Source organism: Macaca fascicularis, chromosome 4 (assembly GCF_037993035.2).
Source record: "Macaca fascicularis isolate 582-1 chromosome 4, T2T-MFA8v1.1".
Taxonomy (NCBI): domain Eukaryota; kingdom Metazoa; phylum Chordata; class Mammalia; order Primates; family Cercopithecidae; genus Macaca; species Macaca fascicularis.
In genome coordinates, this window is record NC_088378.1 from 146,644,944 (window position 1) to 146,783,616 (window position 138,673).

The 138,673-nt window shown below is 42.1% G+C and overlaps 18 protein-coding genes, 1 non-coding gene and 3 pseudogenes across 31 annotated transcripts; 10 read left to right on the forward strand and 12 right to left on the reverse strand.

The window, feature by feature from the left end:
• Positions 1-6,289: 6,289 nt before the first annotated feature.
• On the reverse strand, positions 6,290-6,361 carry TRNAM-CAU (transfer RNA methionine (anticodon CAU)). Its single transcript has one exon. It is a non-coding gene; the product is annotated as a tRNA-Met (tRNA).
• Positions 6,362-7,378: 1,017 nt separating this feature from the next.
• On the forward strand, positions 7,379-15,354 carry LOC102138137 (histone H4). 4 transcript variants are annotated; one of them, XM_074038720.1, is made up of 3 exons: positions 7,379-7,876; positions 8,071-8,318; positions 14,479-15,354. In XM_074038720.1, exon 1 carries the CDS (start codon positions 7,414-7,416, stop codon positions 7,723-7,725), a length of 312 nt encoding a protein of 103 aa, XP_073894821.1. In that variant the 5' UTR covers positions 7,379-7,413; the 3' UTR covers positions 7,726-7,876; positions 8,071-8,318; positions 14,479-15,354. The 4 variants fall into 4 exon arrangements, with proteins under 4 accessions (XP_073894821.1, XP_045245952.1, XP_045245953.1 ...); XM_045390017.3 differs by lacking the exon at positions 14,479-15,354 and adding an exon at positions 10,840-11,055; XM_045390018.3 differs by lacking the exon at positions 14,479-15,354 and adding an exon at positions 10,840-11,055 and having other exon boundaries at positions 8,071-8,219.
• Positions 15,355-19,481: 4,127 nt separating this feature from the next.
• LOC102137744 (histone H2B type 1-C/E/F/G/I) lies at positions 19,482-19,930 on the reverse strand. Its single transcript, XM_005553787.5, has one exon. The coding sequence runs from the start codon at positions 19,883-19,885 to the stop codon at positions 19,505-19,507; it is 381 nt and encodes a 126-aa protein (XP_005553844.1). The 5' UTR covers positions 19,886-19,930; the 3' UTR covers positions 19,482-19,504.
• LOC135970478 (histone H2A type 1-H-like) lies at positions 19,884-23,488 on the forward strand (annotated as a pseudogene).
• LOC135970684 (histone H3.1) lies at positions 21,432-32,064 on the forward strand. Its single transcript, XM_074038719.1, has 3 exons — positions 21,432-22,022; positions 30,063-30,302; positions 30,393-32,064. The coding sequence occupies exon 1, from the start codon at positions 21,461-21,463 to the stop codon at positions 21,869-21,871; it is 411 nt and encodes a 136-aa protein (XP_073894820.1). The 5' UTR covers positions 21,432-21,460; the 3' UTR covers positions 21,872-22,022; positions 30,063-30,302; positions 30,393-32,064.
• Positions 30,844-40,981, reverse strand: LOC102121891 (histone H2B type 1-F/J/L). Its single transcript, XM_045390016.3, has 2 exons — positions 40,448-40,981; positions 30,844-32,969 (listed from the first exon to the last, which is right to left on the reverse strand). Exon 1 carries the CDS (start codon positions 40,938-40,940, stop codon positions 40,560-40,562), a length of 381 nt encoding a protein of 126 aa, XP_045245951.1. The 5' UTR covers positions 40,941-40,981; the 3' UTR covers positions 30,844-32,969; positions 40,448-40,559.
• A 942-nt stretch (positions 40,982-41,923) lies between these two features.
• LOC141410154 (histone H3.1) lies at positions 41,924-43,168 on the forward strand. Its single transcript, XM_074038721.1, has one exon. It carries the CDS (start codon positions 41,953-41,955, stop codon positions 42,361-42,363), a length of 411 nt encoding a protein of 136 aa, XP_073894822.1. The 5' UTR covers positions 41,924-41,952; the 3' UTR covers positions 42,364-43,168.
• Positions 43,169-45,778: 2,610 nt separating this feature from the next.
• Positions 45,779-46,560, reverse strand: LOC102121500 (histone H4). Its single transcript, XM_005553817.5, has one exon. It carries the CDS (start codon positions 46,526-46,528, stop codon positions 46,217-46,219), a length of 312 nt encoding a protein of 103 aa, XP_005553874.1. The 5' UTR covers positions 46,529-46,560; the 3' UTR covers positions 45,779-46,216.
• Positions 46,561-51,943: 5,383 nt separating this feature from the next.
• Positions 51,944-54,021, forward strand: H1-3 (H1.3 linker histone, cluster member). Its single transcript, XM_005553816.5, has one exon. It carries the CDS (start codon positions 51,999-52,001, stop codon positions 52,662-52,664), a length of 666 nt encoding a protein of 221 aa, XP_005553873.3. The 5' UTR covers positions 51,944-51,998; the 3' UTR covers positions 52,665-54,021.
• A 5,663-nt stretch (positions 54,022-59,684) lies between these two features.
• LOC102120741 (histone H3.1) lies at positions 59,685-62,926 on the reverse strand. Of its 3 annotated transcripts, XR_010586500.1 has the most exons (4): positions 62,822-62,926; positions 61,662-61,971; positions 60,438-60,710; positions 59,685-59,846 (listed from the first exon to the last, which is right to left on the reverse strand). XR_010586500.1 is itself a non-coding variant. In XM_065544309.1 (3 exons), the coding sequence occupies exons 2-3, from the start codon at positions 61,962-61,964 to the stop codon at positions 60,573-60,575; spliced, it is 441 nt and encodes a 146-aa protein (XP_065400381.1). In that variant the 5' UTR covers positions 61,965-61,971; positions 62,822-62,926; the 3' UTR covers positions 59,685-60,572. The 3 variants fall into 3 exon arrangements, 2 of the variants coding, with proteins under 2 accessions (XP_065400381.1, XP_005553872.1); XM_065544309.1 differs by having other exon boundaries at positions 59,685-60,710; XM_005553815.4 differs by having other exon boundaries at positions 59,685-61,971.
• A 6,934-nt stretch (positions 62,927-69,860) lies between these two features.
• On the reverse strand, positions 69,861-70,416 carry LOC102120368 (histone H2A type 1-B). Its single transcript, XM_005553814.5, has one exon. The coding sequence runs from the start codon at positions 70,358-70,360 to the stop codon at positions 69,968-69,970; it is 393 nt and encodes a 130-aa protein (XP_005553871.1). The 5' UTR covers positions 70,361-70,416; the 3' UTR covers positions 69,861-69,967.
• Positions 70,417-70,643: 227 nt separating this feature from the next.
• Positions 70,644-73,296, forward strand: LOC102119730 (histone H2B type 1-C/E/F/G/I). 2 transcript variants are annotated; one of them, XM_074038726.1, is made up of 2 exons: positions 70,644-71,563; positions 72,985-73,296. In XM_074038726.1, exon 1 carries the CDS (start codon positions 70,692-70,694, stop codon positions 71,070-71,072), a length of 381 nt encoding a protein of 126 aa, XP_073894827.1. In that variant the 5' UTR covers positions 70,644-70,691; the 3' UTR covers positions 71,073-71,563; positions 72,985-73,296. The 2 variants fall into 2 exon arrangements, with proteins under 2 accessions (XP_073894827.1, XP_065400382.1); XM_065544310.1 differs by having other exon boundaries at positions 70,644-71,034.
• Positions 73,297-82,657: 9,361 nt separating this feature from the next.
• LOC102119092 (histone H4) lies at positions 82,658-83,070 on the reverse strand. Its single transcript, XM_045390014.3, has one exon. The coding sequence runs from the start codon at positions 83,033-83,035 to the stop codon at positions 82,724-82,726; it is 312 nt and encodes a 103-aa protein (XP_045245949.1). The 5' UTR covers positions 83,036-83,070; the 3' UTR covers positions 82,658-82,723.
• On the reverse strand, positions 82,658-87,881 carry LOC102118330 (histone H2B type 1-C/E/F/G/I). The gene has a single exon (XM_005553810.5). The coding sequence runs from the start codon at positions 87,839-87,841 to the stop codon at positions 87,461-87,463; it is 381 nt and encodes a 126-aa protein (XP_005553867.1). The 5' UTR covers positions 87,842-87,881; the 3' UTR covers positions 82,658-87,460.
• Positions 84,074-85,198, reverse strand: LOC123572770 (small ribosomal subunit protein eS10-like; annotated as a pseudogene).
• Positions 87,882-88,107: 226 nt separating the features above from the next.
• On the forward strand, positions 88,108-88,645 carry LOC102117971 (histone H2A type 1-D). The gene has a single exon (XM_005553809.5). It carries the CDS (start codon positions 88,158-88,160, stop codon positions 88,548-88,550), a length of 393 nt encoding a protein of 130 aa, XP_005553866.1. The 5' UTR covers positions 88,108-88,157; the 3' UTR covers positions 88,551-88,645.
• Positions 88,646-90,384: 1,739 nt separating this feature from the next.
• On the forward strand, positions 90,385-130,200 carry LOC107129606 (histone H3.1). The gene is made up of 6 exons (XM_065544312.2): positions 90,385-90,951; positions 99,462-99,919; positions 100,115-100,239; positions 103,665-106,774; positions 111,175-114,649; positions 127,708-130,200. Exon 1 carries the CDS (start codon positions 90,421-90,423, stop codon positions 90,829-90,831), a length of 411 nt encoding a protein of 136 aa, XP_065400384.2. The 5' UTR covers positions 90,385-90,420; the 3' UTR covers positions 90,832-90,951; positions 99,462-99,919; positions 100,115-100,239; positions 103,665-106,774; positions 111,175-114,649; positions 127,708-130,200.
• H4C4 (H4 clustered histone 4) lies at positions 98,901-115,400 on the forward strand. The gene is made up of 4 exons (XM_074038727.1): positions 98,901-99,919; positions 100,115-100,239; positions 103,665-103,818; positions 114,565-115,400. Exon 1 carries the CDS (start codon positions 98,935-98,937, stop codon positions 99,244-99,246), a length of 312 nt encoding a protein of 103 aa, XP_073894828.1. The 5' UTR covers positions 98,901-98,934; the 3' UTR covers positions 99,247-99,919; positions 100,115-100,239; positions 103,665-103,818; positions 114,565-115,400.
• On the forward strand, positions 102,137-102,443 carry LOC135970479 (protein GVQW1-like; annotated as a pseudogene).
• Positions 103,395-104,292, reverse strand: LOC102122295 (histone H2B type 1-C/E/F/G/I). The gene has a single exon (XM_005553819.4). It carries the CDS (start codon positions 104,252-104,254, stop codon positions 103,874-103,876), a length of 381 nt encoding a protein of 126 aa, XP_005553876.2. The 5' UTR covers positions 104,255-104,292; the 3' UTR covers positions 103,395-103,873.
• Positions 111,494-130,936, reverse strand: LOC102123651 (histone H2B type 1-M). 5 transcript variants are annotated; one of them, XR_010586499.2, is made up of 3 exons: positions 130,498-130,936; positions 118,833-118,980; positions 111,494-116,851 (listed from the first exon to the last, which is right to left on the reverse strand). XR_010586499.2 is itself a non-coding variant. In XM_015449793.4 (2 exons), exon 1 carries the CDS (start codon positions 130,885-130,887, stop codon positions 130,507-130,509), a length of 381 nt encoding a protein of 126 aa, XP_015305279.2. In that variant the 5' UTR covers positions 130,888-130,936; the 3' UTR covers positions 111,494-116,851; positions 130,498-130,506. The 5 variants fall into 5 exon arrangements, 3 of the variants coding, with proteins under 3 accessions (XP_015305279.2, XP_005553879.2, XP_065400380.1); XR_010586498.1 differs by lacking the exon at positions 111,494-116,851 and adding an exon at positions 117,187-117,558; XM_015449793.4 differs by lacking the exon at positions 118,833-118,980.
• On the reverse strand, positions 117,187-132,645 carry H1-4 (H1.4 linker histone, cluster member). Of its 3 annotated transcripts, XM_074038724.1 has the most exons (3): positions 130,498-132,645; positions 118,833-118,980; positions 117,187-117,558 (listed from the first exon to the last, which is right to left on the reverse strand). In XM_074038724.1, the coding sequence occupies exon 1, from the start codon at positions 132,580-132,582 to the stop codon at positions 131,923-131,925; it is 660 nt and encodes a 219-aa protein (XP_073894825.1). In that variant the 5' UTR covers positions 132,583-132,645; the 3' UTR covers positions 117,187-117,558; positions 118,833-118,980; positions 130,498-131,922. The 3 variants fall into 3 exon arrangements, with proteins under 3 accessions (XP_073894825.1, XP_073894824.1, XP_073894823.1); XM_074038723.1 differs by lacking the exon at positions 118,833-118,980; XM_074038722.1 differs by lacking the exons at positions 117,187-117,558; positions 118,833-118,980 and adding an exon at positions 128,928-130,200.
• Between the last annotated feature and the right edge of the window lie 6,028 nt (positions 132,646-138,673).

Sequence of the window (138,673 nt, forward strand, 5' to 3'; positions counted from 1 at the left end):
GATGTTGGCAAACTGACAACTGCATCTGCCACCAGAAGGAATGCTGAGGGCAATCACGTCCCGGGCACTGTGTTCCTTTAGGTAAACTATAGGAACATCTGGAGCCTGTTGAACAAAGAAAGCAATCATGTGAGCCTGTGATAAATCAAGTAGCTGACCCACAGTTACCCCTTCCTCCCTATTAACTCTACCTAATAAATACCAAGGGCTGTAGAAGCTCAGGGCCCTTGTTCTCTAGAAGCAAGGAGCCCCTGACCCCTTCTTTTAAACCAATCCTTTTGTCTTTGTCTTCATTTCTACGTTTGTCCTCCTTCGTTCAGTCCTACAGTAACAGCCACAAGTGGCGCCCAAACAGAGACTTGAACGAAGAAGGTCTGCTGGAGCAGAGAAAGTGAAACTGATTAGATGAACAAGGAACCCCAGGATTAGTTGGCCAGCGGAGGATATAAAGTCAGTGCCCTGAGGAGGTACTGGGAGCGGGAAGTTTCTGAATCAGGGTAACATGGGGCAGAATTTGTCTATGGAGGAGCAACATTATGTGCAGTTGCTTAATGCTCAGGTTAGCTCTCAAACACTAACTAAGCTTCTGCAGGAATTTATTACATATAACCCATGGTTTCCACAGACAGGTACTCTCAATGTGGAAAATTGGGACCCAGTAGGAGAAGGATTAAAACGGGCTCATCAAAAAAGTCTCAAAGTTGATCCTTCTGTTTTCTCTGTTTGGGGTTTAGTCTGTACTGTCCTTCTGCCATTGTCCCCTTCTTACTCTGCCGGACCACAGGAGCCATGTTCTGAATCTCAAAAATTGAAGGAATCTTTTGTCTCACCCACAGCACCCATTGAAAATGATAAACAGGAAAGGAAAGATGAAAATTGGCCTGTACCATCCCCCTAGTAGCAGAAACATCTGTACTGCCTCCTTCAGTAGCAGAAATAGAGACCCCAGTACAAAGAATTATTTGTGCTGCTGCCATAGCTGGAGAGCCCCTAGGACCTTGTGCTTTTCCTATTTCCTATTTCCTATTTCCTGCCCGATCCAAATAATCTACAGCAGCTTATTTGTGAACACACTTTGCTAGAGTTTAAGTTGTTGAAGGAATTAAAAGCTAGTGTAGTTAACAATGGAATACAGAGCCCATATACTTTAGGATTGCTAGAATCTGTATTCGATGCTATGTACTTTCCACCCTTTGATATAAAGCATTTGGCTCACACTTGTTTGTTTGCTAGTGCATATCTGACATGGAATTTAAACTGGCTAGAAATGTGTGCACACCAGGCTAGACAGAATCATGCTGCTGGACATCGGGACATTACAGAGGATATGCAACTGGGTAATGACCCTTATTCAGATCTGCTACAACAAGTGACACTCCCAGGCGCTGCTTACAAGCTGTGTGCCTTGCCCGCTAAACCCGCCTGGGACACCATTCCAGAGGAAGGAGTCTTGGTACAATCTTTTCTACATGTTATGGAAGGGTCGGAGGAGTCCTATGCACATTTTGTTGTACTATTACAAGAGGCAGTGCGGCATCAGATTCCTCATACTGCTGCTCATACCACTTACTTTGACTCTAGCTTTTGAAAATGCAAATGCAGATTGTAAACATGTTCTGGCACCTGTGAGATGTACAAAGATCTTAGGAAATTTTCTCAAAGCCTGTCAGGATGTGGGAACTGAACTCCATCGTTCTACAATGTTGGCTCAAGCAATGGCTAATTTAGTAGTAAACAAATCTAGAAAGGGCCAAAGGTCAAGCTCTAAAGTAGGAAAATGTTATAATTATGGAAAAATTGGACATTTCAAAAAAGAATGCTCTCAGACCTCTGGGCAGAGGGGATCTTATAATGCAGTTCCCCCCTCACAGAAAAAACGCCAGGACTTTTCCCTCATTGTAATAAAGGAAATCATTAGGTTAATCAATGCCACTCAAAATTTCATCAGAATGGCACCTCTTTGTCAGGAAACAGGAAGGGGGCCTGGATCTGGGCCCCTCAAACAATGAGGGCATTCCCCATCCAGGCCACAACCCGTTTCAGGGGTGGGTTCCCAGAAGAACATTGATTCCCTCTCCCCAGGAACACCCAGAAGCACAGGATTAGATCTCCCAGTCAGAGAACAGGTTACATTTGTTGGAGGAGACAAACCCATGAAGGTTCCCACTGGTATTTGGGGACCTTTGGCAACAGGATATATAGGATTAATTTTGGGCAAAAGCCATCTTAACAGGGCATTACTGTGATCCCCGGAGTTGTTGACTGATTATGAAGGAGAAATTCAAGTAGTAGTAATGTCACAAGATCTTTGGGTTTTTGAACTGGGAGAATATATTGCTCAACTATTGCTTATTCCCTGCAAGTTGTACCCTTCCCCACAAAAGGAAAAACGAGGGAATCAAGGATTTAAAGGACAACTAGGTGGTAAATTTATCTATCACAACCCATAGCATTGAATCAACCCACCTGTACAGTGCCAATTAAAGGAAAGAAGTTCTATGGGCTTATGGATATGGGAGCTGATGCATCAGTAATATCCAAACACTATTGGCCCACCATCTTGACCCCTGCAATTAACTTCTACATCCCTAGTGGGACTAGGAAAGCTCAAAGTGTTCAATAGAGTGCTGAGATTTTATCCTGTCTCAGAACGGATGGACAGTCATGTACTTTTCAACCTTATGTCGCAAATATAGCTGTTAATTTATGGGGCCGAGATTTACTTATAGCATGTGATATGAGACTTACAAATGAAACTATTGATAATCCAGGATTTAAAATGTTAAAGAAAATGGGATATCAGAGTGGAAAAGACTTAGGAAAGCCCCTTCAGGGAAACCCTGATCCAATATCAATAACTGGACAAAACAGATAGAAAAGGGCTAGGTCATCAGGATTTTGGGCAGGGGTCATTGATATTTCTCCTCCATCTACTGCTTTGCCGCTAGAGTGGCTGACTGACAAACTTGTGTGGGTAGATCAATGGCCCCTATTACAGGAGAAACTGATGCAACTCCATCAGCTAGTGAGAGAGCAATTGGAAGCAGAACATATAGAAGACTCAGCCCCTGGAATTCACCAGTATTTGTGATCCAAAAATGTCCGGAAAATGGCGACTGCTACATGATTTAAGAGCTATGAGTGCACAGATTAAATCAATGGGTGCATTACAGCAAGGTCTGCCATCCCTAGCAGCCATTCCAAGAGACTGGCCTCTTGTAGTAATAGGTCTTAAAGATTTTTTTTTTTTTTAACTATACCATTACACAAAAAGGATAAGCCTCAATTTGCCTTCTCTGCCTTCTATTAATCAAAGAGAGGCTGTCTCTCGCTATCAGCGGAAAGTTTTAGCCCAAGGCATGCTCAACAGTCCTATGTTATGTCAACATTTTGGAGGAAAAGCTTTAAAGGAGCCTCGCAATATATTTCCCACTGCCTACATCATTCATTGTATGGATGATATTCTTTTGGCCGCTCCTACAGATCAAATGTTACATCAGTTATTCAGAGAAATAAAACTAGCCTTGATAGCATGGAATCTCAAAATAGCTCCTGAAAAGGTGCAAACAACCTCCCCATACCAGTACTTAGGTACTATTGTTACTGGAAGACATGTTCAGCCTCAGAAAGTAACTCTCTGTAGGGACAGAGTACAAACTCTGAATGACTTCCAACAATTATTAGGGGATATTAATAGGCTGTGCCCGATGCTAGGTATTGCCCCGATGCTAGGTATTGCCATCTACCAACTCACACACCTTTATCAAACCCTCCAAGGAGATTCTTCATTACATTCTCCTCAGCAACTTACTAAGGAGGGAGAAGTTGAGTGACAACTTGTAGAACAGATCCTTCAGCAACAACATGCCTCCCGGCTATAGCCGCAAAAGCCTTTGCTTTTGTTTATTCTTCCTACTCCTCATTCTCCATCAGGATTTTTAGGCCAATTCATAGACAAATCTGTAATGACAATATAATGGCTTTTTAAAATCCAATCAGACAGTGAAATCTGTGCAAGTTTATCTTTCTTTAATTACTCAACTTATAACAATAGGTAGGCATAGATAAAAAATGCTTACAGGATGTGATCTTGATAAAATTATTGTTTCCTTGGATTCCCAACAACAGGCCGCAGTATGGGAAATGTCGACTGCACGGCAAATCGCTTTTGCAGATTTTGTGGGGATAATAGATAACCATTATCCATCAGACAAAATTTTGCAATTTTATAAAGTTCACCCTTTTATCCTCCCTGTAATTACTCATCACAAGCCCATTCCAGGTGGAAGGACTTATTTTACTGATGGCTCTTACAAAGGCCGCACGGCTATTTATGTAACTAAGCATACTCAAACAATAAAGACCTCTGGAGTTTCAGCTCAGTGTTCAGAGTTAATGGCAGTTATTCAGGTTTTAGAGCTCACAGCTTTATCTCCTATGTTGTCTGCGATTTAGCCTATGTTGAAAATGCAGGTAGTTGCATTGAGACTGTCACTATTAAGGGCACCCTAGAACCAGAGCTGCTTAATTTGTTTCTGAGACTTAACAAGCTATTTGCTCTCGTGCTGCTCCTGTTCGCTTTCACATGCAACTTCCTGGACCACTATCTCAAGGTAATGATAAAGCAGATAAATTAATTGGTTCTGTGTTTCAACAAGCCCAAGCTTCCCATACATTACTGCATCAAAACACCTCTGCCCTTACTTCTATGTTTCATCTGCTTTGCAGCCAAGCTCAAGCTATTGTGCAAGCCTGCCCCACTTGTCAGCATGTCCCTGGTGTTGCACCCATGGAAGGATGCGACCCATGAGGCTTGGCTCCAGATGAAATCTGGCAGATGGATGTTGCACGTACAGCAGCCTTTGGCAAACTTAGCTATGTTCATGTGACTATAGACACCTACTCCCATATGTTACATGCCACATATCAAACAGGGGAAACTGCTGGCCATGTCCGATGGCATTGTTTGTCATCATTTGCCCATATGGGAGTCTCTAAACAATTAAAAACTGACAATGGACTTGCTTATGTTAGTCGTGCTTTTCAAAAGTTTTTACAGTTATGGGCAATCACTCATAAAACAGGAATTTCTTACAACCCCAAGGACAAGGTATTATAGAGTGGGCACATCAAACACTATGGTGTATGTTGAGAAAAACGGGAGAATAGGAGACCAGCTACCACCTTAAATAAAATCACATTTAGCCTTGTTTACTTTAAATTTTTTGACTCCTGGTATGGATGGTAAGACTCCGGCAGAACGACACTGGCAAGTGTTAGAGGGAAAGAGGCAAGTTTATCCAAAGGTGTTATGGAAATCCCTGGAAGGACAATGGAAAGGCCCAGTGGATTTGCTGACGTGGGTATGAGGGTATGCTTGTGTTTTTACAGGAGATGGACAAACCGTGTAGGTGCCCTCCAGATGTGTGCAACCATGGAACAGGAGACTGGTGGGATCCATGGATCGCAACCACGGGCCCGGTTCCCCCAGTACAAGCCATAGGCTAGTTGAATCTGAATGCGAAAATGGAACGAGGGCTGACTGGAGTCACATTGACATCCACCCCCATAACATGGGGACAGATCAAGAAAACCACGCAGGAAGCTGAGAAAATGCTGGAGTGTCAGGGTCAGGCAAAAACTCCTGACTCGATGGTCTTGGCCATACTAGCTGCAGTCTCCTGTGCGGTGTGTTTCCCCTGTGTAGAAGCAAAAACATATTGGGCATCTTTTCCTAACCCCTGAGTAGTGTGACTTGTACTCCAGAGTAACACTCCTCCTGAGGTATATTGTGATCAGTGAGCATGGACTCCAGGACCCTTAACTCCCCCGACAGAGAACAATTAGATTCTCAGAACAATAGTATCAATTACACCGCCCCATTGGAGGGATTCCCTTTATGTATCACCAAGGATACGTCGCTCAATGGCAGTTGCCTTACAGTCCAATCCCAGGCATGGTTGAGTCACCATGGAATAATTATGTACTTCTTAAGCCTTAGCTCTATTAATATTACTGGTGGATTGACTAATCTCTCCTGGCCCCATCGCCCAAAGTGTATTGATTATTTTTTTTTTTTGAGACGGAGTCTCGCTCTGTCACCCAGGCTGGAGTGCAGTGGCCGGATCTCAGCTCACTGCAAGCTCTGCCTCCCGGGTTCACGCCATTCTCCTGCCTCAGCCTCCCGGTTCACGCCATTCTCATTTTGTTTTCTTTCATTATTGTTTAACCTAAAAAAATTGTAACTAGAAAAAAAAATTATCCGGAAGAGACAAGGGAAAAAAATGTCTAGCAGAGGATGGTTTCGATCCATCGACCTCTGGGTTATGGGCCCAGCACGCTTCCGCTGCGCCACTCTGCTCCTCCATCACCAAGCCTTCCTCACAATACTCTTAACTACTTACAGGCGATGCGCTCAGACCACTTCGTATTTTAAGAGCGAGCCTACGATAAGTTGCCTATTTCATACTTTGGCTACCACAGGTTGCCAACTCACTTTGGAAAAAGGCGTCTACCAGAATCAAACAGAAAACAAAACTAGGGATAGAAAAGTAAACATCAATACACTAGTGGGCTAGGTGCGAGAGTCACTCTGTAGTAGCTCACGCCTGCAGTCACTGCACTTCGGGAGACGAACGCAGGCAACATAGCAAGACCCTGTCTCAATACAACAAAAAAAGGGGAAAAAACCCCCCCAAAAACCCACCCCGAAACCCACACACTGGGTGCAGTTGTGAGGGGCACTTAGATATTGAAATGGCAATTACAAATTTTAATAAGTAGGGAAAGAAGAGAACAAACTGGGAATAGAATCAAGCCTCCGCGCGGAGGGGGATAATTCTACCACGAATCACTAACCTACCATGTCTTCGCCATCGGGAAGAAAACCGTTTTGGTTACGTTTCCCTTGGCTTGATGATAGAGAGGGTGAAATCTTGCAATTGTCAAACACTTCCGAAGGAGGTTTCGGTCCGCATGTGCTTTACAGTAGGCAGCAGAAATGCCAGTCACTGTGACCTTGGGGACAAAGCTGGACTCCTCAGGCTTTCGGTCCTGTGGACCGAAGCTCGTCTCCAATTGTCCTAAAGCAACTCAAGAAACAATTGATAATAATTTAAACATGTTGATTTCTTTAATCTGATTTAGCTGTTAAAACAGCCGTAAAACTCCCATTCCTATTTCCCAGCAATTGCGAGAGACGCCTCCACGGAACCCGCGCTCAGATGTCAAAGGCTGAAGTTGTTGGTGACATCATCCAGGGCGGGCTGCATAGGGTGAGACCAAGAAGCAGGACCAAAGTTCCCGTATGCGCGCTTTCAGTCTTCAATTAGGTCCGAATTCCCTGCATATAAGGGCGTCGTTGCTCTCCTCGGCTTTTAGGTTCCTGAAAGCGGCTTCGGGAGGTGGTTAGTCATGTCTGGACGTGGTAAGGGTGGGAAAGGCTTAGGTAAGGGAGGCGCTAAGCGTCACCGCAAGGTTTTGCGGGACAACATTCAGGGCATCACTAAGCCAGCCATCCGCCGCCTTGCTCGCCGCGGCGGTGTCAAGCGTATTTCTGGCCTTATCTATGAGGAGACCCGTGGTGTTCTGAAGGTGTTCCTGGAGAACGTGATTCGTGATGCAGTCACTTACACGGAGCATGCTAAACGCAAGACTGTAACAGCAATGGATGTGGTCTATGCGCTGAAGCGACAGGGACGCACTCTTTACGGCTTCGGTGGTTAAGGCTCCCGCTTACTCCACTCAGTATTTCTCTTTACAACCAAAGGCCCTTTTTAGGGCCGCCCACTTTCTTCGTAAAAGAGCGGACATCTTGTTATCCTGTTCCAGGTTTTTGCTGAAAAGGCAGTCGTTGTGCACTAGTGTGCATTTGCAGGTAACGTTTAATTTCTTGTGGTTAATCGCGCATGTTTAGGATTTGGGCACAAAAAACTTAAAAGTTACTATTTCCTATTTGGGGGTAGTTGGTATGTTTAACGTTTAGTTTTCTTGGACACCTTAGGGCGTTAGATAGCAGTGAGTAAGCTGTATTGGCACGGTTTATAATTCTCGTGGGGCTTTACTTTTCAGTTTAAGCTTGAAGTGTTCGTAAGGATCTCAAGGATTACGGAAGTTGTAGGAAACTCGGGGAAGACTCCACGTTACTGTTTTCAAAATGGCGGGGAGGGCTGAGAACAAAGAAGCCTCGCACCCAGGCGGCGGTCCTTAAAGGCGAATCCGTGAGCGCAACAGATCTCCCTGAGTAGGATCGTAAATCTAAGTACAGGCGGCGTTTACGCTGCTGCTTTTGACTTGGTGACAAAACTGGTCAGCAAAAGGTAGTGTGGGGTAACAATATAAATGTTCATTCGAGAGCTATTAAGTACTGTTTCCATTAGACCTAATAAAATGTGTTTCTGCGTATTATAAGAACATTAAAAGAGTATCGCTTAGTGAGCAATATAGAAACATCACCAAAACCTATTTTTTTTTTTCTTGAGACGGAGTGTTTCTCTTTCGTCCAGGCTAGAGTGCAGTGGCGCGATCCTCCGCCTTACGGTTTCAAGCGATTCTCTTGCCTCAGCCTCCTAAATAGGTGGGATTACAGTCGCCCACCTGATTTTTGTATTTTTAGTAGATCCGCCCGCCTCGGCCTCCCAAAGTGTTGGGATTTATAGGCGTAAGCCACCGCGCCCGGCCTGGATTGGCTTTTCTAATGGTGTCATTTTACTTGGTTTCTATACTCTGTCCTGAGCAGAAGTGACTTTTGTATACTTAGTTGAAATCAGGTTTATATTCTTGTCAGGAAGAGTTTATATGTACATACTGGTGCACCACATCAGAGACATATGTCTGGTTTATCTACGTTGAAGATAATAGGACAATTGCTGGTTTAGGATGATAGTTACATTGTAAAATCAGATTTTTCCTCTTTGTGGTCAGCAAGCAAATTGTAGGGTTCTAAGTTTGAAATTGGGAAAATCAGTGGAGTTACTTTGAGTGTCATCTTTTTCAAAGATATGGACTTGTGCATTAATATGAAAAGAACGATGTTATCGGAGCTAAAGCACTGGTTTGTATGAGGACATAAAATTAACAACAAAAATTGAGCACATAACATATGCCAGGTACCGTTAATGGCTCTGAGAATTATAGGAGTGAATGACAGTGAACAAAACAGTATTTTCTGTATGCATGGAGTCTATTGGGTGTGCGTTCACACATGAAGTAAGTAAAACTATCAGATGGTGCTAAGTGCTATCACTGAAACAGGCTAAAGAGGGAGGAGGTGATGTTTAATTATTTTTTTGAGGTAGGGTCTTGCTCTGTTGCCCAGTCTGCAGTGCAGTGGTGCGATCTCGGCACATTCCACCTACACCTCGCTTGGGTTCAAGCAATTCTAGTGTCTCAGCCTCCCGAGTAGCTGGGATTACAAGCATGCGCCACCACACCCAGCTAATTTTTGTATTTTTAGTACATGTTTGGTTAGACTCGTCCTGAACTCCTGCTTCATGTGATCCGCCTGCCTTGGCCTCCCAAAGTGCTGGGATTACAGGTGTGAGTCACCGCGCCCAGTCGAGAAGGTGGTCATTTTAAATGATAGGGTCAAGGAAAGCTTTACTGATAAAGCGATAGTGGAGAAATACAGACTAGAGAATATTCCAAATAGAAGACCAAGTAGCAAAGCCTGGAGATAGCAGAGTTATTGTGGCTGGGCAAAAGGGCAGAAGAGGTGCAGAGGAATGGAGATGAGGTCTGAAAGGCAAATGGAGGCAAGCTGTTCCTATATGGCCTTGTATGTAGGCCAGTGTAACTACTTTGGTTTTATTCCTAGTGAGGTGGGAGCCACTCAGGGTTTTGAGCAGAGGACTGAGATGATCTGATTTATATTTTAAAATGAGCTGTCTGGATGCCTAATGAAGAATAAACTGTGATGGAGCCTGGATAGGAGCAGAGATCAGTTAGTAGGGTACTAAAAAAAAGGAGTTGAGATGGCAGTGGCTTGCTCTGTGTATTAGTGGTAGAGGCTCTGAAAAGTTGTTGGATTCTTTATTTATTTTGAAAGAAGGTTGATAGTTCATTTCTGAGCCACTGAGTGTGTAGAGTATGAGAGAAAGAAAATTTATGGATGATTCCAGTTATTTCACTGACAGCAACTGAAATGGAGGTATCAGTTGCTAAAAACGGGGAAGAATACTCAAGGAACAAGTTTTGGGAAGAATTCCATATCTTAGTTTTGGACATCCAGAGAGAGTGTGAGATGCTTATTACACATATCTAAGAGGAAGATATACGAAGGTAAGCAGTTTGATACACAAATCTGGAGTTCAGAAAAGAAGTCTCGGCTGGAAACGTAATTGAGAGTTTTTACTCCTATGAGAGTAAAAAAGCCAGAAGGTGAAATGACATCTCTTAGGAAAAGAGGGTTGATAATGAAGATAAGCAGTGCAAGGACTGAGCCCTGGGTTACAGAAGTAAGGAATGTTTGCTTTGTACGTACGACATCTGGATTCCTAACTTGCAGTTTTACAAGTGCTTTCTTTAGTAATTGTCTGTTTCCGTAATATTTGGAACACACAGAAAAAGTTATCCCTATTTTACAAATGTGGAAAAATGCCCTTGGTAATAAGGGTATGCAATAATATTGCAATTTTCATTCAAATAACCTGTTAAAGTTAGAACCATGAAGGGGGGTTACTTTGGAGACCCAGTGATAGATATTCATACCTTTTTCAAAATGTGCCCACTTTCCCCATATATTTTGCTTGGAATTCCAGGAGTTCTCAGGCCTCCTGAAACGTATTTGTGGAACTCAGCTTGACAGCTCTATATTTGATGCTGCCTTTTTTCTTCCCTTAGTTCTGTGGCTCCTGATGGATCTGAGAAGATGGACGTGGAGGATGAAAATCTCTCTGATTATTTTGAACTGATGTTTGTTGCTGTGGAGATGCTGCCCATATGTTCATATTGTGGATGTTAAGTCAGTAGCCCACAGCCTTGTATTCCATATTCTAGAGACCCTGCTACTTGACATCTCAACTTGAAAGTCCAATAAATATGCACTTCAAACTTAAATAAGCTTCAATTTCTTTCATTATGTCTGCAAAACAGCTTCTCCCATCATCTTGAAATTAGTGAACAGCATTTTACTGTTTTAGCTGGAGTCATTTCTGTCGTTTCCTTTCACATCCTACATAACAATCCATCAGTAAGTTCTATGAGCTCTTTGAAAACAGAATCCAACTGTTTCTCATTCCCACTTCTGGTCAAACCACTGCCAACGCTCACCTTTATTGTTGTAGCACCCTCATTGCCTAGTTCTGTTCCACAGATTTCCAGTAAAGGGTGAGTAAAATCAGGTCACTCTTCTACTGAAAATCCTCCAATGGCTCTCATTTCACTAAAAGGAAAACCCAAAGTCCTTTCAGTACCTTGCAAGTCCCCACTCTGGCTGTTGTTATCTCTTTGGCCTCAAATCCCACTACTCCTCCTTTCCTTCCTTGCCCAGCTCCGCTAGCCTCTCGAACTTGCTGGAAGTATGTATCTCTTTCAGGGACTATATACTGACAATTCCCTTTGTGTGGGCAATTCAGCTTCTAGATTTAAGTGTTGCTGCCTCACTTCTTTCAAGTGACACCTTCTGTGTTGTGACCCCACTGGCATTACAATCCTGCTCCCTTCCCCACGGCCTTCCCACTATATTTTTCCCTGCTACTAATGATCCTGCAGTCTATTTGGAGAGTGAAAACATATGCTTATGAAAAGGAAAGCAGGAATGGAATATTATATGGAATGTCAGATGAGTGTAATTCAAGTCAGTATCAGAAGTGATAGTTCCTGGCTGTTAGGCCAATGACACAAATGTGAACTTTTTTCTGGAGAGCAGGGAACCATACAAAATCTCCCCTCCCTGCTTTGCTTCTGATTATGTCACAATTCTAACACCTTTCACAAAACTAGTTCTTACGCTGAGCATATTAGACTCAAATTATGTGTTTATCTTAACAAATAGATGAATATAAATAAAATGAATATAAATCTAAATTTACAGTTGATAAAATGAAATACCTTAGTATACATGTTAGGTTATGGCCTTCTGGCAGAGAAGGAAGGTATTTCAAGAACTGTCTTCTACACAGCAAGTCTTGTATATTAGCAGTGATTTTCGTAAAGTGCCTGGTCTTTTGAGCATCTACAGACTTTTGGAGAGATTGCCTTTTTTATAACCAAATTTCTAATACATGCAATATTTATGGAGGTTTTGTTTTTATGGAAGGCGAGATGACTTTTCCATGAATACATTTGTTCATTGTTGTTACTTTATTTGCTTCAAAATTTATAATTCTAGATACATATAAAAGAATGTAGGCCGGGTGCAGTGGCTCATGCCTGTAATCCCAGCACTTTGGGAGGCCGAGGTGGGCGGATCACGAGGTCAGGAGATGGAGATCTGGTGAAACCCCGTCTCTACAAAAAATACAAAACATTAGCTGGGTGCCATGGCAGGCGCCTGTAGTCCCAGCTACTGGGGAGGCTGAGGCAGAATGGTGTGAACCCGGGAGGCGGAGCTTGCAGTGAGCTGAGATTGCGCCACTGCACTCCAGCCTGGGTGACAGAGCGAGACTCCTGTCTCTTTTTTTTTTTTTTTTTGAGACGGAGTCTCGCTCTGTTGCCCAGGCTGGAGTGCAGTGGCCAGATCTCAGCTCACTGCAAGCTCCGCCTCCCGGGTTTACGCCATTCTCCTGCCTCAGCCTCCTGAGTAGCTGGGACTACAGGCGCCCGCCACCACACCCGGCTAATTTTTTGTATTTTTTAGTAGAGACGGGGTTTCACCATGTTAGCCAGGATGGTCTCGATCTCCTGACCTCGTGATCCGCCCGTCTCGGCCTCCCAAAGTGCAGGGATTACAGGCTTGAGCCACCGCGCCCGGCCTCCTGTCTCAAAAAAAAAAAAAAAAAAAAAAAAGTAAGGCCAGGTGCTGTAAGTGCATGCCTGTAATGCTAGAACTCTCGGAGGCTGAGGCAGGTGGATCACCTGAGGTCAGGAGACAAGACCAGCTTGGCCAACATAGTGAAACCCCATGTCTACCAAAAATACAAAATTAGCTGGGCATGGTGGTGCGTGCTTGTAGTCCCAGGTACTCTGGAGGCTGAGGTAGGAGAATTGCTTGAACCCAGGAAGAGGAGGTTGCAGTGAACCGAGATTGCGACTACACTCCAGCCTGGGTGGCAGAGCAAGTCTCCGTCTGAAAAAAAAAAAAAAAAAGTATTAAATCCATATACAAGTTATAAAGGATAATATAATGACCATGCTTGAACCCAGTTGCCAACCAGGTATAACAAATATTACAAATAACATCTCTCTCATCTCTCATCCTCCCACTACTTCCCCTGGAGGTAACCATTGCCTTGCAATGTTGCTTTCTTGGCATTAAAATTCCTTATGCTTTTCTGGTCTTTACAGTAATATTGCAAGTTTTGCTTGACTTTCCCATTTGATCCTCTTTGAGGTCACTAGTGCATTATTTTATAAACAAGAACATAGAGTAACATGGATTAAGTAGTTCACTAATCTTACTCTATCCTTTAATACTAGGATACTTTTCTCTTGCGTTGTTTTTCAATTTCCTTAGTAAGGAATTGAATCTTAAAATTATCTTATTCATATTTTATATACCAAACCTAGAATAATACTGTGTACATAGTTGGTATTCAATAATTATATGTCCAATTAATAATTTTTTTTCTGCAAATATGGAGGCAGTAGAAAAAAGAAAAAAATTACTTTTATTTTTCTTAACACAGAATGGGGAAACTTGGAAAAGGAAAGGGCTTCATGGAGAACTATTTTTTTTCTTTTTTTTTTTTTTTTGAGACGGAGTCTCGCTCTGTCGCCCAGGCTGGAGTGCAGTGGCCGGATCTCAGCTCACTGCAAGCTCCGCCTCCCGCGTTTACGCCATTCTCCTGCCTCAGCCTCCCGAGTAGCTGGGACTACAGGCGCCCGCCAGCTCGCCCGGCTAGTTTTTTGTATTTTTTAGTAGAGACGGGGTTTCACCGTGTTAGCCAGGGTGGTCTCGATCTCCTGACCTCGTGATCTGCCCGTCTCGGCCTCCCAAAGTGCTGGTGCTGGGATTACAGGTTTGAGCCACCACGCCCGGCCCAGAACTTCTTTTTTCTTAATCACACTATTGGGAGTTTTAGAGACAGCCAGATAGAGAAAGTTCTCTCCAGAGGAGCTGATCCTTTCATCCCAAAGAATGCAACAGAATTGTTAACATTTTGGCATTGAGCCTTCTAGTCAGTTTTTTATCCTGTAACTATACTACACATGTATATGATATATTAATATAAATGAGAATATATGATTTGGCACCTTTCCCAAAGTACTGTCCTTCAAGCATATTTTATGTTTATTTTTTTGACATTGGTTTTAACAGCTGCACAGTATTTCATTATGCATAAACCTTTTTTTTTTTTTTGTCTTTTTTCTTCTTTTAAGACAGTGTCTCTCTCTGTTGCTCAGGCTGGAGTGCCGTAACGGGATCATGGCTCACTGCAACCTCTGCCTCCCAGGCTACAGCGATCCTCCTACCTCAGTCTCCTGAGTAGCTGGGACTACAGATGCACACCACCACACCGGAGTAATTTTTGTATTTTCTGTAGAGATGGGGTTTAACCATATTGCCCAGGCTGTCTCAAACTCTTGGGCTCAAGTGATCTGCCTACCTCGGCCTCCCAAAGTGCTGGCGTGAGCTACTGTGCCGGGCCTGATAAAACCTATTTTTAGTGAAACTCCTACTCTTCAACATTTATATTTCCAATTTTTAGCCATGATAAACAAAAATATGATGTTAAAATAGAATCAATAGAACAGGAATTTGTATATTTTTAAATATATGATGAAAATGAATGGTGGTAATCTAGGATGAGGACCAAATTTCAAACTTGGATAAGCAGAGCTGTGAGGATAATGAGGCCAGGCTTGGTCCTGCTGGGTTTGAGCCACCTGTGGAATACTTAGTTCATATAGTATTTGGAAAACTAATTACTGTGCTTCTTGTTATGGACTGATTTACCCTCTTCCCTGCTGCATATGTTGAAGTCCTTGAAAATATGACTGCATGTAGAGTTAGGGTTGTTAAAGATACAAAATGAAGTTATTGAGGTGGGTCTGAATCCAATCTGACTGGTGTCCTTATAAGTAAAGAAGACTGGACACACACACGGAGAAAAGATAATGTGAAGACACAGGGAGAAGACAGTTATCGACATACCATGGAGAGAGACCTCAGAAGAAATCGACCCTGCTCACAGGGTTAATCTTAAGAATTGTAGCCTCCAGAATTGTGAAAAAAATAAATGTTGAAGTCACCCAGTCTGGTACTTTGTTATGGCAGCCCTAGCAAAGGAATACACATCTCAAACGGTTTCATTCTGGGATTATTTTTCTCTGTATTTTTTCAATGTTATGTCTGCTTCTCTATCCTAGAAAAACAGACATACAGAACACAGATGCCCGCCCACACCTACTGTGTGCTGTAGGGAAGAAAACAGCTTTCCCTTCTACCCATCTGAAATTCATTGGCTGGGGCCCTGTAACAAAAGACAGATTAACGAGAGAAAAGCATATACATTTGATGCGGTTTGGATCTGTGTTCCCACCCAAATCTCACGTTCAGTTGCAATCCCCAGTGTTGGAGGTGGGGTCTGGTGGGAGGTCATTGGACCACAGGGGTGGTTTCTCAAGGTTTAACACCACCCCCTTGGAGCTGTTGGGATAGCGAGTTTTGTCACCTGGTTGTTTAACAGTATGGTACCTCCACCTTCTCTCCCCCTTGCTTCTGCACCACCACGTAAGACGCCTTGTTTCCCATTTGCCTTCTGCCATGAGTAAAAGCTCCCTGAGGCCTCCCCAGAAGCAGAAGCTGCTATGCTTCCTGTACAGCCTGCGGTTTTAGGAGCCAATGAAACCTCTTCTCTTTATAATTACCCAGTCTCAGTTATTTATTTATAGCAGTGTGAGAGTGGACTAATGCAACATTTATTTAATATAAATTTCACATGACATGGGAGCCTTCATAAGGAAATGAAAACCTAGAGAAGGGGTAAACCTGAGTATTTTTACACTAGGTTTGATGAAGAGTGGAGAGTCATGCAGAAATATAATAGGACAAAAAGAAGACTGTGAGCTAAGGTTGAAACAGAAACCTAGCAAGGTCTTTTTGTTCAGATTTCTCTCAGACTCTGCAGGACTCATACGAGGGTCCTATGACCTACTTCAGGGGAGAAGAGTTGGGAAAAGTCAGAGAGACCTTACTGCCGATGATGCTTCTCAAATTCTTTCACCTTAAAATATTCAGTATGTTAAGGGGCCATATTTTGGGATAGTATGTTCTGAATGCCATCAAGATATACACTGCTGAGGGTAGTTGGGAGATAGTAACTTCTTGGTTCTTTTCAGAAATTATTTACTGCAGGAGTGACAAATACAGTGGTAGCAGCTACTCAAATCAGAGCCTAAAAATGATGTTACTTCTTTAGTGGTGAGGTGGTGTTCTTCAGCTTTTCAGGCCAGGAATTTACACCAATCAGTTTCCTTTGAAGTGACCTATGTCTCAAGGATACAATGGATTCAGGAAAGTGTGGCCCTCATCAGCCAGCCAATTTTCTACATTCCAATTAAAGAACATACTTATCAAGGTGCAGAAGTTCATCTAAAAACATCGCTGTGATTTGGAGGTATATGAGGGAAACCTAGTCAACAAATGGATGCAAAATAAATGTAGCAAGGTTAGCAAAGTTAATAGGAAACTTGGGAAGAAAAAAGGAGTAAAAAAGTACTAAGCAATTCTTACGTGAATTTCTAGGTTTCCTTCCTTACAACTCAACACATCTGACCATTAAATGAGGCACCCCTAGTTCTACTGAGGGCATGAGACAGTCCCTGGAAAATATGACACATGTTGCTTGAATTGGCAAGCAACGATAGGGAAATCAAACAGCCACAGGCGGTAGGATGTCTTCAAAATGCTTCAGAGGAAAGCAATGGCTTTAAAGAGGGGATTGAACTGTTCAAAGAGTATTATTTACACTGCCAGACAAAGAAGCCCTTTTCACATCAAACGCTAATTATTCCAGGCCTCAGGACTCTTGGCTTTAATTGTGGGCAGGATGAAAGGCACCTTCTCTATCATTTCAACCAGAGGCTTTAGCCACAGTTAATATTTAGGGGGTCATCCTCTGTGCAGACACGGTCCTAAGTGCTTTAGCTGTGTCCTTTTATTTGTTACTCCAGCAGTGTCATGCAGTAGTTACTAATTATTATTCCTGTTTGGAATAAACAGGTAAGGAAGTGCTTACAGAGGAATTAGATAAATTGCCCAAACTTAGGATTGAAACAGGCAATCAGGACTATCACTTCCTGAGTGATGTCCCCCTTAATCCATGCTTGAATATTTCACGAATATATAATTTAATTGAAATTAGCTTTGGAGAGCAAGAAATGAATGCCTTAGTTATATATGGAGCTTAGAGAATTTTTTTTCACAAATTCCATTACAAATTTACTTTGAGACCAGCCTGGGCAACACAGTGGGACCCTGGCTCTACAAAAATCATAAAAACAAAATAATAAAAATTAAGCGGGTGTGATGGTGCGTGCCTGTAGTGCCAGCTCCTTGGGAGACAGGTGGGAACACTAGCCAGGGAGGTTGAATGCAGTGAGCATGTGGTTGTGTCACTACACTTCAGTCTGGATGACAAAGTGAGACCCTGTCTCAAAACAAAAAATTAAAAACAAATTTTGGTCACTTAATGTTCACAGTAAGCTGCTATGTGGGTAATAAATAGAAAATAATGACATGTAGGTAATAAATAGAAAATAAGATTTTTAGAGCTCACATTTACACTGACAATGCCCAAGGTTTCCCCTCCAGAATATAGTGCTCAGAAAAGTTAAACTTGCTGCCAGGTGATCTTTAGGGCCCAAAGGTCACCATTAATATTATTTTATTTTTAAAAGAAACTTTTCCTGGTGTAAGGACTTTGCTGTGCGACAAAGAATATGTGTATCTCCTGACGAGTTTTCTTTTATTGATTGAGCCTAAATTTCCTGACTTCTGTGACAGCAACTAGGCTTCTGCTTGGGATGTTCTCTAACGAATAGTGGGAAGTAATCCTTACAATCAGATAGAGTAGCTTCAAATCTCAGTTTTATTTATGTGTAAGGGGCTAGTTAACCTAAATTCTTGAAGTCATCCACCTGTAAAAGAGGATATTCCATTTCACAGCTGACTGTAGGAAAAAAAAAAAATCAATGAATGAATGCATTCTAAGGACTACCACACAAATGTTAATTCCTTGTAACCCTCCTCTCTTAAAATGAAATTTCAGGAAAGGAAGTAGCTGTGGACAAAGTCGTTCCAGGACACGGAGGAGGTGGCTGAGGGAGAACACAGTCCTTGGAGCCTTAAAAAGGCTTACAGATAAAGCATATGAATGTAGCACCGGGAATTTTCATTTCTTTGCTCCAACTTCAGGCTATCCTGTTGCCTGTTCTTTCTCTTAAACCTCAATATGTTCAGCTAGGAAGATGGTAGAGTTCCTGATCTTGCCAAGAGGTAATCTATATAGCTACGTGAAGTAATCCATTAATTATAAACTCAGTAAAATTTGTAAAGAAATTAGTAGAGTTGGAAGGGGGATAATGAGAACGTCTGGTAGCGATCTGCCATGGTTTAGAAATGCAACCAACAGAGGTGATTTCCTCCGTCAAATGCCGCTCCAATCATTTACAAATTAACAACGAACTACAAGACGAATTTCGCTTTCTCAGAGCTTATTTTAGATTTAATACTACCCCAAACTTGATTTCCACCCGGCTACTCCAAGTCAAGGGCAATAGGATGTTAAAGTGAAACTAAAAGCGAAAACATAGCTTTAAGGTGGTGGTGTGCGGGAAGAAAAGTGGGGATCAACCTAGAACACGATTTTTCCTTAGCTGCTGAGTGAAATGTCTCATATTAAGCTGCATACGCACTTACTCCTTGGTGACGCTTACAATCTATAGGGGAAAAAACAACGAACCTGGACTTTTTGAGGGCAGTCTCGCTCTTATACCCCAGGTTTGAGTACAACGGCTCGATCTCGGCTCACTGCAACCTCCGCCTCCCGGGCTCAAACGATTCTTCTGACTGCCTCCCAAGTAGCTGGGATTAAGTCTGCCACCATTCCCGGCTAATTTTTGTATATTTTAGTAGAAACGGGGTTTCACCATGTTGGCTAGGCTGGTCTCGAACTCCTGACCTCATGTGATCCGCCCTCCTCGGCCTCCAAAAGTGCTGGGATTACAGGCGTGAGCCACTGCGCGCGGCCGAACTTGGACGTTTTAGTAAACCCTTACTATCCCATGTGTTGCTTAGCCATTTTACCTTGCCAACTCTGGAAAATTACAGATCTTTAAACGACAACATGGGTGGCTCTTAAAAGAGCCTTTGGGTCGTTGGCGCTTTTACTCAGGTAACTATTTATTTGGAGCTGGTGTACTTGGTGACAGCCTTGGTGCCCTCCGACACCGCGTGTTTGGCCAGCTCCCCGGGGAGCAGCAGGCGCACGGCCGTTTGTATCTCCCTGGAAGTGATAGTCGAGCGCTTGTTGTAATGCGCCAGGCGGGAAGCCTCGCCTGCGATACGCTCAAAAATGTCGTTGACGAAGGAGTTCATGATACCCATAGCCTTGGACGAGATGCCGGTGTCGGGGTGGACCTGCTTCAGCACCTTGTACACGTACACGGAATAGCTCTCCTTACGGCTGCGCTTGCGCTTCTTGCCGTCCTTCTTCTGTGCCTTGGTCACCGCCTTCTTCGAGCCCTTCTTCGGGGCAGGGGCTGACTTAGCTGGTTCTGGCATGTTCGCAGCCGAAGTGACACCGTCAAACGACCACAGAGAAATGCTGGCGAGCCCAAACGCCCTCGTTATTTATTCCGTGTATATGCAAATGAGGCTTGCTGAGTTTCGGTTTCTGATTGGTTCTTTTAATGTCTGAATATACGATAGGCCATTTCTAAATTCCTAAATCTCATTGGCTCTCCCAGAAGCTCAACCTCATAATTTGACCTTTCAACTATAATTATGTAAGTCAGAAGTTTTTTTTTTTTTTTTTTTTTTTTAACTTTTTTTAAACATCTGCTTTTCGATTGGCTGAAATCTTTGTTCAGGAGATAGCACAGGCCACTTTACCGAATATAGATTATAGTAGTTTAGCTGGTTGCGTTTTACTAGAACCAGTCACTTTCCTTCTTCTAAACAATTATTTAAATACTTCACTGCGTCTGGATGTGGAAAGCAGGGCAGCAAAGCTGGCGCCAAGGCTCAAACACACTCTTCCAGGGCTGGTCTCCAGTTTTCTGTGGGCCGAGGGCACCGCCTGCTCCGCAAGGGCAACTACGGCGAGCGGGTGGGGGCCAGCGCGCCCGTGTACCTGGCGGCGGTGCTGGAGTACCTGACCGCCAAGATCCTGGAGTTGGCGGGCAACGCGGCCCGCGACAGAAGACCTGCGTCATTCCCCGACGCCTGCAGCTGGCCATCCACCGCGAGAAGCTCAACAAGCTGCTGGGCAAAGTTACTATCGCGCAGGGCGGTGTCCTGCCCAATATTCAGGCCGTACTGTGGCCCTGTCTATACAAGTGACTGACTAGGCGAACAGGACTAATGAGAAAATGTCTAATATCGCAAGTAAGTGCTTTAATGTATTCGGGAAGAAGCAAGTTCAATAATGTTTGCAAAACTGTGTAAAGTTTACATGGACAGGGCCACTCCAGTGTTCAAGTTACCCTGCAGAAGAGGCTAGTGGGGATGGTAGCCTGGAATATCAATAGGACCCAATGAAAAGTAAATGAGAGTCGTTGGAAAACCTAGTTAGTCTGTCCTTTAAAAATTCTCAACCGAAGCAAAACACCATTTGGGACAAAATACAATTCAGTTAACATTTGTTGCTCACTGTTTTATGTAGGTGACTTCTTGGCTTGTGATTTCCCAGGTACACCACCCAGGAATCCTGCCTTGTGGTCAAAAGTTTCTAGCTAGCGGCAGTTCAAGTTACTCCGGAAAACCACAGATAAACTTCTCAAAACGTGGTCCTCCGAATCTGGCCCCACAACACATCTACTGAATGAGAATTAGCGTCTTCCAAAGTCTTAAAGTAGTCGTTTACGGACTACAGCTTGAAAAGCGCAGAATTAGAATTTTAGGAAATTAACGCTCTTGGATCGCATACTAACAGAGAAGAGAGGATTAAAAAATGAAGTGATTTGTCCAATCAGACTTTCCAGTAATTCACCAATCACATCGTTGGACTCTTCAGCCAATGGTTTTGTTGCGCGGGACTTTTAAAAATCAGCAAGGCCAATTAGAATGTTTCTGAGTATATATAAGGGCAGTCGCCACTCTGCCAAATGGCTGAGTTTTTCTTCCAGTTAATCTGAGATGGCCCGCACCAAGCAGACTGCACGCAAGTCCACCGGTGGTAAAGCACCGCGCAAGCAGCTGGCCACTAAGGCGGCTCGGAAAAGCGCGCCGGCCACCGGCGGCGTGAAGAAGCCTCACCGCTACCGTCCCGGCACCGTGGCTCTGCGCGAGATTCGCCGCTACCAGAAGTCGACTGAGCTGCTGATCCGAAAGTTGCCTTTCCAGCGCCTGGTGCGAGAAATCGCTCAGGACTTCAAGACGGATCTTCGCTTTCAGAGTTCCGCGGTGATGGCCCTTCAGGAGGCCTGCGAAGCCTATTTGGTGGGGCTCTTTGAGGACACCAACCTGTGTGCCATCCATGCTAAGCGAGTGACTATCATGCCCAAGGACATTCAGCTCGCTCGCCGCATTCGTGGGGAGAGAGCGTAGAGGTTTCTGGGTAATAATTCTCTCCAACCCAAAGGCTCTTTTAAGAGCCGCCTACTTTCACCCGAAAATAGCTGTGATTGACTAATCGAATCTTTGAAACTGAACGTTGGTGGTAGTATTTAAGTCCTCATTTGATTGGCTAAAGTTAATGGTAAGCTTGCTATATTCCCGTGCTTTCTCCCGAACATGCCAGATTGTCAACGTCCTTTTTTTTTAAACTTAAATTTAAATTTTTAATTTTTTGCTGGCTATTAGGGGTTTGGTGCTTCGATTTGGTAGTGGAAGGGGCCATCTGGGTTCATGTTATACATGGTTTGTCTCAAGCGTTAGTTGCGTTGTCTACTTATACTCATTATAGAAGGGGTTTTTTTTCCGTAGTGTATTTGTAGTTAATCCCTTTTAAAACCTTACAGTTAATGAGCATTGGCAGTTGAGAATAGGTACAGATGTCCTTGGTTGCTGCTTTTTCTTGTCTGAAGTGAGCTATTTCTACAATCCCCCGCCCCACTTTTTTTTTTTTTAAACAGTTCTTGGTCTTTTCTGTGAAATGATCCATTTTTGACCGATAGTTGATTCAATATCAGAAATTGGTGGCAGAAACCAAAGCCAGATTGGCTTCTACATTACTGGCAGCGTGGGCATTACCTGGGAACTTGTTAGAAGCTTGTTTCAATCCCCATCTAGGGCTGGAGTCAATCTGTATATACCTCAGATGATTGTCATGAACACTGATTTAGAAAGCCTAGGTTGTTGGTTTTGGTCTAATCAATAAAGGCATCCTGCCTGTGAACTGTTACAAGGAGTGAGCTTTTGCAAAATGTGTTTATTTTACAGAATGAAATATTCTATGAAATGTTCTCTAAAGCAAGTGCACAGAACAATCCCCTAAAATAGTTTGATTTCTTTACAGATCAGTTTTCTCAATGTAACATTACAGTCACATGGGAAGGCTTTAGAAAAATCTTTACCTGGTGTTCAATGAGACTAATAGCAGTCTGTAGAGTGGGCCCAGGGAATAGTAATTATTAATATTCAGGTGCTTCTAACAAACAGCTGGGGCTGAGACTCCTTGCTACATAAATTTTAACACTCATTAGCTCTGGTTTGACTCCAGACTTAGCACAGTTTTCTAATTGAATCTGTTTCCTTGTAGTTTGCCCTCAGAATATACTGGTCTCTAAAGACTTTCTGGCTTGCTTGACTATCTTTCAACACCTGACTTTTATAAGAATTTCTTAGGGCAACACTAACGTAAGGTGTTTTTTTTTTTTTTTTTTTTTTTTTTGAGAGACCAAGGTCCTTTCAGTGAAAGTATCAAGTTTTTAGGGATGTTACAAGGAGGAACACATACCATCCTGGGCTGCTTGGCATACAACCAAGGTATCTGTTTGCATATAGAACCCTTTCTTTACAGATTAGCACAAGGCCCTGTTTGGGTATTCAGCAGATCCTCCTTTATGACCTTTATTAATTTAGCAACTTGTCATTTTTTTTCACATATTGTTTTTATTTTAAAAACTTATTTGACATTCCAGAATATATGGGAAAGGAGATAATAGTTTAATAAAACCTATGTTCCTCTCATCCAGCTTCAATAAAAACATTGGCTTAAGTGTGTTTTATCTATTGATTTTTGTAAAGCAAATAATGAAACCGCCTCATGGGTTCACCTTGCCCGCTGCCTAGACAAAGCTGAGTTATCTAGGCAGGGAATTGCAATAGAGAAAGTAATTCAGAGCCAGCTGTCCGGGAGACCCTAGTTTTATTGTTACTCAAATTGGTCTCCCCAGCATTCTGGGTGGGGGAAGCCGGTGAACCAGGAGTCCTGATTGGTTAGGTCAGAGATGTCATTACCGGGAGTCGAAGCTGTTTCCTTGGGCTGAGTCAGTTTCTGGGTGGAGGCCAGGAGATCGGATGAGTCAGTTTACGAATCTGGGTGGTACCAGCATCAGGTCTGCAAAATATCTCAAGCACTGATCTTAGGAGCAGTTTAGGTAGGGTTAGAATCTTATAGGTTCCAGCTGCAGGACTCCTAAACTATAATGTGTGTTTGTTTTTTTTTTTTTTCCTTTGAGACAGAGTCTCACTGCGTCGCCCAGGATGGAGACTGCAACCTCCACCTCCCAGGTTCGAGCGATTCTCTTGTTCAGCCTCCCAAGCAGCTGGGATTACAGGTGTGTGCCACCATGCCTAGCTAATTTTTGTATTTTTAGTAGAGACGGGGTTTCATCATATTGGCCAGGTTGGTCTCGAACTCCTGACCTCAAGTGATCTGCCTGCCTTTGCCTCCCAAAATGCTGGGATTACAGGCGTGAGCCATTACGACAAGCCCCTAAACCGTAATTTCTAATCTTGTGAGTAATTAGTTCTATCTACAAAGGCAGTCTAGTCCCCAGGCAAGGAGGTTTGTTTTGGGAAAGTGCTGTTATCATATTAGTTTTAAACTATAAACTAAGTTCCTCCCAAAGGTAGTTCAGCCTACACCCAGGAATGAACAAGGACAGCTTGAAGGTTAGAAGCAAGATGGAGTTGCTTAGGTCAGATCACTTTGACTGTCTCAGTTACAATTTTGCAATGGCAATTTCAACATCATTTCATCTATTTTATATATGTCATCTGCTATTTAACACCTTATAATGGGCCAGGTGCCTTGGCTCACGCCTGTAATCCCAGCACTCTGGCAGGCCGATGTGGGTGGATCACGTGAGGTTAGGAGTTCTTGACAAACTTGGCCAACTTGGTGAAACCCCATCTCTACTAAAAATATAAAAATTAGCTGGACCAGGCCTGGTGGTGCATGCCTGTAATCCCAGCTACTCGGGAGGTTGAGGTAGGAGAATCTCTTGAACTTGTGAGGTAGAGGTTGTAGTGAGCCGAGATCATGCTACTGCACTCCAGCCTGGTGACAGACCGAGACTCCATCTGAAAAATAACAAAATAAATTACGATGCCATCATTACTTATATAACAAATAGTATTTCTTTTTTAAAAATTTAATATGATCCATTTTGGATGACATATTTCTTTAACATTGATTTTTATTTACTGCAAATAACACTGGTTGAGAATTTACAATGTACCAGATGCTGGTCTGTGCGTTGGAAATACACCCAGAGAACAAAACAATTTTTGCTCTCATGGAATTTACATTTGAGTCTGGAATAGACAGAAAATAAGCTAGATAGGTAAATATATGTAATATGTTAGATGGTGAGAAGGAAAAAAAAATAAAGCAAGACTAAAGAGTGTCATGGGAAGCTGAAATTTAGATAAGGCAACTAATGAAGACCCTACTAAGAAGATAGTATTTCAGCGAAGAGCTGAAAGAGGTGAGGAAGCAACTTGTGCGGATGTGTTCAGGGAGAAGAGGAGGGAGACTGCTGAGGTACCATGGTGACCATGGGGAATGAGCAGGGGACAATAGGAGATGAAGGTGGAGAAAAGGCAGAATAATTTTCCCTTCAACTCCCACCCCCCACATAGGTTCTTAGTTGAAACAAACCGTGTAACAAAAGACAGATTAACAAATGAAAAACAAGCAGAAGTGTATTAACATATATATTACATATACATGAATGACACCCAGGGAATGAGTACACATTGAGGTGGCTTTGAATTCCAGCTTTTGTGTAGTGTCTTCCACAAAGAACAGTAAAATTTTGGAGAATTTAGAAGATGAAGGAAAAGTACTTTGAGTCTCCAGGGGTGGCAATGTTGGGGACAGCAAACAAATAGATAAAGCATACTTAGTAAAGCTTGCTTTAAGATTCTTCTGGTACATCACCAGGCCCTTAAGAGTGAAAGCTCTTCTCCATACTTCTTTTGCGCTCCCTGATAGTGTAAACTAAAAATTCACAGGTTTATTTTTGCCAAGGTTGAAGATGCATCTGGGAAAAACAAACAAGTTACACAATCTATGGCCTGTGAAGCCCAGGTGGGCAGATCACTTGAGGTCAGGAGTTCGAGACCAGTTTGACCAACATGGCGAAACTCCATTTCTACTAAAAAACCCCCCCCAAAATTAGCCATACGTGGTTGCATGTGCCTGTAGTCCCAGCTTCTCTGGAGGCCGAGGCATGAGAATCGTTTGTACCTGGGAGGTGGAGGTTGCAGTGAGCCAAGATCATACCACTGTACTCCAGCCTGGGTGACAGAGTGAGACTCTATGTCTCAAAAAAAAAAAGAAAAGAAAATGAAAAGTTTAGTATATTCTCAGGTAAAGAAGATGTAAAAAAGTTAAAATGATAAAGGGAATGACTGCCAGAGGATGGGAGGGAATGTGGTAGACAGCTGTAATTTTAAAAAGGGTGGATGGGGAAGAACTCACAAGTGAGATAAGACTGAGAAAAGAAGATAACTTTTTTTTTTTTGTAGAGACGAGGCCTCACTACGTTGCCAAGGCTAGTCTCAAACTCTTGTGCTCAAAGGATCCTCTCACCTTGGCCTCCAAAAGTGCTGGGGCTACCAGACGTGAGGTACCACACCAGGCCAAGAAAATAACTTTCATCTGAGCAATGGGAGTCGTTTTAAATGATCAGGCCCACAGCAACACTAAAATGAGACAACAATCACAACCTACTCCCCTCGTTGAGATATATATTCATCTCTAGATACTGCTTGTTTTTATAAGTAGCTATAAGTTTGCCAAATAATGCCACATCCTACACTGTAACCCACACCCCGTAGTTTTACAATGTATAGCCAGTAACTAATTAATGCTATTTCTGTAAACCAATGACAATTCCTGACAAAAAATTTTGTATCAGCCCACCTTCTGTCCCCCCTTTTTTGTCCTTAAAAACTTATTTTTAACAAAGGCCAGTGGAGCTCATATCCAAGATTACTTGGGCCTGAGATTTCTGAGCTGCTGTCCTGACTTTGGTTCGAGTAAATTCTTTTTTTTTTTTTTTTTGAGACGGAGTCTTGCTCTGTCACCCAGGCTTGCTCTGTCAACCAGGCTGGCGTGATCTCGGCTCACTGGGTTCACGCCATTCTCCTGACTCAGCCTCCCGAGTAACTGGGACTATAGTCACCCGCCACCATCCCCAGCTAATTTTTTTGTATTTTTAGTAGAAACAGGGTTTCACCATGTTAGCTAGGATGAGTTTCCATCTCCTGACCTCGTGATCTGCCCGCCTCCGCCTCCCAAAGTGCTGGGATTACAGGCATGAGCCACTGTGCCTGGCCCCAATTCTTTTTTCTTTTTTGAGACGGAATCTCACTGTCACCCAGGCTGGTGTGCAATGGCACAATCTCGGCTCACTGCCACCTCTGCCTCCTGGGTTCAAGTGATTCTCCTGCCTCAGCCTCCTGAGCAGCTGGGACTTTAGGCGCATGTCCCTATGCCTGGCTAATTTTTGTATTTTTAGTAGAGAGGGGGTTTCACCATGTTGGCCAGGATTGTCTCCATCTCCTGACCTCGTGATCCACCTGCCTCAGCCTCCCAAAGTGTTGGGATTACAGGCGTTAGCCGCCGCACCCGACCATAAATTCTTTAAATTATGAATTGTGCTTCCACATCTTTCTTTTAGGCCAACAAGGCTGAAGGAAATCAACTATTTCATCCGCAAGTATACTTCTTTGACATATTTTGAGATGGTTCTTTGGAGGGTCTGCAAACAGAAGTTGCCCTACAGAACTGCCTTTTGTGGAGATGTGCATCTGTTGAGAAAAACTGCTTTGGTTCTGCCAGGTTTTTTTTCTGAGGCTTTACCTTGTCCAATCTAGGAAAGATTAAGAGTCTGACACTGGGCCAGGCTCAGTGGCTCACGCCTGTAATCCCAGCATTTTGGGAGGCCGAGGCAGGCGGATTTGAGGTCAGGAGTTCAAGGCCAGCCTGGGCCAACATAGTGAAACCCCATCTCTACTAAAAACACAAAAATTAGCTAGGCATGGTGGCGGGCATCTGTCATCCCCACTAGTCAGGAGGCTGAGGCAGAAGAATCGCTTGAACCCAGGAGGTGGAGGTTGCAGAGAGACGAGATAGTGCCATTGTACTCCAGCCTGGGCAGCAGAATGAGACTCCCTCTGAAAAAAAAAAAAAAAAAAAAAAAAAAGTCTGAGTCTGATACCTTTAAAGGTCTGAAAGAAACATTTACTATATATGTATTCTTCTTGAGGGCTGCTACCTATGAATTTTCATCTACATAACAAGACCACCTTTGTTAGCAAAGCCCTCCCATAACCTGTCTTGCATGATTGACTACCCTAACCTGTTTTTGGCCATGTTCTGAGCCCCCATTCTTTAAACTTAAGATGGCATTTAAGCTTCTGTACCCCACTGCTGGGGTTGGGGTAATTACTCTGTGGTCTCCCTCATGCATGTTAATAAACTTGTTTCCCTTTCTCTCCTATTAATCTGTTTTTTGTTAGTTGATATTTGAGAAAAACTTCAGATGGTGAAAGGGAAGATTTTTCTTGGTCCTGACAAGACTGAGCAGAGAAGAGAGTGAGTTCTATATACATCTGTAGGAAGATCATACCAGAGAGACGAAACATTGATTCATGGATCCTGAGTTGGGTGCATATTTGGGCTATGGGCATTATTCTGATAGCCAACTACATAAAACCAGGGTCTTTGTTTTTCTTAAGCTGGAATTTCCAGGTAACTCAGTACTGATTTATACTTTTTTTTTTATTTTGAGACAGAGTTTTGTTCTTGTTGCCCAGGCTGCAGTGCAATGGCACAATCTCAGCTCACTGTAACCTCCGCCTCTCGGGTTCAAGTGATTCTCCTGCCTGAGCCTCCCGAGTAGCTGGGATTACAGGCATGTGCCACAACGTCCAGCTAATTTTTGTATCTTTAGTTGAGATGGGGTTTTGCCATGTTAGTCAGGCTTGTTCCCAACTCCTGACCTCAGGTGATCCACCCACCTCAGCCTCCCAAAGTGCTGGGATTACAGGAGTGAGCCACCGTGCCCAACCTTTTTTTTTTTTTTTTTTTGGGATACAGTCTCATTCTGTTGCCCAGGCTGGAGTGCAATGGCGCCATCTCAGCCCACTGTAACCTCCGCTTCCCAGGTTCAAGCACTGCTGCATGCCTCAGCCTCCCAAGTAGCTGGGAATACAGGCGCCTGCACACCTGGCTAAGTTTTGTATTTTTTAGTAGAGATGGAGTTTCGCCAGGTTGGCCAGGCTGGTCTTGAACTCCTGACCTCAGGTGATCTGCTGGCCTCGGCCTCCCAACGTGCTGGGATTACAGGCATGAGCCACTGCACCCGGCCTGATTCATACATTTTCATTTTTCAAAAGTGTTGTTCCAGATACCCAAGGACATTCAGTTAAGACTGAACCAAGAGGCAGGGGCAGGAAAAGATGAGCAATGAGTGCTAACCCCATGGAGGACTGCTCACCCTATTCAACGACACCAGTAGTTAAGGAAAGAGTATTATTATATGATAATTTATTTAAAATACAAAATAAGAGATCTGCAAAATTGCTATCATTTTACTTTTCACATGAAAGAATCCAATGTAGTCTTTATAAAAAGGCTTTATATGCTGTAACATTTTCTGAGATTTCATTATACTAGATATCTATGGATGAGCTCCCAAGTACAAAGAAAACTGCTTCTACTGGCAACAGAACTCCACATTAAAATTTCTATAATGGTTATAATATGATGGCTGAATCCATAATTAATAAAACAAAATTAAATTATGAAGATGATACATGTTCCCAACTACCGATTTTGAGCCCTAGATAAACCTTGATAAAAAATTGAGAGATCACATTTCTTCTTAATCCTTCATATTGAGTGAGACTAATTGTCCAATATGAGATCCAGGGATTTTATTTATGATTATAACTGATAATAATGGACTATCAATTACTTTCACTTTTTTGGTAAGTGCAGTTACAGGAAAAAAGACGTGTCTGGGGTCCTACAAAATTTACCCAGATTATTCTGTGATGCTTTTGGGGAACAATGTCAATATCATAGAGTCTGTATTTTCTCCTTGAACTTTTCTTTTCTCTTTTCTTTCTCTTTCTTTCTTTTTTTTTTTTTGAGACAGTCTGACTCTGTTATCCAGGCTGGACTGCAGTGGTGTGATCCTAGCTCACTGCAGTCTCGAACTCCTTGCCTCAAGCAGTCTTCCCCACCTCTGTCTCCCAAAGTGTTGGATTACAGGCATGAGTCATGACCCCTGGCCTCCTTACTGATTTTGTTTAATTTTTTTTTCTATTATAGAGATGAGGTCTCGCTATATTACGCAGGCTGGTCTTGAACTCCTGGGCTCAAGTGATCCTCATGCCTCAGCATCCCAAAGTGCTGCAATTACTGGTGTGAGTCACAGCATCCAGCCCTCCTTATGCTTTTCTAATTGAGGATCCAAGAGGCAACATATCCAATGAAACTACCTCATCCTCATGGTCACATCCACATTGAAAGATCACTAGGCTGTGGACGGAAGTTCTGCTGCTGATAGAGGTGAATATAGCTTCCTCTCCTCTGGTTAACTCTTAAGAAGTCTACATTTTGCTTTGTTTCACTCAATGAAATCTTATGTTTCTTTTACAGATGAAGTGTTTTGACCTGAAGATTCATCCAGCAACAAGTGAATGAATTTCCTTTTAGAAATTAAGAATCTGGACCCTTCTTTGGTGCAGAGCATACTAGTTAAGATAAATACAAGTTTATCTTCTGTGGATATGAGGTTCAAAAAGGGTATTCTAGATCAACAGTTCCCTCTTTCTTCCAGCAGTAATTCTGGAACCCAAATGCCCTCTGTCTTTGTGGCTTAGCAGTCTTAAATGTGGCTTCCACATTTGCCCTGCAAAGGGAAAGAAGATGGAAAAATCCTTCGTGGAAAGTTGTTATGTCCCAGGCCTGGAAATGTCAATCTTTACTTGTATTTATGTTCCATTGGCAGGAACTTAGCTAAAAGGCCACACCTAATTGGAAGAGAAGTTGAAAAAAGAGGTTTCAACATGGGCCCAAAAGAAGAAAAAGGTTAAATTAATGCCCAGAATTAATAAGAGAAAAAGCATATGAATTTATTAACGTGTACACTGCAGAGGGGGTTGGATAGAGTGATCACCCAATATTGCAATAGGGCATAGATGTTTATCCTACTTCCTAGGGAAATGGGAGCTTGAGAAGTGTTTTTAGGGGTATAATAAATGACTTGGCCGGGTGCGGTGGCTCAAGCCTGTAATCCCAGCACTTTGGGAGGCCGAGGCGGGTGGATCACGAGGTCAGGAGATCGAGACTATCCTGGCTAACATGGTGAAACCCCGTCTCTACTAAAAATACAAAAAACTAGCCGGGCGTGGTGGCGGGCGCCTGTAGTCTCAGCTACTTGGGAGGCTGAGGCGGGAGAATGGCGTGAACCCGGGAGGCGGAGCTTGCAGTGAGCCGAGATCACGCCACTGCACTCCAGCCTGGGAGACACAGCGAGACTCCGTCTCAAAAAAAAAAAAAAAAAAAAAAAAAATAAACGACTTTTAGGGGAATTCAATGGCCTTGAAGAACATGCAAGAGCCTGGGACAATGTCTGTTAGGGCTGCAGAGTAGGCAGTGGTTTGTGACAGAATCTGTCTAGGCTTGTTGACAGGCTTGTGTTTCTTCCGGTGGTATTAGTTCATTTAATGAAAACTCAGGATAGAGACTAAAGATAATTGTATTCTTTGGCAGGTTTGGACTTTAGGCAGATAAGGAACTTCTGAAAACAACTTCATCCTGTGCTTTGGGAGACACAGAGAACTGAGAGACAGGAGGGGTGGGGAGAAGGTCAGAGACCTTGTAGCTTCTTCAGTTCAGGATGTCATAGTGCCTTATTTTGGGATATCAGTTTCTGAGCCCCAACAGTGTCATATATCTTTGATTTTAGATATCATATCTTGCTCTCTTCCATTTCCAGAAAACCTGCTTATCTTCTGAAGTTGCTGTGCAGAAGCCCCCATTTTGTTCTTCATAGTGGTAGAAACAAAAGTGAAATAAAAGTCAGAATTCTTTGTTAGACCCAACTCTAAGCTTGAGCAATTGCCTCATCATTACAAAAATTTATTGTTTCTGGTTTATAAATGAGGAAACAAGCTGAATGGTTCTGCATAATGCCTAAAGTCATCCAGTTAATAAATGATGTAACAAATTTCAACCCAGGTAGTAGGTCTCAAAACTCTCCTAATGTTAAGCATATTCCATTGCTGTGCTATAGTTTGTGAAAATAAATAAAATTTGATGTGATGGTGCATTCCTGTAGCCTGTCCTACTCTGGAGGCTGAGGTGGGAGAGTCATTAGAGACATGAGTTGGAGGCTGCAGTGAGCTATGATTGAGCCACTGCACTCCAGGCTGGGTGACAAAATGAGACCTCATCTCCTTAAGAAGAAAAAACACACAAAAAAACCAGCTGTTGGAATTCCCAAAACACATTAAGATTGAGAGAGATCAGATAACTTGAGTTCTTTTCTTTCTTGCTCTATACAGTGTCTAGAATTAAGCAACATTAGGCATTAGGGAGAAAAGTCTCCTGCCTTCTTTTTTTTTTTTTTTGAGACGGAGTCTCACTCTATTGGCCAAGCTAGAGTGCAGTGGCATGATCTCAGCTCACTGCAACCTCTGCTGCTTGGGTTCAAGCAATTCTCCTGCCTCAACCTCGTGAGTAGCAGGGATTACAGGTGCCTGCCACTATGCCTGGCTAATTTTTGTATTTTTTAGTAGAGGTGGGGTTTCACCATCTTGGCCAGGCTGGTCTTGAACTCCTGATCTCGTGATACACACGCCTCGGCCTCCCAAAATGCTGGGATTACAGGTGTGAGCCACCTTGGCTGGTCCTGGCTTCTCAATTAATGATCCTTGTTAAACATTTAACCTCCCTTTTGTTGTCGTGCTTTTCGGGGTCTGTCTCGCACAGCCTGGCTGACTGATGTATGAAAGGAATACTCACACACAGGTATGCAGTGTGTAAGAGCAGCCTTCTGACCTTTCAGAAGGTCCGCTCCTTTCCTTATAGTTTCTCCTACCATTCTGACTGATCTCCTATATCTCCCCCTTTTGTTTTTTGCATCAGGTTTTGTTGATTGAAGAATACAGATGTGTACAGTGACAGGCTTGACAGGTGCAGCGGTTCCAGCTTGTGTTGCAGCTTTGTATCCTAGAAGCAGTAGATAACATAAGACAAGCATGAGTATAATCAGTAATATTCTTTTCCAATCAAAGAGTTACCCCCAGGAGTGGGGGTCTATCCAGGAGAGGTGTTTTTGCACATTGTTCTATAGGGCTGTTACTGAGGAACCCCACCAGGGGTATGTTAATCCCTCCTACCAAAGCAGTTACGTTGTTAGAAACTGGGAAGGGGGTGTCTGCCCAAGTAACAGGGCAGAAGAAAGGTGGATCTAGAAGATGGGCCTAATAGAGTGTAGCAGGTATGAGTTGCAGGCAGAGTGAGAGAAAAACCAATACCCTATGAGTATTGCAATGTACAACAAAGAGCATAGCAAGGAACAGATTATCTGGAGGGAGTGGTGTTTGTGTCTGGAGAGGGATTCGCTCAGCTTCCTGAGTTGTCTTCTTCAGCATAATGTCCAGGGCCTCTGTTGTCCATGGAAGCCGCATCGTTCTGGGGCTGCGGGTCCTGCAGGGTCATTTCCTTTATTTTTGGTACCGGGCTGGGTTCCAGCCACGCCATGTTATGGTTTGATGTGTCGCACAGAAATCCAAAGAGGACCTGAGGGAGTGTGAACACAAGCCTATCCTTTTCCCCACGTTAACAAATCATTTGGACCGCACCATAGATTACTATTTACATCTTTCTATAAAAACTAAAGGTTTCATATTCTGAAAGGTTTTTGCAAAGTGCTTTTCTATGGATGATTGAAATTTATTGTTTAAATTTAGGAAGCTAAGGGTAAATAAGGCTAAATTTAAGAATTTAAGGGTAAATAAGGCTTGTGCTAGTAGTGTTGTAGGGTCCTTACTCGTATTCCCCCCTTTTTTGTTTTTTAAGCATATTTTTAAGGGTGGAGTGGGCACGTTCCACTATGGCTTGTTCTTATATAGAAGAGGGTTCTTTTCCTGAGTTACTTTGGTCTTTACTATTGGGGCATTCCTGCTTCATATGACCTGGCTTTTCTCATTGAAAACAATTTGGATTTTTATCCCTTTTTACTTTTTGAGGCTTTAATGCCATAGCCAATATTCTGGCTTTGTGTGTTTCAGTCCCCACCAGCTGACATGCTCATATGAGTTCCCTACTGTAGCTGCTTTCCCTCTGACTGCTTGCATTGCTTGCTGGCAATCCACATTAGCATTTTCATAGACCAATTACAACAATAAGACATCAGCGGCCTTGGCATGACTGATTTGTCTCTTAAGTGCCTGGGTTAACCGATTTATAAATTCAACAAATGGCTCCTGAGGCCCTTGTGGAACATTTATAAAAGATCTCTGTTGAACTCCACCTTCAGGAATTTGGTCCTAGGCCCCGTGAGTGCACAAAGACAGTTGCGCATAGGCTTGAGGGACAAAATTTAATTGTTGTTATATATTAATATAGGGACCCCTCCCCTGGAGCACAGCAGCTATGTTCTGTCCTGCCAATTGATTCTGGTCAGCATGTTGTTCGCACAATTCATTATATTCTGCCCTCTGGAGGAGGTATTGACTGGCCTCTAAAGTTGTTTTAGCTAGCACTGACCAGTCCCATGGAGTCAATATGGTAGTTATCTGCTATAGCCTCAATTATCCTCTTGTGAATAGGCTAGCAGGTCCATTTTCTCTAATGCTTTTCCTTATTTCCTTAAAAGTGTTGAAAGTAATAGGCTTCTGTACCCAATTGGCCTGTTGATCTTACACCACGGGACAAGCCAGGAGCTCCCCTTCTAATGCTGCTTGCCTAAGACGGGGTCCCATAACTGTAGTATATCTCATGTCTTCTTCCCAATTTATTGGGGGAGGAGACTTAGGAAACACCTCCGTCTCCTCTTTGGTATCTTTACCCGGGTAATGGCGGGGCTGAAGGAGGAGGAGGAGGCAGTAAGGTAGATGATGGTTCTTCCTCCCCTTCTTTTTTAGGCTCTTCTGTGTAGAGCAGGACCAAAGCAGCCCTAACCAAGGCCCATAACATTAAAGATGTTACTGGGACCTGTTGCCCTTGTACCTGATGTTGTTTAAGATTTCTTCCCAATTGCTTCCAGAGCCCTAGGTCTAGTGTGCCTTCTTCTGGGAATCATGGGCTATGGAATACAACAGTTTGCATTACATCCCTTAATTGAGCCTCCGAAACCAAGGTTCTGCTAGCTTTAAGCAGCTGTTTCAATACTTTTACATACTGTTGCTGTTGAGCTGATAACTGTTGTCCCATGATGAAACCCTAGCTTGAGAATCCCCTTGAACTTGGAAATCCCCAGCGGGGACCAATTACTTACTGAGCAGTCACTTCACATTAATTTTCGAGGGTTTGGTCCAGATCCGTTGCAGTGTTCCTCACACTGGGCACCACCTGCCAGATCTGTCCCGCAGACCCTGACTGACTGACTGACTGACGGATGGAAAGAGTACTCACACACAGGTATGCAGTGTGTAAGAGCAGCTAGGAGTCACCTGGCTCAAGTGGCCAAAGTGCAGCCCCGAGAAGCTGGAGCTGCTTGCTTTTATTCAGTGCAGGCAGAATGCTGAAAGCCTGGGGCAAACACAGTCTGTGGGTAATTAACATTTATTGTTCCCCTTTCAGGGAATGTCACACACATGGATGTTCAAAGGTGAATTTCAGGATAACTTCAAACAAACAAGCCTGATCAAGATAATTTCCCCTTGCTCCCTTGCACATACTCCTCACTCTCTGCCTCAAGGTTAACAGCTGCCTTCAGCTATTCTCCTGAAGTTGTGCAGAGCCTTGCTATAAGCTCCTTTAACTCTGCCTATATAAATGAAATCTGAACTTCCCTATTTCAGAATTATATCTCTATTACTTTGGATTTGGTGTTTCCAGGTGGTCCATCCTTATGTTTTGTGCTTGAATAAATTCTTTATATTCTTCACGGTGCAAGAAGAAGGGCTTAAACAAAAACAATAAAAATATATTCTGACTCTTTTGGTTATTTTTGTTTGATAAGTTGTATACATTATTTTCTCCATGGGACAATGTTTCCTGTCCTAGATAATAAGGACCATGTGTGGTTCACCTTTGTGGTTTGATTCAAGTAATGTGGGCATTTCAGATGTGAAAGGCTTTGAGGAACAAGGCAGACTACCTTGAAATGAGAAAGCTGAGGTTTTAAAGCAAAAGGTGGCCAGGCATGGTAGCTCACGCCTTTAATCCCAGGACTTTGGGAGGCTGAGACGGGCGGATCACCTGAGATCGGGAGTTTGAGACCATCCTGATCAACATGGAGAAACCTTGTCTCTACTAAAAATGCAAAATTAGCCGGGTGTGGTGGTTCACGCCTATAATCCCAGCTACTTGGGAGGCTGAGGCAGGATAATCACTTGAACCCTGGAGGCAGAGGTTTCAGTGAGCCAACATCATGCCATTGCACTCCAGCCTGGGCAACAAGAGTGAAAGTCCGTCTAAGAATAAATAAATAAATAAATAAATAAATAAATAAAGCAAGCAAGCAAAAGGCAAGGTTGAATCATATTGGTGGGGGTCGGGGGAGTCAATGCATAAAGAACATTGACACCAATAGGTATGTCTCCAATGCTGAGATGAGAAAATCCGGGAAGATAGAGCACAGGACTAAGGCAGGTAGCATTGGAGCTTCTTCTGTACCTGATTGCTGACTAGAATGGATATTTGTAATAGCAAAGCCAGACACAGTAGCTCATGCCTGTAATCCTAGCAGTTTGGAAGGCCAAGGCAGGTGGATCACTTGAGCCTGAGAATTTGAGACCAGTCTGTGCAACATGGCAAAACACCGTCTCTACAAAAAATATTTTAAAATGTGCTGGGCATGTAGGTGTGTGCCTGCGGTCCTAGCTACTTGGGAGGCTGAGGTGGGATCACCTGAGTCCAGAGATGTTGAAGCCGCAGGGAGCTGTGATCACACCACTGTACTCCAGCCTGGGTGACAGAGTGAGACCGCGTCTCAAAAAACAAAACAAAAAAGCAGAGTGCCATTGGACTTCAAACTCAGCCCAATCTCATTCACTTTAGGCATTGAGTCTGACCATGTAGCCCTGACTTCATTTTTCAAGGTGTTTTTCTGATTTACCAAGTCCTATGCTGATTGCAAACAGCTACATTTGAAGTCAGTGCCGTCTGTTCATGTTAAAATGAACATTTGATTCTAGTTAGAGATGCATTGTTTTCTTATCTTCCTAACTGAAGCAATTCTTGCCAACATTTACTTTTTTTTTTTTTGTTTTAGACAGGGTCTCTCACTCTGTCACCCAGGCTGGAGTGCAGTGGTGCAATCTTGGCTCACTGCAACCTGCACCTCCCAGGTTCAAGTGATTCTGCTGCCTCAGCTTCCCGAGTAGCTGGGATAATTGGTGCAGGCCATCATGCCCACCTAATTTTTGTATTTTTAGTAGAGATGGGGTTTCACCATGTTGGCCAAGGCGGGTCTCCAAGTCCTGACAGGTGATCCGCCCGCCTCAGCCTCCCATAGTGCTGGGATTACAGGCGTGAGCCACTGCACAGGCCTTCCCTTCCTTCAGGATTAAATGTAAACATGATAGCTGGAGCTGGAACAGTGATATATTCAGAAAGACAAAATTACAATGTCATGCAGAGAACTACTTTAATGCAATGATAGCCTCCAAATACACTACCAGGCAGGCTGTTCCAGAGGCTGTGAATAGAAAGTCTCATAGCCCAATATAAGTTTCCTGAGCTCCATAGCTTAATTTTATTGAATCAATTTGAAACATGTAGCAAGAAGCAAGCAGAAAGAGCTTTGGCAAGTGAACACATTTCAGATAGGTTGTAAATGGCAGTCTCACTACCTGAATCCTTGGTTATGCATGTCATATGTGTGAGGTTTCTCTCTCCCTCTTGCATATTTTGCCCACTGAGAGGGTGATTTCGAGAAACAGAGTTCATGATAAGCAAAGGAGTCAGCAGATGCAAATTATGTGGAGCCAACACACGCTTGCTCTATTGGTATACAGCCACCTATATTGCTCAATAGTGGTATGCTGACAAGCCATGCCTTTTATATGCATGCTGTCTGTAGAAGGCCAATGAGGCCAGCCAAAACTGGTGTTAATAGTGGGCGGTCAATTTATGACCCCATAAATATTGAGTACTTTATAAATATGTGGTGTCTCACAAATATCCAAAGGTTTTTGGGTCTTTCATCTATTCCTGTTTCTTGAGTAGCACACACACAAGCCCTGCTGACTTTCTCTATGTCTAACATGTCTCACAGGCTACTCATTTATGATTGATTAAGAATATAGGCTTTGATTTTTGTCTACATTTCACAGACTTCTTGTATAGGTAATACTTAACACTTCCTATGAATTTCATCTGTCCCATTTGTTGGGTTGGTACTCCACAGGAGAATTCAATAGCAGAATATATTCGAGAGTATTTCAAATAATAAGAAACACGTTACATTTATATATAGAGGACAAACACATTTTATGTATATATGTATGTATGAGATATATATATATATATAGAGAGAGAGAGAGAGAGAGAGAGATTTTTTTTTTTTTTTGAGATGGAGTCTCTCTCTGTAGCCCAGGCTGGAGTGCAGTAGTGAGATCTTGGCTCACTGCAAGCTCCATCTCCGGGGTTCATGTCATTCTCCTGCCTTGGCCTCCCGAGTAGCTGGGACTACAGGCGCCAGCCACCACGCCCAGCTAATTGTTTGTATTTTTAGTAGAGACAGGGTTTTACTGTGGTAGCCAGCATGGTCTCCTGACCTCGTGCTCCGCCTGCCTCTGCCTCCCAAAGTGCTGGGATTACAGGCGTGAGCCACTGTGCCCGGCCGCGACAGAGGGAATTTCTAAGGATATCGGAACTCCCATGTCTGAGCTGTATTAGGTTTGTGTGAGGGAAAAGTAGACTTTCATTTTCATTAACTAGTAACTATTTTAAGTTTTTACTTCCAGAGGTATCATATACTAACTCATACAGGTGGACATTAAAAAAACCTTTTATTAAAAAATTATTTGCATAAATATACAATATTTGCTGTCTTATAGTATTCTATATTTCAGTGAGGTCATACATTTTAGTAAAGCAATTCTATGAAATCCTTGTAAACCACTGATGAGACATGGCCAGATGAGAATATAAATGGGTAGCCCCTATTTGTAACCATAGTTCCATCAATATAGACTTGAACTCTGTGCTCTCTCCCTTCCTCTGTCATGGCTCTCTTGCTCTCTCCCCACCCCTCCTCCCTGGCCACTAGGGAGGAGGCAAGAATATCTACTTTTGAATTCCATGCTGCTGGCTCTTCTTCTGCCATCTCTTTTGCTCCACCCTCCATCCAGAACTGCCTCCAGGAACTTGTAAGTTTTCAAGATTATGTTAATTCAGCTTTTGCCAATTTAAATTCAGTCCCATCAAAAGCCCGTTAAAAGAAAAACATGAGCTTCAGACTTATGTTTCTTTCTTTAGTTTGTGAGTTTATTGTATAAATATCCACTTTAGATTTCAATCCAGGTAAAGGACAGGGATAGTTTCTATCTTTCTCACTGCTCTTTCCTAAGTATTTTCTGTAATTTAATAGGTTCTCAGTAAATGAATAAACTCAAAGTACTAGTCCATCCACCAGCTATTTTGAAGAAAAATTGAAGGTACATCTCAGACCTAGGTTCTTAAAATACTCTTCCCTTACCTCCTGCTACCCCTACATTTTATGATTCAAGAGAAATGCCCATGAGGGTGGAGGAATGTAGAGGTTTCAGTCTGTATTACCCTACCATTACAGTTGGTAATCTTGGTATTTAAAAAATCCACAGCAGAAGTTGTGTACATGGTTTTGCTGATTCCTGTTAGCGTTTTCAAGTTAAGACTCCCTGAGCCTGGCCTTTTTGCTGACTGCCAACCAACATTACCTAAAAACAAAGACACATTGTTGCCAGGCCTTTTAGTATTTATATTCTCTGCTCTACTTTGTCTTACAAATCTAAATTTTTTCAAAGACACCTAAAACCCCTCATATTACTTGCTGAATAACTAAAGGTTTATTCCATGGCATTTTTTTTCATTTTCATAGTTTGTCATCTAATCCTTATCTATTAAGAAATTTCAATTTTTCTCAGGTACTTGGTAAACTATAATATCCCAGTTGACATTAAATTCTAGGAGGCTCCCACAAAGATCACATTATGCTATCTAGAGTGGGTTCACTATCATAGGCGCTCAATGTATTTTCAAGTCATCTTGAATACTCAAATTTACCAGCTCCAGACTGGACGTGTTGCTCCAAGCTGATTGCATGTAGGTTGCAAACTTAATTTTTGGTTCCTAAACTAGAACGTCCACTTTTCCTGCTGTGTCAAATTATCTGCTCAGCAATACAAGGCAAGGCTGAGGTGGGAAAACTTGCTTGAGTTTAACACCAGTAGCCTGGGCAATGTAGTTACACACCACCTTTATAAAGACAAATAAGCTCTAAAATCTTAGTGTTTAACAGAGGCACAGGATAAACTGGCAATGTAGAATTTTACCTGTATTGGCCACACTTCTCCCGTAGAATACAGCAGCACCCAGCATTAAAACTCTTAATTGAAATTGTTAAGTGGCTCTGAAAAGAGCCTTTGGGTTTGAACAGGCGTCCATTTACTTGGAGCTGGTGTACTTGGTGACGGCCTTAGTGCCCTCGGACACGGCGTGCTTGGCCAGCTCCCCAGGCAGCAGCAGGCGCACCGCCGTCTGAATCTCCCTGGAGGTGATGGTGGAACGCTTGTTGTAATGCGCCAGGCGGGAAGCCTCACTCGCGATGCGCTCGAAGATGTCGTTGACGAAGGAATTCATGATCCCCATGGCTTTGGAGGAGATGCCGGTGTCAGGGTGGACCTGCTTCAGCACCTTGTACACGTACACAGAGTAGCTCTCCTTACGGCTGCGCTTGCGCTTCTTTCCATCCTTCTTCTGCGCCTTGGTTACCGCCTTCTTGGAGCCCTTCTTTGGAGCGGGAGCGGACTTAGCTGGATCAGGCATTGCAACAAAATGAAGGAGTAAGAATACACCCAAGAGTGGACGCTTAACTGCACAGCTGGCCGTTTTTGTAGGTCTTTTATGCAAATAGGTGCTTAATCATTCTCAATCCCTGATTGGACCAAATCAGCCAATAAAAAAGTTAAATTCAAGTCACTTTTCGATTGGATATTTATGCGAAACCTACCTTAAATCCTTTTCTACACCACCCGGGGGAAAAAACGTAGTTTTTCATTCAAAACATTAGAAAAACTGATGCCTTGTCAGTAACATCTAGCTATAAGTTATGTCTCCTTAGGTGCGAATTTAAACAGAAACAAAGACGGATATTATGTTTCTAGTTTCCTACCAAATTGCAGCTTCCGGTTTTAAAATTATCTATGAATAATCTTAAAATGGAAATTACCTAAAGATTTACGTGTTTCCAGAATTATACTATCGTCTTTCTTTTATAATCTGATCAAAGTCGTCAGCATTCTTACAAAAAATTTAAGCTTTTTCGGTAATCAAAGGATGAACACATTTCAAGAGCGATGGGATTTTAATATATCCCCTAGGAACGGAGTGTCTGGAAGTGAAACCAGTGTTTGTTGAAAGGTTCAGAATATAAGGAATAGGGTACTTATATTAAAAATATGTCTTCAAAATAAGAATTTTTTAAAAAATATAAAGGACAAATTGAGCTGCACCAATCACTTTCAAACGCGGAATTTTCGAAATCGCTCCGGAACTGCAGAAAGTTCATTTCCGTCTGTCAAACAATCCCAAAGTGTTTAAAATAAAATCAATGAAGGTACATAATACAGGTAGGCACATAAAACATAATAAAATGTAAGGAACTAGGGGAAAAAAGTATTTAGATAGGTTAAGGTTTTCTAAAATGAGACCTAGTAGCCGATCACAAGTCAGGGCGCGAAATTGGAAGATTCGGACCAATCAGAAGGACTTTGCCTTTATAAATAGGAGTAAGAACAACTGTTGGTTCCGTTGTGACCATTGCTTGAAACCCATTCCTATGGCCCGCACGAAGCAAACGGCTCGTAAGTCCACTGGCGGCAAAGCGCCACGCAAGCAGCTGGCCACTAAGGCGGCTCGCAAGAGCGCGCCGGCCACCGGTGGCGTGAAGAAGCCCCACCGCTACCGGCCTGGCACCGTCGCCCTCCGTGAAATACGCCGCTATCAGAAATCGACTGAGCTACTGATTCGCAAGCTGCCATTCCAGCGTCTGGTACGTGAGATCGCGCAGGACTTCAAGACCGACCTGCGCTTCCAGAGCTCGGCGGTGATGGCGCTGCAGGAGGCCTGCGAGGCTTACTTGGTGGGGCTCTTTGAGGACACCAACCTGTGTGCCATCCACGCCAAGCGAGTGACTATCATGCCCAAGGACATCCAGCTAGCTCGCCGCATTCGCGGAGAGAGGGCATAAGTTGTACTAAGGGTGTGTGCCAACTTAAACCAAAGGCTCTTTTCAGAGCCACCAACAGTTTCAGTTGAAAGGGCGGTAGCACTAGGGAGTAACGTCTCCTGAAACAAGGAGCGTGGTGGGTTAGGGGATAAGGGGAGGACCCGTGGCTCTTCTAGCCTTTTTTCTCTTGGCCATTGTCTTCAAAATGGCCCGCAGCGGCGGCTCAGGCCTGTAATCCCAGCACTGGTAGCCCGAGGCGGGCGAATAACTTATACAAAGGTCAGGAATTCGAGATTAGCCTGGCTAACACGGTGAAACCCCCGTCTTCACTAAAAGTGCAAAACCAAAAAACAAAATTACGGGCGTGGTGACGCCCTCCTGCAGTCCCAGCTATACCGGGGGCTGAGGCAGGAGAATCGCTTGAATCCGGGAAGCAGAGGTTGCAGTAAGTCGAGATCGCGCCACTGCACTCCAGCATGGGTTACAGCGAAACTCAAAACAGAAAACGGCTGTGTGCTGAGGCAAAACCAAAACTACAGGGAAAAAGGAAACAACTTGTGGACAAAAGTGTACGAAAGCTTTATTTGTGACAGCATAGGGAGTTAAATCATTATTTTTTTTGGCTTGCCCTGAGAGTTCATTTGAGACATCAACAGGAGAAACGGATACAAGTTAATATAATACAAACTTTACGTGGCACGGGAGTCTTCCAATTAAAACCCCAGGGTGCAGGTGTACACTATGCCCAGGGAAAACTGGGTTCAGGGAAATATTACTGCAACCTTTTTTTTTTTTTTTTTTTTTTGAGACAGATTCGCTCTTGTCACCCAGGATGGAGTGCGGTGGCGCGATGCGGGATCCCGGCTCACTGCAACCTCCACCTCCCAGGTTCAAGCGATTCTCCTGCCTCAGCCTCCCGAGTAGCTGGGATCACATGTGTGTGCCACCACACCCGGCTAATTTTGTAGTTTTAGTGGAAACAAGGGTTTCGCCATGTTGGCTATGGTTGGTCTGGAACTCCTGACCTCAGGTGATCTGACCGCCTTGGCCTCCCAAAGTGCTGGGATTACAGCACCGTAATCCACTGTGCCCAGCTCAATTTCTTGTTATTCTAGTTATTTAATCAGCCTAGCCAACATGGCGAAACCCTGTCTCCACTATAAATACAAAATTAGCCGGACGTAGTAGCAGGCCACTGTAATCCCAGCGACTAGGGAGGCTGAGGCAGGAGAATCACTTGAGCCTGGGAGGTGGAGGTTGCAATGAGCCGAGATCCTGCCACTGCACTCCAGCCTGGGTGACAGAGTGAGACTCCGCCTCAAAAAAAAAAAAAAAAAAAAAAAAAAAAAAAAATCTAGTTATTCAAAATAATGCAGAAATAGGCTGTGATAGGATTGCTATTTTTATTGCTTGGAATTCCATGGTTTATCAAGTTTGTTTGTTTGTTTTCCCCACAAATAGTTGTTTGCACTCTTGACTTTTTGTTGTGGTGACGTGCTCATTAGGCCGTAATTCATTTATGCAGGTAAATGATTTCTTAGATATTGCTGACTCTGCTTCAAACACCCATGATCTTTAGGACTGTGTGTTTGGTGCATCCTAACTGCACAATAAAAAATCCACTATTATTTTGAACATTCTATTTTAGACACATCATTTATTTCCACTTAAATGCTCGTATTTAACTAGCTCAGCAAATATTTTGTATGATGAAAAAAGTGGTGCTTAGTCTGTATTTTGGCTTGTGTGCAAATTCCCTTTTTCTCCTATTAACATTTATGGCAGTTTTCCCTGAGTTTCCTGTTGTACCAACCCCAGAAGACAGTCAACCCTTGTACCTTCTGTCCACATGAGAAGAACAGGGCATGGAACCTCTGGCAATTTACATTATTTTTTTCTGGGCAATTCTTCATTGTTTAATTGTATAGTGCTTAATATAAGTGAACATACACTGAATGTATTGGTGTTTCAAAGGCAATGTTTTAAAATCCTTCGGTGTGCTTTACCAGTGTATTATTATTTTGTCTGTAAAAAACAGTGTGTGGCAATAAGAATTCGTTTAGCAACTGGCTGGTGAGGTGGCTCATGGCTGTAATCCCAGCATTTTGGGAGGCTGAGGCGGGCGGATCACCTGAGGGCAGGAGTTGTCAACAACATTTCTGCAATTGCCATAATTATTTTCATAATTTTCTGTATCCCTATAAAGTATGACATAGTGTTTACACAGTAGATTGACCGTTGACAAAAAAACAAAAAAACAAAAAAAAAACAAATGAGAAGCCACTTCTTCGGTGTGGTGAAAAAATGAAAATGTTAGGAGGCAGGATCACAGGAGATAACATGGTAGGTTGACAAAGCACAAGGAGAAACACTTTAGGTTATAAATTACCAGTACTTGAGATCAATGACCTGAAATCACAGTAAGTGCCCCAGCAAAGAATTCACTGGGTAAGACAAAAACTTAGGCTTTTTTTTTTTTTCTTTTTGAGACAGAGCCTTGCTCTGTGCTCTAAGCCTAGAGTGCAGTGGCGCGAGGTCGGCTCAATGCAACCTCAGTCCCCCAGGTTCAAGCGATCCTCCTGCCTCAGCCTCCAGAGTAGCTGGGACTACAGGCGCGCGCCACCACGTTCCCGTCTGGCTAATTTTTGTATTTGTAGTAGAGATGGAGTTTTGCAGTGCTGGCCCGGCTGGTCTCGAACCCCTTGAGCTCAAGTGATCCACCCGCCTCGGCCTCCCAAAGTGCTGGGATTACAGATGGGATTACAGACATGAGCCACCGAGCCCGGGCAAACTTGTTTTTATTTATTTATTTATTTATTTTTTATTTTTAAAGACATGATCTCTGTTGCCCAGGCTGGAGTGCAGCGACGCCGTCTCAGCTTACTTAAATCTCCGCCTTCCCTGTTCAAACGATTCTCCTACCTCAGCCCTTGCAGATTAGCTGCGACCGCGGGCGTCCTCCACCACGCCGTGCTAACTTTCCTATTTAAAATTTTTTAGTGGAGTCGGAATTTCACCATTTTGTTTGCCCAGCCTAGTCTCGAACCCCTGAGCTCTAGTAATCCGCCCGCCTTTGTCTCCCAAGGTGCTGTGATTGCAGGCCTGAGGCACCGCGACTGGACACAAGTAATGGATTTTTAAGTTTACCAGTAATTGATCTGTCCACAGCCTCCCTAAAATCATTCAGGTTCTATGGCTAACAAATAATAACACTTAGGCCGGGCACGGTGACTCACGCCTCTAATCCCCTGCACTTTAGGGAGGCCAAGGCGGACGGATCACCTGAGGTCGGGAGTTCCAGACCAGCCTGACCAACACGTAAAAAACCAGTCTGTACTAAAAATACAAAATTAGCCGACCGTGGTGGTGCATGCCTGTAATCCCTGCTACTCTGGAGGTTGGCAGGAAAATCACTTAAACCCGGGGGTGGTTGCGGTGAGCAGATTGCCCCATTGCACTGGAGCCTGGATAAGAGCAACTCCGTTTCAAAAAATGTAATGCTTAGTGTAGTTAAGTCGTAGCCATCTAATATAGGAATAGTTAAATTTTAGAAAACTAGTAATAAAACACCATACGTCACGAAAGATTGGTGGTATTCCTGAATCATTTCCACTATTTTTTTCCGTGGAGGTTTGAGACCGAAATATCTTAAGTTTCTAATGTCCTTTCGCTTTTTGTTCTTAACACATCCGCCATTTTGGGAGTATCGCTGAAAACGGCTTTTAACTCAACTACAACCCAATAAAGTTTACAAAACGAAACACAAATCGCCTCTATCTTCTCTGTAATCAGTTACAGCCCTTCGTGTGACGATGGAGGTGGCCCTGAAAAGGGCCTTTTATGGGTAAGCTGTTAAATAAAGCCGGGGTGAGGCTCAGCCACCAAAGCCGTACAGAGTGCGACCCTGGCGCTTGAGCGCGTAGACCACATCCATGGCGGTGACTGTCTTACGCTTGGCGTGCTCCGTGTAGGTTACAGCATCTCTGATCACATTCTCCAGAAACACCTTAAGCACACCTCGGGTCTCCTCATAAATGAGGCCGGAGATGCGTTTCACGCCGCCGCGTCGGGCCAAACGACGGATGGCAGGTTTCGTGATGCCCTGGATGTTGTCACGCAACACTTTGCGGTGGCGCTTGGCGCCTCCCTTTCCCAAACCTTTACCACCTTTGCCTCTACCAGACATTATAGGAGATGAACACCAACTCTTATCTCGGCAACTTTGCTACTCACTGAAGCCCCTTATATGTCAATTATGCGGACCTTTTTGGAGACTGAATTTGAGGGGCGGGAACGAAACCTCTGTCTCCGCCTTTTCCGTACCTTACTGGGCGTCCCCTACGCTATTGCCTTGGGAAGGAAAGGGGGCGGTGAGGGTAGGGGAAATGCAACTTGATTTGACTCCTTCCCTCTTCCTTGTTTGGGTCTTGAGTGTAGGTTTTTGTGTCCTCTAGCCCAGTTTTTGTGGGCTCTCGAAGAACTGATAATATCTGTCTCTTAAAAGCCTTATCATTTGCAAAAAGGCAGTAACGCTACACTTGTCTACCAAACGGATAGACAAGAGAATAAAATTATTATTTATTTTGAAACAGTATCGCTCTGTTGCCCAGACTGGAGTGCAGTGGCGTGATCTCGGTTCACTGCAACCTCCGCCTCTTGAGTTCAAGCGATTCTCCTGCCTCAGCCTCTGGATTAGCTGCTACTACAGGCGCGCATCACCACGCCTGGCTAATTTCTGTATTTTTAGTAGAGATGGGGTTTTGCCATGGTGACCAGGCTGGTCTCGAACTCCTGATCTCAGGTGATCGGGGGACCTCTCTTGGTCTCCCAAAGTGCTTGGATTACAGGCTTGAGCCACTGCGCCTGGCCTTAATTTATAAATGTGAAGATTCTTTAAAAATGTATTTTTACTAATTTTTTTTTTGAGAGGGGTCTTGCTCTGTTGCCCAGGCTGGAGTGCAGTGGTGCTATCTCAGCTCACTGCAATCTCCGCCTTCTGGGTTCAAGCGATTGTCATGCCTCAGCCTCACAAGTAGCTGGGATTACAGGCATGCATCGCCACACCCAGGTAATTTTTGTATTTTCTCATTAAAGACAGGGTTTCGCCATGTTGTCCAGGGTCGTCTTGAACTCCTGACCTCAGGTGATCCACCCGCCTTGGCCTCACAAAGTGCTGGGATTACCGGCGTGAGCCACCACGGCCGGCCATTTTTATTGATTCTTAAAATGTAGCAATACTTCTTAAATTTGGCCAATCATGGGACTTAGCGTTTGGCAGAGACGTATACACTCGTTTTTGGCATTCCTAATAAAGAAAGACCTCTAGTAAGGGAAACTAATATTAAGTGAAGTTTAATTTTTACTTTTTCAACGTTTAATGCAATGTCTGAGGCCTAACGATAAGGAACCCCAGGCTTGAAGACATTATCCTCTAATAAATGGTATTGTATTGTAGACTTGATTCTGGAGTCTCATTACCTTGCTACCTACCAGTGCTTTTATGCCACTAAAGCATACATGGTAAATCATGGTGAATAAAGATTTGTAAATTAACAAAAATAATACTAATAAATTCTGTGAAATACTGTCCTAATAAAAGATTCCTGAAGAAATGTTCTACAGACATAGGGTATGTGTAGTAGAAAGATTCAACATTAACTCTTACATTCTACTCCTTCACATTCATTGCCTCCTATATACTGCAGAGGCAACTTAAAAATTCCTTCTCTGCTGGTGCCTAAAGGCAGTGAGAAGATTATTCATTTTGTGCAGTTAAGAGTCTACTTAAATTTTGGCTTAGGTTCAGTTACTGTAGGAATAGACACAAGGATCTCAAATGCTCTCCTTTTTGAGGTAGGCACCAAACAAGCATCATTCATTCACTCAACAATTTAATGTTCACTACATGCCAAGAGTGGTGTACAAATACCAGGTTTACAAAGGTAATCACATTTATTCCCTTAAAGAATTCAAAATTTTAGTAAAGGGAAAAGTAAACTCAGGGTTAGGGGGCAGATATCAGACCAGCATACTTCTACTTACTCTTGAGTATTTAAGGGTGGAGCAGCCATATCCCAGCTTTACTGGCATCACTCTGAAGCTTGTTAGACATACAGAATTTCGGGCTCAACCCCAATTCAATGGAATTGATATTGCATTTTTAATGAGATTTCTAAGTGGGTGGTGGGTATGCTCTTCCAAGTTTGAGAATAATTGTTTTAAAGCTCTGCTGTCCTATATTAGCCACTTGCAACATGTGCTCATTTTTATTTAAATTAATTTAAATTAAAAACTAATTTGTACACTTACTCTAGCCACATTAAGGTGCTCAATAGCCACATATGGGTAGTGGCTACCTATTGGACAGTGTCAATACAGAACATTTTTATCATTGCAGAAAGTTCTATTGGGCTGTATCTATGATAAGGGGGTTTCTTCTGAAGAGCTTCTAATCCAGTCTAGAAGGGAACACGGAGTTTGGTGGATGCCTGAGACATGTAAAAAGAAAATTGTAAGTTTGAGTGTAGTAGTGGCCTTTTTAGGAAATAAAATTAATACAATACTGTTGTACCCGAAGAGGAATTTCAAGGACGGTTATAATCGATGTGATTTCTCATGGACCTTCTGAACACATTCAATTCTAACACAAAGTCTTACTTTCTGTAATAGTCTATATATGCTTTCACCCATTTTAATATTTATTCTACATATTTTCTTTTTTTGTTGATAATCTTTAAAATCTGAATTGCGTGATGCTTAAGCACTGTCTCACTGAATTGATCTAGTGAATACTACCTACAACTCTCACAGTCATTTACTGTGGTGGTGGTGGGGATAGGGGAGTTAACACAAAATGAAGAGAACACTGAGCCATAAGTTAGACAGCTATCATTTATCTAACTAGTTTTTCCTAGCTACTTTTTGCATCTATAAAATAAATATTCCAACCATAGTGTAATGGGAAATCTACTGTTTTAGAATATATTCAGATTTAGGATTCCAAAGCAACACAGAACTCTTTTTGAGGACTACCAACGTAATAGGTGAAACTTTGCAGGACTTCAAGTTTACAGTCCATGGGGTGATCCAGCTTTCAGGAACCTTGTCCATGCTGCAATTACAGAGAAGATAAGTACCTAGGTCCCAAATTATGTAGCCCAGTTCCTTTCCTCTTTGAACATCTGGCGAAATTTTTGGTGAAACTGAGTCTCAGTTATTGCCCTCCAGAAAGGGCAGAGATTAGTTAACCCAATGCCTTTTTACTTATTGAGACCCTAAGTAGCCATGGGAACCAGTCAGTGTTGCACAAGAGTGAAATGGTGGCATCTGTTAATTGACTATATCTAACAGGGTGAACAATTCCAACAATTATCCAACAAGTATTAAGACTACAATAATGATCAAAATAATAAACAGTAAACAATCAGAATTTTAGTTGTATCTTTACGTCTAGGCAATATAAAGCTATGGTCCCAAAAAAGAAATACTTATATTATGCTTGTGACTATCACTGTTAATAATGATATCCATGAAGATGCACTGTCCCTGCCTCCAGAAACCTATAAAATACTTCCCTACTGGAACTATGGGGTGCTACTAATCCAATTCTGTAAGTTTAGCTCTTTTATAAACTATATTTGTATTTTTGTGGTATATAACATGGTCTTAAGTCCCAGAGACTTGTTTTCAATACATGCAAGAGAGTAAATAATTACTTAATACAAGCGTAGTAATTTTTTTTTTTTTTTTGAGAAGGAGTTTCACTCTTGTTGCCTAGGCTGGAGTGCAATGGTGCTATCTTGGCTCACTGCAACCTCCGCCTCCTGAGTTCAAGCGATTCTCCTACCTCAGCCTCCCAAGTAGCTGGGATTACAGGTGTGTGCTACCATGCCCAGCTAATTTTTGTATTTTTAGTAGAGACAAGGTTTTACCATGTTGGTTAGGCTGGTCTCGAACTCCTGAACCTCAGGTAGTCTGCCCACCTTGGCCTCACAAAGTGCTGGGATTACAGGTGTGAGACAGCCACTGCATCTGGCCAAGACAAGCTAAGTAATTTTTTATGAAATTTGTTGAATGAGGAAAGATGACTTCTTTAAAGTTGATTATTTTATCTAGGGTTTATATGAAAAAATCTTCTAATCACTATTGAGTGTAGGCCAGAATAACTTGATTTTTTGAAATGAGTATTTTTGTCAGAGGAAACATAAGATCAAACTACTTCTCTCGTTTCTTTAACAAACATAGGAGTTCATTTCAGCATCTGATTATTTGATGGAGAATATTAATGTGCTTAATTATCCAATAATAACCTAATTCCATCAGCTGTATTGCAAACTAACAGATAAGGAATGATAAGGAATAGTGAAGTTACTCATGTTTTCTCTGAAATATTTGTTCAGCTCCTTAGGTGGACATATTCAACCTGTTAATTTAGGGTGTGACAGCTTAGTTAGTATTTTGCGTGTAAAAAGCCAAGGAGAATGATGAAAATTTAGAAAGTGATTTAGATAAGATTGTTTTCTTTCTAAACCTTGATGCCCACACTTGCAATGTTGAAAGTTTGTATTTTATTTTTTTAAAGTGATTCTTACCAGTTATTCAAACAGTTTGTATACAGAGGAAGTGAAATTTGTATTATATGATTTCAAAATATAAAAAATGTACAAAATTCTATGAGGAATATTAGCAAAAAATAGTGTCTTTCATTAAATTATTTATAAAGTGATGGGGCACGAACATGTACACAAGCTCTCAATGCTCATAGTTGGCAAAATGATGTTGGCCTGCCATTCTGTTATTTGTTGGTTCAGTTTTCTTTTTTGGAGATGTGGTAGTTGATCTTTAATGCCCATTCTAGGTCGGAAAAATCCATGATGCTAACTTTTAAGAGAAGGTTGGTGACTCTACTTAGGATTTTTTTTCTATAAGAGGAATGATGTCGCCTCACGCTTATCTTTCTGGAAATGTTTAAACCACTGAAATACAGAGATCAAATCCAACTTACACACTGGTAACTCAAATATTATTTTTTAAAACTATCTTTTCTAAAATAATCACCCCTCTTATACATAGAACTTTCTACCTCAGCGCCAATTCCTAGAGGTTGATGCAAACAACTCGCCAGAGAGCCTGTGCTATTGCTCCTGCGAAAAACACCAATTTCCCTACACATTTGAATAAAAATGAGTTTATCTATATAAATTTGAGACGATAAGAATTCACAGAACAATGCCCTGGAAGAGACATTTGCAAATGAAAGAGGGAGAAATAGTATTTTTAAGGAAAACCTGAAAGTTGTCTCGATTTGACCGAAGTTTGAAAGAGAGTTGGGGGAATAAGAAAAGTTTCAAGATGCCGCTTTTAAAACTATGCATAGGAAAAAAGGCAGGAATGAAGCCCGAAGTCTCTCGGATCAGTTTCCCCCAAATTCCTCATTATTTCATGCCCAGATTTCTTATATTTTTACTCTTTTTTAAGGGGCAAGAAACACAGCAGCGCGGTAGATCGGAGGAGTCCTTTTCCAGCAGCTCCGCGCATGGAGCAAGGAACCAATCATCACTCAGCGTCTCTCTATATAAACCCTCAGCCTCCGGCGTAGAGAACACGCCGTTCTGACAGTTTGAGATTACTTTTGTCTTTTCTGGCAAGACAAAAACATGTCGGAGACTGCTCCAGTTGCTCCTATCACTCCTGCACCCGCAGAAAAAATACCTGTGAAGAAAAAGGCGAAGAAGGCAGGCGCTACTGCTGGGAAACGCAAGGCATCCGGACCCCCAGTGTCTGAGCTCATCACCAAGGCAGTGGCAGCTTCCAAAGAACGCAGCGGCGTTTCTCTGGCCGCGCTTAAGAAAGCGCTTGCGGCTGCTGGCTACGATGTAGAGAAAAATAACAGCCGTATCAAGCTTGGCCTCAAGAGCTTGGTGAGCAAGGGTACTTTGGTGCAGACCAAAGGCACCGGTGCTTCTGGCTCCTTTAAACTGAACAAGAAAGCCGCTTCCGGGGAAGGCAAACCCAAGGCCAAGAAGGCTGGCTCAGCCAAGCCTAGAAGGCCCGCTGCAGCAGCCAAAAAGCCCAAGAAAGCGAGTGGCGCCGCTACCCCGAAGAAAAGCGTCAAAAAGACTTCTAAGAAGGCAAAGAAGCCAGCAACAGCTGCTGGGACCAAGAAAGTGGCCAAGAGTGCGAAAAAGGTGAAAACACCCCAGCCAAAAAAAGCCGCCAAGAGTCCAGCTAAGGCCAAAGCCCCTAAGCCCAAGGCAGCCAAGCCTAAGTCGGCGAAGCCGAAGGTTACAAAGGCAAAGAAGGCAGCTCCGAAAAAAAAGTGAAACTGGCGGGACGTTCCGCTTTGAAAATTTAAACGGCTCTTTTCAGAGCCACCCATAGGTCTCAGTCAAAAGAGCTGGCGCCTTTTTTGCGGGGCCAGGGGGGCTGCGGGTGTGGTGTGCGGGCGCGGTCTATCCCAATCATGCCGGTTGGGGTTCAGTAACTCACAGCTCCCAGCAGCCTGGGCGCAAGAATCCTTCTGCCTCAGCCACAGCCACCGGAGTAGCTAAGGCTACTTGAACCACCAGGTTTTGCTTTTTCTTCAAATTCCCGCGGTGGTGTGTGATTGGCCGGCTGATTTCTCTCAAAGTGTGCACTTAAAAAGTGGCTCTGAAAAAATTTTATTCCTGGCACAGGGATATGGTGTAAATGCTTTAGTTTGCTTTAGCATTGAGGTGACTTCTTGAGCACAGCCTGTCCTGGTTGTGAGCAGTACCTGGCATGCCCAAGGTTCCTGCGGCCCACCATCTTGTGCAGCGTTGAAAATGGCCAACTGCAGGTGGCGTCCTGTGTCTGTCTTTTAGCAGGCTTGTGAAACCCCTTAGCTCTGGGATATGGGCTGTCAGGTACTGTACTTGGAAATAGGCAGTGTGGGCCTGCACTGCCTGGCGCGGCGGCTCCCCTATAATCCCAGCATTTTGAGAGGCCGAGGCGGCCGCATCACGAGGTCAGGAGTTCGAGGCCAGCCTGAAAAACATGGTGAAACCCTCTCTCTACTAAACAAAATATAAAAATTAGGCGTAGTGCCGCGCGCCTGTAATTCCAGCTACTTGGGGGGGCTGAGGCCGAAGAATCACTTGAACCTGGGAGGCGGAAGTTGTAGTGAGCCGAGATCGCTCCACTGCACTCCAGCCTGGGCGATAGAGGGAGCCTGTCTCAAAAAGTGTGGCCATTCTTTTTCTGTCAGTGACCAGCGTCTCCAGGACTTATTTTCCCAGAGGCTCTCTTGCTTGTTCATTTATTTTTGCCTACTCTTAACCTTCTAGCACTGCCTCCAGGTAACACTGGCGTGCTGGCCCAACCTGCTCGGAGTAACTGTCTTTGCGGAGGACTCGGTGTATTAGGCCTACTGGCAACTAGGCCCGCGTGGCAAAGCAGGTCTTGCGTTTGGAGCGAGTTTGGTCTTGCTTCCCGCGTCCAGGTAACTTTAGAAAAAAAATGCAATTCTAGTGTTAAGCCAATCGGAGGGAGAAGTCATCATTGTCTCTGACTCAGTTTTGTAAAACTTGCTTTTCTATTGGTTTGCAGAGCCTGCTGAATTAACCAATCAGAACGTATTGTTAGATTTTTATTTGCGGGGTTTTTCCGAGCCAAAATTTTTCACCTATCAGATTGCGATATTAAAAGTTGGGTATGCTGGGACCTAGTCGAAAAGTCTGGTTTTTCCCCCCTCCCACTCAGATGGAATTCTCCAAATGGAATTCTCTTTTTGGAGACTACTCACCTTGTCATTCTGCGTAAATCTCCATAAGTATTGCTCCCACCCTGATGCTAAAAGATAGTATGAAAGGAACCTCTGTCAGTTTATAATCTACTTCCTTTCCCAAATTGCTTTCTCACAGATTGAGATGAACCAGGGAGCTAGAGTTAGCTATCCAATACATATTTGGTGATTAGATAAGAAATAGAGAAGGAAAAATAAATGAAAAACCTTGGAGAATGGAGCAAGAAGCTTGACATTGGGGTTACCAGGACAAAGAAATGGGCTGTAGGAAGTTGGGTTGACTTGGACGTACTACTGTTTCCATTGTATTTGGGAGGTTGAGGTTATTTTTTTTTTGTTTTGCTTTTGACTTTAGAAAAGCCCACTTAATCGTACTGAGAAATCTCGACAAAATCTAATTTCTACAGATGTTTATGGGACTCTAGATGGGAAAAAAATTATATTTTTACAAATCCTAAATGCAATTTGGTTATTTCCTTTGTGAGTACAGACAGCTAATCACTGGATTTCACATCAATGATAATCATAGATTTTTCATATCACTTTGTACTTATTACAGGTGTCTTGAAATAATATACACTAATTGTGAACCTTTCAAGCCAACATTATACTTGCTGCTAGATCTTATTTTTTGATGTGTAACTAAAGCATATATACAGACTTTAAGAAAAAAAAATTTTAGTGTCACTACCTTTCTTACCCCGTTTAAGTATTTTTTTAAAGCGTGGTTTTGAGAAGGTGTCTATAGATTTCCAGAATCTCCAGAATACATAGCACAAAACAAGTCATGAACTCTTGAACAAGTTTGCAGTGGGACCAAATACCATAAATATCTCATGATTATAATACTTCTTAATCTTACTTTTTTGTTTATATTCTGCTTATTAGTTAATATTTTATTATATTTTACATTATTATTTGCCTCCCTCCCCCCAAAAAAGGATGTAGCCTGTGATGTTTCTAGTTATAAGCAGGAGTTTAATTTTTTGAGAACCACGCCTACATCACACAATTTCTTATTTGTAGAGAAAGCCAAAATACCTCCCTGTATGAGAGTGGCTTGACTGAGAAGGGGATCTGAATAAATAGGAGGATTTGAAATATTTATTCAAAATAATCTTTTTGAAAATGAGTGAAAAATACAGGTATGTAGGCGTGAGCAAAACTTCTTCACCCTCCGAAAGGTCACTGAAAATCAATGGAAAAAAGGCAGATTAATAGAAAAGTCAAAATTCATCATAGGTTTATGTGACATGGGAACCTTCACAAGGAAGGCTCAGAGGTACAGGGGAAACTGTCCATTTTAATGCTTAGGGTTCAACAAAGTACCAACTGCCATGTAGAACTGTGATTGGATAAAAAGGGTGTCATCTAATGCTAATGGACTGGGGAAACATAGCAAGGCCTCTGTGCCTAGATTCTTCTTGGCCTCTGGCAAGATTCTTTCCTTCTGAGTATTCCTTCCTCATTCTAGAGGACCCTCTCTGTAATGAGGGAGGGTCTTATGATCTACAGCCAAACAACATAAGACATATACGTTTTTATGGCTAGGTTTTACACAGAAAGGAGGACGAAAAGTTACTGTAAGGTTTTTAGGTTTTATGGCTGGCTTTGAAGAAAAAGGGATTCTAGTTTCAGTAACCACCTTGGGGAAGAGGGAGTCTAGTTTTATCTGTAGCCTCAACAGAGGATGAGAGGCCAAAGAATAGCAGTAGGTCACTCACTTCTGCTTCTAAGGCCTTCCTTTTGGGGTATTATTTTACTATCCCTAATGGGGAGAAGGGATCTGGAATGTCTTTAGTACCCAGAATGACAAGATTTAGGCTTTTGATGAAAAGTGATAAGGAATAAGATAATTAGGTGGGGAATATGGTATTCCACAAGAGCAGTCCAAATGACTATGACATACCTCTGGTTCCTTACTGTTGCAAAGCACTTATTTAACTGCCTCACTTGGGCAGTTACAATGCATTTATATCAGGTATAGCTAAAATGCTTGATTTACTGTTAAGAAACTTGGCGCTTAGAAAGGTTAAATGGCAAGAAATGACCATTTGCTGTCACTAAATGGTGGACCTAGGTCTCAAAACAAGTTTCTTGATTCCTAGAATCGTTCTTACGCTGCTTCAATTCTGTTACATCAACTGGAAAAGGAGTGGTATTTTCCAGTTCCTTTTTAGGCTCATTGAGAAAGAAGCAGAATTTATGTATTTCTATTTCTGGCCCTTTGTGAAGTATCCATTTCACAATATGTTTGGTATGCAACAGAAGCAATGAAATGTAATAATTCAATCAATGATCTTCCAGAGTTTCTCTGATTTATATAAATTCATATTCATATTCATTTGCCACAGAGGACATGCACTTGTTTTCAAGGAAATCTGAACTTGTTTAAATCTTTCTCCATATATTAAAATTTTGTAGCAGTTATAATGAATATCTTGAGATTGGTAAAGAATACTAACAGTGTCTTAGCATGGAAGTTGTGAAGGGCATTTTCATACTATCTTAGCTGTTGGAGAGTTCTTATGCGTATAGCATAGGTCTGACACAAAAGTAATTTTTAGAATCAACCTGAAGTCATTACTTTAACTTGAGGAAGCAGATTTTCATGGTATTGTGGGGAGGCCTCAATCTTCCCTGTTACACAGTCACAAAATCAGGTTGATTTTTACAGAATCCTAAATAATTCTTACATATTCTCCCTTCTACATTCTCTCTTCATTCTCTCATAGCTAGGATGATTCCAATGCTTACTAACTAGTTCCCTAATTTCTCTAGCCTCCAATTTCTCTTAACTATTTATTTACTTATTTATTTTTTGAGACAGAGTCTTGCTCTGTTGCCCAGGCTGGAGTGCAGTGGCTCAATCTCAGCTCACTGTAGCCTCTGCCTCCCTGGTTCCAGTGATTCTCTTGCCTCAGTCTCCCAGGTAGCTGGGATTACAGGCACACGCTACCATACCTGGCTAATTTGTTTTTGTATTTTTCATAGAGATGGGGTTTCACCATGTTGTTCAGGCTGCTCTCAAACTCCTAACCTCAGCTGATTCATCCACCTCAGCCGCTCAAAGTGCTAGGATTACAGGCGTGAGCACCACGCCCGGCCCATTTTAAAAAACAAACACCAAATATGCCTTATGAAAAAGGTCAGTGGCTTCTCATAGGTTCATGGGAAAGCCCTGTAGCCTCTTAGCCCCTTTTCATAATACTGTCTGCTCGCACTCACAGACACTAATAACAATGTAACCTTTCTGTTTCTTCTTATTTTATTATTATTGTTATTATTTTACAACTTTGTTCTGGAACAATTCCCTGTGAGAATCTTTATAATACTTCCAATTCCTTCTCAAATTACATCTCCCTCTAATTCAAAACGTAAACTTATCTCTGAAAATGTGCTTTCATGACATTTAATAATTAAGAACAATTATTATCAATAGAAAAATTTTAATGCGTCTATTGTTTACTCCCATTAACTAAACTGAACTATAGAGCATTTGTCTCATTTTCCACTACTCTAGGGGCATGTGTGTGTGTGTGTATGTGTATGTGTGTGTGTGTCTGAATTTAAAAATTCCATCAAATGGGTTACATTATTGTCAGATAGTCATCAAATTCAGTGATTTCATTTTCTGTTTTCCTGTGTGAGAAAACAGGGGTAACAAATTTCTCTGCCCCTTTCATGACTCTTGTGTCCATGGCCTGATTTACAAGACTATCTTCCTTATCTTCGGAAGTATACCATTTTATATATATATGCAATTTTTAGTGGTGGCAACTACAAAACAAAAATGAAAAAAGTATTTCAAGTTTGCCTTTCAAATTCCCAAATGTTACATATCAATATTTACTGTTGGCAGGTCGAGTAGGGAGGGTATGGAGAAATAATAAAATGGGATTTCTGAATTGTCTTTTTACCTATTATCTTTATAATATGAAGAAACTACTGGTTATTCAGAGATTACATACTTATTTTATTTTAATTATAAGTACTTGCAGGCAACTATGTAACTGTGAAATGGATACACACTATAGTGTGCCAACAAGTACATAGACAATATGATCTGACACATGAGTAAGATTTGAGATCTTCCCCAAATAAAATCACAATTTATTTTAAAAACATCTAGTATTATTTACTACTTTCTCAGTGTATGCCTTTGAAGAAAGTTTCTTGTGTATATGTGGTTAAATCAAGGCTATTATTTGAATAGTACACAGTAAGGCTAAAATTTGTGAATGTTAACATCATATTTTACTGTATGTATATGAGTTTCATTTCTGTAAAATTTGCAGTACTAATTATAGTGTAACTTCACAATCATATAAGATCCTGTACATTTCATTTTATTATTATTATTATTATTTTTTGAGATGGAGTCTCGCCCTGTTGCCCAGGCTGGAGTGTGGTGGTGTGTAATCTCAGCTCACTGCAACCTCCGCCTCCTAGGTTCAAAGATTCTTCTGCCTCAGCCTCCCGAGTAGCTGGGATTACAGATGTCTGCCACCACACCCAGCTAATTTTTGTATTTTTAGTAGAGATGGTGTTTCACCATGTTGGCCAGGCTGGTGTTATTAATTTTTTTAAGATGGAATGTTGCTTTGTCACCCAGCCTAGAGTGGAGTGGCGTAGTCTCGGTTCACTGCAGCCCCTGCCTCCTAGGTTTAAGTGATTCTCCTTGCCTCAGCCTCCCAAGTAACTGGGATTACAGGCACGTGCCACTACGCCCGGCTAATTTTTGTATTTTTTTAGTAGAGACTGGGTTTAGCCATGCTGGCCAAGCTGGTCTTGAACTCCTGACCTTAGGTCATCTGCCTGCCTTGGCCTCCCAAAGTGCTAGGATTACAGGCGTGAGCCACCCTGCCTGGCCTAAGACCCTGTACATTTTAAAACATCCATTTATGCCGGGCGTGGTGGCTCGCGCCTGTAATTCCAGCACTTTGGGAGGCCAAGGCGGGCAGATCACTAGGTCAGGAGATTGAGACCATCCTGGCTAACATGGTGAAACCCCGTCTCTACTAAAAATACAAAAAAAATTTTAGCCGGGCGTGGCAGCGAGCGCCTGTGGTCCTAGCTACTCGGGATGCTGAGGCAGGAGAATGGTGTGAACCTAGGAGGCGAAGCTTGCAGTGAGCGGAGATCATGACATTGCACTCCAGCCTGGGCGACAGAGCGAGACTCCGTCTCAAGAAAAAAAAAAAAAAAAAATCCATTTATTTTATTGTATATGAAAAATTTAAACATGTTAGTAGCTATTCCAGGTGATAAAGCCCTCAGGAGTAAGTGATGAGGATTCTGCTGAGGCTTTTTATTTAAAACAGTAATGCCTGGTGGGGAAAGTTTTGGTTCCAGCATTATCTGAAATTTTCTTAGTTTCAGTTTAAATTAGTTTTAGATAATAGATAACTATTGAACTTACATTTTTGGAGACTTCGTAAAATACTGCATGACTTCTGGCCCATTGCGGACACTCAGTAAGTGTGGATTTTTCCTATTTAGAAAAACTATATATTAAAATTATAAAAACTTTATCTAATCTTTTATTTTTGTAAATAAGAATTCACTCAATGGTAAATTCTGTTCAGTAATCTTTTATTTTAAATCTCAACTTGACTAAATTTCCAGAGGCTTTGTTTTAGGCAAATGACCATGCTAGGTGTTCTGGTGGATTTAATGATATAAGAAGATGCATTCTGTGCCCACCAAGTCCAAGTCCTCGTGTATTGAAGTCCAACAGCTGTAACAGAAATACAGGTTAAAACTTGCTGAGGTAGAATCTTAAAGAAAGTACAGGATACAGGAAACAACATTTAAATAGAGAATGCTTTTATCCAGCATAATATGATGTTCACTATGGTACAAATATCTGACAGCAGTTACCTTAATTATGGATAGTTATACTGTTTTCCTCATACACTGAATCTGTAATTCACAGGACCTACGTCTTTATGTCTGACAGGCTTCCATGAACAAAAATTTCTTCCATAAATCTCCAGGACTTCTTACTATGGCTACCTTGGCCTGCATAGCTATTTACAGCTTTGTCACTAACACATGACTAACCTCTTTCCTTAGTGCAACTTGAGGGAAAACAGCACATTAAAAAAAGTTAATAGAAATTTCTCAATGACAGTTGAAACTACTCCGCCCCATTTCAAAACTGAGGAATTTCCTGAAATGTTTAAATATAAAAAATTCTTCCAAATAGCACGTAGTATCCCATATAGTACATACACCCTTCTGCATTTCCAAATAACAGCCTGTATGATTTCGGAACAGAATTCCTTATTTTCCTTCCCTCCTTCATCTACTAGTTTCGAAGCTGTACCTTTGTATGGAAAGGCAGAATATTTTTCTGTAAGAACTTGGAAGTCGTCAAAGGATTTTCATTTGATGATAAACATGGGGTACTTTCAATGAGATTTCATTAAAACAGGGTATTTACTAAAGTTGAAAAGTTCTTTTAAGATATCAGCTGGAAGGCCGGGCGCGGTGGCTTATGCCTGTAATCCCAGCTACTCCGAAGGCTGAGGTAGGAGCATCGCTTGAATCCGGGAGGAGGAGGTTGCGGTGAGCCGAGATCGCGCCAATGCACTCCAACCTGGGCAACAAGAAACTCCGTCTCAAAAAAAAAAAAAAAAAAGAAAAAAGAAAAAGGAAAACAAAAGATACCAGCTAGAAAGTTGAAAAGGCTCATGATTTTTGCATTTTCCTTTCTCAGGTATGTCAGACACACCCATCTGCACCTTCGTTGCTTTGACTCCTGCAGTTTAGAACCTAAGCAAGGCTTTCAAGTCTGCAAGAGCTGTGTTAATGCCACGGATCTAGGTGTTCCAGCTAATAACCTTAGCCTTAGACCAGTATCAGGCGCACAGAGAGGGTAACCTTGACCGCACCCAAGGCGCCGACCGTCGCCGGCAAGTAGCTGGGTCTCAAAACACTAGTGGAGTAAGACAGCCTGATGCAGACCAAAAGCGCTGGCCCCTCGGGCAAGTTCAAACAGACATCCGGGAAAGGCAAATCCAAGGAGTTGAAAGCCTATGCAGTTAAGACCTCAAATACAGGCCACCACTTGGAGGAGCCTTAAGAGCCAGAAAACAAGAGAATGGGTTAAGCGGGGGCCAGTTAAGTGGCTAGGAGTTAGAAAAGGAGAGCAAAGTACAAGAAATAAGCAGAGGGCCTGAACAGCAAAACAAAGCCTGCTAAACCAATGGAAAACCCGGGAGGGAGGCGGAGCCCCAGGCAAAACCTGAGGAAGCGCTTGAATTTGGAATTTTAAATTAAGCATTACATTGAGGGGGCTAAATGCCATTATTTCAAAGGTCTGTTTCGATCAGTGCAGTTTCGTGGTCTAATGTGTCTTGAAAGATTACAGCTTTTTTCATGGAGAAAATGATTGGCTCTGAAAAGAGCCTTTGGGTTGAAGGTTGGCACTCAAAACGATTTACGCTCTCTCGCCACGAATGCGGCGGGCAAGCTGGATGTCCTTAGGCATGATGGTGACGCGTTTGGCATGGATAGCGCACAGGTTGGTGTCCTCAAAAAGCCCCACCAAGTAAGCCTCGCAGGCCTCCTGCAGTGCCATCACAGCGGAACTCTGAAAGCGCAGGTCGGTCTTGAAGTCCTGAGCGATTTCTCGCACCAGGCGCTGAAACGGCAGCTTCCGGATAAGAAGCTCGGTGGACTTCTGGTAGCGACGAATCTCGCGCAAAGCCACGGTACCAGGGCGGTAGCGATGAGGCTTCTTCACGCCACCCGTGGCTGGAGCGCTCTTGCGAGCTGCTTTAGTCGCCAGCTGCTTGCGCGGTGCTTTACCGCCTGTGGATTTACGAGCGGTCTGCTTAGTACGCGCCATACCTCACCTGCAAAGTAAGTGGGTTAGGAAAATTGGTTTACCCCTCTATTTATATAGGAACAGAATCACTCTGATTGGATTGTGGACAATCCCTGTTAGTGATCGGTTGCTAAATTCCGGATGTGCTCGGAGCGATTCACGATTGGTTTATTTTTTCAGTGCAAGATTCTGATTGGTAAATTTGGATAGAGAACTGGCTCCTTTAAACAAGTTGTTTTTTTTGTTACAGGTATCTTTGATGTTTTGCATACAGCATGACCTGCAAAGACATTTATCATTTAACTTAAATGACTGACCTTTTATCCTGTTTAGCTATAAAAAATCGAATGTGTTTGAATTAGAAAATGCTTTAGAATTTTTTTTCAACAATCTCCGCTGCTTTGTTCTGCTTAATTTTCCTGAAGTTTTCCCCTTCCCTATCCACTCATTTAAAATCCGTCGTCTAAGTATCTCTCAATGAGTCCTCGTTTCATTAGGGAGTATAGCTAATTCATTCAAACAAGGTTTTCTAAGATACACTGTTTACACATAAGGAACTTTGTGTTTCATTTGTGTTAGAGTAAAATTCTAACATCTTGGAATCCCTACCTCTGTAATATCAGGTTTGACTCAAATCATTTAACGGTATTATTTTGTTTTGTTGAAATTAAAATGTCCAGACATAATGGCAAGAGCCGTCAAAAAAAGGTATTTTCAGTATAGAATCTTGAAAAAGATGGCGGCGAAGAGAGTCTTAGAAGGTTGTTTCTTTATAAGACAACAATGGCGCAGTTTCTCTAGATCCCTGCGGGAGAGAACTGAGGTGCCCTGAACAATTTAAGACACGTCCAACAGAACTTTTATAGGACCGGACTCACCCAAATAACAGGACTTCTTAACTTGGTTTTCGCTTCCAAACTCAACAGCTCCCAATTACTTTGAAAATGTTAACAAATGTTTACTGGAAAAGATTCTTAAGGAATGACATTATAGCCTAACACAGTGTTTTAAATCAACCTATCGGGTTCCCTGTAAGGTGTTCTTTTCCTAGCCAATAAAAAGAGCAGTTTGGGAATTCTTAATTTACATACTTTTAATCTATTGGCTACTTTGGTTCAGGCAGAGTTTAGATTTACAAGTTCGCGTTTGTGTAACACTACATTTCAGAAAGGGATAGTGCGCATGCGCGCCTGTTGCGAGGTCTAGTTTCTTTTTGTTTTTCTTTCCTATTAGGTTTTCTTTCTTATTGGAAAGCTATTTTGTAAAGTGTTGTAGCAGGTCCGCAATGACGCTGGCATGTAGTCCAAGGAGACTGACATCATGAATATGCTGGAGCCCCCGTCCTCCAGGGAGGGGAGACGGCCAAACCAAATTTCTCGCTGCCCGCAAATGCCTGCGGATGCCTGCAAGCTGGAGGGGGGGAGGAGACAAAGAATGTTTTGTGCATTCCTGTTCATTCCTTGAATTCTGTTAAACCTGCCCTATTTTAGGGCATTCATCAAAATTCTGCTAACCACAGGATTGATACAATTGCACCTTTCAAGTTAGTGTCTATTTTGCAAATTTGAATTATCTTAGGACTCATGGGCAAGTCTTGACTGAAGTTACACGTTGTCACGCGTTTCAGTCTCACATCTGAAATATATATGAGTCCCTTGCTTCTCTCCTTTTCAGAAAAAGAAACTTCTGTACACTTTAAATCATGGTAAAACGGTTAGATATGTTGGCAAAATGGTTTTATAAGAAGCAAGTAAAGAACTGAAATCCTTTTGTACAATATGATCACATATCTGTGGGCTGGGCTGTTTGTTAATGAGAGCTATGCCCTCTCTATGCTTTTCCTCTCCACACTCCCTACATGTCATCTTCTGAGGTCCAAGGCCTGTTTATTGATATTATCTTCTGTTTTCTTATTTTCATTTTACTTTTTTCATTTCTATTATGAGAATGTTAATATCTACAACTAAAAAATGTTTCCAAAATCAAAAGATACACTTTAGGTTAAAGGTTCAAAACACAGTCAGTGAGAACCATTAAGGAAATTCCATCTTTATGCCCCACAGTTTGATTTCCTCCCCAGTGTTCTTAAATCTGTCAATCCGGTGTTTTGCCATCTGAAGCTACCTTCAGTTCCTTTCATAATCCTCATCTCTAAATATGTGTAAAGCTTTATTTTAGAACTCAGTGCAAAGTTTACCTGATTACATAAGAACTTACCAGCTCACTTGTATTAATCAGTAATTTCTATCATTATCTCCATACTTGAACACAATTTCCCGTAGGATCTGTGTTTTGTGATAAAACAGTCAGAAACCAGTTGTGGCTACTGAGCATTTGAAATGTGGCTGTTGCTGCTGAGGACTGACTTTCTTTTTTTTGAGGAGTCTTGCTCTGTCACTCAGGATGGAGTGCAATGGCATTATTTCAGCACACTATTACCTCCACCTCCTGAGTTTAAGCGATTCTCCTGCCTCAGCCTCCAGAGTAGCTGGAATTAGAGGTGCTGGTCACCACGCCCGGCTTATGTATTTGGGGGGCGGGCGGGGGGGAGGTATTTTTAGTAGAAATGGGGTTTCACCATTTTGGCTCAGCTGGTCTGGATCTCCTGACCTTAAGTAACCCGTCCGCCTTGGCCTCCCAAAGTGCTGGGATTACAGCCATGAGTCACCGTGCCAGGCCTGAATTTTTATTGTACTTATTTTTCGTTATTTTATTTCAAAAGCTGATACTCCAGTTATTGGAAAATGTTAGATATGTTTTGAACAATCACATATATGAATTTAATTCTACAGCATTGAAGTTTATGAAATCACAATGAAATTCCATTTACTTCCAACAAACATTTAATACCAAATTTAATAGGATGTCCCTCATATTTAGAAGACTTAAGATTTAAAAAAGAATGTGAAATATTGCATTAATAATGTTTTTATATTGACTATATTTTGAAATAATGATTTTGTATTTTGGGTTAAATATAATAATTGTTAAAATTCTTTTACCAGTTTATTAATTTTTAAAGTGTGCTTACTGGAAAAATCAACATTACATATGCAGCTTGTATTATTCTTTTTTATTTTATTCTTATTTTTTGAGGCAGTGCCTCGCTCTGTCACCCAGGCTGTGGGATTACAGGCACCAGCCACCACGCCCAGCTAATTTTGGTATTTTTAGAAGAGACGGGGTTTCACCATTTTGGCCAGGTTGATCTCGAACTTGTGACCTCAGGTGATCTGCCTGCCTCGGCCTCCCAAAGTGCTGGCATTACAAGCGTGAGCCACCGCATCTGGCCGTGGCTTGTGTTATTCTTTATAAACAGCATTGTTCCAGGATTCTCCATTTCTCTTCTCTGTTTCTTGATTCTTTACCAAATCTTGACAGCATACGCCTTGAAACAATGAGGATATTCAATATACTTCTATGAACCCAGTTATAGCATCTGGACTTAATCTACAATAAGTATCTATATCTACATCTACATGTCTATACAGTTGTGTTAGGGAACTAAGGGGGCTTGTTAAACCATTACTCATTGAGGCAAGAAGAGGTGGGTAACTAGCAAAATTATTGATGTTTGAATTTTTCCATGGCAAAATATCAGTAAGTGAACAGTATTAGAAATTCTTTTAGCCAGGCACAGTGGCTCAGGCCTATAACGCCAGTGACCCAGGAGGCTGGGGTAGGAGGATTGCTTGAAGCTAGGAATTTGAGGCTCCAGTGTCATAATTGTGACACTGCACCCCAGTCTGGGCAACAGAGCAAGACCAAAAAATGAAAAAAAAAAAATAATAAGAGAAGTATTATATGAATATTTTTCTCTCTATCGTATGTTTTTGAGGGACAGCATCTACAACTGCTAATTCTGGTGTTTAAAAAAAGGGGAAGAGAAATCACTGTGGAAGCACAATGCCATTTCATGAAAAGAAGAAAGTCCAGAAAATAATTTGCCATTCCTGGAAGCTACATAAACTCCAAGAAAGACTCAGATAAGAACATCAGGTCAATTACTTTGAAGTCTAAAAAGAATAAAAAATTAAAGTGTTTATTATTTTATAGGAGCCAAGTCAAGCTCTGAAGCTTTGCTGAAAGATTAGCTTGCAAAAGGCAGATTAACTGTAGAAAAGTTACACAAATTTATTAACGTGTTCAAGGAAGCCTTTAGAATGAAAACACAAAAGATACAAGAAAAAATTGTCCACTTTTATGCTTAGGTTCAACAGCATATGGACAACCTTGTAGAAATTTGATTGGATAAAAAGGGTATGATGTAATGTTAATAAACTGAGTGGAGAAACCCAGCAAGGCTTGTTTATCTAGACTCTTCTTGGCCTCTGTCAACTGAAGAATGAGAAGGTTTATACATTTGCAAAGGAGAGCTTTATTTCTCAAAGTATTGCAGCCTGCAAGGTGGCCATTCTGACAGGCTGGGAAGGGTAGCCTTGGTTTGCTGAGAGACAGGGAGTTGGAGGGAAGGAGGGAGGGATAAAACAGGAATTTTTGAGGAATGGGTGGGCCAAATATACTTATTTAACAGGTTATAGGAGGAGCTATGAATATTCATGAAGGAGACCCAAGCACATGTGTATTAAGTTTACATGTATGTAACATATGTCACATGATCACTTTGGGGTGAAGATTTAACATGTAAATGAGTTATAATTAGGTCCTATATATAAAACTGAAATGTAGAGCAGAAGTCTATGATCCGCATTCTGAGGAGACTGGTCACATTCAGTTGCAGGCCTGCAGTCATTTATGGTCCTTAATACCTGTCTTGTCTGGACCACCATGGAGAAGGGTGGAAAGGGCCAGATAAAGTAAGTAAAGGGGCTTTCTGGTGTATTATTCCCTCAAATCGGACTTTGAGAAAATCTAGCAGTGATCAGAAAGGGGAAGAAGGGTATAAACAAACAGGATGTGCAGCCTCCATCCTGTCATGCCTGGGAACTTAAACTTTTGGGATCGTTTAGCTAAAGGAGGGTCCATTATTCTGTCAAAGGGGTTTAGAATGTTCATTTCATCCCTCACCTCTTTGAACATGCATTCTTTCCTTCTGGGTATTGAGTATGGGACAGCTCCATCTCTGGAATGGGGTGTTATGACCTGCAATTAAACAAGGTGGGTCAAATAATTTCTCTGTGGTCAGTTGTTACACAAAAAGGTGGAAGGGAAGTTAGAGTAATATTTTTAGTTTTTATGGCTGGCTTTGGGGAAAAAGGATTCTGGTTGTCATAAGCCACGCTGGGAAAGAGGAATTTTAGTTTCTATGTCTAGCCTCAGAAGAGAATGGGACTGAGAGACAGGAGGGCAGGAGAAAGTCAGAGAAAAATTTTGCTTTTGAGGTTGCTTCTTTGGCCTTCATTTTGGGGTATTGTTTCTGAGCCCGAATTTGATTAATGAGTAAAGGATGTCAAGGAGTTTTACTATGGGGCTTCATAGACAGTTTTTCTTGCAATTGCTATATTTTTATCTTGTTTTAGTTAAAATGTAGTTTAAGAAAAATCATAAGATTTCTAAGGAAAAACAGGAGGGGACATAATGTGTCCCATTACAAAACATTTATAGTTTTTACAGAGTTTGCAGGGAAATGTGCTTTCATCATCTCACAATTTACTATTGATTAAAGGTATCACACTTCTTGAAGTTACTTCTTGGAGGCTTTTGTCTGGTGATGCAAATAATTTCTGTTATTTGTATCACCAGAAATTATTTTTGATGCTAATTATTTTTGATGCAAATTTTTGTGATGCAAATAATTTCTGTTCAGTGGAACAGATATAACTCCAATTATTTAGGACCCTTGGGGCATTAATTTTTTTTGTAATCTCATTCAGCAACCTTGTCCTAATATTTAAGAAAGGGCAGCTTTTCCCTTAAGTAGCTCAGTGACTTCTGGTAGCGACGGAGTTTGCCATGATTCAGGGCCTGTATCTGAGGGACATCTTCAAGCTGTTGGTGGCCAGAGTGCTCTTTCTGGCTGCCTTGGTGGCCAGCTGCTTAGGAGGCTCTTTGCTACCAGTGGACTTTCGTGTGGTTGGCTTGGTGTAGGCCATGACCTTTCATATCAGATTTACAGATCAGTTCTCTTTTTTTTTTTTTTGTTTTGAGACAGAGTCTCACGCTGTCGCCCGGGCTGGAGTGCAGTGGCCGGATCTCAGCTCACTGCAAGCTCCCCCTCCCGGGTTTGCGCCATTCTCCTGCCTCAGCCTCCTGAGTAGCTGGGACTACAGGCGCCCGCCACCTCGCCTGGCTAGTTTTTTGTATTTTTTAGTAGAGACGGGGTTTCACTGTGTTAGCCAAGATGGTCTCGATCTCCTGACCTCATGATCCGCCCGTCTCGGCCTCCCAAAGTGCAGGGATTACAGGCTTGAGCCACCGCGCCCGGCCCAGATCAGTTCTCTTTACAGAGCCTGGTGTGATGCAATAAGTTTTGAGATTTTTTTTGTGGAGCAATGTGACTGGATTTCTACTAAAGTTGAATAATTATGCTTTACAGTGTAGTCCATTTATAAATTTCGTTCATAAAGCTAAGTTTTTGCTGCTGGTTTTTTTTTTTTTTTTTTTTCTTTCCTAAACAGGATCTTGCTTTGTCCCCCATAGCTCACTGCAGCTTCGAACTCTTGGGCTCAATCAATCCTTCCCCGCCTACTTCTCCCAAGTACCTAAGATCTCAGACCAAGCCACCATGCCAGGCTAAGTTTTTCCTTTTTTTTTTTGAGACGACGGAGTCTCCCTCTGTTGCCCAGGCTGGAGTACAATGGCACCATCTCGGCTCACTGCAACCCCCGCCTCCCGGGTTCAAGTGATTCTCCTGCCTTAGCCTCCCGAGTAGCTGGGATTTCAGGAGCCCACTGCCAGGCCCAGCTAATTTTTTTGTATTTTTAGTAGAAACCTAATTTTTAGGTTTTGCCATGTTTGCCAGGCAGGTCTCAAACTCCTGACGTCAAGTGATCTGCCCCCCTCGGCCTCCCACAGTGCTGGGATTACAGGCGTGAGCCACCGGGCAGGGCAGGCTTTTTACTTTTTGTGGAGATGAAGGGGGTGTCTGGCTTTATTGCCCAGCCCGGTCTTGATAACCTAGGCTCAAGCGATTCTTCTGCCTTGGTCTTTCAAATTGCTGGAATTACAGGTCTGAGCGAGGGCGTTAGGCCATTACAGCTTAGTTTCGTTTAGTGTTGACTTTAGAATACTATGTTAATTGCGCTTTTTGAAAAGAGAAACCCAACAAACACAAATCTCACTGGAGGAATGTGGTCTTTTTTTTTTTTTTTTTTTTTTGAGACGTAGTCATGCTCTGTTGCCCAGGCTGGAGTGCAATGGCGCGATCGTGGCTCACTGCAGCCTCTGCCTCCCAGAATCAAGCGCTTCTCCTGCCTCAGCCTCCCAAGTTGCTGGGACTACAGATGACCGCCACCACGCCCGGCTACTTTTTGTATTTTTAGTGGAGACGGGCTTTCAATTATGTTGGCCAGGCTGATCTCGAACTCCTGACCTTGTGATCCGCCCGCCTTGGCCTCACAAAGTGCTGGGATTACAGGCATGAGCCACTGAGCCCAGTCGGAATGTAGTCATTTTTAAAACTTAAAAAGCCCGCCCTGAAATGCTAATGGGCAGCTATCCTTCTTTGTTCTCTTATTACTGTATCAATCTTTCAGCCTTTTCTGACAAGTGCACATGAATAAACAGCCTATGTGAAATAATAAAACGTATACACACCATGGACTTATACACAAAATAACGTAGTGACACACCTTGAGGTGTTACAACATCGGTTCCTATTCTTGTGTACCTTTATAAACGCATTTTTACTGCAGACACACCAGTAAGACAAATTAGTGCACGAAATGTGAGCAAGGATTTCAATCATGAACTGACCAGTAACGTTAGAAGCATTCGTAAAACTAGAACAGGGTTTCAGGCATTGTATGTGTATTCCAGCACTTTACAGAAAAAGTAGGTGGCTCTGAAAAGAGCCTTTGGTTTCTGGGACTCGGGGTCACTGATGGACTCGACTAGTAATCATTTCACTTGCCCTTGGCCTTATGGTGGCTCTCCGTCTTCTTAGGCAGCAGCACGGCCTGGATGTTGGGCAGGACACCGCCCTGCGCAATGGTCACGCGACCTAGAAGCTTATTTAGCTCCTCGTCGTTGCGGATGGCTAGCTGCAGGTGGCGCGGGATGATGCGGGTCTTCTTGTTGTCGCGAGCCGCGTTGCCAGCTAGCTCCAAGATCTCAGCGGTCAGATATTCCAGCACCGCCGCCAGGTACACGGGAGCGCCCGCCCCGACTCGTTCGGAATAGTTGCCCTTGCGGAGGAGGCGGTGGACACGGCCGACTGGAAACTGCAGCCCGGCCCTGGAAGAACGCGTTTTAGCCTTTGCCCGAGCTTTGCCGCCTTGCTTTCCACGTCCAGACATAGTGGCTTCCTAGCAGCACAAGAGATAACAACCAACAGGATAAAGAAAAAGAATGTGCTCGATGGAGGAATAAGAAGCTAGTTATAGTCGTCGGTAGAATTGTAAAAGGCGCAGTTTGATTGGTTAAAATTATTCTTTGACGAAACAACCAATTAGAAAGGAAATAAGGTGAAAGCTATTTTACATGTATGCGTCACTAACACATTGCCCAATCAGTGCTGAATAATTTGAGTTCTTTATTTGCATAAAAGACGTATAAAAGGAGAGACTCTAGACACGAGCTGTTATTTAAGTGCTTTCATCCTTACTGTTGTTCTTAATTTCTGACAATATGCCTGAGCCAGCTAAGTCAGCTCCTGCTCCCAAGAAGGGCTCCAAGAAGGCTGTGACCAAAGCGCAAAAGAAGGATGGCAAGAAGCGCAAGCGCAGCCGTAAGGAGAGCTACTCCGTATACGTGTACAAGGTGCTGAAACAGGTTCACCCGGATACCGGCATCTCATCGAAAGCCATGGGCATCATGAATTCCTTTGTAAACGACATCTTCGAGCGCATCGCAGGCGAGGCTTCCCGCCTGGCGCACTACAACAAGCGCTCCACCATCACCTCCAGGGAGATCCAGACGGCCGTGCGACTGCTGCTTCCTGGAGAGCTGGCCAAGCACGCAGTGTCCGAAGGTACTAAGGCTGTCACCAAGTATACAAGCTCCAAGTAAATGTGTGCTTAGGCACTTTAGAACTCAAAGGCTCTTTTCAGAGCCACTCAAGTCTCACATAAAGAGCTTTAATGCTGAATATCACCGCTTTCTAGGGAATAATTTTTCCAATTTTGTAGTTCCAGCACTTTGGGAGGCCGAGGCGTGTGCGGATCTAGACTAGCCTACCTAACATGGTTAAATCCCGTCTCTACTAAAAATGTAAACAATTTGCTGGGCGTGGGGCAGTTGTCTGTAATCCCAGCTACTTGAGAGGCTGAGGCAGGAAAATCTTGAACCCGGAAGGCGGAGGTTGCAGTGAAACGAGATGGCGCCTTTGCATTCCAGCCTGGGCGATAAGGGCGAGGCTTCGTCTCAAAAAAAAAAAAAAAAAAAAAAAAAAAAAGCACGAGATACACGTATTCTGTGTTGGCAAGATCCTGTAATCCTAGCAGTTTGGGAGGCCGATGCATGAGGCTCGATTCAGCTCAGGAGTTAACAGGTTTACCTGGGTAATATACTGAGAACTCATCTCTGCAAAAAATGAAACTAACCCGTTGTGACTCGTTGCGTCTGTACTATCACTTACTCGGTAGGCTGAGGACGTAGGATAGCTTAAACTGGAGCTACAGGCTGCAGGAAGATGTGATCACGCCACTGCAATTCCAGCCTGGGCGACACTGGTAGGGGTAGGAACAGTAGTCTTTGGGTCCCTGAAGATCACCTGACAAGTTTGACTCTTCTGAGCATTCTGTTGTGGAGTTTGTTGTGGAGGGACTACCATGGGCATTGGCAATGTATAGTTGAGCTAAAAATCTCGTTTTGGGCCGGGTGCGGTGGCTCACGCCAGTAATCCCAGCACTTTGGGAGGCCGAGGTGGGCGAATCACGAGGTCAGGAGATCGAGACCATCCTGGCTAATATTGAAACCCCGTCTCTACCAAAAAAAATACAAACAAAATTAGTCGGGCGTGGTGGCACTTGCCTGTACTTACAGCTACTCCGGAGGCTGAGGCTGGAGAATCCCTTGAACCCGCGAGGCGGAGGTTGCAGTGAGCCGAGATCGCGCCACTGCACTCCATCCTGGGCGACAGAGTTAGACTCTGTGTATATAAATATATAAATATATACATATATAAAAATATATACATATAAATATATACATATATAAATATATATACTATATATAAAAAAAATATAAGTATACATACATATACCTTTGAACCCGGGAGGCGAGCCTGGTGGATCACTTGAGGTCAGGGGTTCAAAAACAGCCTGACCCACATGGTGAAACCCCGTGTCTACTAAAAATACAAAATTAGCCGGGTGTGGTGGCGCATGCTTGTAACCCCAGCTACTACGGAGACTGAGGCAGGAGAATCGCTTGAACCCGGGAAGCGGAGGTTGCAGTGAGAAGATCGCGCCATTTCACTGCAGCCTGGGCAACAGAGGGAGACTCCGTCTCAAACACAGAAACCATTAGTTTATACTCATTAATCAAATTTCTAAAATGGGACCAAAAAAAAAAAAAAAAAAGTCGCTACTCCATAGTACTCCATGAGCAACCTCAGGTTTCTGAAAACGACAACATAGCACTCCAAAGTATGGTGCCTTGACACAGTGAACATTCTAAGAAATTAGTAGAACAACATAGACAGGAATGTTCTTATGACCTTCCTCTGAAGCAGGTCTTAAGACCTTCCTGTGAGTCTTGCACAGTATGAGAGGAATCGGAACAAATAGACATTGCTCGATTTCTCCTTGTTTATTATCCTTGGCTCATATTATTTTTGTCTCGTTATATTTCTGCATGACTCTCTACTCTTCTTCAAACCTAGTGCAAAAACACTCAGGTTTAACCCCTTCTTCAGGTCTTTATTTCCTTATGTCATGTAAAACTTTATATTAAATGTATATGTTTTTCTCTTGGCCAGGCGCCGTGGCTCACGCCGGTAATCCCAGCACTTTGGGAGGCCGAGGCGGACGGATCACGAGGTCAGGGGATTGAGATCATCCTGGCTAACACGGTGAAAACCCGTCTCTACTGAAAATACAAAAAAAATTAGCGGGGAATGGTGGCAGGCGCCTGTGGTCCCAGCTACTCCGGAGGCTGATGCTGGAGAATGGCGTGAACCTGGGAGGTGGAGCTTGCAGTGAGCCGAGATCGCGCCACTGCACTCCAGTCTGGGCGACAGAGCAAGACTCCGTCTCAAAAAATAAACAAATAAATAAATTTAAAAAATAAATGTGTATGTTTTTCTCTTGTTAATCTGTATTTTGTTTCAGGGCCCCAGCCAATGAACATAAGATGGGTAAAAGGAAACACTCTTTCCTCCCCTACAACACACACTAGGGGTGGATGTGCATCTGTGTTCTGTGTGTTTGTCTTTGTGGAGTACAAAAGCTGGCATAACATAGAAAAGGTGTGGAGAAAAGTAATCCTAGAATGAAAATATTTGAGAAGTGTGTTTGCTAGGGCTTCCAAAACAAACTACCAAGACTGTGTGGCTTAAAAAAATTAATTTTGTCACAATTCTGAAGGCTGCAAGTTCAAGATCAACCCAGTGAGCACGATTGATTTTTTCTTGGGCCACTCTCCTTGGGGTTTCCCCTCTCTGGTCTTTCCTCTGTGTGTGTGGTTTGTTTTTTAATATAATCTTATAAGGACAGTAGTCAGATTAGATTAGTACCCACCCCTAAAACCTCATTTTACACCTTTAAAGACCTTATCTCCAAATAAAGTCACATTTTCAAGTACTTGGTATTGGACTTCAACGTTTGAATTGTGGGCTGGGGACAGGCAATTCAGTCGATATCAAAAATTATGGTGATTAAGCTTCTAAATAGTACACGAAATAAGTATTTCACAGGCATATCAAACTCAGCGCAACTAAAACAGACCTTATGATACACTACCTAGCTTCACTTACTCATCCAACTTTGAAATCTAGTCCCCATTCCAGAGTATTCCCTTTTCTTTTATGCAAATACTTAAAAATATACGTCTTACTGATTCTAACTTCTAATTTTATGTTAATATTGTCCATATTTTTGTTTACTGTGGCTAAAAACTGGAAATATTAATGTTGAAGAGTTACACTTTGCCTAAAACTAGGTTTTATCCCTAATGGAATATTATGCAGCTGTTAAAAATAATGCTTTTAAAAAAGATAAACGACATAAAATATGCTCATTGCATTGTATAGGATAAATCCAAGTTGCCAAATAGCGTATTCTTATTTATGTGACATCACACACACACACATTCACACGCACACACACACTATATAGTTTTAGGAAAAAAGAGTGACTATAAGGGTCAATGCCAAAATGTTAAGAGTGCTGTTACATTTTTTTTGGTGCAATAGCTCCTCTGAAGGTAACTTTCTCTATTTGTCTCTATCCAAAACTCTCCATGGTGTGGTTAAGAAATAGGAAACTCTCCCTAGGCCCTTTCCTCTCCAAGTCTCCCTGCCCTATGTTAAGAAAAATTAATTTATTCCACAGGTAATCACTGAGCACCAACTATGTACCAGCTATTATCCTATGCAATACAAAAATGAATAGAGTAAATTTAAGATATACTTACTAAGGAAATTGAAAATCAAGACAATAGAATATCCTCGCATAAAAGGAAAAAAATTTTAAAAGTGTGAAATGACTGTAAGGAACAGGGGAACAAGAAGGATTAAGGCCAGAAAGTGACATAATTTACGGTCAGGTCATGGTTACCTCTGGGGGCAGTAGCAGGAAGATGAGAGATGAGGTCAAAGCAGTTCTTGGTAATATAACAAATATAATAGACATAACCAATATATTTGATTGATAATTGGGTTCAAGCATGGCCATCATATTATTCTTTATAACTTGTATATCGATTTGTTACATTTTTAAATGTATCTAGAAGTACAAACTTAAAAGCAAGTAAAGAAAAAATAATCTACAAACATGTTTGTGGAAAATCACTTCAACTTCTATAAAAAGAACTTCTGTAAACTATGAAATATTGCTTATAGCAAAAATTTAGTTATAAAAAAGGAAAACTCTCCTTATACTCCAAAAGACTGTAGATGCTGAAAAAATAGTGGGTGCTTAACAAAAATCTCTGCTACTATATAAAACTTGATTTTTTTCCCCCTTTTTTCCTTTTTTTTTTCAGATGGAGTCTCTTTCTGTCGCCCAGGCTGGAGTGCAGTGGTGTGATCTTGGCTCACTGCAACCTCCACTTCCCGGGTTTGAGTAATTCTCCTGCCTCAGCCTCCTGACTAGCTGGGACTACAGGCCACATGTGTGCCACCATGCTAATTTTTGTATTTTAGTAGAGATGGGGTTTCACCATGTTGGCCAGGCTGGTCTCGAACTCCTGACCTCAGGTGATCTACCTGCCTTGGCCACCCAAAGTGATGGGATTACAGGTGTGCGCCGCTGTGCCTGGCCTATGATACTTGTTTTTTAAGGGATTCTTCTTGAAATATACTCCTTTTCTGCCAGGGAAAGGAAATACTTCACATGTACGCTGAAGTATTTCATTTCATCATTTGTAAATTTGTTTAGATTTACATTTATTTCATTCATATCCATTCATTCAGGCACTTGTTCAGATAAATTAAACACATAATTTGAATTCAATATACTAAATGCAAGAAGTAGTTTTGTAAAAGATATGAGAATTGTTTTACATAATCAGAACAGTTGCTGGGTTAGGAAAGGGATTTTGTGTGGTTCCCTATTGTTCAGAAGAAAGTCCACATTCCTGTCATTGGCCTAACATGCCTCCAAACCTGGCACAAACCCACTTGTCCAAGCATCAACCATCACTTCCAATACTGACATGATTTATACTATTGTCTGAACTTCTATTTTCTTTTATTTTTTCTTTAGAGATGGAGTCCTGTTCTCATTGCCCAGACTGGAGTGCAATGGCACGATCTCTGCTCACTTCAGCCTCTGCCTCCTGAGTTCAAGTGATTCTCCTGCCTCAGTCTCCCAAGTAGCTGGGATTACAGGCGTTTGCCACCATGCCTAATGTTGTATTTTTAGTAGAGACAGGGTTTCACCAGGTTGGTCAGGCTGGTCTCGAACTCCTGACCTCATGTGATCTACCTGCCTCAGCCTCACAAATTACTGGGCTTACAGGTGTGAGCCATTGTGCCTGGCCTCTTTTCTGACATTCTACATAGTATTTAATTCTTGCTCTGCTTTCCATAAAGGCATGTTTTGACTGACCAAATAGACTGGATGCTCCTCAAGGGCAGGAAAAAAATATAGAGGGAGGTGGTGGGGAGGGGTTGTAATGCTAAACAATGTTGTTATGGATAGCCTCAAGAAGACTATGATATTTGAATACAAACCCGAAGGAAGTGAGGGAACACCACCTACAGAAATCTAGAAGCTGACTGGACCACTCAAGGGGAACCATCGGTATGTCGTTCCTGTGAGGAGTACCTCTAGCAAGTTCCAGGAACTGGTGGAGTTGGCTAGGAAGGAGTGGAAGAGTAGTGGGATTTGAGGCCAAAGAGTTAATAAGGATCAGACAGTGTGGCCTGTAACCCACTGAAAGGACCTTGAGTTTTTCATTAAGTGACATGAGAACCATTGTGGGGGTTTCAGCAGAGGAGTCATCTGATCTGAATTGCCCTTTATTGGAATTCCTCTGGGAGAACCAGGTGATGACAGTGTTGTAGTAATAAAGGTAGAAGATGGCAGTGGCTTGACCAGAGTAGTAGCATTGGGAATGAGAAATGGTTGGATTCTGTTTGTGTTTTCAAGGAAGAGCTCATAGAACTTACTGATGGATTGTTATGTAGGATGTGAAAGAAAAAGACAAAAATGATTCCAACTAAGAGTATAAATGCCATTCACCAGTTTCAAGATGATGAGATTAGCTGTTTTGTCAGAGAGAATGAAATTCTGTTGAAATTGGAAGTTCATATTAATTGGACTTTCAAGTAGAGATATCAAGTAAGTAACAGGGTCTCTGAGTATGGAGTACAACGCTGTGGGCTGGTCATTTAGTGTTCATGACATAAATATATGTATAGTATCTCCACAGCAACAAGGAAACATCAGTTCAAAAGAATCAGATGGAGATTTTCATTCTCCAGGTCCATCTTCTCAGAGCGATCAGAAGTGGCAGAGCTAAGGGAAGAGAAAAGGCAGCATCAGATACAGAGCTCTGAAGCCAGTTTCCACAAATAGGCTTCAGGATGCCTGAGAACACATAGAATTCAATCAGGGGATTGAAATGTGCCCAAATATGTGACGATAGTGGGTGTATTTTGTAAAAACTGTGAATATCTATCACTGGATCTCCAAAGTTATTCCCCATGGCTCTAACTTTAATAGATTATTTGAGTGAGGATTCCAATGTTATTTTATACTCTTATGAGTAAGGGCATTTTTCCACATTTGTAAAATAGGAATAATATTTGTTTGTTCTGAAAATTATAGGAGAAAAGGAAAATTACTGGAGAAATTGTAAAACTGTAACTTAGAAATTCACGTCATTAATACTAAACAAACATTCTTTACTTCTTTGACCCAAAGCTTTTTCTGTTTATTATCTACCTTCTTTCTTAAGAGATTTAGTCCCATCTTGTGGCTTTTTTACTCTTATGGCAATTATGCTTTGACTGTGAATTATGTTTCCATGTTTCTTTTCTTTCTTGTTTTTTTTTTTTTTGAGACGGAGTTTCGCTCTTTTTGCCCAGGCTGGAATGCAACGGCACAATCTCGGCTCACCACAACCTCCGCCTCCCAGGTTCAGGCGATTCTCCTGCCTCAGCCTCCCAAGTAGCTGGGATTATAGGCATGTGCCACCACCCTGGCTAATTTCATAGTTCTAGTAGAGATGGGGTTTCTCCATGTTGGTCAGGCTGGTCTTGAACTCCTGACTTCAGGTGATCCACCTGCCTCGGCCTCTCAAAGTGCTGGGATTACAGGTGTGAGCCACTGCACTGGGCCCCATGTTTCTTTTCTAACCTGCAGGTTTTTATAGCCAACTGCCTATTTCATATCTTTCATATCTTTCTCTTAGATATGTAACAGGCATCTTAAATTCTCTCTGGATATACAAAAATAAGAATTTGAATCCTCTCCAAAACTTGTTCCTTTCTTATTTTTCCACATTTTAGCAATCGATACCTCCAATTCCAGTTGCTTTGGCTAAAATCATTGGAATCATCATACATTTTTGTCTGTTTTTCATACTCTACACATTCAGTAGCTCAGAAAAAACTATCAACCTTAATTCAATATATATATAGAATCCAAGCACTTTTCATAGCCTGTACTAACAACACACTGGTCCAAGCCACTGTCATCTCAACTGCATTACTGTAGTACCCTCTGAACTGGTCTCCTTGCTCCTACCCTGGTCCCATCACACTTTATTCTTCATCAGGCATCCAGATAGCTCATTTAAAAATATAAATCAGGTCCAGTGTGGTGGCTCATGCCTGTAGTCCCAGCCCTTTGGGAGGCTGAGGCGGGCGAATCACGAGGTCAGGAGATGAAGACCATCCTGGCTAACATGGTGAAACCTCATCTCTACTAAAAATACAAAATATTAGCCAGGTGTGGTGGCTACACGCTTGTAGTCCCAGCTACTCGGGAGGCTGAGGCAGGAGAATCACTTGAACCTGGGAGGCTGAGGTTGCAGTGAGCTGAGATTGCGCCACTACACTCCAGCCTGGGTGACAGAATGAGACTCTGTCTCCAAAAAAAAAAAAAAAAAATTATATATATATATATATACACACACACACACACACACACACATATATATGTGTGTGTGTGTCTATAAATCAGAGTATGTCAGTTCTCTGCTCAAAACCTTGCAGTGGCTCCCATCTCACTCAGAATAAAACAGTAGTCATACTGGTCTACAAGGCCATATAGAGACTCGTCTCCATTTGCCTTGCAGATCTTATTGGTTTTTAATTTGCATCCTCTCCAATAGCAGCAGTGGGTTCTTGACCCTCACAAAATAGAAATCGACAAAGAATATAAGATGGACTTGAGCAAGGCAGTTTATTAGGGCTTTCGGCCTGAGCAGAAAGGGAGACAGCAGCCAGAGGTATACTTGCAGCTGGCTCCTTGAAAGCAAGCTAGTGTGTACTTTGTTATTCTTTTCTGGGCTTTGTCCAGGTGACATCATGGCATGTTTGGGGTGGTCTGTTTTGGAAACACCTTTGCAGTCCCTTGTCATGTTTTTTCCTGTGTCTCAGGCCTCACTGGCATCTTAAATCTTCATGCAGGGGTATAATTTTTATCATTAACATGATGCAAAATTTACGTTAGGATAATCTAAGACCCTACAGTGCATGTTCATTTGGGGAAGGTCTTTTGGAAGTCCCTATGCTGATGGCCAGGATGTTTGTGGTTAGAGTGTTCTATTTCTTTGATGTCTGATTGCTTGATTTTATGAGCGGAAGCTTCAGTGGCTGCAAGGTTATGGAGCTGGGTGCTGCTGTAGTCAGCGTAGCATGTAAAGAAGTGTGGTGGGGTCCCTTGTCCTGCCTTCCAATGTCTGCCTCACTTCTGCCCCTTTTTCCAGCCATAATACTTGCTTTTTACCTCCAGGCTTTCTTGCTTGGTATTCCATTTGGAATATTCTCCTGTAGCAGGACGAGCCGCAGACAAAACTCAGACACCGGATTAAAGAAGGAAGAGGTTTTTTATTCAGCCAGGAGCGTCCTCACTTTCTCAATGTTTTTTTCTTTATCATTTTATGAGTAAAATTTCCCAAGACAGTATCATTTAAAATATCACCTCTTCCCACCACATGCTATGCCTTTTCCTGCTTCAGTGATCTGCATAGCAGTCAGCACCATCTGACACAGTATGTTTTGTTTTGTGTGTGTACCACCACCCAATAAATATAAATTCTATGTACACAGACATATTGTTTTGTTCTTTCTCATTCACTGCTTTAACTCCCAGAGCATAGAACAATGCTTGGCACATGCTATGTGCTCCTTTTTGTCGCTGTTGTTACACTAACATCCTCATAAAACTTTTTCTCCTCAAACCAGTGCCTTAGTACCAATAACATGATGCTTTTCATATATATGCACAAGGTCACACTTTTAAAAAATGACATTCAAAATAACTATTTTCCTGATTTCAAAGTATCAGCCTACGGATTACTTGTTGGCTAGAAGAAAAATCTCATTTTCAGTGGAACTATCACCCTAAACCACCAATTTTTTTTTTTTTTTTTTGGCAGTCTTTCTCTGTTGCCTAGACCGGAGTGCAGTGGTACCACCTTGGCTCACTACAACCTCCGCCTCCCAGGCTCCAGCCATTCTCCTAACTCAGCCTTCTGATTAACTGGGATTACAGGCGCCTGCCACCATGCCCGGTTAATTTTTTTTATTTTAGTAGAGTTGGGTTTTCACCATGATGGCCAGGCTAGTTTTGAACTCCTGACCTCAGGTGATCCGCCCACCTTGCCCTTACAACGTGCTGGGATTAGAGGCATGAGCCACTGTGCCCAGCCCAAACCTGCGATTTTTCTATCACTTTGAATTTGCATAAAACCAGACATCAAGTGCTTCTGATGTAGTATACTACTATGTACATTAAATGTGTAAACTGTTCCTGACAGGTATATTCACCTTTCAATTAAGTGTATGGAAGTCACTTGTACTTTACAGGACATGGAGAATACAGAAGCTAAAATGATTAAGAATCAAGCCAATCCAAAAAAAAAAAAAAAAACCATTCTGTAAGTCTGGTCTTCAAAAAATCAACGTCCAAAAATGGGGAAGTAGGGGAGAGGAGCCTGTTTTAGATAAGAAAACTGGAGACACAACCGAAGTTATGGCGGCATCCTTCTTTAAACAAACCAGATCTCCAAGACATCTGGGGCATAACCGGGATGTTTTCAATGTGGAATGAGTACATGTCTTTTTTGAACAATAGACAATGAGATCCAAGTAGGAAGTAACGAAGGCTTTATTTTCAGAGGGAGAAGAATCCCAGGATGTAGTGAGCACTCTGTGTCAGTGAAGGGGAGCTGGAATATATACATGCTTTACAGTCAATCCTACATCACAGATTAAGTAGGTTTGGAAAAATTCTTTGAATATTATTCATGAGGGAAGTCAGGCACTTACACTTTGGCAAAACATGTAACATACATTTCATGTGAACCATGGGGAGGATTTTAGCATTACAATGAGGTGGGATTTAGCTTTATGCTAAAAGATGAACTGTAGGGCACAAAGACAATTTGTTCAATCTCTACAAGCTGGCTGAAACTGGCTTAAGGTCTATGTCCACTTATCAATAACGAATATATGTGACTGGTCCTCTAATTGGAGTTGTGGCAGGACTGCAAAACAGGGGAAAGGGATTTCTGGCTGGTCAGAATCCGTTGGAACATTTTCTAACTAGTTTCTACAATGCTTTCCAGCAGTTAGTTTCTGCTTACAGGAAAGAAATCATACGGCAATTAACACTAAGATGATTAATCCTTCATTTTTTCTGCTAGCCATGCAACTCGATTATGTGGGGTTTACTATATACTCAACAATTTGGGGTATAATGTCCTATTATAGCATAGTATGTATACTATAAAAACTGTCATAAACATTCTACCTACTTTTTAAATGTTTTTGTTACCGAGATTCCAGGGGTTCAGTCCAGGTCCTGCTGCTCGCCAGAGAATTTCAATGACCTAGGAGGGAAGGCTTTAATCCCGTGCTGCTGCTTAGGAGAAAGGGAGATGAAATCACAAATCCGTCTCCCGGACCAAAATTGGGGGGGTTTATGTAGCGAGAAGAGCGAGAAAACAGGAAATCAGGGAGTGCTAAGGAAGCAATCATGATGGTTGAGAAACATGGAGTCTCACGGTGTGGATGCAGTGATCCGGTGAGTTTCAGTTCCTCGCTTGAGGCAGGCATATGAGTTCCTAAACTTTAAGATTTGTCTCATGTGAGTTAAATGTTAAATTTCAAGCTTTAGGGTAGGATTAAAAGGTCAAATTTCTTTATTTAAAAAACAGCAGATATTAGAACTTCCTAAGGGACAACTGGGCTGGCTTCATTAATATTCCGAAATGCATACTTGCAACCTCTCCTCGCGTGAGCTGATCTACCCCAGGGGCCTCTACACACCAGAAACTCGGTCGTTAACACAAAACAAGCCGCCAGGATTTAAAGCCCACATTACCGCCCAGAAGATTCGTTATGCTAATTCGCGTATCCGCCCGTTGCCAGGCACCGGCTTTGTTCCTCGCTGTCCGCCATTTTGAGCGGTTACGCACTCTGGCAGTTTTCCTACTTACTTACGTGAAAAACCATGCAGTTTTAAGTATTTAAAAAAAAGAAAGGCAAGAGAAACAGATGAGACACCACCACTCTAACCTTTTCGGTGCAACCTAAGCCCCTACTATACCTCCCGAAAAGGCTATGCCTAATATAGCAATTCTAAATGCAAAAGGATCCTAGCCTTAAAAATCGTATGCTGAAACCAAATATAATTTGGAACAACAACAAAAAAAAAAAACCGCGAAAGACATACGTACCTGTGGATAGGAACAATGACTTATGAAGTGACTAAGTGGTTAGCAAAAGTCATTAGCTCTTTTAAGGAAAAGTGTGGGCGGCCCTGAAAAGGGCCTTTAATTTGGGATAGTTGAGATGTTGAGTCGTTCAAGCAAGAGCCTTAGCCGCCGAAGCCGTAAAGAGTGCGTCCCTGTCGTTTGAGAGCGTAGACCACATCCATAGCTGTTACGGTCTTGCGCTTGGCGTGCTCCGTGTAAGTAACAGCGTCACGGATTACGTTCTCTAGAAACACCTTCAGCACCCCGCGGGTCTCCTCATAGATGAGTCCAGAAATGCGCTTGACACCGCCGCGCCGAGCAAGACGCCGGATGGCAGGTTTGGTAATACCCTGGATGTTATCTCGCAAGACTTTGCGGTGACGCTTAGCGCCCCCTTTACCCAAGCCTTTTCCGCCTTTGCCGCGACCAGACATGGCGAACCAGCTTGAAAAACAAACTGGAGAAATCTGGAAGACCAGCAACGGTAGTACCCTTATATGCTGGGAATTCGGACCTAATTGAAGACTGAAAACGCACATACGGGAACTTTGGTACTGCCTGCTGGCCCCACCCCTCACAGCTCAGACCCGGATGACGTCACCAAGGACACCAGTTCCCGCCGGAAGAGTGCGCTCTCCACGGAGGCATCTCTGCAAGTCTTACGTCCCCAAAGAGGAAATTTAGGCCTATTTTAACAACTAAATGAGATTAAATATATTAACATTTTTAGGTTAATATCATTTATTGCTTGGATTCTCTAGAACGATTGAACAGGAGCTTCGGCTCACAAGACGAACTGTAGCAATCTCCTTCCATGAGGAGTTCAGCTTTGTTCCCACAGGCATGGTGCCTCTGACATTTCTGCTGCTTGCTCTCTTGGGGACCGAACCCCCTTAGGAAGTGTTTGAAAACTGCAAGATCTCACCCTCTCCAGCACCAAGCTAAGGGAAATCTGACCAAAAGGGTTTTCTTCCCGAAGAGAAAAATATGGATAATTAGTGATCCGTCGGGCGCTGTGGCTCACGACTGTAATCCGAGCACTTTGGGAGGCTGAGGAGGGCGGATCACCTGAGGTTGGGAGTTCAATACCAGTCTTTAACATGGAGAAACCCCGTCTCCACTAAGAACACAAAATTAGCCGGGCGTGGTGGCGCATGCCTGTAATCCCAACTACTTAGGAGGCTGAGGTAGGAGAATTGTTTGAATCCAGGAGGCAGAGGTTGTGGTGAGCCGAGATCACAGCATTGCACTCCAGCCTGGGCAACAAGAGTGAAACTCCGTCTCAAAGAAAAGAAAGAAAATTAGTGATCCCATTAATTCTAGTCCTCATTGTGGAGGCCCGTGTTACAATTTTGGCTTTTCTTTCTTCCCTGTTTATTAAAATTTATAATTCTCATTTAAACAACTAGCTAACTCGCACATCTAAACCTAAAAACCCACTGGTGTGTTAATGTTTAGTTCTCTATTGTTAGTTTTCTTTTCTTTTTGATTCTGGTAGCAGCCTTTATCACAAGAGAATTGGCAACGTGTAGTGGGCCAAGGTATTAAATAGGCGACTTCCTACAGACTTTTAAAATAAAAGGTGGTGTTGGGAGTCAGAAAACTACAAAATGACGGCCTCAGCAGTAAGTTTTTCTCCTTCTACATTCCTCTCTCTCCCTCCCATTCTCCCGGGAAGCTAGCTATAGGAACTAGACTCCTTCCTCCCCAAGATGGAACATATAAACCAAAGCTAGCCCCAAAGCTGGCCATAAAACCTAAAAATAATCAAATTTTCCTCCTTTCCATACAAATGTTAGGATTTCTACTGTGAAAAGAAATCAAATATGTAGAGACTAAACAAAAAGGAACTGTAAATTGCTGCTGTTAAAATCCCACCAATATCAAAATTCTGTGAGCCTGTGATATTTAGGAAGAATTTACATACTTCTATAATAATGGTAATAGTATTTACATATTTGTATTTACATGTATAAAATTGTAATTTAATAGAACATTAGTTAATATGTTAGTGAATTGGGTTTGTTTTTTTTTTTTTTGAGTTTTTTGGCTGTAAGTTTATTCAATGCAAAATAATCCTCTCCAGTTTTGCTGAGGTGGCTGACCACGTCCATGACCAAATCTGCCTCTAAACTGGAATTCGGTTGCTGATCCAGCCCCAGCCTTGGCTTTCTTGTCAGCACCAGGGGACACAGCACTCCGTCTGTAGGTATCGCTGTTGGGTTCTCCTATTGTGAGTCTTGCAGGTTGCTTACCCTCCATCCAAACCTTTAGGCCGAGGGCTGCCAGGCTCTGGACTCTGGATGACTGCGGCCTTCAGTGGCAGGCACAATCTCTGGGGGCAGATGAAGGTAATTATGGAGATACTGGATGCTCTCATTGGTAAGGTACCAGTAGAAATGTCTCCAGGCAAACTGTTCCTTCAAGTAGCCTTGGGACTCGAGAGACTGCATGGCCTTCATGACACAAAGGTTGGGCACATTCTTGTCTGCCATTTCTAGGTGCTTAAGCATATGGACATCCTTCTTGGTCACCATGACTCCCTGCTTAAAAAGGAGTTCATAAATGGCAATCTGGTTCTTCTAAGGCATCAACATCTCGGCGACTGTGGGGTCTCGGGCCAGGGCTGGTACATTACTCAATTCTTAAACTTGTATAGTTGCACTGGTTTCCTATTGCTGGTTTGAAAAATTATCACATTTTATGATTAAAAAATACAAATTTGTAATTATATAGTTTTTAAAATTGGGGTTCAGTCAGATCTTACTGAGCCAAAGAGTCAAGGTGTTGACTTGATATTAACTAAAGAAATAAAGAGCTTGTGTCTTTTCTCTTGCCTTTTTACCCTGTAGATGCCACTCTCTCCTTGGATCATGGTCCTTTTCTTTCACTTTCAAAGCTGGAAATTTATGGCCAAATCGTTCTCATGCTGCCATATCTCTAGTTCTCTATTCCAATTCCCTCTTCCACTTTTAAGAATCTTTGTAATTGTATTGGGTTAACTCGTAACATGCAGGATAATCTCCTTAAGGTCAGCCAATTTAGTAGCCTTAATTCCATATAAACCTTAGTTGCCCTTTGTCACGTAATGTAACAAAGACTGCAGGAATTTGCAGACTCCAGGGATTAGGATGTGGTCATCATTGGGGTAGCCTTATTCTGCTTAGCACAGTGGATCACAATATTTTTAGAATCTGATAGAAAGCTATATAATTTGTTCTGGGAAGGAGAAACACATATGGCCACATTTTTGCATATAATTTCAGAAAGTTGTTGTATTCTCCTCAAGCTGATGTACACCTTAGTTTAGATATTTACTTATGGAACTACAGAAAGCAAAAATCGACTGCTATACCAATGTAAATTTGCACATGAAGCTATTTAGTATTTTTAGCTTTCATTTTTCTAGGTTTTTCTTGTTGTTTTCATATTTTCAGTTGGGGTTTATTTGAATGTTTATATATGCTTTGTAAGTGCTGTGTTCTGTGTCCATTTATGTGCCAGACAGGGAGTGGGAAGTTGAAAAAAAATTGTGGGACGGGTGCAGTGGCTCACACCTATAATCCCAGCATTTTGGGTGTCTGAGGAGGGTGGATCACCTGAGGTCAGGAGTTGGAAACCAGCTTGGCTAATACGGAGAAAGGCCGTGTGTACTAAAAATATAAAAATTAGCCGGGTGTGGTGGCAGCTGCCTCTTGTCCTAGCTACTTGGGAGGCTGAAACAGGAGAATCACTTGAACCCAGGAGGCGGAGGGTGCAGTGAGCCAAGATCGTGCCATTGAACTCTAGTCTGAGCGATAATAGTGAAACTTCGTAACAAAAAAAAAAAAAAAAAAAAGAAAAGAAAGTAATATAGAATACTATTCCTTTTTTCTTAACTGGGTTGAAATTCTAAGAATATTTTGTATAAAATATTTTAAATATTTTTAAAATACAAGAATATTTTGTAAAAATTCTAAGTATTCTACAATGGATGCCATTCATAACAATTTATGATCTTAAGTAAGGTTTGTAATTACAAGCAATACACTACAACTTCAGTATCTTTATATGTGAGTATATAGAATAGAAAAATTGTGGTATTTGTAAGTAGAATGACATAAATTATTTTTTCATTTAAAAATCACAATTTTTGCCTATTAGAATAAAATGAACATATATGAAGTCAACCTTGAAGGAAAAAAAGTAAAAAACAACTTTGAGGAAGTGACAACAAAATATTTTAGGGTTAAGGGTGTTTCTCTCCTGGACTTCCAGTTATTACTCACAAATGTTATTTTGCCAGTAGCCAAACTTTTCTTTAAACAAAGAACAATTTTGATTATTAGTGCTGCATCCAGGCACCGGTGTTCACATTTTTCAGTTTTCATGCACATGGCTTGTCTTGCTTTCCTTATATTTTGAAGATTTTGATTATATTATTTTAACCAGGCAAACTTGCCAATGCTGTTATGACTAAACCGGAATTAAGGAAGACATTCTTTTTCCCCACACTGTCAGTAGCAAAGGAAATATTACTTAATTTCAAAAGTTCTTTGCTTATGTAACCAGTTTGACAAGGGACACATCACAGCACAACATAAGAAAAATGTGCACATCAGCACAATGGGCTAGCCTTGTAACCAGCACTTTGGGTAAAATAAATACGCTACCACTAACTTAAGATTAAGTACAGCATTTTGCCTTAAAGCAGTCAAAAGAACTGTGCTCTAGACCTACACAGCAGCAAACCCTTCAAATCAAGATAAAACCAAATCTGTTGGTAAACACAGAAAATATGCAGGTAATTACAACTCTATAGCTGAAAAAGTGGGTGGCTCTTAAAAGAGCCTTTGGGATTGGGTATGAAGACGTTAGAATTACTTAGAGCTGGTGTACTTGGTGACAGCCTTGGTGCCCTCGGACACGGCATGCTTGGCCAGTTCCCCGGGCAGCAGCAGGCGCACGGCAGTCTGGATCTCCCTGGAGGTGATGGTGGAGCGCTTGTTGTAATGCGCCAGGCGGGAAGCCTCCCCAGCAATGCGCTCGAAGATATCGTTGACGAAGGAGTTCATGATACCCATGGCTTTCGATGAGATGCCAGTGTCAGGGTGGACCTGCTTTAGCACCTTGTACACGTAAACGGAATAACTCTCCTTCCGACTACGCTTGCGCTTCTTGCCATCCTTCTTCTGCGCCTTGGTCACCGCCTTTTTGGAGCCCTTCTTTGGGGCAGGAGCAGACTTAGCAGGTTCAGGCATCTTAAAGAAACACCTCGCCCACAACCTAAAGAAAAATGACAAGTATCCTCACTCTGCAGCTCGTAATATCTCTAGAGCTGGTGTCCTAAACTGGCGTTTGAAACCTTACATATTGATTGGATAAATTGTCTCTGTGTGCCCTGTCGTATGCAAATTAGGTGATTCTCGCGATTCTTTGTAATTGGTAGGTTGTTCTAGCCAATCAAATAGCGTTATTTACAATTCGGCCTCCAAGTATAATAGTTTCTCACTTGCTAACAAAATTCAGTTTTACATTTTTCACTGCGTTGCTCAACATCTATTTTAAGATATCAAAATGTCCGGACGCGGCAAGCAAGGCGGAAAGGCTCGAGCCAAGGCTAAGACCCGATCTTCTCGGGCCGGGCTCCAGTTCCCTGTGGGCCGAGTGCACCGCTTGCTCCGCAAGGGCAACTACTCTGAGCGAGTTGGGGCCGGCGCGCCGGTGTATCTGGCGGCGGTGCTGGAGTACCTGACTGCCGAGATCTTGGAGCTGGCGGGCAATGCGGCCCGCGACAACAAGAAGACTCGCATTATCCCCCGACACCTGCAGCTGGCTATCCGCAACGACGAGGAGCTAAACAAGCTGCTGGGTAAAGTCACAATTGCTCAGGGCGGTGTCCTGCCCAATATCCAGGCTGTATTGCTCCCCAAGAAGACTGAGAGCCACCACAAGGCCAAGGGCAAGTAAAACGAAAATTTGTATATTGACTTTTTACGGAGGCAATCTTAACCAAAGGCTCTTTTCAGAGCCACCCATGTACTCATTAAAAGGGCTCATATTTTTTTCCATGTCAGCTATTTTGCAGTTTTCTTTAGTAATTCTTCTACCTATAAGTTGGTGTCCTTACACTGTGTAACGTGAAACTAACCTTCCATTTTAAAGTCGCCATAAAAATAGTTAAGCAAATCGGCGGGGCGCGGTGGCTCACGCCTGTAATCCCAGGACTTTGTAAGGCCGAGGCTGGCGGATCACAAAATCAGGAGTTCCAGACCAGCCTGACCAACATGGTGAAACCCCATCTCTACTAAAAATACAAAAATTAGCCGGGCGTGGTGGCGCGCGCCTGTAATGTTAGCTACTAAGGAGGTTGAAGCAGGAGAAAAGCTTGAACTGAGGCTGAGGTTGCAGTGAGCCGAGATCGGGTCACTGCACTCCAGTTTGGGCGACAGAGAGATACTCTGTCTTGGCCGGGCGCGGTGGCTCAAGCCTGTAATCCCAGCACTTTGGGAGGCCGAGACGGGCGGATCACGACGTCAGGAGTTCGAGACCATCCTGGCTAACACGGTGAAACCCCGTCTCTACTAAAAAATACAAAAAACTAGCCGGGTGAGGTGGTGGGCGCCTGTAGTCCCAGCTACTCGGGAGGCTGAGGCAGGAGAATGGCGTAAAAACCCGGGAGGCGGAGCTTGCAATGAGCTGAGATCCGGCCACTGCACTCCAGCCTGGGCGACACAGCAAGACTCCGTCTCAAAAAAAAAAAAAAAAAAGGCAAAGTAATTAAAATGCAGAGAGAGTATATGTGACAGGTAATTTAAATCGATCAATGCAGCAGCCCCTTACGATTGCAAAGCTGTTAAAAGGCGTGAGAAATACAGAGAAGAGGTTAATGTTCGTCAGTGTTTACATTTACATATGAATGTAGTGACTTAAAGCAACAGAACCAGAAACAACCTTTTATTATCTTTTGTATGCATCTTAATGATACGAAATTACCTGCAATTTGTAAGGATTTTTGAGGTCTGTTTTTGCTTTTTGCAAGCCACTTTCCACTCTACTGAGCTAACTCTCATTAATTATAAATAGGAATATAAACCTACATCCCCTGGAGCCAGATGGCCCTTAGGTGGAGCTTCTTTTCTTTGCACAGTGTTCAGCATGACTACAAGGGCACACTGGTCTTTTTGTGCCATTTATAAATTTGGCTATTTCTTTTCTTTACAGCAGATTACACAAATACCAGTTGAACTTGTAAAAGATGAGAGTGCTTTCATGTGAGGATGTCACATTGTAGTTAAATATGTGTTCATGTTGCTTGGCATCAGGTTTCAAATTAATAGTCATGGTGTACTTGGAACAAATTATTGAAAATATCTCCAAATTTAAATAGACAAATCAAGATATAAAATTAGCCTTTCTAAACTTGAGGGTAAAAAGAAATCACTTGACCAATCACAACTAGCGCGCGTTTTTTCAAAACGTTGATCAAAGCCAGTTTCAGGCGCCAACGTTTTTTTAAAAATTAAGTAAGACACGTTATCCTAGTAGCTAGATAAAATTTTGCAGAGGAAAATCAAAGTACGTTTTTTAAAAAAGCCAGAAAAATGGCACAGAGGGGAAAGGGTTGAAAACACCAGCAGTTAAAGGAGACGGACGGAGGAAAGTTTTAATATTTGGTCTACATGCAGGAGATGTTCTGTCAGGGAGTGGAGGTCTCCACCAATGGAGCTGCAGGGGAAAGGCTGCCTGGTCCAATCAGAACAGGGCTGCCTTTATATATACGGGTAGAAAAGCCTAGGCTTTCGGTTTTTCGTCATTTAGCAGGGTTTAGAAGTTCGCAATGGCTCGTACCAAGCAGACAGCTCGCAAGTCCACGGGTGGGAAGGCGCCACGCAAGCAGTTGGCCACCAAGGCTGCTAGAAAGAGCGCTCCGGCTACCGGCGGCGTGAAGAAGCCCCACCGCTACCGGCCCGGCACCGTGGCTCTGCGTGAGATCCGCCGCTACCAGAAGTCGACCGAGTTACTGATTCGCAAACTGCCATTCCAGCGTCTGGTCCGTGAGATCGCGCAGGATTTCAAGACCGATCTGCGCTTCCAGAGCTCGGCGGTGATGGCGCTGCAGGAGGCCTGCGAGGCCTACCTGGTGGGGCTCTTTGAGGACACCAACCTATGCGCCATTCACGCCAAGCGAGTGACTATCATGCCCAAGGACATCCAGCTTGCTCGCCGCATTCGTGGGGAGAGGGCGTAAATTTTGTTGTGAATGTGTGCTAACCAAAACCCAAAGGCTCTTTTCAGAGCCAACCACCTTTTCTATAAAAGTTGCTGTGTACTGTTGCTGTCCGTAAACTGGAATCTCTGTTCAGTCAAGGTAAGTAAGCATTCTTACCTCTATCCCTCTCCCCTCCCTTCACGGAATTGGTGTAAAAAATTTAATAATTGGGCAGTTATTAAAACAGCCTTTAAGGTACTCTAGTTTTTAATTTCTGTTTTTGGGGGGCCGCTTTCTGGGGCTTGGGTACCTCCGGCTTGGGAACTTTCTTGGCCACCTTTGACCAACCAACCTTTTTCTCCAGCAGCCTCCATCCGCAAAAGCCGCCTTTGGGGTCTGCTTAGTACTTTTCTTCGGAATAAGGGCGCCCCAAGCTTTCTTGGGCCTTTCGGCTGCCGGGACAGCTGTCTTGGGCATGACGGCAGCGGCTTTCCTGGCCTCGGTCTTGATTTTCCTAAGACCGCCTCGTTTAGCGGGAACGAATCCGAGGCGCTGCTCTTCTTAGCACGAAGATGCCCTCGTTTGTTTTCAAGGCCTAACCTTATTCAAATGATTTTTTAAAATTTGTATTTATTTTTACAACGAGGTCTCACTATGTTACCCAGGCTGATCTCAAAACTCCTCAGCTTGGCCAGGCGAGGTGGCTCAGTCTTGTAATCACAGCACTTTGGGATGCCAAGGCGGGCGGATAACGTGATGTCAAGAGTTCGAGACCAGCGTGCCCAACACATTGAAACTTCATCTCTACTGAGAATACAAAAATTAGCCAGGTGTGGTGGCACACGCCTGCAGTCTCAGCTACATGGAAGGCTGAGGCGGGAGAAGGACCTGAACGCGGGAGGCGGAAGTTGCAGTGAACCGAGATGGCCCCACTGTACTCCAGCTTGGGCAGCAGAGCTACGCTCCGTCAAAAAAAAAAAAAAAAAAAAAAAAAAATCCCCAAACACAAACAAAACCACCAAAAACAACTCCTTAGCTTAAGAGATTCTCCCGCCTTGGCCTCCCAAAATGCTGAGATTACAGTACCGCGACCGGCAAGCTCCGGCTTAATGCGGCCGCTCATACTTAACATAGCCGCCAACACCTTGAGCGCGGCCGCAGACAGGCTGCTAGGTCATTAGTGAACTCAGGTACCGAAGGAGCCTGGATGTCTTGCGCTTCACTGCACCTTCGGACTCGCAAACCTTTTTCTTTACTTAAGTCTTTGACTTGGGAGATACACCAGGAGTCACGGCATGTAAAGTTTCGGACTTGATTGTAGGTTTGGATATCTAATAGTTAAAAAAAAAAAAAAAAAAATCAGGCTGCGAGTGTATCTATGATTACGTGTTATGTCACACATAGACACGCTGCGCGCTGATTGGTTCCCAGCTCAGTCTTTCAGCTTGGCAGCAACCTAGTCTCAACCCTGTTTCTGAGTTGTTTGTTGAAATTCAGAAAAGCAAAATAGTTTAAATTTCCTGAGGAGGAATCACACCAATTCTATTCTACAATGAACCAGAACGGCTAAGCCTTTATGATCTTTACATTTTCTTTCTCTAGTTTTTATTAAGGCAGCCTCGGCCTTTATCAAACGCTCCAGCTTTCAGAGATTCACAGTTCAGAGGGACAACTTCATTTTCATTTAAAATATAAACTATTCCATTTGTGTCTTCAATTGCTTGCTGTCTCATAATAGCCTACACATTTTTGGCCTATCATACAGTGAACAACTACTTGATTTTCATTGAGATTTAACCAGGAAATCTGTTTTATATGAGAAGAGAAATAACAGGTTCTTTTTGAATTTCTCCAGAAGAACAGCAGTACGGATACTTAGAACAACAGCTCTTTCTGATAAAATTAGTTGGGGCTCAAAATGTTTTATGATAGCTTCTTGTTACTATTTGGATATTTAGTTAATTTGGGAGGGTTCAAATAAATGTTCAACATTTCCTTGGGAAAATGGGAAATACAATGATCAGTGATTCTCCTGATGTTGGGACTGTTTGCATAGCTGAACTCAGGAGAGATCCAGGAAAGGGCATAAAAGACAGAGAGTTTGACTCGTTTATGAGTCAAAAAAAATTTTTTTAAAAAATTTTTACTGGGGGAAATTAATTACTAAAATGTTCATGAGTCTTTGGGTTCAGGGGTCTGTCATGCTTGGGGACATGGGGAAGATAAACTTTTGCAAAATATTCAAGTAACAGGATCAAGTATTATACACACAAGCACCACACACACACAAAATTCCCTAGAGAGAGAAATTTAAAGAACAACCGTGTTTCATATTCAGTACTACATTTCTTGTTTAAACAACGATATAGGCTTATAGTGAATGAAGTACAGCTTATGTTCAATATGAGAGGAAAATGGAGTGATGGCAGAAAGTGATTTAACTGATTTTCTTCACTCCTCAATGTCTTGAACATATGTTGATCTGGGGAGCATATACATTTATATGTTTTACTAAGACTATGAAGGAAGTAAATGCTGGGGACAGAGCAAAACCCAAAAGGTGAGGGTTTCACACTTTTTGATCGCATCAAAATACAAATGACTTCATGTAGCAAATGCAACTAGGACATGAACAAATTAATGTTAATAAAAATTAAAATCAAATGGTTGAGATGAGAAACGAGCCAAATATGAATCACATTTACTTTGAGTGTGTATTCACTTTTTATGGAGCCCATGTATTTCTAATCTTAAAATGGCTTTAACCCATTATATTTGATTTCCTGGAGCACCAACAAAGGAAGAACTGACTTGTAGCCTTCCAACTGCGGGACTTCTCTAAGGTACTGTCCTATTTGCCTTCATGGGTTTGGGAGTTAGTTTCTTGCAGGTAACTAAAGTCTCTCCCTTCAGGCCTGTCCTCTTGCCTAAGTATCAAATTTGCATTTCTGGATGATTGCTGGATATCCACTTGTTCATCTTCTGTACCAGACTCTCAGTATGACCATCCTCATCTAAGTAGCTTCTGTCTAACTAAGATTGCTGGAAATTGGCTTTATTGTTTACCTATAACACACCCTCAACATATCCAACCACATCTAGGAAGCAACCTTTCAAGTGACATTCCTATATATTCTATTCACAACAACACTATTGCTTTGTTAACGGACACTTCAATTATTCCCTTTCCTTTGTTGCCAAATCCAATCTGTTACTAAGTTTGGTGAATTCTCCCTAAATTCATCTTCCCTTGTTTATTTGCCTTTTCATGGTTGTAATTCTTGCTCTTCTATCTCTTCTTTGGACTGGCTATTGTTACAGCCTTCTGATGGGTGGTTCCTTTCTCTCATCCCTTTCTGCTGTCATTCATCCTCTTCATTGCTCTGGGTGAAATCTTCCTCATATGAGCTTCAAATTTATATGCCCCATCTCCTTGTAGCTTTATGTTTTCTTCACTTAAAAACTGTTTTTCTCTATTCTTACAAACCATGAAGAAAAAGCTGGATTTGGCTGGGCGTGGTGGCTCACGTCTGTAATCCCAGCACTTTGGGAGGCTGAGGTGGGTGGATCACCTGAGGTTGGGAGTTCGAGGCCAGCCTGACCAACACAGAGAAACTTCGTCTCTACTAAAAATACAAAAATTAGCTAGGCATGGTGGTGCGTGCCTGTAATCCCAGCTACTCAGGAGGCTGAGGCCAGAGAATCACTTGTACCCAGGAAATGGAGGTTGCAGTGAGCGGAGAACACGCCATTGCACTCCAGTCTGGGCAACAAGAGTGAAACTCCGTCTCAAAGAAAAAAAAAAAGAGAGAGAAAAAGCTGGATTCATATAGCTTTAGATTTAAGAATAACTTTAGTATGGCAATCAAACTCTTTTATATGGCCTTAAATCAACACTCTGGAACTGTGGTTTAGTAAAAGTATGGAATTTGCAAACATGATGACATGTATTTGAGTCTTGTTTTGCCCCTTAGGAGCTATGTGATCTTGGTCTAATTATATTACCTTTCAGAGTATCTTTTTTTCAGTTTTTTTCTTCTTTTTTCTCTCTTCTGCACTGTTTTAAACTTCAAACTAATCTAATGATGTATTTTGAAATGTTTATATTTTTCATTCCCCGTCTCTCAAAATCGATGAGATCTCTCTCTGTTTTGAATTCTTACATTGATTTCTTTCTTTCTTTTCTTTTTTTTTGAGACAGAATCTCACTCTGTTGCCAAGGCTGGAGTGCAGTGGCGTGATCTCGGCTCACTGCAACCTCCATCTCCCAGGTTCAAGCAATTCTTCTGCCTCAGCTTCCAGAGTAGCTGGGACCTGGGACTACAGGTGCATGCCAGCTAAGTTTTGTATTTTTAGTAGAGACTAGAGATGGGGTTTCACTATATTGGCCAGGCTGATCTTGAACTCCTGACCCTGTGATCCGCCAGCCTCCGCCTCCCAAAGTGCTGCGACTGCATGCGTGAGCCACGGCACCAGGCCACCCCCCCATTGATTTCTTAGAAGGCCATTATAATCTGTTTCATATTAACTGCATACTTGTCCACTTTTAAATCTTCCTAGTAGTTTACAAATAACTAAAAGTACAGATTGGTATTATAGTATGGCATACAAATATTTACATAAAAAAACTTGCAGAAATACATCTAGGGAGTTGTGTCAAACCAGAACATAATTCAACTGTCCTTAACTTTCCATTTCTTTATTATGCCTTTGTGGCTACTCCCCAAATGCTTGTTTTCTGCAGCAGTATGCCCTGTGCAGTATTGTTGACATAGTAGTGCTTGACTCTTGTTTTTCATTTTAAATTGAATAACTGGGTGAGGCATTATACACCATTGAAGATGCAGATCAATTATGAAATAGGTAACTTGTTCAAGTTTTCACCATTTAGCTCTGAGTGGCCCACACTATGCCTCTCCTTCTAAGAAGCATTTTATTTATTTATTTATTTATTTATTTATTTATTTATTTATTTATTGAGATGGAATCTAACTCTTGCCCAGGCTGGAGTGCAGTGCTATAATATTGGCTTACTGCAAACTCTGCTTCCTGGGTTCAAGTGATTCTTGTGCCTCAGCCTCCCATGTAGCTGGGATTACAAGAGCATGCCACCATGCCCAGCTAATGTTTGTATTTTTAGCAGAGTCAGGGTTTCTCCATGTTGTCCAGCCTGCTCTTGAACTGGGCTCAAGTGATCCACCAGCCTTGGCCCCCCAAAGTGCTGGGATTACAGGCATGAGCCACCACGTCCGGCCAGATTAATATTTATTTATTTACTTATTTTTGAGACAGAGTTTCGCTCTTGTCGCCCAGACTGGAGTGCAATGGCGTGATCTTGTCTCACTATAACTTCTGTCTCCCAGGTTCAAACAATTCTCTTGCCTCAGCCTCCCAAGGAGCTGGGATTATAGGTATGTGCCACCATGCCCAGCTAATTTTTGTATTTTTAGTAGAGGTGGGGTTTCACCATGTTGGCCAGGCTGGTCTCGAATGCTTGTCCTTAGGTGATCCACCCACCTTGGCTTCCCAAAGTGCTGGGATTACAGGCATGAGCCACTGTGCCCCGCCTAGAATAATGGTTTTAAATGCATTAGATAATATATAGGAATACAAAATAAAACAATTATATTAATACGCCATTATCAAATTATAAAAAATCCAAATTGGTGAAATATTAACATATGTGCTTTTAAATTTTTTATTTTATTTACTTACTGATTTTGAGACAGAGTCTCACTCTGTTGCCCGGGCTGGAGTGCAATGGTACCATCTTGGCTCAGTGCAGTCTCTGCTTCTCAGGTTCAAGGGATTAGCCACCCAAGTAACTGTGTGCCAATATGCCTGATAAATGTTTGCATTTTTAGTAGACACAGGGTATTGCCATGTTGGCTAGACTGGTCTTGAACTGCTGGGCTCAAGTGATCCTCCCATCTGGGCCTTTCAAAGAGCTGGGATTTACAGGCATAAGCCATGCCCTGGCATAGGTGCTTTTTAAATTAATACATTAAATAATAATCTGTCCATGTGACTAAGACTTATTATAGATTGGAAGGATTTAGTTTTTTTTTTTTTTTTGAGACGGAATCTTGCTCTGTCGCCTAGGCTGGAGTACAGTGGCACCATCTTGGCTCACTGCAAGCTCCGCGCCTCCTGGGTTCATGCCATTCTCCTGCCTCAGCCTCCCAAGTAGCTGGGACTATAGGTGCCCACCACCATGACCAGCTAATTTTTTTGTATTTTTAGTAGAGACGAGGTTTCACTGTGTTAGCCAGGATGGTCTCGATCTCCTGACCTTGTGATCCTCCTGCCTCAGCCTCCCAAAGTGCTGGGATTACAGGCGTGAGCCACTGCGCCCGGCTTTAGGATTGAGATTTTTAAATGCAATTTTGAGATATTGGCAATGGCAATGTGATACAAATAAAAGCACTTGTACTGCCAATTATACTGTTTGTTGCCTGAGTTCATACATAGAGAAAATGCTAAGTTTCTGTTGGAGAATAGTAATAAGAAAAAAAAAAATTTTGATTTTTTTTTTTCCTGTACTTATTCCCAGATCCCCTGAAGCCTTTCTATGTATCCCAGGCTAAGAACTTTACTCTGCAATCTTTTTCCATGTATCATAAATTCATCAAACAGCAAACAACTGTGATAAACCTGGTTCTCCTCACAAGTCATGGAGGAAAAACCAAATATTCCACCCAAAGGACCTGGAACGTTTTATGGGGATTAACAATGAGTTAAGTTTTTCATTATTTATTATTTTGAGGAGTTCTCAAAATCAGATTTTAGCAAATTAGAAAACTCTGTCTCATCCCTTTCGAAGGGTGAACCTTAAGGATAGGAATTGAGAACACCCACAATATTGTAATATACCATAATTAATGTTTAATGATTGCTTATTTGGAATCTAGACATTATTTTAAGCATTTTGATAGGATTATCTCATTCCAACTTAACAAATAATTACAAGTTAGAATTTTAAAGTACATTTAAAACAAGGAAACTTTGTATAGCTTGCCCAGGGTCACCCCCACAGCATGTATGTGGAGCAGACTGTCTCTATGATAGTTTGACTGGATACTATGATGCCAATTTGTTGGGGTAATAGAATGTGGTGAATGATACAGTGCTGGCTACAATCTGTCCTGTGATTAAAGGCACAACCAAAGCATACAATCAAATCATAAATTTTCATAAATTTCAGCCCAACAAGGTTCTAATTGTTTTGGGGATGTACATATTCATGTCTTCAATGGGCCCTAAGTGATCTTATCCTAATTTGACCTCCAAATGTGTAACTTGCATATGCTTTTAGTTCCCTCAGTAGCACTATCTAGCCTGCAGGCTGAAGAGCCCTGCTTGGTTAACTAGGAATGCATAAATCGATAAAAAATAATATCAGAGACAATAAACATATGATTTGCTTAAAATACTTTGAAAGCACCTTGTGGCCCGGCGCGTGGCTCACACCTGTAATCCCAGCACTTTGGGAGGCCGAGGCAGGCGTATCACAAGTTCAGAAGTTCCAGACCATCCTGACCAATATGGTGAAACCCCGTCTCTTCTAACAAAATACCAAAATTAGCTGGGCATGGTGGCGGGCGCCTGTAACCCCAGCTACTCAGGAGGCTGAGGCAGGAGAATGCTTAAACCTGGGAGGCAGAGGTTGCAGTGAGCCTAGATCGTGCCGCTGCACTCCCTCCTGGGCAACAGAGCAAGACCCTGTCGCAAAAACAAACCAACAAACAAACAAAACCCAACAAAACACAGCACCTTGTGAGGGAAAGAGTGTGTACTAATTATTTCATATTCTGGGAAAAGTGGGGGACAGCTGTCAGGCTTCTTTGTCAAAAGTTTATGAACTGATGGCTCAGTTAATGACTGAAAGTATGATGTGTATCTACATACACATACATATCTAGGAGTATTTATGAAATCCCAACTGAGACTCTTTTGTTGCCTCAGGCCCCTCCTGGTCTCCTCCATTCTGAGCAAGGGAGAATTGCACAGAAGGGCGGGAACTGACTGTGGTTCCCGCCACTGCTCATGAGGTTTTCAAACAGGTCCGTCATACTGTTATAAAAGTGCTGCGTGGCTGTGCCAGAGGTATTGTGTTACAAGCTTAACAGCTGCACTTTCGACATGTCTGGTCGCGGCAAGGGTGGGAAGGGCCTAGGTAAGGGTGGCGCCAAGCGTCACCGCAAGGTGTTGCGCGACAATATCCAAGGAATCACCAAGCCAGCCATCCGCCGCCTGGCTCGCCGCGGCGGCGTCAAGCGTATTTCTGGCCTCATCTATGAGGAGACTCGCGGAGTGCTGAAGGTTTTTCTGGAAAATGTAATCCGCGATGCTGTCACCTACACGGAGCACGCCAAACGCAAGACGGTCACAGCCATGGACGTGGTGTACGCGCTCAAGCGCCAGGGACGCACTCTGTATGGCTTCGGCGGCTGAGTTTAGCTCCACAGTTTGCTATTGCAAAACCAACGGCCCTTTTCAGGGCCACCTATCCACTCAGGAGAAAGAGTAGTAGTCACTGCTTAAAATTAATGTAGTTTCACGTGTTTAGTAGCTTCGGTTGTCAAGTTCAATTGTTTTATTACGTCTTGGCTTCATATCTTACTGGCTATTGAGGATAGTGTATCTTTTATTTTTTGATTTATTTTCAGACAGTCTGGCTCTGTCTCCCACGCTGGAGTGCAATGGCGCGATCTCGGCAAACTGCAGTCTCCGCCTCCCGGGTTCAAAGGATTCTTGTGTCTCAACCTTCCGCGTAGCTGAGACAACAGGCTTGCGCGCCCAACACCCGCTAATTTTTGTATTTTTTGTAGCGATGGATTTTCGCCATGTTGCCCAGGCTCGTCTTGAATTCAAGCTCAAAGAGATTGCCCCTCCTCGGCATCCGAAAGTGCTGGGATTACAAGCGTGAGCCACCACGCATGGCCTGTGTTTTCTGTATTACTGTAAGGAGACTGATGGCAAACTGCCGCTAGCATTCTGCATGGCTATCAGAGAAAGAAAGTAGCAAAGACTGTAGCTGTTGGAAAAACAAGGTAACAAAACCTGTATCACAGAAGGCAAGTGGTAAAGGCTGATTCTGCTGTGAAGAATAGGGAAAAAAATGGAGGTAGGTACTAGTTCCTACCAAGGCATTGTTATATGAAAGGAAGACAAAATGGCGTTCACATGGTTATGGGTATAGGGGGATAGGAGGTGTGTGGGAGGCACTTAACTGGCAAATACAATCTTTAAAGAAGAAAGTAGTAATTACCGTGGGAGAAACAACCATGAAAGTATATAAGATTCTCTCAACATTTTTCAGTGGAATGGGAAGAGGCCAACTTGTTTGGCTGTGTTCCTCTGAGCTGCCTTCCATCCGGAGCTACTGATTTTCTATTGTTGAATTTAAAAGGACTTTTTATTAATGTACCCGCGGCCAATTTAAAGGTATGTTGATCGAGTTTTTGTTGTTGTTGTTGTTGGCCTTTTATCTTAAATAGTTTTAGACTTTATTATTAACACAAGTCATTTTACCTTAAATCATAGATCAGGCCACTGTGGTTGCATGAATGGGCATTTAAAACCGAGGTTATCATGATTAAATTCCCACCTTCTTTCCCTCTACACCTCAGGAAATGAGACAAAAATAAGTATGCCATTCTCTAGTGGGTTACTCCAGTCCTTGTTCTTAATCACTGTAAAATTACAATCTCAGGACTATCAGTATGACACTATTATTCACTGTCCTCAAAATGGATTTTAGTTTGTGGAGAATATTGCATAAACCCTCATTTTTCCAATAAAGTTTTTTTCACTTTATCATAATAAAAAGAAAGCTGGACAGGTGGCTGTCTAGCAAGAGGCAACATTTCCTGGTCTTTCTGGGAGCAGATGTAAGCATGTGGCTACATTATTTCTAACACAGGTGAGACACAGAAAAGTTACTACCAGGTCTGGGCTTTGAAACTTTCATGTTACCTTCTTCCCCAGCTATAATGGTATTGATTTTGTTTTGAGCAAGCAGAGACCATTAGGCCCTAGGAGATGATAGAACGTTGACTTGGAAGGAACGAAATTTCCTGATTGATCACAAGGAGCAGAGCTGCTTCACAAAGCTGGACTAATCACAATGGATTTGTTCCATGAAACAAAAATACCTGTCTTTAAGCTTATTTATTGTTAAGTCTCTTTGTAAGCAGCATAATTTTATCACACAAAATTCAGTTTTGTTTCATTGTGGAATGTCCTTCCATTGACCTAAAAGCTCTTTGCCGAAAAGCTGATGCCAAATGAGCCTATCGACTTGGTATCACCTCTGTTGTGTTCCATTATAGACAGAACACTGGGGCTAATTACAAGTTAGAGATCAGGCAGGGCACATGGCTCATGCCTGTAATCCCAGCAATTAGGGAGGCCGAAGTTTGTGGATCACTTGAGGTCAGGAGTTTGAGACCCTCCTGGCCAACACGGAGAAACCTCATCTCTAATAAAAATACAAAAATTAGCCGGGCATGCTGACACAGGCTTGTAGTTCCAGCAACTTCCAGGTCCGGGTCAGAGAGACTCTATCCAAAAAAAAAAAAAAAAAAGTTAAGAGATCAATGGGTAGACTAGATAGTCTATATGTCTTCAGCAGTGGTAACCTATATATTTAGTGGGCTGACTTCCTTAAAGAGTGGTCCTGCCACGCACGATGGCTCTCACCTGTAATCCCAGCACTTTGGGAAGGTGAGGCAGGGGCATCGCCTGAGGTTGTCGGGAGTTCGATACCAGCCTGACCAACATGGAGAAACCCTGTCTCTACTAAAAATAAAAAAACTAGTTGGGTATGGTGGTGCATGCCTGTAATCCCAGCTACTCAGGAGGGTGAGGCAGGAAAATCGCTTGAACCCAGGAGGTGGAGGTTGTGGTGAGTCAAGATCTTGCCATTGCACTCCAGCCTGGGCAATGAGAGTGAAACTCTGTATCAAACAAAACAAAACAAAACAAAAAACAAAACAAAACAACAACAAAAAAAAACCAAGAGTAGTTCTTAGTAATAGATGGATCAAAAACTCCTTTGAGAATCTGTTGAAAATAGACATATGAACATAGACATTTTCTAAGGCTCATGCTCGGAAACTCAAGGAACTCCTAGGGCTCCCTGGATTCCTGTCAACAACCAGAAGTCTGGGATTTCAGGGTCTGAGATCTAGAGATCCCAAATTTAAAGATGGAGAGGAATCACAGACATAATACTAAATAATACATTGAACAGGAGTAAGTTTATTTTGTTACTATTTACTGAGTGAAACCGACTTATGTATTCTTCTCCTTTTTTTTTTTCTTTGAGATGTAATTTCCCTCTGTGTCCCAGGCTGGAGTGCAGTGGTGTGATGGCAGCTCACTGCAACCTCCGCCTCCCTGGGTTCAAGCAATTATCCGATTCTTCTGCCTCAGCCTCCCAAGTAGCTGGAACTACAGGCCTGTGCCACTATGCTCAGCTAATTTTTGTGTTTTTAATAGAGACAGGGTTTTGCCATGTTGGACAGGCTGGTCTTGAAATCCCGACCTCAGATGATCCGCCCTCCTTGGCCTCCCAAAGTGCTGGGATTACAGGCTTGAGCCACCATGCCCAGTCTATTGTCTCTCTTCTTTTACTAGGAAGATAAATCTCTTGTCTGTCTTGCTCACTGCAGTATTTCAGTGCCTGGCACAGAGGGAATGCAGCCAGTATTTGATGAAATACTAAATGAAATCCCTTCAACTACTTTCTGATTTGTTTATTGTATCCCCTGCTCCATTACTCCTGCCATTTCTTTGGCTTGAAACTTTATCCTCTTTCAACATCATTATTTCCCTCCACTGCATCCAGTCTCCTGCCACAGGAAGCATATTCCTAGAACTAGTTATAATTTTGTTAGTCCCTGCTCACAAGCTTTCTATAACTGTCTGCAAAATAAATCTAAACTTCATTGTTTGACATTCAGACTTCACAATCTTCTCCCACATCTTTATCACAAGAAAACTCCATGTAAGCAGGAGGCTTGGTTAGCATATTTTTTATATCAGCAATCTCCTTTAACAAGCTCTCCATGTGATTCTGATGCACACTCGTCTGAGAACCACTGTTCTCAGTGCAAAAGTCCTCAGTACAAAATTCACTGCTTGGCACTTCAATGTGAATGAATGACTATCCATTTTCAACCTACAGGATGTAGCTTTCATCCTACCTTCGCCTGGAAGGTGCTTGTATCAGGCAGTGCAGATGCCTCCTCCCCAAAAGTCATTTCCCCTCCTTTCTTCCTAATACAACTTTATTTCTTTGTTCCCTGACTTGTTCTCCGGAGAAGGCAGAGTTCCTTTTAGCCTCAAGGATCTGATTAATTTGGCTACACTATCCTAAAGATCACATGCCCCTTATTAATGATTGGATTGGGGATAAGTATATAGTCAGCTTTTGTGATTAGGAGAATCCTTAACAATGGAGACCCAACTTCTCTAAGAATATGATTAAGATGAGATGGGGATTGTCGACCAATGAACAATGTGTGTTGTGTGCAAATGCGAGTGTGGTTGCACAGAGAATTGTCTAGTTGGTGAAACCAGACAGGTCGCAGAGGTGGGGCAGTGGAGGGAAGAGGGTTTTATTTTTTCCTTTAGAACCTAAAAATCCAAATTAAGACCTTTTTGAAGGAATTGAGAAAAGAAAGGAAAAAAGCAAATTCAACATTAAGAACTATTTTGAGAGCAGCAGTCTCCTCCTTCCCCACCCCCGCTCCAGCCCCCTATGTGGGCTTCTTTTGTAAAACCCGTAGACTTTTAAGGACTCAAGAAGAGAAACGTAATTCGTCTTCATAGAGCAAAACCATGAAATTACTGTTGTCTCTTAGGTGCTATCGACTGATACCTCATAAAACACGGAAAACAGTTTCATAAAGCCACCAGCCCAACAAGTACCATTTTAAGTTTTAAAAACATGCCTACTTCAGCTGCAAGAGTTTCCAGTAACTTCACGTGTCAGTATATAGCTCCAATTGTGAAAAGGTGAGTGGCTCTGAAAAGAGCCTTTGGGTTTACTAAGGCAGTTGCAGGGCTAAGTTTACTTGGAGCTCGTGTACTTGGTGACGGCCTTGGTGCCCTCCGACACGGCGTGCTTGGCCAGCTCCCCGGGCAGCAGCAGGCGCACTGCCGTCTGGATCTCCCTGGAGGTGATGGTCGAACGCTTGTTGTAATGCGCCAGGCGGGAAGCCTCGCCGGCGATGCGCTCGAAGATGTCGTTGACAAAGGAATTCATGATCCCCATGGCTTTGGAGGAGATGCCGGTGTCGGGATGGACCTGTTTCAGCACCTTGTACACGTATACGGAGTAGCTCTCTTTTCGGCTGCGCTTGCGCTTCTTGCCGTCCTTCTTCTGCGCCTTGGTCACGGCCTTTTTGGAGCCCTTCTTTGGGGCCGGAGCGGATTTCGCTGGCTCAGGCATGCTACCTTCGCTGTTCTGCAAGTAGGAATCAAAATGAAATCTACATCTCATGATCCTCGGAATTTGTAGACAATGTTATGTAAATGAAGATTTAGTTTCTCTATCTCTGATTCGTTCTTTTGTCGTGAAGTCTGCATGCAAATGAAGGAGCCTAGGTCTACTCTCCTATTGGTCGTATCCTGAGAGCAGTTTTCGTGCACGGGTCACCTAATTAACATTTTATATAACACGTTCCTGGCATTCCAAACAATTCAGATTAGTTTACTTATTCATTTTAAAAACTAAAAGTTGCTCTCCTCTATGCTTTTAAATGCCAGGGAGACAAAGCTTCTGGCGCAGTTACGTCTTCGAAATGTAAGGTCGGTTTAAAAGCTCCTGGAAAAGCTATTCCTTGGCATTCTGATGTAGATTCTAGAGCAGCAGGAGAGACCTGAAGAACGGCGAGCTAGGCGACCGGCGGTCACCCGCACAATCCCGAGAACAGTGTTTCCCACTTTTTACAGAGTGCACAAACACATCATGAAAATAAAGGGCAGGCAATAATGGTCCGGAGAACAACAACAACAACAACAACAAAAGTAAATAGCATCTCTTGAAGAGAGCTAAGACAGGAAAGCATGTCTTAGCCAAAATGGCTTCAGTCCTTAATGGAAAAGCAAGTCACACCTAGTTTAGCCCTACAGCGAGGATCCGAAATAAATATTCAGTCTTACTAGTGAAAATATTATTTAAAAAATTAAAATGAAAGAGTCCGCTATTTAACAAAGAGCTTTACTTTCAAGTTATTATCATCATCTTTGGCTAAAGCCCGCTTCTTAGCTAACTGTTCAGTTTAAGAAACTGTTCTTCCTAAATTTGACTGTCCTTTTTAAGCCCTCCTCCTTCACCCCAGGCTCCCCAGGCCCCTAGACCCTCTCCTCTCCTGCCACCATTCCCATTTCCTGGGTCCTAAGTCTCCAGGCATGAAGGTGCTGTGCAAAATGTATTCCACTCTGTGAGTTAGCATCTAACAAAAGTGTACTCTGAATTTATTGTGTCTTATGTTTGTTTCACAAAGTAATTTGTTTTTCTCACTTCAGTGATGACGAGAAAACTTTAAAATATGTTTAACATCTTTTTTTTTTTTTAATTTCCAATTTAGCTAATGTAGCAGTGTTCAGAATAGCTAATGAGCTTTATTTGTATTTATTTAATCAAAAAATCTTGGGGCGGGCGCGGTGCCACTTTTCCCTTAATACGGTTTAAATGTTCTGTCTCATTTGTCTTTCTCCTTTTGGGATTACACGTCTGTAATCCCAGCACTTTGGGAGGCCGAGGCGGGCGGATCACAAGGTCAGGAGATCCAGACCATCCTGGCTAACAGGGTGAAACCCTGTCTCTACTAAAAATACAAAAAAATTAGCTGGGCGTGGTGGCGGGCGCCTGTAGTCCCAGCTACTTGGGAGACTGAGGCAGGAGAATGGCATACACCTCGGAGGCGGAGCTTGCTGTGAGCGGAGATCCTGGCATTGCACTGCAGCCGGGACAAGAGAAAGAGAGACTCCATCTCAAAGAAAAACAAACAAACAAACAAAACGGCCTGGAGTGATGACTCACGCCTGTAATCCCAAAACTTTTGGAGGCCGAGGGGTGTGGATCAGGAGGTCAGGAGTTTGAGACCAGCCTGGCCAATATAGTGAAACCCCGTCGATACTAAAAATACAAAAATTAGCCGGGCATGGTGGCGTACGCCTGTAGTCTCAGCTACTTGAGAGGCTGAGGGAGAACCCCGGAGGCGGAGGTTGCAGTGAGCCAAGGCTGCACCATTCCACTCCATCCTAGGTGAAACAGTAAGACTCTGTCTCAAAAAAAAAAAAAAAAAAAAAAAAAAAAAAAAGCTTATGTGATATTACTTTTTTCTCATTTAACAGAAAGGGAAATTAGAGAACTCAAGGGGCGGCATCCTGCCTAAAACCCCATTGCTTATACTAGGTGTAACCAGAATGATGATTTAGGCAATCTGACTTGTATCTAGTCCGTTAGAAGACATCTTCACCTACCTTGGTGGGCTGTGTTGCAAAAAGAGAAACGGCGTTTTTCTCATGTTAAAAGAATGGAAAATGAAGCATTTCTTTAATGACTAAAAGAGGTTAGAAATGAAAAAAATTTTTGATTCTATGGTATAACTTAGTAGAGAAAAAGGAGAAAGACAAATGAGACAGAAAATTTAAACCCTATTAAGGGAAAAGTGGTAAAGGGAGAGAAAAAATAAACAGACGCAGTGGAAGGAGAGACAGACGTGAAGAGTAGGATAAAAAGAAAAAGAAATTCACCTAAAGAGGATGAACTAATATGTTGGAGAGACACAAAATGTATATACACAAAGAAAACCACAGAGAGTGGAGTTCATGATACAATCTGCAACTGCAAGAAGAAACAGAAAGAAAAGTGCAGATGAAGGCCCTTAACTACATCCAAACTACACATATCAGATATTCAACTGACAAGATTGGATTGAGACCCTTAAGTGATTTAAATGAGGTAGGTAACACTGCCATTCGTGATTTTTGAAATTCCTGCTAAAGACTAAAATTTCTGTACTTATATATCTATATGAATAAAAATGGTGATATGGCACACAATTAAGAAAAAGACAATGGGAAATTTAAAAGTGACAGTAACTGTAGAGTGGCATTGAGATTTCCTGTTTCTGATTGAGATCTCAAGAGAGTTTTAAACTTTTTATAGTGAATAGATTTGTACAAAAGGGTATACACAACATAAACAAGAATTGTAAAACAAATGGTTGGTACTTAAAAACCCAGTTTAAGAAGTAAAATATCATTAGTAATTAATAGGCCCTGTATAACTCTCCTCAATTCAGTGGGAGAGACAGGAAGAACTTTGAGCTAGGCAAACAGCAATCACTCACATAATCTTATGAACAGTATATTTCACTTTTCACAGAGTACACATGTACATCATCAAAATAAAGGGCAGTTTAAGAACTAGAATGTCAGGCCGGGCACAGCGGCTCATGCCTATAATTCCAGCACTCTGGGAGGTCAACACGGGTGGATCATCTGAGGTCAGGAGTTCAAGACCAGCCTGATCAAAATGGTGAAACCCTGTCTCTACTAAAAATACAAAAATTAGCTGGGCGTGGTGACACACGCCTGCAATCCCAGCCACTTGGGAGGTTGAGGAAGGAGAATTGCTTGAACCCAGGAGCTGGACGTTGCAGTGAGCCAAGATTGTGCCTCTGCACTCCTACCTGGGAGACAGAGCGAGACCCTGTCTCAAAAAAAAAAAAATTTTGTTTTTAGAGAAGGGGATCTCACTATATTGCCCAGGCATTCTCCCGTCTTAGCCTCCCCAGTCACTGAAATTACAGGTGTCAGACACCAAGCCTGGCCCTACATTTTGTTTTAATCAATCTTATTTTTGTTTTTGTTTTTTGGTTTTTCTTGGTTTAAATATCTAAGAATGGATTCATAAATTGTAAGTCATTTCATTTTGCCTATTTTTATCTTCACATAAATGGAATCACAAGCTGTATATAATTTTATGATGTTTTTATCCAAACCAATGTTTCTGAGATTCATTCATGTTCATATATGTTACTCCAGTACCATAGTTTCATTATTTTAAATAGCTAAATATACAGTAACACTAGTTTACTCAATTTATTATAACAGACCTTCATATTGTGTCTATCTGGGATTATCGAGGTCATTACTTCGGTGAACTTTCTTGCACGTTTCCTGGTGTAGATGTGCACACATTTCTCTAGTATATATGTAATAAGGTGAGAGGCTGGTTGAGACATTCACATAGAACTGCTCAGGGTGAAGATACATCTATAGATCTAGAGCTCAAGGCTGAAGCCTGGCATAGAAAAATGGCAGGCCACCCTGCCATCCCTCAACCCTTAATGTCCTTGCAAGGTTTGAAATGTCTGGATGGAGGGAACCATTTTCCATTTCCTATTTCTCACTAGGTAATATATATTTTTTTCAGCTTCTGAGTTCCCTTCCCTGCCCCCCTTCCCTCCCATCCTTTCCCCTTCCCTTTCCTTTGCGGGCATGGTAGCACACACCTGCAGTAGCTTGATCTCAGCTCACCACAGCCTCTGCCTCCTGGATTCAATTCTTGTGCCTCCGCCTCCTCAGTAACTGGAATTACCTGCATGTGCTACCATGCCTGGCTAATTTTTATATTTTAGTAGAGATGAGGTTTCACCATGTTGGCCAGGGTGCTCTCGAACTGCTCACCTCAGGTGATCTGCCGGCCTTGGCCTCCCGAAGTGCTGGGATTACAGGTGTGAGCCACCACTCTTGGTTGGGCCTGATTACTCTTTTAAAGATATTTTGATTGTTATTGATGATAGGATCTTTAAAAGCAAAATTCTATGAATTAAATCTGTTCATTTTTTCCTGGAAATTATGTAGAGATGGATTAGTGAATTTAAATTTTATTAGATAAAATTCCTTGATAAGATAAATTGCATGAATTTCTTTTTTAAATAATTCAATCAAAGCACAGATAGAGCATCAGTAATTAAAATGTTCAGTGTTAATTCAAGTAGGGTTTGGTTGTTTAAGTTAAAGAAATGAAACAAAATGAATGACAACCCTATAGAAATGTAAGATCCAAGAGGGCAGGAATTTTTGCTTGTTTTATCCATTGATGTATATCTAGCACTTAGAATAGTGCCTGGCACATAGTACCTTCACATAAACATGTGAAAGCTGGCAGAATGTTCCAGATTACAATATGCCATTTTGGCATAAGGATTATTTTGAGCTAAAGGGACTTAAAAACAGCAGATGCAAGAGGGGTGCTCTGATCTCCCGTTTTTCTTCCTAGAAGTAGAAGATAAAACCTCCCTATAGAAGATGTGCTCCCTGGCTGGGGTTAGTGGCTCACACCTGTAGTCCTAGCACTTTGGGAGACCGAGGCGGGCAAATCACGAGGTCAAGAGATGGAGACAAAAATTAGCTGGGCATGGTGGCACCTGCCTGTAGTCCCAGCTACTTGGGAGGCTGAGGCAGGAGAATCGGTTGAACCACGCCCGGCTAATTTTAGTAATTTTAGTAGAGATGGGGTTTAACCATATTGGCCAGGATGGTCTGGATCTCATGACCTCGTCATCTGCCCGCCTCAGCCTCCCAAAGTGCTAGGATTACCGGCCTGAGCCACCAGGCTCGACCAATGAGTCTTCTTTAAATCACATATGATGAAGGGTGGTTTTTGCAGTAAGCCATTTTTGGAACAAAAGAAGGTGGGGAGGATTTCTTTAACCATTGCTGTTTTTTGATCACAGAGCTCAGATAAAGGTAAACAGGCCATTGAAAACTGCCTATAAAATAGGCAAAATTAAAATGAAAAATAATATCAATATTATTAGTTTCAATCAATGATATATCATTTAAATCTCACTGGGTCTGATGTTTAAAAAAATAAAAATGTAAAAGATTAAATACATTTGGTTTTATTTTAATGTAATCAGAAATTAGTGACATATATTATTTAAAGCAATATATGTTGGATATCATGAAAATTGCCTGTCTAGTCATACTTCCTGAATCCCAATTGCTCTCAACTCTTCTGAGGTAGTAATCACTTGATGATGAGCTGAAGGGTGCTGTTACCTGGACCACAGGATCATTACTTTAAAAACAAAATTGGCTGGTATGCTTACAAATAAGTAGATTTCTCTGATAGTCATCTTTCCCATAAAAGTTCTCTCTAGCTCCAAGAACGGTGATTTTTTTTTTCAGGTTTACATACAATGAAACTCAAAAATAATGTGAGATATTAAATTAAATGGAATATATCCAAGGTATTTTGCTATATGCTTGTAATTTCATGGAAGTTTTATTTTGCCTTTCTAAAAAAAAAAAAAAAGCATGTGTCAGTTTCTGAACATGAACAGTATTTTATCTTTTTACGATTTTTTTAAATTGAAGCAAAGAATATATGTAATAATGTGCCTTAGAGAGTACTCCTCTTATTTGGGCCTAAAAACAAATCATGCGTGGATTTAAAAAGACAATAATAACAATAATAAAGAAGATGAGGGACAAATATCCCCGGAAAATGTTTACCAAGACATTGCTAGTTTAGCAATATTAGTATCAGACAAAATATTAAAGCAAAGGTTTACAGGGATAGAGAGGGACACTGTAAGGACTCTTATCTGCAATGTGGAAAACAAGATATTCCAGAAAACTCTATTGAAGCAATACACCTATGAACTAGAGAAACTACAACCAACAAACTAGTACTTAGTTACTCAATTAACAGAAAACACAAGGGGCCGGGCAAGGTGGCTCATGCCTGTAATCCCAGAACTTTGGGAAGTCAAGGCGGGTGAATCACTTGAGGTCAGGAGTTGGACACCAGCTTGGCCAACATGGTGAAACCCATCTCTACTAAAAATACAAAAATTAGCCGGGCGTGGTGGTGCGTGCCTATAATCCAAGCTACTCAGGAGGCTGAGGCAGGAGAATCGCTTGAATCTGGGAAGTGGAGGTTGCAGTGAGCCGAGATCATGCCACTACAGTCCAGCCTGGGTGAAAGAGCAAGACTCTCTCAAACACACACACACACCCCCAAAGAAAAAAAAAAGCAAAGAAAAAACCACAAGGGAAATTCCCATAAACCATCCAGAACAATAAAATTTAGAAGCTGAAACGAGGGTGACAAATAGGACATCTTTGGTTCTCTGGGTGCAAATACCATTAATCAGGATTCCGAGCTCTGGGAATTAAAGTCTGCCCCTTAGGGAATAGAATTCTAGGCTCTTAAACAAAAGTGAAGACACACAGCATAAAGCCAGAATGCTTTGAAACAGGGGTAGCCTGGAGAAAAAAAGGAAAAAAGAAGAAAAAAACCTAGTAAACATCCCTGGGATAAAACCTTGTTTGTCTCTACAGGACTCTGGCTCTGAGGAGGTGGATGGAGAAAATTGGCCCCAAAGATTTAACCCTAAGTTTTAATGAAGTCTTGAGTTCCAATGAAGACGTCCTGATTGACTCAGGCTTATAGTGCCCCCTCGTGCCTGATGAAGACAAACACAAACCCCTTCAGGAGGAAATCATCTTGAACCCAAGTTCTCTACATTTATACACATTATCTATTTATTGAGCAATCATTTATTGAACACCTATTATATGCCAGACACTCTGTCAGGAACTTAGGATGTTTAAATATAAGGTCGTAACAAATGTCACAAAATTGAAGAAAAACAGACACTTTGGAGAGTTTGGCTTATAAGCAAAGAAGAGCCTTCTATTTCCTCCTAGATCCCTAAGCAAACAAAGGATTTCAGATATTGAAATGATTAGATACAGACTATAAAAATAACTATTTACTAAAAGTTTAATGAAATAAAAAATAGAATAATAAAACAATCAAGGAGCACGGGATAATCAAAACCAAGTACATTTGAAAAAGAACAAAAGAGAACTTTGCTATACTCCATAATGATAAAATAAAAATCCAAAAGTAAGATGTAACGTTCAAAACCTTATATGCACTGGACTACCGAACCACTACTATGTCAATAAATAACTGACAGAATTAGAAGGGGAATTTCAAATTTACAATTGTAGGGTAACTTTTCAATATTCTGTATGAGTGTTAGACACTTATATTACAAACAAAGAAAAATGCTAATGGTTGTCCAGGATTTGAATAAGACAATAAGCAAATTTGATCTATCTATGATTACCTTCATTTGACATAGAAAACATCCCTTCTATTTTTCAAAGCATACATTAGACAATTTCAAAAAAAAAATTAATCCTGGTTTCAGAAAGTTATAGAAATTAATGAACATAACTACAAAAAGGGAGATATAAAGAACGATAAGAGAATGCTGTGTAATGTTTACAAAAAATTAAACTCAGTGGAAAATAATTTTCAAGAAAAGAAAATTAATAGACAAGCTGAGTAAACAAATTATGATTATGAAAATAAGGTAGGCAGTTAAAAAAAAAAATCTTTTCTGTGTCCTTCCACCCAAATACTGCCAAGTCCAATCTGATTTTCCAAGTTTTAGTGAATTTTTAAGGAATAGATCATCTCTTCTTTTTTTTTTTTTTCTGAGATAGGTCTCGCTATGTTGCCTCCGCTGTAGTGCAGTGGCTATACACAGGCGTGATGGCAGCACCCTACAGTCTCTAACTCCTGGGCTCAAGTGGTCCTTCTGCTTCACCTCCTAAGTAGCTGGGACTACAGGGACATGCCACCTCACTTGGCATGATACCTATTTTACAGAATCTGTTACTATAGAAAAATAGCTCTCCTACTCACTTTTTTCTTTTAAAATTGTATAACGTTATTAGCAAAACTGGAGGAGAATACAAATTTTAAAAAGGGAGAAGAAAAAAAAGTATAGCTTTGTCTCAGTAATGAACATTCATTTTTGTTTTTTAGAAATAAATGCCTATTATGAGAAAACATGGAAACCAGAAGAAATTGCAGAGACCATATTATTTAAATAAATAGCATATTATATAGGGTTTATTCTAAGAATAGAAGGAAGTTTAGCATTCTAAATCTGCCAGTTTAAGAAATTAATAAAGGAAGGCCCAGAGCAGTGGCTCACGCCTGCATTCCTAGTACTTTAGGAGGCCGAGGCAGGTGGGTCACTTGATGTCAGGAGTTCAAGGCCAGCCTGGCCAATGGCAGGAACCCTTGTCTTCTACTGAAAATACAAAAATTAGCCAGACATGGTGGCATGCACCTGTAGTCCCAACTACTTGGGAAACTGAGGCAGAAGAATCACTTGAACCTGGGAGGTGGAGGTTGTAATGAGCTTAGATCAAGGCACTGCACTCCAGCCTGGGTGACAGAGTGAGACTCCATCTCAAAAATAAAATATAAAATAAAAAGATTAATAAAAAACGTGATCATCTCCAAAGATAATGAGAAAGCATTTAACAAAATGTAACACTCTTTCATCATAAACACTTAACAATGAGAAGAGAACTTCATAAGGAGTAGCTACAGTGAGTATAACACTTAATGGTGCCATTTTGGAAGGATTCCCATAGAGGTGGAAGGAAGACAAGTGTGGTGTGAAACTACTCCTATTCAACATGGCATCACAGAGTTTGGCCAATACCATGAGATAGGAACAGACAGTGAGAAGAGCAAGGATTCAACAGGAAAAGATGATTATTTTTGAAAATAACGTAATTGTCAAGGTAAAAGTTCATGAGAATCTATAAACAATTACATCAAATAAGAATTGGAATTAGTGGGCATAGGCCAGGCACGGTGGTTCACACCTGTAATCCCATCACTTTGGGAGGCCGAGGCGGGTGGATCATGAGGTCAGGAGATGGAGACTATCCTGGCTAACACAGTAAAATCCCGTCTCTACTGAAAATACAAAAAATTAGCTGGGTGTGGTGGCACGTGCCTATAGTTTCAGTTACTCGGGAGGCTGAGGCAGAAGATTCGCTTGAACCTGGGTGGCAGAGATTGCGGTGAGCCGAGATTGAATCATTGCATTCCAGCCTTGGCGACAGAGCAAGGCTCCGTCAAAAAAAAAAAAAAAAAAGAATTGGAATTAGTGGGCATAAGAGTACCATACAAAAATTCATGGCATTTTTGTACACTAGCAATTACCTATCTGAAATCAAGATATTATAGAAAAGCTAGACATCACAACAGTACAACAGATTCTAAATCCAAGAGTAAATATTCCAGATGTATATGATAAAAATTTTGTAATGTCATTAAGTACATAAAACAATATCCATTTTAAAAAGAGGCAGCTTTATAGTGTACTATGTTTATGTTTTGTGATGATTCAATATACTAAAATGTTCATATAAACTCTCCTAAAAGGATAGTTTTCTAAATTACTGAAAAATGTAATGTCAAGCAAACCCTAATGAATATTTTGTAGAGCACTGTAAAATTCATATCAATGAATGAAAATAGTCAAGATGATTCTCAAAAAAGAAAAAAAGAAAAAGGAAAAGAAGAGAGTGATGGGCCATGACTTACCACTATATATGAAGACATATGAACCTACAGTAATTAAAACAGTGTGGCATTTGGTCTAGGCATAATCAGCAGGTGAGTAGAACAGAGTTAGGCATTTTTGGAGTTTTCTGGGAGCCTCTTTGCTGACATATTCTAATTGCCTATAGATAGCTCTTCACTGGATGCTTTAACTCTGTATCCCTGGGAATAAGGTGGGTAGAGAGGGTGAATAATGCTAAAATATTTCTCTGATTCTAAACTCAACTCACACTGTTTGCTATGGGAATCTGGTTGACTCAAGTTGGTGTGTGTTTTCAATGCAGAGAATGGAGACTTCATCTCCATACATGGTGTTGGGGTGCTGAAGCAAGATGAAGAGAGAAGCATCCCTGAAGGACCAGAGAAGTGGTAATTGCATGGGCGTGTAGTGTGATATGGGGAGAGTACCATAAAAAAAAGAGACAGGTATATACTGTACTATATTTATGTGCAGTACTATTACTGGCAGAGAGAAAAGTGGAAATCTCACTGATCATGTGAAATGCAAGGTTTTGTTTTTACATGTTGTTAAATTAATTCCTTAGAGTTACCAAGAGATAATATTTGTAATGTAAAGAAGGGACCCTGGAGCTAACCTGCCTAGGTCAGAAAGCTCTCTGTCATGTATTAGGCGTAGGACATTGGACAAGTTATTTTAAGCTTCACTTGGTATATACTCATGGGTAAAAGTGGGATAACAGGCTGGGCGTGGTGGCTCACACCTGTAATCCCAGCACTTTGGGAGGCCGAGGCGGGCGGATCACAAGTCAGGAGTTCCAGACCAGCCTGACCAACATGGTGAAACCCTGTCTCTACTAAAAATGCAGAAATTAGCAGGGCATGGTGGAGCGTGCCTGTAATCCCAGCCATTCAGGAGGCTGACGCAGGAGAATCGCTTGAACCCGGGAGGTGGAGGTTGCAATGAGGTGAGATCGCACCACTGCACTCCAGACTGGGCAACAGAGGGAGACTCCATCTCAAAAAAAAAAAAAAAAAAAAAAAAAAAAAAAAAAAAAGTGGGATAACAGTGCACAGATATGTTTTGGGGCTGACATTAGTATCTGGAAATCACTTAGAAATGTATGTGTAAAAAATAAAAAATAAAAAGAAATAAAAATAACTCGTAAGGGTTGTCAGCTATGTGCACCAACGGCTGCATTGTCTTTCTTGCTCCTGAAGTGCTTCTGCCTTCGTGGGCACCTTCCTTTATTAAAGTCATATGAAGATTAATATATAACGTCTTCTTCGACTTAAATGTTCATTTTTTCCCTTCTGACTTTAGAAGAAATTAAAATATTTTCATAAGCCCCCAAAAGAACTTTGGGCCCTAGACACCGTGCCTGCTGTTTAATGGAGGACGGCGCTAACTGTACCTGAAGATGATTTTTTTTAAAAAAAACATTCAATTAGGAAATAATTATTCGCACACATTCATATACATACATACACCGAATCCTCACACGAAGAGCCCTACAGGCGTGAGAACAGTAAGGGAGGTGCAAGAAACGTCACCTTGGAGATGGGAGGCATATTTTCAGCTACTAGAGAAGGGGGGAAGTGCCACCTCTCTGAGAAGAAAGCAGGAGGATGCTGAGAGACTGAAGCTGAAATTTTCTTCCTGCTTCCTCACTCTTCTCGTTGGTTTCAGCAGTCTGAAAAGCTCTTGTGAGAGGAGCAAAAAGATCAAGGGAAGATTATTGCCTGGCTTCTCAGTCTTCAAAATTTCCGGTCCTCTGTTTTTTTGTTTTGAGACGGAGTCTCGCTCTGTCGCCAGGCTGGAGTGCAGTGGCGCGATCTCGGTCATTGCAACCTCCGCCTCCCGGGTTCTAGCGAATTCTTCTGCCTCAGCCTCCTGAGTAGCTGGGACTACAGGCGCGTGCCACCATACCCAGCTAACTTTTTGTACACCTGGTAGGGACGGGGTCTCACCGCGTAAGCCAGGATGGTCTCTATCTCCTGACCACGTCATCCGCCCGCCTCAGCCTCCCAAAGTGCTGGGATTACAGGCGTGAGCCACTGCGACGGCCGGTCCTCTGTTTTTAAACTGTCCACCGGATTGTTCGAAGTCTCCGATGTCCGGCGATCTGGTGGCCGCAGAAGAAAGAGGTCCACTCGCCGGGGACTGGGAACCACCAGCTAGCTGCCTACGGGGAAACGTCCCGGACGCGCGCCGGACGGACGTTAAACGTTCGTGACGCCATATGCGGGAGCCGGATGGACGTAACGTGGCAGCGGCTTAAAGTGTGGCTCTGTCGTCAGGGCACGGAGGGGCGTGGCCGGACGGCCCTATGAGGGGGCGGGCGTTTGTGACAAAGGTTGATGGGATGACCTTATGAGGGAGCCTGCATGGAGGGGCACGATGGGCCCCAAGACTCTTTTTCATGCCCGCATAGCCGTACCGGGAGTAGGATGACCGCTGCCATTTTTCAGGACCTTTCATCTTCGGCTTGAAGTTCTGTGCGATTTTCCGGCTTTGTGTGGCTATTTAGTATTAACATTTTAGGGCAGTTTCATTTCCTTTAAAGTAAAGCTCTCCAGATATGGTCTCCGGACCAGCAGCATCAGCATCACCTGGATAATTTAGAAGTACAAATTATCAGGTCTTACCTCAGATCGAATGCATTAGAAAAGTTTTGTGACTGCTTCAAAACATTGTTTCCCTTAATTCAGATGCTGGAGGAGACCTTTCAAATGGCAGCTTAGCATAAGCTAATATGTTTTTAACTTCACGTTCATTACCAAAGCCAAATCAGTGCTTAGGCCTTACCCACTCAGAACTTGATGCCGGAAAGTAAAGTGAAAACAGGTAGATAGATAGGTAGGTAGGTAGGTAGGTAGGTATATAGATAGATGTCTATAAAGGGGAGGTCTTAGAAGAAGGGTTTGGATCAACAATGAAGGCAGAATTTACAATTCTCCGCAGATTTTATTAGTAATAACTTTTCTTTTCAGACTTCTTGCCATCTTCTCATTCAGATTTTTCTTAGCAAAGGTAGTCCATGGCAAGTAATGAATTACCTATGTCTGTAACGGAAGTAAATTCTATTTTTATGTTTATAAACTCAAAAAGTAACATGAAGTGCAAACATCTTGTTTAGTTTCTTCCCCTCGGTAACCTTCATTTGATGAACCAGTGTGTAGCAAACCAGTATGAGTTGGATTTGGGTGGGATCCACACAGTCATTTTCAGGCAGACGAGACTTCCTAAGTTCTATGGATAGATTCATATTGCCAGTTATTTTATGCGTTCATTTCTCCTCTGCCTTCATGTCTCTCCCCTGATTGAAGAAATAAGAAGGGTTTAGTTATTAGGTGCCATTTTGCCATCACCATTAATATTTTCTATATAAAGAGGATTCTTTTTACATGTGCTTCTATGATAAACTATAGGAATTTCTACTTCAGTTCTAGCTACACTTTAGTAGCATTAACACATAATAAGTCATGCTTAGTCAAGAAATATCAATGAATAATGTGATCTTTGTTTCAACTTCCCCAACTACTCTTCTTGGGTGGGATTCAAATAGTTCAAAAGCTCATATTCTCTCCCTTTCATTTTTGACCTGAAAATATTTGAACACTCTAATTTGCATTTTAACTCAGTGAAAAGGAAAATATAATAACTGTTAAATTTTGCTAAGTGCTTACTAAAAGTCCATCACTGTTTTAAGAGCTTTACATGAACTATCTTAAAATAACTTTAAGAAGTGATCTACTATTATTATCCTCTTTGTATAGATGAGGAAAGTGAAACCCAGAAAATCTGAGTCACTCATTCAGTTGAACCGTTGTGACAACTCAGTAGTGGCCTCTATTCCTGTAGTTATAGATATTTGTGCACTTCAATTATGTTAGAAATTATGTCATGCTGCAAATACTTTTTGAGAGTCTGCCATGTGCCTGGAACAGCCTTAGGCATTAGGAAACCAGCAGCAAAACAGGTGAACTCCCTGTTTTTATGGACCTTACGGTCTTCAGGATTGGAAGGGGAGGCAAACAATAAACAAATTTAAGATAGTGCTAAGTATAATGAGGAATGCATACAGCAAGTTAAGAATGAGGATAGAAGGGTGCCATTTTACATTTGATGGTCAGAGAAAACCTCTCAGATGTGGTGACATTTTCATCAATCTGCTTAATCCAAAACCCAAGAAATGTGAGAAATATTTCAGTTATTTGACAGGTATTACACACAACTGAGACACCAAGTATATGACAAGGCCTATGTACTTATGTCCCCTTTTGGTTTTCTCTCTGTCTTTCTACCATATTTTGCTTTTGGTTTCTCTTAGGTCTCCAAGCTCTTTCCCGCCCCACCTTTTCTTTTTCTTTTTTTTTTTTTGGAGACAGCCTCTGCCGCCCAGGCTGGAGTGCAGTGGCTCCCTCTTGGCTTACTGCAACCTGCGCCTCCTGGGTTCAAGGGATTCTTTGGCCTCAGCCTCCCATGTACAGCTGGGACTACAGGTGCATGCCAGCAGGCCTGGCAAATTTTTGTATTTTTAGTAGAGACAGGGTTTCACCATATTGGCCAGACTGGTCTGGAACTTCTGACCTCGTGATCTGCCTGCTTCGGTCTTCGAAATTGCTGTGAGCCACTGCAGCTGGCCCCTCCCTTTTTTAGTAGGAGTTTGCTTCTTCCATTCCTTTTCTGAGTCCTTCTCAACTTCTCTCACCTTTTTTCTCATGCTGTCCCCAATTTCCTAGAAAGTAATTGTAACTTGGCTATAATATTTATAAAATATTGTTTTGTATTTATAAATAATATTTTGACATTTTAAAACAGAATATTTTATTACTCAAAAATTAGAATAAATATGTTTGCCTTGATGCAATTAATTTGGTAGTTCCTGTATGAGCCCAAGTTCATTTGACTTTGCTGAAGATTTCCAGAGTATCAGACACACTTCTTTAGGCTTTAGTGAAAGACAAAGGTAAATGAAAACAATTAGCTGTAAGTCTCCTTAACTGAGCATTCCAGGAGGTCAAGGACCACCATATCTCTCTGTGTATCTGCAGTGCCCAAGCCAGTACCTAGGAGTTTTGCATACTTCATGAATTTCCTTACAAATCCTTCATGACTAATTTCTTCTATTTGGTTTCTTTTTTTTATACCCCTCTCTGCTGAGGGGTATAAAATCTAATCTTACTAATCTTACTAATCTTACACTTGGAACTTTTTTTTACTATTAATCATTAATCTTAAGTTTTATATATTAAATTATTAACTTAGTTTTAACTTCTTGTGCAATTTAAATTTCATTAATTTGTTTTTTCCATTTTAAAAAATTTTTTCATACTCTACAGTATTTTCTAGGATTTAAAATTTTTATTGTATTAATTTCTCTGCTTCAGTTTGTTGTTTTCTTTAAAAAGGCCCAATCTGTTTGTTGGACATTCTAACAATCAGACACTAGAGAATTGCTTTACAGACTGCAGTTTAAGATTTATCAGATGAATTAATACGTTCAATGCATATTTTTAAAAAAGTACCTGCTATGTGCTGGGATAATGTTTTATATAACCTGTAGAGGCACTACTTTGTCCTTTACAATATCAGGGAAAAGTCCATCAGGATAATATGAAGGGATTTTATTGGGCTTTGTCTCTGTGGATAGTGGTCAATTTTAGTCTGAATTGTCGAAATTCTTAAAGGTTCTGCCATTTATAAAGGTATCAGAGCCAGGTGATTGTACATTTGATTTCTATGTAGTCTTTAAAGCACAAATGCTTTTTACATCCAAGCATTTCAAATATAAAAAAGGTATAGTGGTTTTAAATTATGTCAGTAAACTTTTTTACATTTTTTTGCCTTATCAAATTTTTATTTTTACTTATTTATTTATTTATTATTTTTTTAAAAAAATGGAGTTTTGCTCTTGTTGCCCAGGCTGGAGTGCAATGGTGTGATCTCGGCTCACCACAACCTTCGCCTCCCGGGTTCAAGCGACTCTCCTACCTCAGCCTCCTGAGTAGCTGGGATTACAGGCATGCGCCACCACACCCGGCTAATTTTGTATTTTTAATAGAGACAGGGTTTCTCCATGTTGGCCAGGGTGGTCTTGAACTCCCGACCTCAGGTGATCTGCCCGCCTCAACCTCCCAAAGTGCTGGGATTACAGGCGTGAGCCACTGGGCCCGGCCCAAGTTTTTATTTTTATACACTTTTTTTTTTTTAATATTAAAAAGGAAAGCACAATTACCACAAATTACAAAGGACTAAAGCAGGACTAGAATAATAAATGAATCAATTCAGCCTGGAAAGCAGATACCTTCAGTAATATTAATGTTACAATACAAGCTCATTCAAGTATTTTACGTCGCCTTTTTTTTTTTTTTGTCCTTTTAAATACGATACCCTAGCCCATAGTAAAGATGATATACTATGAGCGTAAGGTGGAACCTTCTCTACGAAGCCAGATGACAAGTTTTTGTCTCCAGTGAGAAATGGCTCTGAGTTCTTATCTTTTCTACCATCAACATGCCTGAAGGGGGGTAGGGTCCAGGCTGGGGAAAATCCAAGGACCCTTCAACATGGGAGGATTCCATTCAGGAGGGTACCAGATAATTCAGATTACTCTACCTAGCCTTTTTTGACAAAATCAACCCTCACCCTCCACAGTCATCTTCCTTTGCTCTTCTCCTCACTTCCAGGGCCTTCTAAGCAGCTTACTTACTTTTGTAAAATCAATCACCAGGAAAAGGATTGATAGAACAACACAAAAATATTTAGCAACTTTGACATAGGGGCTTAGCACCTCTATCTGAGCCTCAGGGGTCTAAGCTGGGGGAGGGCCATCCAGCCCTAGGAGTGCATTTGTTCCCAGGTACAAGAGCGGGTGAAAGAGAAACCTGCCCCTTAACAGGGCTGAGACACACAGACCTTCTGATGTTTGATGCTCAAAGGTTGTGTTGGCATGGACAAACCTTGAAAGAGATATGATGAAAAGAGGGATCTGGGCAGGCTGTTGCTTTGTGTCTCAGGTCTTGGATCCCCATGGGAGGATGGTAGGTATGAAGTAGCTAGCCCTGATGGTCCCCGCCACTTCTGGCATGCTTGTCACAGATACATTGGTCCTAAATTCAAGTGTCTTCAGAAATTGAAGATGTAAACTACTCTTTGCAACATTAACTCCTATCATGTTACAAAAAAAAAAAAAAAAAAAAAAAAAAAAAAGAAAGAGAAAACAAAAAGAAAAAAAGAGAGAAAATAATGTAAAGAAAAGCAAAAAAGAGGCCGGATGCGGTGGCTCACACCTGTAATCCCAGCACTTTGGAAGGGTGAGGCAGGGAGATCACCTGAGGTCAGGAGTTCGAAACCAGCCTGGTCAACATAGTGAAACCTGTCTCTACTAAAAATACAAAAATTAGCCAGACATGGTGGTGCATGACTGTAGTCCCAGTTACTCAGGGAGGCTAAGGCAGGAGAATGGCTTGAACCCAGGAGGCAGAGGTTGCAGTGAGCTGAGATTGAACAATTGCACTTTAGCCTGGGTGACAGAGCAAGACTCTGTGTAAAAAAAAAAAAAAAAAAAAAAAAAAAAAAAGCCCCCTCTGCTCATGCCAACCACCAATCTATGTTGAGATGAAGTCCTTACCTCCCTGCCCCAAAGGGGCTGCTTCTTTGAGGAATGTGTGTGAAGAAGATGGCAGCTCCCTGACCTGGGAGTAAACCCCAGATAAGAAGAGCCTTTCCCCACATCCCAAGGTTTCTTTGTGCCCCCAGATGCAGCAGAGGAAAAAGAATGAAGTTTCTGTGGTGCTGGATACAGTACATGACTGCATGACCTGAAGGAAAGGAGGAATAAAGGGAAGGAGGAGGGGATCCAGGAGCCCAGTATCTGGTACGATGTGAAGCAGGCAACAGACTGAGCAGGGAAAGGCCTCAGATTCCACTGTCATAGCAGAGACCATGGTTTGAGACATGGGTCATAGGAACTGAAATGGGCTTCCCACATACCAACCACTGAGAGGTCAAAGGCAGGGAAGGGCCCAGGCTAAAAGCAATGAGATGTCCAAGGTAACAGACAAGCCTGTGATACTGTCACAGGCTGTGATTTGTCAGCCTGTGATACTGTCTCCTACTCCCAGCCTTTGGGCTCAACAGAGTAATCAGTTGAAAAGGAGGGTCAAAGACATTGAGTCAGTGAGCAACAGGACCACCAACTCCTCTGTGTTGCCCAGATCCCACCGAGAGTGAACATGTAGTTATCCCTGTACCCGACACACATCTCAGTCTTTGTGGGTCAGTCCTTCATCACACTCCCTAGCTTCTGATGACAGCAGACTTCAGCCATTCCACTGTCATTCACAGCCCAACCCAGTCAGTGACTGAAGAAGAGAAGTCAGGTATACTCTATGTCCACATATATTCTCCTGCCACCGGGCTTCACCAGCTGGCAGGTTTCCCTCCCAGCCCCCACCTCTTTTTCATCCCTCATTCCCAGGTGAGGTCAATTGGAGGATGGGCAGAGATAGGTGGCTTACAGAGAGGGGATGCAAGATGGGGATACTCCACCAGACTCTAGTAGGAGAATGGCAACTTTCTCCACTTTTTAAGAGAGACAGAGCCTCCTTGAGGTCTCAGAGATCTTTCAGGTCAACGCAGGCAATATTTCCAAGCCTCAGCTGTGGGTGTTCTCATTTTCTCTCTGGGGTAGGGGAGATGTTCAAGCTGAGAACAAGTATGTTCCAGAGTTTGTTTGAAGCAAACTTGGCCTTGGGGTTTCATGGGTAGGATGAAAGATGTCATGGCAGGATGGGGCCTGGCATGAGGCAAAAGCATGCAGAGTAAGGACACAACGGTAGCAGCTGTGTACAGACACAGGATGTCAGCTTCAAACGATGCAATAGCAGGGATATCTTGGCATGGTTCTCATCCAAGCCACCACCAACCCTTGCCTCCAGGACAGAGGCTGTGTACATGCAGCAGCCCAGAGAAAGATTCTAGGGAGTCCAAGACCAGGCACATCCAGAGAAGGTGGGAGCTCTTTAGGTTGGCTCTCCACCGTGGAAAACAGACATTTGGGTATTTCAGATTCCCACTGCACAATAAGGCAACTTAAAAATATTTCCAAAAACAAAAATCCAAGGGGAGAGGATAGACATCATTTTCTGTGGATTAGTTGGGGGATTTTTGATTTCTTATTTATTTATTTATTTATTTATTTTTTGAGATGGAGTCTCGCACTGTCGCCCAGACTGGAGTGCAGTGGCGTGATCTCAGCTCACTGCAAGCTCCACCTTCCGGGTTCACGCCATTCTCCTGCCTCAGCCTCCTACAGGCGCCAGTCACCACGCCTGGCTAATTTTTTTGTAGTTATAGTAGAGACAGGGTTTCACCCTGTTAGCCAGGATGGTCTCCATCTCCTGAGCTAGTGATCCGCCAGCCTCAGCCTCCCAAAGTGCTGGGATTATAGGCGCAACCCACCGCGCCCAGCTGATTTCTTGTTTTTTAATTGTTGATTTTTTTTTTTTCCATTTTCCCAGGGACAGAAAGGTCAGAGAAAAATAAATCATCTTTCAATACTCTTTCCTGATATGAGCAGCATCTGTCTGGGCTGGGGAGTAAAGAGTGTGGGAAGAGGGGAGTGAGGAGAGGCTAGAATCTCCCCCCAAGCCCAAGTTTAGATCCTTTGGTTTCCTTCTCCCAGAAAATGGCAGATGGGCATGGTAGGGACAGCAGAGAGAGAACATGGTGATGACAAACCCTACAAGATCAAGGTGCTGGTTCTCCTGGGCTCAGGGGTGCCACTAGAGCCTTCCATGGGATGGTGCTGGGCAATGGGGCCTGCAGAGCCTTCTTGTGGGCTACATAGTTGGCTGGAAGGGACTGGAAGGGGAGCAGGAAGACATTAGGTTTGGGGACCAGGGTTGTAGCCTCCTAGCTATGGTAGGGCTGCAGATTTTGGTAATCCAGATGAACTATCAATACTTTAAAATTATATATGTATATAATTTTACATATATATAAATATATAATATTTATATATTATATATATATAAAATATATATATCTATATATATCTCCCCCTTGCTCTCCCCACTTAGAAGAAGTTAGTATGTAAAGAATCATAGAGAGAGGAGAGGGAAGGGGATGTGGAGGCTCCTGTCCAGGGGTACTCTGATAGCCTAAATGGTGTGCACATTGCTACTCAGTACAAAGGCCCATGCTAATAACTCCAGGCCTGTCCTTTTTTTGTTCCCTGTCCTGGGACTGGGCATGGCCATGGACTCTTGCCCATCCCATCCCTTTCCCTGCGTCAAACACCAGGGCTAAATGGTTTTTCACTTCCCCAAATCGGAGTGTTGGCTTGTCCACTTGTCATTTTCCAGGATGGGCTGGCCGGTGGGTGGTATAGAGGGCTGGCTGATCATGGTGACAGATCTGCTGGGAGACTGGGAGGGGCACTGCTTCCTGCCCTCACCCCTGCCACCTCCTGCTACCACTGAGTGTTGCTTGTGGTTGGCCTTCTCACCTATGGGGGGATCTACTCAGAAGTCTTCAAGATTTTGGAACTTGCTGAGGTATTTTTGCAGTTGGGGTCAATGTCCAAATTTTTGGCTTTGGAATATTTCAAGAAATTCTTTTACTATTCTTATCTGAAAGGGTGTAGCTTAATTCTACTTCAGGGTATGTGCCAGATTTCAGTGACTTGCTTATATTGAAAAACATATGCCAGATGAAATGGCTCATACCTGTAGTCTCAGCTACTTGGGAGTCTGAGGCAGGATTGCTTGAGCCCAGGAGTTCCAAGGTGCAGTAAGCTACATCAGGTCCCTGCATCCCAGCCTGGGTGACAGAGCAAGACTCTGTCTCTAATAAATAAATAAATAAATAAATAAATAACGTTTAAAAAGTGTGAAGTGTGTGAGTTTCGAATCTTGTTCACAAAAGGCATTGTGGCTTATTCCTTCCCCCTTCTCTTTCTGTTTTCTCCTGCTAAGAGATAACAGTTGTTTGGTTTTTGAAGATAATCAGTTACCCCTCTAGAGAGGTCTAACGGACAAGGAACTGAGGCCTCCACCCCAACAGTCAGCTTGAACTTGCCAGATATGTGAGTGTGCCACCTTGGAAGGGAATCCTCCAGCTACAGTCAAGGATTCGGATGACTGTAGCCTATGTTTACAACTTGACTTCAACCTCAACAAGACCCTGAGCCATAACCACCTAGCTAAATCACTTCTGGATTCTTGACTCACAGAAATTAGTTTTGGGATAATTTGTTACACTGCAATAGATAACTTAACAGAGATGGAGAGCCCCACAATGAAGCTTACAAAGCCACCATAATTTTTATAATGAAACTTGATAAAGGTAAGCCCAAAACAGAACATCATAGAATGGGCCACGTGCAGTAGCTCATGCCTGTAATCCCAGCTACACAGGAGGCTGAGGTAGGAGAATCACTTGAACCCAGGAGGTGGAGGTTTCAGTGAGCCGAGATCATGTCACTGCACTTCAGCCTGGGTGACAGAGACTAAATCTTAAAAAAAAAAAAAAAGAAAAAAAAAGAAATCATAGAATGATTTTATGTGAATAGAAATGGAAAAAATCCATGAAAAATATTAACAAAATTTACCCAGCTATTATTTAAGATAATAATATAACATGACCAAGTAAGATTTGGACTAGGAATAAAAGTATGAATCAACACAAGGAAATCTATCTATACTTCATGGCAACAGGGTTAAAAAGAAAAAGCATATGATTTCTTCAGATGTCAAAGTGATCGAATAAAATTCATAAATCATTCCTAATATGAAATCTTAAAAGAAGAATAGAAGGAAACTATAGGGCTCGGCACGGTAGCGGACACCTGTAATCCCAGCACTTTGGGACCCCACGGCGGGCAGATCACTTGAGGTCAGGAGTTTGAGACTAACCTGGCCAGCATAACGAAACCTTGTCTCTACTAAAAATACAAAAACATTAGCCGAGTGTGGTGGTGTGTGCCTGTAATCCCAGTTATTTAGGTGGCTGAAGTGAAGGCGGGAGGCTGGGAAGTGGAGGTTGCAGTGAGCAGAGATCCCGTCACTGCACTCCAGCCTGGGCAACAGAGCAAAACTCTGTCTCAAAGCAACAACAAAGAAACAAAAACCAAAAACTACATTAACACAGTGAAAAATGCACATACACATGCATGCACATACACACAAAAGCAATTATAGATTACCAACCACCGAAGTCATTTCTATGAACACGAGGAAAAAGACAATACCTGCTAGCATGTCTAATATGACATATTGTTTGTGATGTAGCTAGCACAGTAAGATGATGAAAGCAAACAATAAATACTTACTGGAGAGAATATCAAACATTTTTATTTGCTAATAATAGTACTATATGCAATTAAAATCAAGTCAGTCATCTAAATATTGATTAGGATTAATAGAATTTGATAGCTAGCTAGACACAAAATTCACGTAAATAACCAATTGTCCAATTATCCTCCTACATACAGAATTTCAAACAGTGCTTTAGTGTGAGGTCATATGTCAATATGTAACAGAAGTCACAATATTTTGAAAATCAGTATTACATCTGTAAAAATTTGGGGAGTTTATTAATTCACAGCACACAGTGACTCCGTTTTTTTTGTATAATTTTTCTGTTTAAATATTTACTTTTTTAACCAAGGCTTGCTTTGATGAGCAATACGTTAGTTTCAATTTTTATTTTCTTATATTATTTTTAATTATTAGTAATCCATCCATTCTAGAAAATTATTGGCCACGATCTTTTAAATCTCACACTTGCATCATTCTACCTGATTGTTTCTTCTGGTACTGTGATTAGATCCACGCCAGATCATATTTTACTACTAATTCCAAGTCTCTTTTCATTTATTTATTATTTGAGACAAAGTCTCATTCTCATTGCCCAGGCTGGAGTGCAGTGGTGTGATCATGGCTCTCTTCAGTCTCAATTTCCCTGGCTCAAGTGATTCTCTCACCTTAGCCTCCTGAGTAGCTGGAACCACAGGCACGCACCACCATGACTGGCTAATTTTTTGTATTTTCAGTAGAGTCGGGCTTTTGCCATATTATTCAAGCTGGTCTCCAAATCCTGGGCTCAAGCTATCCTCCTGCCTCGGCCTCTGAAAGTGCTGGGATTACAGGCATGAGTCACCTTCCCTGGCCCTAATTCCAGGTTTCTTAAACTCACTTTTGCATTTTTCTCTCTGCATTTCACATAATTCCTTAAGATCTGATTACATAGTTTATTAAATTTCTACTAGTAGGTCCAATTGGCTGCTGTTAAACTCATGCAGTAAGCTTTTTATTTTAATTTGTCTTATAATTATATGTTTATTTTCTATAATTTCTATTAGGTTCTTTTTTCAAGTCTCTGTGGTCACTTTTTGTAATTCTTTAGTCCTTCAATATATTTATAAGACTCTTTTTCTTTCTTTTCTTCTTTTCTTCAGATGGAGTTTCACTCTTGCTGCCCAGGCTGGAGTATAGGGGCACGATCTTGGCTCACTGCAACCTCCACCTCCCTGGTTCATGCGATTCTACTGCCTCAGCCTCCTGAGTAGCTGGGATTAAAGGCGCACACCACCACACCCAGCTACTTTTTTGTGTATTTTTAGTAGAGACAGGGTTTCACTATGTTGGTCAGACTGGTCTCGAACTCCTGACCTCGTGATCTGCCTGCCTTGGCTTCCCAAAGTGCTGGGATTACAGGCGTGAGCCACCGTGCCTGGTCTCAAGTCTGTATCTTGTTAATTCTCCCTTTTCATTCCTTTCATTTCCATTGTTTGTTGCTTTTTTTTTTTTTTTTTTCCAGAGACAGGATCTCAAACTTCTGGTCTCAAGCAATCCTCCAGCCTCAGCCTCCCGAAGTGCTGGGATTATAAGCATTAGCCACCACACCCAGCTCCCCTTGTCTGTTGCTTTTGTTTTCATTAGTCATACTTCTGGTTTCATGATGTTTGGTCAATTTTGATTGTGAAGCTGCTTGTGCATTTTGGGGGGTATATTTTAGCTGTGGCAATTTGTTGAGGTGTAAAGTGAAGCTTGTTTTCCAGAGATGACTTGTATTTGTTTCTACCGGGTGCTCAGGGGCACAAAACCAGCCTGGGATATGCCTAAATTAAATTCTCAGCTTGGGTGTTTGAATCCCTATGGTATGAATGCCAGGAATAAGTAAGCATCAAGGATGGCTTGTAGTCCAAACCTTAGCAGTGGAATCTATACTGCTCAATGTCAGGCCTCTGAGCCCAAGCTAAGCCATCATATCCCCAGTGACCTGCACGTATACATCCAGATGGCCTGAAGCAACTGAAGATCCACAGAAGTGAAAATAGCTTAACTGATGACATTCCACCATTGTGATTGGTTTCTACCCCACCCTAACTGATCAATGTTCTTTATAATCTCCCCACCCTTAATAAGTTTCTTTGTAATTCTCCCCACGCTTGAGAATGTACTTGGTGAGCTTCACCCCCTGCCCCCAAAACATTGCTCTTAACTTCACCACCTATCCCAAAACCTGTAAGAACCAAGGATAGTCCCACCAACCTTTGCTGACTCCTTTTTCGGACTCAGCCTGCCTGCACCCAGGTGAAATAAACAGCCATGTTGCTCACACAAAGCCTGTTTGGTGATCTCTTCACACCGACACATGAAACACTCAGAACCCAACTTCAGAGCTGACTCTTTTATTTGCATTCATCTGTGATGGGTTTGTATGTGTGTTTATTTCTAGTTCATCCTTCTACCCTGAGGTGACAGATTTTCGTCTGGTGTCTCACCTTCACCTAAAAAGATCTCTTATCAGGCCCTATATACCCTGGTCGGTTTCCATATAACACCCTAAAAATGAAAGTTAAGGGTTGGGTAAAAGCCAGCTGTAGTGCTTGGGGTTTAACATGGGCCAAATCCCTGGCTCTGATTTCTCTTTACTTTTTTAGACCCTCTTTGTTACTTTTAAGAATTTAGAAACTGTTATTCAGGTTTTTAGTTATCCGTTCAAGTACCAAGCTTGCCACGTTATGGAAAATGTATCCCATAATCCAAGATTTCATGTTTGTTTATGAGGGCATGAGGACATTGAGGGCATGAGGACAATGAACTTCTAAACTCATTCGTCTTTTAGACAATGATCATCCACCACTTAAGTTCTCCATCTCAGCTAACATTTGACTTCAAACCTAGCCTCATCCATCTCACAATTTTCACGTGGTAAATATTGGTTCCTTTCCTTATGGCCACTCCCTCCTTGTTCCCTCTCCACTCTTCTGAGATTCTTTTTCTCCCACAATCATCCATTCCCCAGCAGTGAAAACCTTTTGTCATCATTCTATCTTGTGCAGCAGAAGCTACATCCTGCCAGAAGGAAGTTTTCTTTCCCTTTCTACCTTATCCAGTCCTAGGTACTAAGGGGCATCTAGGAAAGGGTAAATTGTACTGCAAAGGGGGCTTCAGTCCTGCGGTAACTATTGCCTACCTGCAGTCAGACACCTTAATGACTATTTGGGTTTCTGCCATTACCTAGTGAACTTTTAACCTGAAAGCTGCCAAAAGAAAACTATAAATTAAATAGCTTTCTGAAAAAGACGGTTTAGCAAAATAATTTTAAGGTGTCTCAGAAGTTGCTTCTTTTTTCCTGCACCTCAGCGCCTAGGATCCGCCTTTTCCTCCCCTACTCGCCTAAGAGCTTCAGAGAGAAACTGGCCCAATTACAAAGCAAACCAGAAACCTTTGTAATACTTCCGTGTTCAGCTCACATTGTCTTCAGCCTTTACTTGCAGTTATCACGTATCTGCATGGTAAAAATTTTACAAGAAAACGGGGGGCGGGGGTGATGGTGGAGAAAGCTCCAAACAGAAGGAAGTTGCAAAAGGGTGCTCTTTTGTGCTCAGGGTGGGCCGTCACCACACGAAGTCCCAGATCAACATCACGATCAACTTGGAAATCTGCACACGGAAACGAAAGAGCTGTACACTTACAGTACTTTCAGTTTATGTTAGTGTTATCTGACACTAAATGAGCTAATGATCTAGTATGTGCCCATAGCACTCAACTTCTGGTACCTATTGTTACTACCTATAATTTCCAAGTATTTCCTCTGCAGTACTAACATAACATTAAAGATTGGTAGTATGGTGCTGAGAAATCCAATAATCCCCCTTTTGAATGAAATTACAACTCATTTACTGAAAACATGCGTGGCTCTTAAAAGAGCCTTTGGGATTAGGTGTAAAGATGCTTACTTGGCAAAGTTACTTGGAACTGGTGTACTTGGTGACGGCCTTGGTGCCCTCCGACACGGCGTGCTTGGCCAGCTCCCCCGGAAGCAGCAGGCGCACGGCCGTCTGGATCTCCCTGGAAGTGATGGTCGAGCGCTTGTTGTAGTGCGCCAGGCGGGAAGCCTCGCCGGCGATGCGCTCGAAGATGTCGTTGACGAAGGAATTCATGATCCCCATAGCCTTGGAAGAGATGCCGGTGTCGGGGTGGACCTGCTTCAGCACCTTGTACACATACACGGAATAGCTCTCTTTGCGGCTGCGCTTGCGCTTCTTCCCGTCCTTCTTCTGCGCCTTAGTCACCGCCTTCTTGGAGCCCTTCTTTGGGGCAGGAGCAGACTTGGTAGGCTCAGGCATAGCAACGTTAATAATTACAACACTGTCGCAAACACCTGAGAAAATAATCACTCCCACCGATGCCCCGTTCATTTATAGATGCGGTATTCAAATGAGGTTAATCAGATTTCGTTTATGATTGGATTAATTTTTGTGTGTCGTCACAAATGCCAATGTAAACGACACTTAAAAGTCTACCTTTTCATTGGCTATTTCATTACTTTACTTTTACCCAATCAGAAAGCCCAGACCAGACTACCCGAGGCTACTATAAATAGTCGTCTTTAGACAAGTCAGCTGTGCACTTCTCTTGGAGCAGTTGTTTTTGAGATCACACTTTTTATTAGCGTTGTGGTGTCAGAACGTATACTGAAAGATACTTTAGGAGAGCTCACGTTCTCTTTTCTTCCTCTAACAAATTATAGGACTCGTTGCATACAGAAGTCATGGTAATTGGGATATCCCTGGAAGTCTGGCAGTTTTGCGTTTGGGAAGTCCTTCATCTATGCAAATGCTACATTTAAGGACCACGTATTTTCTGCAGTGTCAATTTCTAATTTTTAGTTGTGGCAGTGGTTGAAATAGTGTACTATGCCACCTGTGTCGAGACGTACTCCTCTGCACTCCATTGCTTGCCATAGTCTGTAGGGAGCCAGCACGGAAATTGAGTGTTCTCTATTCGGAACTCATACGTCCCAGCCTAGAAGCCCGGGAAAATCCCGACTTTTTTTCCCATGCTATTTGCAGGCCAGATCTCGCTAAGTGTTAAGTACTACGGAGGTCGAAATGGGTTTTAACTCCAGTATTCGAAAACGCAATAAAAGCTCAATGACGCGGCTGCACTCCTGCTTGGCCGACGGAACGAGAAATGACCCCCTGGCCAAAAACGGCTCCTCTCTCCCGACTTTGTTCCCGGGAGACCCGCCCCTCAATAGCGGCGTTTTCCCGGCCACACCCCCTGATAGTGTAACAGCTCTTTTACTGAAAGCGGTGGGTGGCTCTGAAAAGAGCCTTTGGGTTGTGTTGAGCTTCTAAGCAGTTGGCCAAAGGAACTTCCTACTTTTTCTTGGCTGCCGCCTTCTTTGGCTTGGCTGCCTTGGGCTTGGCGGTCTTTGGTTTAGCCGCCTTGGGTTTCACTGCTTTGGCCTTCGCTGGGCTCTTGGGCGCTTTTTTTGGCTTGGCTGCTTTAGCCTTTTTCGGGCTTTTCGCTTTTTTGGCTCCAGCAGCCGCAGCCGGCTTCTTCGCCTTCTTTGGGGTCTTCTTGGCGCTCTTCTTAGGGGTGGCTGCCCCCGTCGCCTTCTTGGGCTTCTTCGCCGCTCCTGTAGGCTTCTTGGCTTTGGCCGCGCCTGCCTTTTTAGCTTTAGGCTTGGCTTCCCCGGAGGCCGCCTTCTTGTTGAGTTTGAAAGAACCCGATGCGCCGGTGCCCTTGGTCTGCACCAGAGTGCCCTTGCTCACCAGGCTCTTGAGACCCAGCTTGATGCGGCTGTTGTTCTTCTCCACGTCATAGCCAGCGGCTGCCAGCGCTTTCTTGAGAGCGGCCAAAGATACACCGCTGCGCTCCTTGGAGGCGGCAACAGCCTTAGTAATGAGCTCGGACACGGGGGGCCCAGACGCTTTGCGCTTAGCCGCACCTGCGGACTTGCGAGCCTTCTTCTTCACGGGTGTTTTCTCGGCAGGGGCCGGAGCAGCGGGCGCGGCAGGCGCAGTCTCGGACATGTTGAAGGCAGGCGTGAGAGAGAGAGCAATTCGAGCCGGAAGCAGAGGCACTGGCCGGGACTCGGGCCGCGGCGCTGCGCCCGCCCGTTTATATAGGGCGGAGCTGCGCCGTGATTGGTGCGCTGTCCAGCCCGCCTCGCTGGCAGCCGCAGAGTGTCCTCTCGGATCCCGAGTTGTGTTTGTTACACCTCAAAAAAAGCCAAAAATATAAAAATTGTCTGCACCGAACTACCCGGTTTTTCTCAGATAATGATCCCCGAACCCTCAGGCTTCACGCAGATCTCAAATTATGAGGAAAGCACAAAGCCTTGTGCCAAAAACTTGCAATATTTCCCGCCGTGCTTGGCAAATTTCAACTCAGAGAAACAAAACTTTCTATTTTCTTCGTAAATTATAAACCGATCTTTAACTGTGGAGTTTTCTGACCTCTCAAATATGATTCTCCAAGTGGTTAGCTTCTGATATATCCAAAAAGCATGCCACTGGCATTAAGATTTTTATTACAAATCTGCACTTAAGTGAGGGAAGTAACACAGGCTCCTCGGAGAGTCCTGCCTATTGAGCCGAGGGCATTTGAGTTCATCAAACTGGTTTAGTTTAATGCTAAACAAATTATTCCTCATTTGACATTAAGTTTTGGACCCCTGGGACATCAATCTATGCAGCCGTGGTTTTACATCTGTCCGCTATATCTGAGTTTTAAAACAATTCCTTTGGATAATTCTTTCCCTTTCTGCTCCCAAGGGTTGGGGGCGGGGCTGTTGCTTCTCTCTTCTCTGGACAACTGCTCCATGGATTGAGATACCTTGAATTCAGGGTATTTGGGAACGAAGGGAAGTCCAAAATATACTCAGGGTACAGAGTTGAAAAAAGATTAATTTTCGAATGTGATGTTCATAAAGTCACTGGAAGTGGAGGTGCACTTTTCTTTAAAGCATTTGTCTGCAGCCTTGCTGAGTGCTTTTGGCATATGCTTCAGAACCAAATTGCAATAAAGTAGCTTAGAGCTGGAATTCAAACATTGATAATAAGGGAAAATAAATAAGAACTGTATATTGAAACATATGTACTCCCATTATTAGAGAAGCCCAGCCGCTATTATTACTGAATAGTTGAGGAATGACTAGTCCACTCACCATGTATGGTTTCAATCCCCCTGAAGACTGTATCCCAACGCTTCGCAGAGCGCAATAGAAAGAAAAATAAGTGACATGTAGTGATTAAATGACAAGTTCAAATTTCGATCTCAGAAGCAGAGCTTTGAGAGTCTATCTAAGCTATTATAAATCATTGCCCTCTGAAAACATCCTTTGAACAATGTCTGAGTAAATCTCTTTAGGTAGTTGCCCAACCAAGAAGAGTGTATGTAGGTTGGCAATGAAAGCCCAACTAAAAGAATTATTTCTGAATAACGGTATGGCTGGAACAGTATGGGTGGAACTACAAGCCACTTATCATGGAAACAAAATAAAATTTTGCCCAATGCTATAAGTTGATATGATACTGTTCTGTGGACGTGGCTGATTGTAATATGGCGTTGGATATCACTTTAAATGTTAATTTCATTGCCCAAAATCTCCAGACAAAAATTCTGCTACTGAAATAAAGAGAATATAGAATTTTGATATAACACGAGTGAAATGTGTCAACACAATACTGTTTAATGTTGAATTTGGTATAAAAGTGATGTAAATTATCAATGTTTTTAATATCTTCATGTGTAAATAAATAAAATTTAATTATTGCACAGCAGTGCAAAAGTAAATATGTCCTTTGGTGTTTATTGAAATAAAAAGGGAGATGGATAAATCTCCAAAACATACGAGGGAAACTGATTATATGGGCATTTGATTCCAGAATGGTAACATTATACCTATTTAATGACAACAAAAACCACTCCTGTAAATGGCTGAAAGTTACACAACACATGGAAGTTTGCTTTCACATGCCTCACTTTATCCAGTGTATTCCTCATGGCTAGGAAGGAGTTAAACTCCAAATTCTGTGGTCTTTCAGTTTCCACTGCTTGCCCCCTTACACTGTGGTGTGTTTTCTTTTCTTTCTCTCTTTTTTTTTTTTTTTTTTTTTTTGAGACAGAGTCTCACTATGTCACCTAGGCTGGAGTGCAATGGCGGGATCTCTGTTCACTGCAACCACTGTCTCTGCCTCGAAATGCATGGGCTGGGAGCAGTGGCTCACGCCTGTAATCCCAGCACTTTGGGATGCTAAGGCGAATGGATGACCTCAGATCAGGAGTTCGAGGCCAGCCTGACCAACATGCTGAAACCCCATCTCTGCTAAAGTAATGATAATAATAATAATAATAATAATAAAGTTAGCCAGGTATGGTGGTGTCCATGCGCCTGTAATCCCAGTTACTTGGGAAGCTGAGGGAGGAAAATTCCTTGAACCAGGAAGCTGGAGGTTGCAGTGAATGTGCTCTTGAGCCTGGGTGACAGAGATTGAGGACTGGCCACTATTAAAACAAGCATCTATTTGATATTTGTTGGTGATGAAATATGAACAATAACAAAAGGCCTCAGTTTCTTATTGATCAGTGGGCTGGCTATCTCAGAACTAGGTGTGTGCGCACACACACATGTTCATGCATATGTCTTATTTTTTATTTTATTATTGTTTTTTCAGATGGAGTTTCGCTCTTGTCACCCAGGCTGGAGTGCAATGGCGCTATCTCAGCTCACTGCAAACTCCGGTTCCGGGGTTCAAGCAATTCTCCTGTCTCAAAAGCCCAAGTAGCTAGAATTATAGGCGACTGCCACCACGCCCAGCTAACTTTTGTATTTTTAGTAGAGACAGGGTTTCACCATGTTGGTCAGGCTGGTCTCCAATTCCTGATATCAGGTGATCCACCCACCTCGGCCTCTCAAAGTGCTGCGATTTACCGGCTTGAGACACCTCGCCTGGCCCATGTGTTTCGTTTGTTTTTGAGACTGAGACGGAGTCTCGCTCTGTTTTCTAGGCTGGAGTGCAGTGGCAAGATCTTGGCTCAATGCAACCTCCACCTCCAGGGTTCAAGCAACTCTACTGCCTCAGCCACCTGAGTAGCTGGGATGACAGGCACACACTACCACACCCAGCTAATTTTTTGTAGTTTTAGTAGAGACAGGGTTTTACCATGTTGGTCAGGCTGGTCTTGAACTCCTGACCTCAAACTGCCTTGGCCTCCCAAACTGCTAGGATTACAGGCATGAGCCACCCAGTCATGCATGTGTTTTAAACAGATTATGAGACCTTGTTCAAGATTATTCTGATGTCATAACTCTTCAGTAGGTCCTCAGAATCTGAATATTTATCAGATTTCTCATGTCACTCTTATGCCGGGCCAAGTTTGGGAGCTCTGCTGAACTCACTAGAGATGACCAACAGGGCAAATGTGCTTCCTGTCATGTGAGTTCTCCCATGGATTTATGGAGATCTTAGAAATGATATCCATGCTGAATATGACCATATATTGGAAAGACGGGTCAGCATTAGTCCAATCTTGACTTCCTTTAATTCACACCTGCCTGGCCACTATAGTGGGCTGAAGAAGGAGAAAGGAGAGTAAGTAATCATCCAATAAGTCATTATTTTCCAACCACAGAAGGTAGACTGAACCTTGCCTTTCTGTGAACTACTTGAATCCTCTAGTACAGCATCTACATTCCTTATCCTTTTTATCATTTTTAATGATAGTTATCCTTTCCATTTGTTGGCTACTGTACTATGTGCTATCTGCAAAAAAATTTTTTTTTTTTCCACTACAACTGGGCTGCAGCCTGAGCTACCTGCATTCTTACTTAATCAGTGTAAGAATCCTCTGTTATGGATAGTATCTCCACTTTATATAGGAGGAAATGGACATGCAGAGGTTAAGAAGTTATCTTGAGAAAACTAATGGTAAGAGGTACATTCCAGATTCCAGCGCACATTGGTTTTACTTCAAAGCATGTATGCTTATTAAACAGTGTTTTCTCAAACTTCAGGTCTGAACACACATGAAAAGTTGTGAAATCAATTTAGTTGTCAAGGCCAAATTGTTTCTCTTTTTAGGGAATTAGAATAGAATATAAAATACCAGTTTTCACTGCATGTAGTTTTAGTTATATACACAATTCTTTGTTTTAGGCCCCTAAGTAAAAGACATTTCTGCTGTGCCTATTCACATGTCTACAGTGATAGTATGTCTTCCTTGTGCAATTTCTTGAGCTTTTATAGTCATAAAATATTATCAAGTATGTTATTCTTTAATGAGCTAAGAAAGTAATTTCTTATCATTGGCATTTTTAAAGTCTCTAAGGTACCCTGAGTATTGGAAAATGGGGGACACGCTAATTGTTTTTATTTTGGACATGATAGCAGTAATATGCAACTACAAATATGACTATGAACTAAGGAGAACAATGTGCTTTGCAGAAAAGTTGAAAGAAAAGAGAAGATTGTGCTTGGTTGCTTTTACCTCACAGTTCTTCACTTGAAGAGCTTAATTCTGAATTTCTGTATTTTAATATAATGTTACCATGATTGTTTCATTAAAGACAGACTTTGGAAAACAAGTACTTTATACTAGATAGATGTACTATATATTATCTTCAACATTGTTTTCTTTTTACTTAAGTCAATAATTAAAGCTGTGATTTGCACAACCATGGTTATTTATCACAGCAATATTTGGAATTATAAAATATTTCAAACAACTTTAATGCCCCTACCTAAGAGAGTGGTTGGATAAAGTAGGATGCATTTACACAGTGTAGTAATATGCAGCTACAAAAATGACTAACTAAGATCTCTATGAACTAGTATAAATTCCAGGATATACATTTAAGTGATAAGGCAAAGTCCAAAGGAATATACAAAATACAATGACCTTTCCTGAGAAAGAAGGGAATATAAGAAAACACACGATTTTTTATTCATTTGTGCACAAGAAATATAGAAATGATAAACCAAAAACTAAAAATCATTGGCTACCTGTGGGAGGTGAATGAGAAAGAAACAGGGGGAAAGAAGGAGGAATGGGAAAAAACAGTAAGGACTTTAAGAAGGGATTGAAACTTTTTTGAGTATACCTTTTCATATAAGTGACTCTTACAACTATAGTAATGTTTCATATACCAGCAAAATAAACTATTATACAAACTATTAAAACTGATAGAAATGGGGGATACAAAATGGAATACAAGGAATTAAACAAATAAACCGAGCTGTATTAACCTAATAACATAGTAACACTTAAGGGAGGGAAGGAGATAAAAGTTAACCTAAGTAACATTGGAATACAATATTAATTGCATACTCCCTGGGCAGGGGCGTTGGTTTTCGCCTGTAATCTCAGCACTTTGGAAGGCCGAGACAGGCAGATCACCTGAGGTCAGGAGTTCGAGACCAGCCTGACCAACATGGGGAAACTCAGTCTCTACTAAAAATAAAAAAAATCAGCCAGGTGTGGTGGCACGCACCTGTAATCCCAGTTACTTGGGAGGCTGAGGCAAGATAATCACTTGAACCAGTGAGGCAGAGGTTGCAGTGAGCCAAGATCATGTCACTGTATTCCAGCCTGAGTGATAGAGCAAGACCTCATGTCAAAAAAAAAAAAAAAAAAAAAAAAAAAGAAAACAAACAAAAAAAATTTACTTGCATACTTTAAGGTTAAGACAAAAAAAAAAAAAAACCCATATATACATATACATACACACTGTAATCTAGTATATATGGATTAGTATAGTATATACTAAATTTAGTTAAAGTATTTGTTATTAATATGGGTTATCAATTCTGAAACTACTTTATGTGCACATTACTATTAAGCAAATAAGTAAAATGATCTCTTTGTAGATAATAACAGTGTTCTCACCGGTGGAAAAATAATATTAACTAAAATGAACCCTGTAAAAAAAAATTAGCCAGGTGTGGTAGTTTGCACTTGTAGTACTAGCTACATAGGAGGCTGAGGTAGAAGGATCCCTTGAAACCAGGATTTCAAGGCTTCAGTAAGCTGTGATTGCATCACTCACTCCAGCCTGGGCAACAGAGCAAGAACTTGTCTTAAAAAAAACAAAAAAAAAGGGCCGGGCGCGGTGGCTCAAGC

Bases quoted from the DNA above. Each gene is read 5' to 3' on its own strand.
- LOC102138137 (XM_074038720.1), top strand. From the start codon at position 7,414: ATGTCTGGACGTGGTAAGGGTGGGAAAGGCTTAGGTAAGGGAGGCGCT.
- LOC102137744 (XM_005553787.5), bottom strand. From the start codon at position 19,885: ATGCCAGAACCAGCTAAGTCAGCCCCTGCCCCGAAGAAGGGCTCGAAG.
- LOC135970684 (XM_074038719.1), top strand. From the start codon at position 21,461: ATGGCCCGCACCAAGCAGACTGCACGCAAGTCCACCGGTGGTAAAGCA.
- LOC102121891 (XM_045390016.3), bottom strand. From the start codon at position 40,940: ATGCCTGATCCAGCTAAGTCCGCTCCCGCTCCAAAGAAGGGCTCCAAG.
- LOC141410154 (XM_074038721.1), top strand. From the start codon at position 41,953: ATGGCCCGCACGAAGCAAACGGCTCGTAAGTCCACTGGCGGCAAAGCG.
- LOC102121500 (XM_005553817.5), bottom strand. From the start codon at position 46,528: ATGTCTGGTAGAGGCAAAGGTGGTAAAGGTTTGGGAAAGGGAGGCGCC.
- H1-3 (XM_005553816.5), top strand. From the start codon at position 51,999: ATGTCGGAGACTGCTCCAGTTGCTCCTATCACTCCTGCACCCGCAGAA.
- LOC102120741 (XM_065544309.1), bottom strand. From the start codon at position 61,964: ATGGCGCGTACTAAGCAGACCGCTCGTAAATCCACAGGCGGTAAAGCA. The intron at 60,711-61,661 runs GTGGGGCTTTTT...CTTGTTGCCCAG, and splicing joins AGGCCTGCGAGGCTTACTTG to GTTGGAGTGCATTGGCGCGA.
- LOC102120368 (XM_005553814.5), bottom strand. From the start codon at position 70,360: ATGTCTGGACGTGGAAAGCAAGGCGGCAAAGCTCGGGCAAAGGCTAAA.
- LOC102119730 (XM_065544310.1), top strand. From the start codon at position 70,692: ATGCCTGAGCCAGCTAAGTCAGCTCCTGCTCCCAAGAAGGGCTCCAAG. The intron at 71,035-72,984 runs GTACTAAGGCTG...TCTCTTGGCCAG, and splicing joins CAAGCACGCAGTGTCCGAAG to GCGCCGTGGCTCACGCCGGT.
- LOC102119092 (XM_045390014.3), bottom strand. From the start codon at position 83,035: ATGTCTGGTCGCGGCAAAGGCGGAAAAGGCTTGGGTAAAGGGGGCGCT.
- LOC102118330 (XM_005553810.5), bottom strand. From the start codon at position 87,841: ATGCCTGAACCTGCTAAGTCTGCTCCTGCCCCAAAGAAGGGCTCCAAA.
- LOC102117971 (XM_005553809.5), top strand. From the start codon at position 88,158: ATGTCCGGACGCGGCAAGCAAGGCGGAAAGGCTCGAGCCAAGGCTAAG.
- LOC107129606 (XM_065544312.2), top strand. From the start codon at position 90,421: ATGGCTCGTACCAAGCAGACAGCTCGCAAGTCCACGGGTGGGAAGGCG.
- H4C4 (XM_074038727.1), top strand. From the start codon at position 98,935: ATGTCTGGTCGCGGCAAGGGTGGGAAGGGCCTAGGTAAGGGTGGCGCC.
- LOC102122295 (XM_005553819.4), bottom strand. From the start codon at position 104,254: ATGCCTGAGCCAGCGAAATCCGCTCCGGCCCCAAAGAAGGGCTCCAAA.
- LOC102123651 (XM_015449793.4), bottom strand. From the start codon at position 130,887: ATGCCTGAGCCTACCAAGTCTGCTCCTGCCCCAAAGAAGGGCTCCAAG.
- H1-4 (XM_074038723.1), bottom strand. From the start codon at position 132,582: ATGTCCGAGACTGCGCCTGCCGCGCCCGCTGCTCCGGCCCCTGCCGAG.